We start from the raw sequence: 114364 nt of genomic DNA on the forward strand, positions 1-114364 counted from the left end.
GCAAAACCCATTGTGTTAATGAACCGCATGTCCTCGTGTGGTTATTGTCAACAAACAAGTTTGACTTATGACATTCTGATGCAAGAGGGTTGTTTACTTACATGTCGAATCTGGCGATATACGTACTTATTCCAATGTGTGTATTTCCAGTAGGCGGGGCGTTACTGGTTGGGTATGGGCCATGCTCTAATCGTTTGCAGTCCAGATATACTCGAATTCACACTCTTTTGCGTTAAGCTGCAGTTTCACCCTTCTCTATGATTGTGCAGAATGCTAAAAATAGACAAGAGCAAGTGCCACTTAACAGTGTTGAGCAATAGATGTCTGGCAGGACAATCTTAGATTATATATTTTTTCCTTTTTTAGACTTAATTACGACAAATAAAATCCCGGGCTTGGCCACAATTTGAGTTAAAATCCATACACCGATTAAAACACTGACTGTAAAATGATTTATGTATTTCTTTTTTTATATTTTTATTTGTTTTGAATATGACATACCAAGAATGTTCCTTTAAGAAAAAAAAACAAATTTAAGAAAAAAACTAACAACACAAACAATTCATGATTGCGTTTCGTTTATTTAGCGACCAAGCAAAATTTAACCATCTTATATTATTCAATTCACAAATATAAGTTATAAACCAATATAAACCAACCAGAAACCAACACACAGAAACATCAACCGTCAAATAACAAGTGGATAATTTGTACTAATGCCACAAAGCAATTACGACCAAAATTAATGTGAAAACAACTGTTTTGACTTAGTTCTTTCGTGTAGGGTTATACACGCTTTTATACGATATTTGAAAACCTGTATAAGTCACTGATCCATCGGTTGTAAATACAATAAACATGTCAGTTGTCGACGAATAAACGTAAGAGCCTGCCTGGGGGTCAAACGAAATTTGTGGATAATCCAAAGAAGAACCATCAAAAACCATCAGATGATCGAAACCACCTTCTATATCCATATCAGCAACGTACAGTTCAATTATATTATCATAAGGAGATTGAATACTCCAAGTGGAACAAAGATTATTTGAATAACTGTAAGGGTAGTTTATCGATGTAAAGTTGTTATATGACGAATACGCATAAAGGTATTGAGTATTATCATTACAGCTTGGCGGGAGAGTGAGTTGGTTTCCAAAATTAAAGCCCATCCTTGTTTGTGACGAATCAGTCACTAAATTAATATTTATGTATCGAGAAACAATTGGATCGGTAGGATAGCTACTCCCAGTAAAGGTAAGTGTACCATTATCCGTATTAATATAAACATAATCATAGTTGTACTCTAAATCAAGATCTATAATTTCCAGTGAAATGAAAAGATTGCAATTACTCCTTAAATACCACCAGCAATCAATATTGTTATAATATTGGCCGGGATAGTTTGGAGAGGATAGGTAAGAGTATTGACCCGCTTGTGGATACAAATACTCCGAATTACATGTTTCATTAGTAATCGATTGGAGACTATATGTAAAGTTAAAACCCCTTCGCGTTACGGAACTGTCACTTTCAAAGTGAATCATCATATATCCCGTGGCAAAAAATTGACCATTTGTGATATCTGATCCAGTTAAAGTTGCAATAATGTTGCTTTGGTTGAAGAGATAAACATTATCCCAGCCATGTTCTATATCAAAATCACTAATTTCCAATATTATTACTTGATCGGAAGAATAAGAATAGATATACCACCAACAGTCAGCATTATCATAGTACTGGTTTGGGTAATTTGGTGAAGACAAGTAATAATTGTTACCTATTTGTGGATATAAGTATTCATTGTCACAATGATTCACACTGGTCGAATCTAGGTGATACATAAAGTTAAAACCACGACTGGTCACGGAACCATCAGTTACAAAGTTAATCTGCATGTAACTAACTGCGAAAAACTGGTCGTTGGTATAATTTGATCCAGTTAAAGTTTCAATAAGGTTACTTTGGTTGTACAGATTAACATAATCGTAGTGGTTTTCCAATTCAAAATCAATAACTTGCAATGTGATCAACTGATTGTATGAATAAGAATAAATACGCCACCAACAATCAATGTTGTTGGAATACTCGTCAGGATAGTTGGGAGAAGGCAAGTAATAGTATTGACCCGTTTGTGGATAGAAATATTCGTCACCACAGGTTTCACTATCTCCAGAACCAGTTGTGTCAGTGATCACCTCAGCAGTTGTTGTTACAACGGGAAAAGTTTCGGTTGTTGAGCTAATAACACCAACCGAATTACTTACACTTGCCCTAAAACCAGTTTTTGATCCAGAACAATCAGAAGTCAAATGCAACGACATACTACTTCCAGTAGACTGGTAGATGGTCAAATTGTTCTGATCGGTTAATGTACCAGATAAAATGGCAATAACTGGACCGTGAAATGAGTTACCGTCATAGATGGTGAGTCGGTCGCAGCATTCCTCGATGTCGATATCGACGATATTAAGTTGAACAACATCATTGTCGGGGACACGAACCAACCACGCGATGTCAGCAGAGTTCGGGTACGGTTGAGGATAATTTGGAGAAAATATTTCACCCACCAAATTCTCAACAGTGGAGCCGTAAAGATCAAATAGCACCTGAGCTCTGTTTTGTATCTTCACATCGGAGTCGATCATGTCTTGCACGGTTTCCTTGTACTCGATGTTGAAGGTGACCTCCTTGTTGCCTTTGATGTGGACTGTGTTCTTTGCAGTTTGAATGTCAACGTTGAAATCACCTGTAAAATGCACAACGTAAGTAAACACAACGTGAGTAAACCAATGGCGATGCGATCTAGCAACAAAATTAACTCATTTTGTGTCCAAAAAATCAAAATGGAGTTACAAAAAACATTAAGGTAATAGCTGACCTAAACGTTTTTCCGAATGCATGGCAGCCACGTGATCATTCCTCTTTGCATTTTGAAGCACCTCTTGCGCCTCCTTGTGGTTGGTTTTTCTTCCCTTGTACGCCACTCCCTCGGTGTGCATTGTAAACGACGTCATCTCTGCGTAGTCGGGGAGGTAAGTGTGAAATCCGACGTCATCGGCTGTTTCACCATTGTTCATGATTGTGACCTTCAGATTTTGAATGTCATTGAATGCAGGTGGTGGAATGGGCCACGTGACATTTGCCTGAAACATAAGTAAAATATATTTCCATTTTAACCCATAATCAGCAAAAAGACTAAGCAAAACGTAACCTATTTCAAATGTCCAGCGTACTAATAAACAAACAATTGTAGAACCAATATCATTTAAAACAAACATGGAAGCAATCTAATAAGATAAACGGGCGACAAAATTTCTAAGCTTTATGACTAAAAATGAATAAAATAATTTCACATACTTTTTCGTAGATTGGTTGGGGCAGAAGTCCAATGACGAAAGCTTCATCGTCTTTTGTCGCATCGCCGAAGCTGGTCAAAGCCCACAGAAAAAATATGACAGTAGACAATTTGTAACAAAGCATTGTAAAATGCCTTTGGCTGTTTCTGTAATATAAGTTAGTTTAAAAGTTTTACCGTTGCTAGTTAAGTAAAAGTAAATTCATTCGCAATCACATATACGGATGCAAACATTCTCAACGGTAGGCGATAATTTATCCTTTCTCATGTACTAACGCCTATTTATGCTAATACAACTGTAACGTACAATTCTTTTTGCCAATGATCCAACTCCTTTGACGATCCTCATATTTATATCCAACAAGTGTAAAGTGATGTCTTGGGAAACAACACCTTGTTAAACCTCAATATTTGTCGCATGATTATCATGTAACAATATTTTGGAGTGTTTTGTCAAAGAATAAATTTGACTCAGGTGCTAGTTCCCACGTTATGGTGCAACCTATTTGAAACTAACGCTTGGGGTGTCAATAATATTTTGCCTACAGGTTTGTCTTTTCAAATTTGACACAAGTTTTAACCAACATTTTGTTCACTGGACATTGACTGCATTAAAAATATCATGAAAACATTTGTCTTTAAAATCATCTTTCTATTTGAGAAATTTGTACTCTTTGCAAAAAAATGTAGATTTTAGATTTTTTGTCCTTGAAACTAAAAACAACTATCATATTGTTTTTCTCGTTGTGTCAAAAAAACTTTGCATAAGAGGATACATTCTTTATTATACTCGTTTATTGTAATCTAAAACGAGAAATAACATTTCTCTATATCTTCGTCCGGTTTTGACTATCACGTAGGCACATGTACATTGTGAACCGAGGATAAATATCGGTGTTCTCTTTTTAGCAAGTGCAAACTTAACTTTCCTGACGCAAACTTCTCAACAGCCGTAAGCTTTCTCAGGCAAAGAAAAAGTTAAAGTTCATGAACTCTAACTTGTAGTTTTCACCCAGTGATACTTAAGTTTGGCTCCGGGACCACGTGCCTATTTCTCGCGTTATGACGCATCTCATGTTTGTCGCCCTCGCACTCAAAAATACATACATTAAATGCTCAATGGAAATCACTGCAAAACAAAAGTTTAGCTTAACAACAAGTAGTCTGCTTCTTGTATTTCCACAAATACTTGAAGTATGCATTGCTGGTTTACCATACTTAGGAATAATTTTGGGGCATTTTGTTACATTACAGATTTGCTTAAAACGTTACTCAGATTGTATGCTAAAATCCGTTTTGCTTTGAAATAGAGTATAGCATTGCTTTGTACAGAAAGACTTAATACCACTCATAAAAACAGTTGCATTAAGTCTAGAAACTTCCAGTAGGTGTCTCGCAAATTGCTTGGCTGGCACCAGGTGGAAACTGGACATCAGTGCATGTGACTGCTTTCAATAAATAACACCAAGGGCAGGAACTTGGCCGAATGGTCTAGCGCGCCTGACCCACATACAGACATAAAAAACCTGATCGGGATTCGTCCCCAGAAGTGTCCTGGGTTCGAACCCCGTGAAAAAAAATAAAAATAAAAAAATAAAATAAAAATAAATAAATAACACCAAGCATTAGAGAATATCGATAAACATTAGAAGCATAATCAACTTCGACGCGGTTAACTATGTCGTCATTTTCTAAAAACGTTCAAATGTTAGCGTTAATTAACATGTCCAAAAAACAACTTTGGTTGATTGCTTATTTTAAAAAAATAATAATGATATTTGTCGCTTATTGCGTTTTTTGGTCATGAGATGAAACAATAAGCTCATGACAAAACTTTTTGGAGCATACGAACTTAGGTTAACCATATTTATCCCTATTTTGATGTTAAATTATCGAAAAACAAACTTTTTACACCTAAGGCAGTACCTTACCCCAGCAAGGGCCTGGTGGCTCCGGATATGCCATATTGGCAGTTCTGGTCTCCAATGGAGTGAAGGGTTGCTCATGACTCTAAGCCTAGCCAGCAGTTGAGATAGGAGAAGGAAAACTCTGATTTCAAATCACCTACTGCCTTGTAGGTTATGCCTCGAAGGCTAGGGGAAGGAAAACTCTGATTCCAAACAACCTAACTCGGTATTGGATCTGAGCGGATCTAGAGGAGCAAGCCTCGACAAAAGCTACGGCGGATGGGAACTGGGGCTCCCACCGCCATACACTGCCCCTAGTATACAATGATGACAGTAAGACAGCAATACACGAACGTTTGATTGTCGCCGACGTCAGAGTCTGACAGGGCACCTGTATTGATTGATTGAAGGTTTGAAACTTAGTTGGGTTACGTTAGAGGGATCAGCGGAAACAAACAACTTCACTGTTAAATGAAAGCAAGCCATACAATATATGGCCCTACCTTATACCTGTTAAAATGGAAACCGACTTGATTGTCCTGCTAACAAAAAAAACCACTCGATGTCAGCAAAGATAACACTATGCTTAAAAAAGTTTTCACCCAATATTGAAGGCCGAATTTTAAGAGATTGTTCAATTGAAACTTCCCCAAAATAAAAGGTAATATTTTTTTACTTGACATAACTGTGAGCTATTCATGTGTTGCAACATCTTTTTCAGGTGTTTTGCGTGATTTTTATACTAAACCAAACAGAAGTACGCGACCAGTTCTTGACTTTTATATTTACGACCAGTGAGTCTGGCACCGTTTAAAGCAAAAGTATTTTTCCGCTTTTTGCGTTGATAAATATAACCAGCCTAGAAAACTGCTTGCATCCAAAATACTGGTCTTAAAAGCTATACTCAGAAAGTATCATCAATATTTTTAGGCTTGAAAATTTTATGCATTCCGTATTAAACTCTTTCATGCAGCTTGAATGACTTACCAACGAGGGCGGCCTAGATTTTTTCTAATACCTCAAAACGCGACTTACGATCAAATAAATAAGTTGATGTGCTATCAAATAAAAATAAACTTTGATTTTCATAATTCCCTTACACTCGTGACGCCATAAAACGTTTTACCTACAGTTCTGTTACATTTATGCATAAAACCAGACGGCGATTTCCTTTTTAGCACGATTGGTGATTCTTTGGGTTACGTAAGGAAACAAACTTTTTACTGAAACAAAATAACAAAATTTAACTAAATCATAAAAATACAGACCGACAAACCAAACCCGGGTTTTATTGATGACCAAGTAAAAACAGCACAATAACACCACGAAATACACAGTTTACACCGACTTCAACAAGTGAACTCAGCACACCTTCCCACTACTTTGTACACCGGCAAAGTTATCACACACAAAATTACATGCAACATAAACATCAAGTTGCGAGGCCAAATCAACCGAAATTAATGTTTAGTTTAAATGTTACAACAATTATATCATATAAATCGATAAAATAATTGAAAACCTTTATCAGGTACTGTCCCATCTGTAATAAATGCAATAAACATGTCGGTTGACGTCGAATTAAGGTAAGAGCCTATCGGTGGATCAGCAGAAATTAGTGGAGAACTCGTAGACGGGCCATCAAATAACGAAAGATGGTCACAACATCTTTCCAATGCAATATCAGCAACGTAAATTTGAACCATATAACCATAATACGGAGAATGAATGCTCCAAGTAGTGCAAACGTCATTCAGGTAGTCGTTAGGATAATTAATAGATGTAATGCTGTTATAATAGGAAGAGGCATTTAAGTGGTGAGTATCGTTACAATTTGCAGGAACAGTCAATCGGTACCTAAAATTGAAGCCCCTACTTGTGTTACGCAATTATTTCGGCAGCTTTGGGAATTCGGCTAAAAGATCTTTCAAGTGGCGATGTTAAATTCCAATCAACCCCTTAAACCTAATTCTATACCTTAAAATCAAAACTGCCTCCCTAATTCGGAAACGGCCCGAACCCTGCAATAACGGCTCACCACTAAGCCAAAGAAAGACCACAAACTGGTTTCACTAATGGGCGCCTTGTTTAAATACAGCGATAAAAAGCCTTCACATAAAACAACTCCGAATTCGACAAGTTTCGCTACAAGTCAACGCCAGCAATACACGACACAAAACAACACGGTGTTACTCGCACGGCGCCCAGAGGAAGACTGACCATGCTTCCTTCTCAAGCACGTTTTACCACATGCACCAATCACGTTGATAACGTACAAGGGTGAACATGCAAACGGCACATATGAGGCGAACGTATAAAACACAGGAAAAGCATCATGTGTAACAAGAACCATTTAGTGAATATACTGTTGTGTGAGAATAATACGCAAAACAATTAGGTGAATAAATGAGTGGCGAAACATAACAACGATTAAACAAAACAATTAAGTGAATAAATGCGTGGCGAAACATAACAGCGATTATACAGACTAAACCAGTGGTTCCCAAACTTTTTCATATTTTTTTCAAAACGGTCCCTTTGCCATTATTTCGAGGGCTCGCGGTCCTTAAGCCTAAATGTGTATTTCATAAAAACGAAATTTGATTGCAGGATTTTAGCTAGTTATGCAAAATTGCGCATAACAATCATCCAAAGACAGCATGTGACATCACAAACAGGACAAAAACATTACGATTGTGCGCGAACAATTGCATTTTTTATATAGTTGTCATTCAATAAAGGCCATTGTTTAGCAATGGAGACAGTCGATTCTCAATTCTACTTTGATTTAAACTTATTTAGTGGCACAAACTGACGCCAAATAAGATTATAGAATTACTTCAGCCGCTTCGCGGTCCCCCCAAAATTGCCTCACGGACCCCTAAAGGACCGCGGACCCCAGTTTGGGAACCGCTGGACTAAACAATAGTGAAACACAGGATAATAAACTGTAAAGGATGTTATGTGCATGAAGGTGTGTAATAATCCGAACAAATATAACAAAGTAACGTGAAAAAATAAGTGAAAATACGTGTGTGAAGGTAAAGTATTTAAAAGATGCGTCATAAATAAAACGTGATTAAAATTCGCCACATTCCCCCCGACTTAAAATGGTCCTACTCCCGTAGGACAACCGTCTACACCAGGGGCGGGCAACATACGGCCCGCGGGCCGGATCCGGCCCGCGACGGGATTTTGAGCGGCCCGCAGACAGTTACCGGTCTTACATGATAGTTTGGCCCGCGGCCACAGTCTGTCGCAATTCCCCACTACTTGCTTACTACGTCAAATTATAGTTGTAACGGACAGTAACGCTCCCCAATAGCAAAAAACTTTCCCGCCGTTGTTACCATTAGTTGTAAAATTAATTTTTAAACATTTTGCATCCTAAACCAACCCTCTTTAACCGCTAAATAAATAATTCAGCTCTTTACGCCACTTATCGAAAATTAAGCACTTTTGTATCTCCTAGGAAGGCACCACGTCAGTAGCTCTACCGCCTGCTTTCAGGTAGAACTACTAACACTGTAATTTGGCTGGCCCCTGGTTAAAAATTGTTCGATAGGTGACGCAACGGAGCATAGGCGTTTATGGTGCTGACTCAGCAATTTGGGTATATGGCACCATAACCGCCTATGCTCCGTTGCGCCACCTATCGAACAATTTTTAACCAGGGGCCAGCCAAATTACAGTGTTAGTGGTACTACCCTTCTTTCACGGTTTCCTTTGTTTCCACATGTGTAGCCTCGTTAGTGTTTCAGCAGTATCTAAGTCTGTGGTGTATGCATTAAATTTGCTGTGGTCAATAATTTTATGTTATATCAGTTAGATTGTTCGGACTGTATTGTAATTGTGACGTTCTTGACTGTATTTGGTTTAGGCGGTCAAAATTCCGTTGTAAATCACTGGATAAATACGCGATTAATGTATCGATTCAGGAATCCGGCCCGCCAAGTACTTCATTTTCCCATATCAGGCCCGCCGACTGAAGAAGTTGCCCGTCCCTGGTCTACACCATCGTTTCCGGTGAATATCGCGCTGGTCGACGACGTACCCGAGTCGACCTTTCTGCACCCATCCGAGTTGCCCTGAGGATTCCACTCGGTTGTGTCTTCCTGTGAAACTACTTTAGGGTTGTAAACATACACGACTGCAGGCATTTCAGGTGGCGGTTGCGGATGTTCTAAAGGTTCTTGCGTGGGGCAGGGGAATGTACTCGTCGTTGGCTTTAGTCTGTTAAAATGTACAGTTTGCCTCTTGCCTGTCGCGTCTTCGATTACGTAATTCACAGGACCTCGAATATCGGTGATCCTGTATGGTCCCTTGTATGGATACTGAAGTTTTTTACTTTGTCCAATCGGGACGACCGGGTTTGTCAACAAAACAAATTCGCCTACCGAGTAGGGTCTTCCTTGTTGTCGTTGATTGTACCAGTCTTCCATCCGCTTCCGTTGCGTCGTAAGACTCTCTCTCACTACCTCTTCCGCAAGCTGTAGACCATCCCGAAGCTGGTCAATCTCCGCTCCATACGAATGCGTGGTGTCACGCGCCAAAGACCCCATCAAGTCTGCCGGCAATCGCAATGGTCGTCCGGTTAAGAGAGTATGCGGAGCTTCTCCCGTTGCATCGTGGGCACTCGCGTTGTAGGCGGCCACCACTCCTGGTAATGCTTCGTCCCACCGCCGGTTATCTTGCTGTATATAATTTCGGATCATAGTGATAATGGTCTTATTGTTACGTTCGACCCCACCGTTCCCAGGCGCGTGGTATGATGTCGTGCGACTTTTCTTACATCCCATTAGGCGTAATAATTCTGCGAACAAATGGCTTTCAAAATTTGAACCGCGGTCGGAATGAACAGTCTCCGGTACCCCATGTACGGTGAACCAATTTCGATATAACAAACTGGCGGTCTCATTGGCAGTTTGATTTCGCATCGGCCAGGCTCTTACGTATTTTGTGAAAATGTCACACGCTACCAAAATAAACTGGTAACCCGACCGGGTGAGAGGTAGAGGTCCGACAACGTCCACTTCGATCCTTTGCACGGGTCTGTCCTCCGTTGAGGGCATGAGCGGGGCTTGAAAATGATGCGTGGGTCTTTTATTGTATTGACAGGTGACGCAGTTGCGGCAAAAGGTCTCGACAGAATCGCGCCATTTATACCAATAAAAGCGTTCCGCTATCTTAGCCAGCGTCTTAGCTATGCCCAAATGCCCTCCCCCGTGTACGTTATCATGAAGATTTGACATTGCTTCATCGACTAAACTCTGTGGCAAAACAATTACAGAATCACTGCCTAGTGTAGAGTTTCCACGACAACAAAGTACACCTGCTTTAAGCAGGAGGCTGGCAAAGCGAGACCAATAATGGCGAAGTACTGGTGATTCTTTTTTAACGGTTTTGAATTTCGGGCGCATACCTTTATTCAACCATTCCAAGACAACTGCTAGATCAGGGTCATCTTTCTGCCGCTCCAACAAGTCCTCATGTTGATATCCTACCGTAGACTTTAAGTCAACGACGTGAACTTGGGTATCTTCGATACCCTCGGCCAATTTGTATGGGCATGCCCCGCAATCTTCTATGTCATCAAGGCGTGACAGAGCGTCTGCATTCCTATGTTTGCTTCCCGACCTGTGATGGATTTCAAAGTCATACGCGGATAGTGCTCTACCCAGCGGGCGCACTGCCCGTATAACTCTTTAGACTTCCAAAGCCACCTTGACGAAGAATGGTCGGTCCGTAAGGTAAATTTTTGACCCAGTAAGTAACACCGGTACAGCTTTGTCGCAAATATTACGGTCAAAAGCTCTTTTCTCGTGGTGGAATAGTTACGTTCCGACCTGCTCAAAGTGCGACTACCATAGGCGACCACGCATTCCTTACCGTCGATTTCCTGAGAAAGGACACAGCCAACGGCAGCGTCAGACGCATCCGTATCCAGTATAAACGGCATGTTAAAGTCAGGGTATCGAAGAATTGGTGCAGTCGTCAAGTGTTGTTTTAGTTGAGAGAAGGCATCCTGACTCTGGTCATCCCACTGAAATCGTCTTCCCTTTTCCGTCAACCGGTGAAGAGGACCCGCGATCTGTGCGTAACCGCAAATAAATTTACGATAGTAGGAAGTAAGGCCTAGAAACTGCCGGATTTCTTTTACGTTGCGGGGGGTCGGCCACTTAGCAACTGCCTTTATTTTGTTAGGGTCGCATCGTATGCCCTCTTTCGATAATACGTGGCCCAAAAAGTCTACTTCGTGTTTAAATAGAGTGCACTTGCTAGGTTTTAAAGTTAGACCAACCGATTTGATTCTTGTTAGCACGTCCGACAGTCGCTTTAAATGCTCTTCGAAAGTTTTCGAGTATACAATGATATCATCCAAGTACGCTAGGGCTCCCTGCCATTCGATTCCGTTCAGGACAATACGCATCAGGCGCTGAAAAGTCGCTGCAGAATTGCACAGGCCCATGGGCATTACATTAAATTCAAAAAGTCCGACGTGGCTAGTGAAAGCCGTTTTCTCCCGGGAAGAGGCATCCATTGCAACCTGCCAATACCCGGATTTTAGATCCAAAGTTGAAAAATAGGCGGCGTTGGACATTTGGTCTAAACTCTAAACTGTCATCTATCCGGGGAATCTGGTAGCTATTTTTTTTAGTTAACTCATTCAACTTGCGGTAATCAACGCAAAAACGAGTCTCACCGGATTTCTTTCGGACCAACACAATCGGGCTGCTCCACGGTGATTTCGAAGGTCGGATTAGGCCTTGTCTGTCCATTTCAGCTAAGATCTCCTCTACCTTTGCTTTGTTGTGATGAGGCATGCGACGCGGTGGCTGTCTTACAGGGCCGTTGTCACCCGTGTCGATAACATGACGCACTATATCAGTGCGCCCCAAGACATCTTTGGAAGTCGAAAACGCTTGTTGATTGGCACGCAGCAAATCGAACAATTCACCTCGTTGATCTGCCGTTAATCGGTCACCGATGGTGACTTTGTCTACAATGTCCTGAAACGGATCTTGGTTAGATATTTTCTGGGCCGACACGGAACAAATCTGGGTGTCTGTAACAAAACACTCAGGGTGTTTACATCCAGGGACACCTCCCTCTATACAAGTACCCGGGATTTTGCAATCGAGGTTACCAAAAGCATACACAGGGGTAACCGTAGCGAATCTCGCCCCACTTGGTATTGTTACATCATCATCCCCCAAATTTGCCACAAACACCTTCACCTCGCGGCTTTGCGCCATCGTTACACTTGTCGCAGTCAATAACCCAAATCTCCCCACGAACCCAGCTATCTGCTCCGTTAGAACCGGAGTGGCCAACTCTTGTGAATTAAGAGATTCTTGACATAAGCTGCCTGTTACACATACCTCTGCGAACGCTGGGACAAGGACGTCATCCGCAACACATACGTCACAGGGTTGGGACAAGGCTGTCGGAGAACTAAAGAGCGGAAGTCTGGCGTTTCCTGCCGTTAGAGTATTTTCCCTGTAGCAGATTCGGCACGCATTGGCCTGCAGAAAATCCAATCCTAGAATAAAATCATGGTTGAGGTTCCTAATCATTTTGGGGCGCATACCCAGGTGTGGACAGTCGCGTCGAAAATGACCTGGCTGCCCGCAACCGTAGCACTTGCGTTTTTGCTCGTGTTTGCCATAAAAATGTCCTGTCCTTTTAAGGGAATCTACTTCAGCTTGCAGAGTCTTCAAAGTGTCCTCGAATTTAGCACTCCGTTCCGCCGTACGGCGCTCCATGTCTTCAAGTTTTTTTCAAAATTACCTCCATTTCCGACGATTCTTTGTACTCGATGTTGAAAGTGACCTTGTTTCTTTCATTATGTATATCACTGATGGGAAATATTTTTAATAGTGGGCAATAGAAGGGATTGAAAGTAATCTGCTAGGCTTTCAGTTGAGAAATGATCGTTTGTGTGAAGGTACTATTAGCCTTTTTTGACTTTAGTCCCTTTCATTGATATTCATAGACACTAAAGACGCTTTTTTAGTGAAATATATTTGTTCTCAATAAGATTGTTAATTGATTTTACCCTGAAATAAACTTTTCCCAACTGGTTATGAACCATCAATCTCATATCATTAACCAAGACTTATTTCTACTGAACTGAAAGATTCTGCTTATACAAACCCATCGGATTAAAAGCTGAAACGTATTGTGAAACAAATTAATTAGTGTCCCTTTCCAGATCATTTTGAATTCTGAGACGAAAACACACAAAAAATATTTCTACTCACTTTTTCGTAGATTGGTTTGGGAAAAAGTCCAATCACAAATAACTTACTTCGACGCGTCTTTCGTCGCATCACCATATCAAAGTCCCAAGAAAATATATAAAAGCTAGAAACTCGTAACGTAGCATTGTGAAACGGCTTCGGCTGAAAGTGTTTTGTAAATCATATTTTAGTAAACGTCCCCAGCAAGAAAACGTAATATTAATATTTGTGTACATTGTCGGATCTGTAACCCTTACGACGCATTTTTTGTTGATGCTCCACTAACCGTAAGTTTTAACAACAAAAGTACGTTCTTCTCTTTTCAAAATTCACTGTTAAGTTATTGTTTTCAGAATTGGATAGGTTACTTGATCCCAAATATTACACTTGCTCAGTGGTAAACCACAAATAACTATATCACTTATACTAAGCCCGAAACAACCAATGTATATGTGATTTTACGCATATTTTGACAATCCTCAGGTCGTTTTGCGTTTAAATAGCCACAAACAGGTCGTCGTGGGAAGCAACATCTTGTAACACTTCACCATTTGTCAGGTTCGCACCATGTAATTATAAGAAATGGTCAAAATATATTTTCGAATTTTTTATCGTAGAACAAACTCGATACCGATGCTTCTGAAGTGAATAGCGTTAAAGTCTACCAATCAATTTGTTTACAAGCAATACTTTGTAGCTATACTGACGAGTTTTTACCTTTTTAAAGAGCACTAAAAATTGCCGACGCTGTGAGAATCGTCAACAAAGTAAAATTACTTGTACTTTTTGATGCTCTTTGTCTCCTATGGTGACGTTCTCTTGGAAAAAAATTACAAATATGTGTATTAAGCCAATTTTGCTTTATTTGTGTTCATCTTTTTTCAACACGACTTTAAGCTGGTTCCAAACACGGAACAATGCCATTTGAATTAAAAAAAAACGATTTATCCGCGTATGAAGTTAAACCATGATATTGTGGTTGTCTTGGGTACATACAAATTGTCAACTTAAGATAACCAGAATTTCCTACTTCGACACTTCGACACTTCGACGCCAAATTGCCCCCAAACAAACTTTTCAACAGGCGTTTGTCTTCCCATGCAATGACTTTAAAGTTCACCAACCCTGAAATGCACTTTTAACACAGCCAAAGGTATCAACCTTAATTGAGTTTAAGGAATCCAATAGCTAATATTGTCAAGGTTGTTTTCATGGCACCCACAGCAAACAATCTGATAGACATGCACGTCAATAAACAATTAATCCCTGCCCATTTTCAGACAATTTGCTTTCAAGTTTTCGCAAATACTCTATGCGCCGTAGCTCTACCACAGTTCGTACTGCTTACAATCGAGGGCGACTTATATCATTTTTACCACCTCAACATGCGGTTTTTGAGCAAGGGCGATTAGTAATCGAGAGTGGCTTAATTAGAATCGAGTAAATACAGTAATTGCCTAATTCAATTTTAAACTTTGATTTCATGTTTCCCTTAGACTAGTGGTGTTGGGTTCTCACGCCCTTGTGGGGTCTGGTGTTGTCATAAAAACATTAGAATTATGTAACGAACAGTTCTGTCAAGTTTTGTTGATCAAGCCCGACGGAGATCCCCTTTTTTGTCAAGTTTCGTTTTACGCCGGGTGACATTAAAAGCAAACTTTGCATAAGGAGCAAAACAAAAAAATTTACTCTAAATCATACATAAAAAACAGACCGACGAACCAAACACGAGTTTTATTAATGACCAAGCAAAAACAGTATATTGACACCAAGAAAAACACAGTTTACACCGACTTCAACAAGTACACCCAGCAATACCTCTACATCACTTGGTACACCGGGAAAGTTATCACACACAAAATTACATGCCACATGAACATCAAATTGCTAAGCCAAAATAGACCGAAATTAATGTTTTGTTTAACTGTTATAAAAAATAAATCATATAAACCTATACATTAAATCAAAACCTTTATCAGTTACTGAACCATCTGTCATGAATGCAATAAACATGTCAGTTGACGTTGAATTAAGGTAAGAGCCTATCGGTGGATTGGCAGAAATTCGTGGGGAGCTCGTAGACAGGCCATCAAACAATAAAAGATAGTCGCAACAGTCTTCTAATGCAATATCAGCAACGTAAATTTCAACCATATAGCCATAATACGGAGCATGAATGCTCCAAGTAGTGCAAATGTCATTTAGGTAGTTGTTGGGATAATTAATGGATGTAAAGCTGTTATAATAGGAAGAGGCATTTAGGTGCTGAGTATCGTTACAACTTGCCGGGAGAGTCAATTGGTAAATGAAATTAAAGCCGCTACTTGTTACTATTTGATCAGTCACTAAATTTATATGTATGAAGCGGGATACAAATGGTTCGGTTGGATAACTACTCCCAGTTAGGTTTGTTGTGCCTTTATCCGTAAATATTGTAACAAAATCATAATTGTATTCTAAGTCGAGATCGACAATTTCCAATGATACCCAAAGGCCGTAGCTCCCATAGATATACCACCAGCAATCAATATTGTTATAATATTGGTCGGGATAGTTTGGCGAGGATACGTAATAATATTGACCAATTTGTGGATACAAATACTCCCAATTACAAGTTTCATTGCGAAGCGAATCAGTAGTGTTAGCAATTACACCGGGAACAGTTGTACCCATCACAGGAGTTGTTTCGTTTGCCGGAGCAATTTCAACATGATATGTAAAGTTAAAACCACGACTTGTTACAGTACCATCAGTGATAAACCGAATATTCATATAATCAATAGAAGTAACAGTTCCATTAGGGCGATCAGTACCGTACAAGGTCATACTAAAATCATAACCATATATTGCAACATAATCATAATAATTTTCTAAACTTATGTCAATTACATCCAATAAAATCAACTCATTGTAAGCATAGATATACCACCAGCAATAAATATCATTGTAATATTGACCGGGATAATTAGGAGATGACAAGTAATAGTATTGACCCGTTTGTGGGTATAAATATTCATAGCCACAAGTTTCGTTGCCAGTTGTTTCGTTTGTTAAAGCACTTTCCACATAGTACATAAAGTTAAAACCACGGCTTGTTACAGAACCATCAGTAACAAAATTTATATCCATCCAATTTTTGGCAATAATCGTTTCATTCGGAGCACTGGTACCATACAAGCTGGTTAAAAGGCCGCCTTGGAAGTATATTGAAACATAATCATAGCTGTACTCTAAACTTAAATCAATTACATCCAATGAAATCCAATCATAGTAGGCATAGATATACCAACGGCAATTAATATTGTTATAATACTGCCCAGGATAGTTAGGGGAAGTCAAGTAATAGTATTGACCTGTTTGAGGATATAAATATTCATAGTTACAAGTTTCATTGGGAAGTAAATCAGTGGTGTTAGGAACCACACCAGAAACAGTGGTCCCTACAACAGGAGTTGTTTCAATTGCCGAAGCATTTCCAACAAAATATGTAAAGTTAAATCCTCTTCTTGTTACGGAACCATCCGTTACAAAGTTAATCCCCATGAATCGGCTCGCAACAAATTGCTCGTTAGTGAAACCTGAGCCAGTTAAGGTTGCAATAGAGCCATTTTGGTCTCTCAGATCAACATAATCGAAGGAGTTTTCTAAATCCAAATCCAAAACTTGCAAAGTGATTGACTCATATAAGTAAGAATAAATATGCCACACACAATTGATGTTGTTATAGTACTGGTTGGGATAGTTGGGCGAAGTCAAATAATAATAGTAATCACTATTTTGTGGATATAAATCTACATGTCCACAAGTTTCATTGCCAATCGAGCCAGTTGTGTTCGAAATCACACCAGGAGTTGTTGTCGTAACAGGCATAGTTTGTGTTGTCAAACTAATTGTACCAACCGAAGTTAACGCCCTAAAACCAGTTTTTGATTTGGAACAATCAGAAGTCAAATGCAACGACATACTACTTCCGGTGGACTGGTACAAGGTAAAATTGTTCTGATTGGTTAATGCACCAGATAAAATGGCAATCACTGGACCGTGTAAGGAGTTACCGTCATAGATGGTGAGTCGATCGCAGCATTCCTCGATGTCGATATCGACGATATTGAGTTGAACCACTTTATCGTCAGGCACACGAACCAACCACGCGATGTCAGCAGAGTTGGGATAGGGTTGAGGATAGTTGGGAGAAAATATTTCACCCACCAAATTCTCAACAGTGGAGCCAGAAAGATCAAAAAGCACCTGAGCTCTGTTTTGTATCTTCACACCGGAGTCGATCATGTCTTGCACAGTTTCTTTGTACTCGATGTTGAAGGTGACCTCCTTGTTGCCTTTGATGTGGACCGTGTTCTTTGCAGTTTGAATGTCAATGTTGAAATCATCTTTAAAAAGGACAGTGTAACTTTAAACAAAAGTAATCTAAATAGCAACAAACTTAGATTTTTTTGTCCTTATTAGTAGAGATGTACCGAATATTCGGTTTGCCGAATTTATTCGGCCGAATCGGCCACTTTTGCAAAGATTCGGTTTCGGCCGAATAATTTGTTGCGATTCGGCCGAAACCGAATCTTTTACGAACACTCATTTAAAGCGTTATACGTGTTTTTTTCTGCTTAGTACCAACGAAATCGCGTCAATCATTATATTTTTTTAACACATTGTCGCTTTTCCCACTGCAGACGGAAATCAGTAATTCATTGTGGGGTTGGCAATCAATGTTATACCTCACTGAACTAAAATAAGGACGAAACAAAACCATTCTGCACTTATTGCCTGGTAGAACAACTTATGTTTTCATGTCAAACGCGTAGGGTACGAATTCGCGTGACGTCATAAATGATTCGGTTGATTCGGCCGAATTTATTCGGCAAAACCGCCGAATATTCGGTTTCGGCCGAATCGAAATTTCGCCGATTCGGTACATCACTACTTATTAGTCGATTTAAGTTATAAGTAGTAACCCACATAAATATTTAGTTAAACCTAAACCGACCTAAACGTTTTGTCGAATGCATGGCAGCCACGTGATCATTCCTCTTTGCTTTTTCGAGCACCTCTTGCGCCTCCTTGTGGTTGGTTTTTCTTCCCTTGTACGCCACCCCTTCGGTGTGCATTGTAAATGACGTCATCTCTGCGTAGTCGGGAAGGTAAGTGTGAAATCCGACGTCATCGGCTGTTTCACCAGAGTTCATGATTGTGACCTTCAGGTTTTGAACGTCATTGAATGCTGGTGAGGGAATGGGCCACGTGACTTTTGCCTAAAACGTTATAGAAATGGGTGAAAATATTTGTTTTGCCAAAAATGTTAAATGGAATCCATGAACCAAATACCTAGGGTTGCCATCCACACGGAACCGAAAATAGAACCGATAAATTAAGTTTCCATACGAAACGAAACAAACGTTTTCGAATAAATCTATGCATTTATACGAACCATGACATATTTTATGCGACAATCAATCTGTTCCAGCAACTCCTTGTTTGTAGAAAATACTTTATGCATCTTAGGAAGGCTCAGGTTTACATTTTTACTTGTAGCAGGGATTTGATTTGTAATTGTCGAAAATAAAACAAAATAAGGACACAAGTCAAAACGAAGGACATTTTTTTAGAAATAAGGACGATATGACAACCCTGCTTATACCACTAACTAAGTCATGTTCCAAATGAACAACGAGGTACAGCTTATACATACCCATCAGAATATGAAACGATATAAAATATGAAACGTACTACAACACAAATTCACTGATGTCCCTTGTTGGCGGACTGTTGGTACTGAGAGTAAGTCTAGATTTAAACCCCCAAAAAAAAAAAACACAAAAAAAAAACAGAAAAATATATTTCTACCTACTTTTTCGTAGATTGGTTGGGGAAAAAGTCCAACGACAAAAGCTTCGTCGTCTTTCGTCGCATCACAAAAGCAGATCAAAGTCCCCAGAAAATATATTAAAGCTAAAAACTCGTAATAAAGCATTGCCAAATGCCTTCAGCTGTTTCTGCAAGGTATTTTTTATTTTATATTGTAGTAAACATATCCAGAAAGAAACAGGAATAATAACACTTTACAAACACACGGTCGGTTTGGTAACCATTGCGACAATATATTCGTCGTTGTTGCTGTAATGGCCTTAAACATTAACTTCCAAAAGTACGTTTTATCTGTTTTGTAATTTGATCCCAAATATTACTCTTTTCTAGTGGTAAATCATAAATAATTTTATCACTTAAACTAAGCCCACTATAGTCAACACATTTGCAATTGTACACCTATTTCGACAATACTAAATCTTGAAGTTGTTTTGCGTTTAAATAGCCAGAAACAAGTCATCGTGAGAAGCAACATCTTGTAACACTTTTTGGGACTTTGTTATCGATAAGCTATTACTTGACTCAGATGCTCTGTTCCCACATTATGATGCAACCTACATGAAACGACCAGGGGCTGAAAACTCTCCCATCGATTTGTTTACAAGATTTCCTTTCCAACTACACTAAAGTGTTTTTCCTTTTTTTATTGGGCATTAAAATTTGTCGAGATTTTGAAAATTGGCAACAAAATAAAATCAAAAATTAAAAACAATACTTTATCAATAAAAGACATCGTTGGGGTTGGCCATAAAAAATTGTGGATAAAAACGCTTCTTTTTTATGCAATTTGTCACTTAGGCTGACCTTCTGTGGGAATATAATACACAAAAGTATGTATGAAATGCAAGTTTTGGAAATTCTTTGCTTTATTTGCGTTCATCTCCTTTTCTTTTTACTTTTCTTAACGACTGTTAGCTAGTTTCAAACACGGATCGGTTCCATTTAAAGCTAAAAACAAAAGTATATCCGCGCATAAAGTTAAGCAATGAAATTGTGGTTATCTTAGGTACATACAAATTGTCAACTTAGATAACCAGAGTTTCTCCCCACTTCGTCACTTCGACGCCAAATTGCCCCCAAACAAACTTTCCAACAGCCGTTTGTCTTCACAGGAAATAACTTTAAAGTTCATCAACCCTGAAATGCACTATTAACCCAGCCAAAAGCATTAAACTTATTTAAGTTTTGTGAAATGATCCCAGACGTTGCTGCCATGTTCCGAAATCATGATAAAATTCATTGATTGTGACGTAACAAAGCGCCTGCAATGATTGGTGGAGAAATCTTTATCGTAACAATGCTCTTTGGTGATAAAATGTTGTGCAGACCACGTTTCAAATTTTCTTTCTGTGCAGTGAACTGTTTTGTAGTTGCAGTTTGAGGTTAAAATAAGTTAGGAAGTATTTATGTGCTAACATTACAGTGTATTATGTGCGGCTAATTGAGCATGAATGCTAATAAAAATAATTTTAAAGTGCTGAAACGTCTTATTCTGTCAAAGTGTCTGTAATTTAGACCAGGTTTCCTTACAAGTTGACACATAACTTGTTTGTGTGTAATTGTATTAGATTAATGTCGGGTTTGTGCAGTGGTGGGATTCAAATTTTTTGTCAGTCGGTTATATCACAAAAGTCACATTTTTCTGCTACAAAAAGTTTGACAGTAACCAGTAATGCTAACCGATTCACTGATCTCCTAAAATTTCGTTAACCCACAAAGAAATTCGCAAGTATTTTGTTTATTTTACGCCACTCGGTTTTCATACAAAACACAAAATCGATTTGGAACAATAAACAAGGGGGGTCGTCGCACCCCTAGCGCACAATCTGATAGACATGTACACGTCAATAAACAACAGTTACAGTGATCAGAAAGGTAGTTTTCGCTTCACGTAAGGCACAACACACTTTACTGAAATGACTTGGAGGCACATGCTGACAATGATTTTTAATTTGACAAAATATATCAGTTATATGTGCCCTAACAAATGCCTTTTATAGACCTGTAAAGAGGCACATTGATATATCGTAAGCTTAAAACGCCTTATTGGCATGTCTTGATTTGATAAGGGTCGTAGTTTGAATGAAGTAGGGCATTTTCTGTGTGGTCGACAGGCAAGTTCACGGGCAAACACGTTATCACAAGACACCTTTACGTCACCAAGATTGCGCGCGCAGTCGGCGCGAATAATCACGTGATGAAATTAGTCTACTGCATGTTAACCTTGTTAATTAAGCGAATAAATCAAAATGTGCTCCGAATTATAAAATGTCCCGAATCGATACGATAAGTAACTGAATGACAATTACGGAACATTGTCGATAGCAATGACGTCACCAACCGCTTTTTACGAAACAACGCGTTACGAATATGTATGACATTTTATTTAATGCATCGATTTATATAGTCATTGCTTGCAAGAGCACGACATTGTGTTCAAATTCAATCCAGTCAATGTTACAATTTTCGAATGTTGATGTGTGTGCACGACAAAAAAGGACAAATTCCATGAATGATAGCAACATAAATTCCGTTAAGAAACCCTCAGCGAAATACGGAGGCCCTCTATTCTCGGCAATTATTGGTTACAAATAAATATACAACGTGTTAGAAATGGCGCATAACTCTTTGCTAACAATAGGATACAATGCTGTCCAGTTTTGTTCATATGGATAGGGGTTAAGTTAAGTGGTAAGAGAGTTTCAATTAAAAAAATTAGCTTATATTCCTGAGTGAAAATGATCCCTACAAAACTATGTCCTGTGATTGAAGGATCAATATTACTGCTATCCGCAATATGTATTACTTGTAGGCCCCCTTTTGTATCCCACTATGCATCAAAAGCGCTACCACTGCTGTGGGTCAGGCAACCTAAGCAGTTTTGCGTTAACACTGATAATGCAGCGAGCGCAAACTCCATTGCGCTTTTCAAAAACAAGAGAGCGGCTTGAAGAAGGTGGAGGTTAGGTGGCGAGAGAAAAAGAAAGAAGGGTGGTTGCCCAGGGAGATAACTCCAACGGACAATTTAGGGGTAAAATACGATCGCTTGCATAAATTTTGTTGCGGGCGCTGGGCGTTGTGAAAAACGGAGTGAAAAACAACGATAAATGTATTTGTATGTAAAAGTCTTTACAGAAGCCGGGAGTATGTGGGACAAAAGTAAAAATAGACAACACTCGGTAAATTTGAATTTACAAAAACTACAAACTGGTCGCGCAGCAAGAAAAAAAGGCAAAACAAGCGGAACACTTATAAGTTAAAAAGGAAAGTCGACCACCTTTAAACACCTTAGTTAATATCGTTTGACTTCGACCCTCCATTTTCAAGGGTCGGTCATCCCCGGGGTACAAGATCACGCCTTACATAGATATCAGTGCTTCACCCTATCAACACCTGGGGCTTGTAGGGCCCCAAGGTTTGTTCTAGGTGTCCGTAAGCGTTGGTTTAAAAGAGCATTTTTAGTTTCTTCTAATCACAAGCTACTGATCCGCTTTGGTAAAATTTTACTTGGAGATCGTTCCTTAATGAACTTGAATGAGGGATATGTTACTGCAAACATTTTGGAAACCACCGCCCTACAAGATGAGATACACCTTTACGGTATAGACAAGCTAATGGTAAACAATATGCCTAAGGTATCTGGTACCAGATTTGCAAGTGGGTTCTAAATTTGAGAACTATATAAATCAATATGTTCTGTGTACATTCACATTTGGGGAAATATAGTAAAGTTGAAAGACAAATTAGGAATACCAGAGTGTGAATTCAGGCCTGGACCAAGACCATTTTTGTTCGAAAACTTAAATCCAATCCCTGCTTGACTTACAATTTTGTGATGAGCGAAGCACAGCGTCGACCAATCGTCTCCCACTCTGCTGTACACGGTTATTTCATTTACCTCTCGAGCGGTAAAATAACCTTTTCAATGTGTGTTTTATTCCAGAATTCATCTTTGTCAACTCATTTAATGTAGAGTTTATAGATTTCGTTGCCATTGATATCGTCTAACGGCATTTTTCCATTCTTTCGCCGCCGTACAGCACGATGGACCTTCTCGAGCGCTTCAAAATCGTTGTCGGAAAATTCTGACTCTAACCCGAGCTTGTAAGTTGGCTTGTTGTTGGCCTTCGACTCGCCATTTTGCGTTTTGTCAAGGTTTAGCGTCGGATTTTCCCGCACAGGAACGGCAACCTTCTCGAGGTGTGAAAATGCATTTGCGTAAACCTGGGGATGGCGGATCTTCGCTGTGAATTTCAGTTGTTTCGGTCGCATAGAGAGATTGTAAACGCCCTCAAGCTCCGGTGGATGGTCAGAATCCGGCTCCAGTTCGGCCACACTGAAAAAGGTGGCCATAAAATGCATGAGCAGGAGACGAGAGATTTCATCGCCAGGGCATTTTCGTATACCAGTGGAAAATGATAAATAGCGTTCGTGCGGTTTGTGCACGAGCGAACCGTCAGAGTTTAGGAACCTGTATGGGTCAAAATCATCGGCGTTTTCCCACGCACCATCGTCACGATTCGCTGCATATTGATTCACAAAAATGATGGAATTTTCTGGAATATGATATTGACCCAGGGTTGTAGGCTCGGTGGTACTGTGCGGGATCGTGGAGGGAGTAAAGGACGAGTGACGGAAGATCTCATGCAGAACAGCCTCGGTAAAAGGAAAGTTGTGACGGTCGTCGATGGTCGGTAAACGCCGGCCGCGAAGTGTGCGGTCAAGTTCATCTTTAATCTGCAAAAGAGCAACGAATTACATACACTGAAACCCTTGGCCAAAATGTTTCAAGTTTTGACATTTAATGCAAAATGTACGTTAAGATATAATCAATAAATAAATATAAACGAACTTATAGAACTATTGCTGACAGCGAAATAAAAACAGATAAAACAGCTTTAAAATCGGTTAATCCCCAAAACAGCAGCGTACGTTAGATTGATCTTTAAAAATCGTGTTTTTAAGGGAAATCTTAACGTTGACAAATGTTGCGACAATTTCTTTGCACTAAAAAATTATTTCAACATCTAAAGCAGAGCTAATGCTGCAAAAACAACGCATATCTATAAAATACAGACAAAAAAACAACAATTATATTATATAAGCTACCAAAAAATTACCTTTTGCTGATGATCAGTGAAATAAATAAGGTACAGGAAAATCCACTGGATGATGGTAGAGAGCGTATCCTGACCCGCCCCGAAGACGTCGGTTGTTAAGGCAATCACGTCTTCCTCGGTCATATTGACCTTAGGATTGTCGATGCTCTCTGCAATGTACGTGTCCACTACATCTCGTACAACGCCGTGTACGTACGTTTGGCGATGTTCCTTGCTCCTATACACGAGATGGCGCATTAGAGCAGGTTTGGCAGAGATTGACTGACAAGCGATGGCCAGTGTAATGTATAGACAATGGTTTGTCAGTAAAAATCTTGTTTACAAAGAAACTAACGTTTTAAAACGCAAGCACAAGCAAAACGTTTGCAAAAACATATACTGGCTACTGCTCAAAAGACAAGTAACATTTTTCTTTTTGGGGGGTATAATAAAAAATATTTTTGCTATAATCAATAAAAATGCTTAGTATAAGTTTGCGTTATTGCCCAAAAGACTCAACTATTTGTGAAACAATCTATACTGTACACAAGGAACCAAAAAAGTATCCAAGTACTTCCAAGAACAGCTAAAGTAACCAACTACTATCCAAGAACAGCTAAGGGATTAGTGAATGACTTTGCTCGTTATGGTCCACTAGTAACTTGTACGTCATAGGGGCTTATAAGGTCACTTTGTTGTGACAGTCACACCTACTTAATGAAGTGCAAGACATACCGTGCAATCATCCAGTTATTCGTACGGTTGTTCAAGAAATCGAAGGTCTTGACAACGTTGGCGAATTTAGGTATTACCTGCAAGAAATGGAAAGGTTTGGTTTAGTTTTGTTAAACACAATTTAGCTATTAGAATCCTAAATAACAAATCTATCATTGGTTCAACCAGCATAACGATTTTTTAAATGGTGTTTGTTGGGTCCAAATGTAAAAAATATTGTCAGGAAAAACGATTCAAAAGGGGTTTTACTCTTTTGCACACTCGACAAAAGTAGTTCAAAAATGGTTAAAAATTGATTCAATTGTTTCGCATGAAACAGTTGTTTGCAAACATTTAACCGAGGTGTCTCACAAAGATATGCAGTACAAGGCAAGAGTATTAAGATTTTACGTCCATAGCTCAAAAAGACCAAAAGTAAAATACTGTAAAATTCTGTGTAAAACATACTGGAAAAACGTAGTACTGTAAAATTCGAGAAAAAATAAGTTGTTTCAACATCGAAACAGATGTGTCGCAATCGTTCAGGATAAGCCAACTAAAACGCCCTTTCGGAGCTAAGGACTGAAATCCCCTTTTATACGCGCCTGGGCCAGCTGTGCATGGGTCTAAACAGCAAGGTATGGTCGGAATGCAAGGGGCTCCTAGTTTTCATAGAGGTTCCTGTCAGTAATGGTGTTGCCCGCTCTCGAAGATGTGCCCGAGCGTGCAGCAACGACACAACGATGCTCTTTATGACGTAATAAGTCTCCCATGACGCCGCGGCGTGCCGGAGGCGGGTTCACGCGTCCGGAGCCCGAGTCGGTTTGTCATGTGACTTGGGTGGGACAATGGCAGAACATGACTTGCCTTTTCATTTTCGAAACGCAGTTTCTTTTCTATAGGCCTGTTGAACCGTTGTAACCCTTGCTAGGTTAGTAGGAGAGACCCGCCATTTACAAAGTGCGTTATCTTAGATTAAAACCATATTCGTTCAAACTTTTAGTAGCACTTTTGGAAACAACGGCCATGGAATATTTTTCTATGGTCTGATTGGAAAGAAAGTTTTGTTGTTTGCGTAAATCGCTTTCCATCTGACAATCCGTACAAAACCTTCAGTTTATTAAGCGCTAAAACAAATTATTGCTGCAAATGCCAAACGGGGCAACTTTGGGGATTGTGTATTGTTTGCGCGCAGTTGTATTTGAAAAACCCTGACTCAAGTATCTTACACATAGTAACGAGTTTACCTTTAACTCAATGCAGGAAACCTTACCACCCTTAATCAAGCGAGAGACCAAGGTAAGCCCGGTCGTTGCGCGGCCCCAACTACAGCACTTGGATCGTAAAAAACACAGCTGCGAACGAATTAAGATGGAAACGCACGGTTGCTTGGTAAAAGATCATTCATAAGCGTAAGCCGGCACCAAAACTCTTCTCTGGCGACGAACCGAAGAAACTTCCCAATGTGGCCATGATTCCAGACCTGTTGATGTTTTGGAAGAGTGGGAGCACAGAATAAGGGTTTGTCTTGTAGCGAAGGGAACTTTCGCCGCCGTTTGAACCGCACCGCTTGATGTGAGCACCGTGGCATGAATGTCGCGCCATGGTCAGGGGTCAGGCGCCATGGGTGCAAGATGCCTTGTTTGTTTTGTTTATGATCATATAAAAGCAAACCCTGAAGCTAGGACTTGTCTTATCCAATTTACAATCAGTGGAATAAGTTTCAACCGTCGTTTTTATAGTTTCGCTTTTTTGGCCAAAAAGTGTGAAAAGTAGTTTTGTTAAAGCCCGCTTTTTTATGTCATTTATAACTAACAATGTGCAAAACACTGGCTTAACTAGCCAAAAATTTGTCACAATCATTACTTGAAAAGGAAAAGCGTTTGACATGACATTTTGCCACTAAGAGGTGCTCTTAAGCTGAGTTTGGTTTACAAAAAAAATTTACAAAAAACTCGAAAGATTCCAAAAAAATTCTGTTCCTACCAAACGCATGCAATGCACTTATGAGAAACACAAGATGATTTGAGATTTCATCATCCAACAAGCCTTCGTTTTGGATAAACCAATGACATTTTGGGGCCCAGCTCATATTTCACAAGCGAGAGATTTTTTCCTCTGGTTAATTCGTTCTTGGAAAGTATCAATTTTTCCATTGCGAATTGATATTGTCGCAACGTGGCTTTGATATGGGATTGTGACTAAATTTAGTAGCAGTGTTCGATCAGTTATCTTTTGACCAAAGGACGCTACCTGGCCTCTATAAAAACACAAGCGCACGCGTACGAACGTTTAAAGCGTCATATAGGCACGCGAAAATATTGTGATAGCATTATAACCGAGATATTTGCCCACGAAGTGTTCAACCCTCGAGACCATATTCAGACCATTTCCGATCTCAGAATTAAAAACACGTTGTTAAATTTGAAAAATCAGCATTTTAGAGTTAAAAAATAACATTTGTAGCCAATGAGAAATGAAACTTTTCCCGCAAACTTAAAAACCATTCACTTTTTTTCGTTAATTGCACATTTGTATCATATAATCGTGTCATCCTTAAATAGTAAATCAAGTCTAAAAATTACTTTTGGTTTTGTTTAATCAGCTTTCCTAAACATGCGTGGTATTACCCTGATGAAGGCGACTCAAAACATGACGTTGAAACGTCGATACGCACAAAATATTTGCCTGAAGAGCATTAGCTTTCCCAAATTTTCGGTTCTCCTGAAACAACTTTTGGCAACAAAGATGAAAAACATATGATTAAACATTTAGTTGTGTAGCAATTTAAAGGACTGAAACTATGGGTCCAATTCTTCGAATACTGGCTATTGTTTGATAAGAGAGAGCTTAGCAAAATCATTTCGGCAATAATTTGTAAGTGATAATGTGCATTTGCGGCACTTTTCTTCCCATCGGTGGCGAATCGTTTGTTGAGGTCTCGTTTTCCGGCTTTTTACGTTAAAAGATCGAATCGCGTCTTGTTGAGAAAATCGTGCTTTGATCAAATGAAACAGACAAATAGGATTTCAGGTGAAACATTTATTTTCGGATGTTTTTAAAATAACTAACAACATTTTGTAAATTTTCTTTAGACCTTCATTATTTGAAGCATTTCGTTTTTGCAAACTTAACTTGTACCATCGTCAGAACTACTCACTACAAGGATTGTAAAGAAATGGAAAAATACGTATTTTCAATGAATAACATTTCCAACGTATCCAAGCAGTTATGTAATTTTAAAATCGTCCTGAAAAGTTTGCGGTCACGCGGGCACAATTGTGTATTATCGAGACTTGTAAAAACACATCAAAACCGCAAGTGACGCAAACCGGGAGACCGCGAGAAATTTAGCGGGAAATCCGGGCGCGAAACGCGGCGAACGCCGGACAGTCTTTCAGGGAAGAAACTGACTTAATTTCTGGTCCGAAGAGCGGCCGAACTCGTCATCGATAATGATAGGAAGCGACACGGGGAACCTTGTCACGCAATCGGCCCGAAGCTTCGCGAACTCGAGCGAGGTCGTCGCAACGCTACAGTGCCCGTCACGCTCCCTGGTCACCGGTCACGTGGCAAAGGCACTCGCAACTTCGGGTTGTCAAGACGACATTCTTTCTCTAAAAATAACCGCGACCACTCGTCAGTGAGCCGTTCCTCCCCCACCTGAGGCCGCCGACACTTATCTTTCGCCGGGTGGGGGGAGGGGGGCTGGCGGGCAAGGCTACGCGCTTCACTGCGCCTTTTAGAGCGCCGAGGGCTGGTTTTTCCTGTCGCTTAAGCACTGGTCATTGCCGCCGTACACAGGAGAAAGACAAGGGAAAGAAAAAAGCGGGGAATAAAGAGAGACACACAGAGAGGGGGGTTACTGCGCCGCGAAGGAAATATGCAAGATATTTGAGGTGCATGCACAACGCGGTGCACAGTGATGCGGCACTTTGTAAGGACTCGTGAACTCGGACCAGTTCATTTTGACGTCAGACATTCCTGGGCCGAGGCGTCCACCTTGAAAGCGGAGACAAGTGGTCATTGCCGAAAATGGGCCGCGCAATTTCGGTATTACGGTCGGCGTTAGGTTCCAAGACAAGCAAAGAGTTTGGTTCGTCTTTTGTACGCGAAACGCCAAAATTGGGGGATTACATCGTCGTTGCACCTGGATGCTTCGGTATTATGTTCCCCATCGCATTTTTTGCTAACCGACCAATACGGGAATTATTTCGCGAAAGTTCAGGCGTTTTGTTCACCGTATCCACAGCCAAATAGCTAATTTAGTACATCACCCGCCATTTTGATTGCTTCCAACAATTGTTGGATTTGTTAAGCTCGCTTACCGCTTAACAAAGGCTTGTTGTGCTCGTTAGTTAACCATTTATCCGATAATACAATCTGTCGCTACAGCAATCCATATATAACTTACACATAAAAGGCTTGGGGGCTTTCTACATTCATTACCTATTTAAGGCTAGGTTTATTCAAAATCATTCACTGAAAAGAGTTCGAATGAGTTGAAAACCCTATTCATGACAATTTAAACTTGTTTGATTAATATTTTGGTTTAGCTGATTTCAATGCACTTGTTGTAATCAGAAAATTTTGCAGTTTCACCAGACAATACTCTCCGTGTAAAAAGACTAAACGTCGTTATGTTTTACAGGAATTTACTGGCTCTGATATTTTTGTTTAGATAAAAAAGAATAAGCTTTGGAAATTCAATTCATTTTGTGCAACATACCTTAACGATACCAATAAACGAATATACATTAGTTCCCATTTGACCCATGTTAATTTAAACTTAGAATTGATCTAAGTAACACAATAACTGCATTATTCCAATTTATATTTAATGTGAAAGTTGGATGCTTTTGTGACCCAATTTAATTGACACATACAACTTTTTTCAACCGGCTCTCCTTACCAAGCCGTATGAACGACCTGTCTATCGTGTTCGCAATTATCTAATGAAGACTTGGCAAAAATCGGACAACGGGCAAAGTGGTGGTGGCGGTTGCGGTTTGAGAAGAACACCCAAGGTGCAAAAAGTAATTAATTTCGTTCGGCGGTTCAGAACAATTAATACTGGTAACGGAAACTTTAAAATTGAGTCTTTGGCTGATACGACTTTTTCAGGCATGTAAATTGGGACAATAACCTCACCTTGATCCATGGCATGACATCAATCTGACTTCCTGATCCGATGACTTTGCCGAATTCCCGATTGAGACTTACGAGGTCTTGAAACTCCTGAGGACAAAATGAAATACATTTAGTCTTTTTAAGCAACGTGTAAACTTTTGCCTAAAAGTAAAAGTAAAGGTACATGACATCAAAATTTTATTAGGGTTGGGGCCAAAGCACACGGAGACCACATAAACAATAATTTCCAACGTTTTGTACAAGCAAAAAAAATTCCATGCTTGGCCTAACCTACAGGAAACACCTGTTAAGCGTGCAAAGCCGTGTACTTTGGCATTTATAGGAGAAAAAAATCATAGACGACCGTTTTTCTCCCAAGGTTTTTATCACAAAACGGTTAGCGGTGCCAACGGGTCACATGACAATTAGATCGATGATGATGATCGATATATCGGATTATCGTTGCATGATCGCAGGACAATAGCTGGTAACGAGCAAGATAATAATAAATCGCAGAATACCGACTATGCTTTCAGGCAATATCTTACAGATTTTTGCACACTTTCATACCGCTTGAAGGTAACCTAATTTAGCTTTACATCTATAAACAAAATTTTTGCTTATCTTTTTGCTGCTGATATAAACAAACTGAACATGTGAACGAAAGAGAAAGTAACTATATCGAAAGAAGTCAGCGTTACCTATTGCTTCGAAGCATCATATTGCCAATTGGAATTCGCTCTTTTACCTTTTGGTCGCAACCGGGCCCAATGTACCACATACCATCAACAAACCCTTTGCAAACGCAAACATAGAATTCCAAAAAAAGGACGAGCAAGTTTATGGACACAAAGGCCAACGCCTCGAAATTGTTTTCTTTCGACACAACCGCGGCGTTAGCGAACGGAGAGAGTCGCTTCGCTTCTATGGAAAGCATGCCATACCTTCCTAAACAGACGCCATGGCGCATGGAATCACACCCTTCTTGTTTAAGACGCCACAACACCGACTTGTATGCTTTGGCGAACGAAAAGCAGGAGTCAGTATGACGGATTAGGATATTTACAAGCAAAATGATTAGCCCCGAAAATTCGGTGGCAGCTTTAGATGATGCAGAACCCGGATGGGCCCGATTTGAAAACGGAAGTCACGCTGTTTCTTTGTGACGTCACAGAAGAATGGACGCGTCCGAAGGAATGAAAGCAAATGTTACGTAACGGCAAAATGAACTCGCGGGGTCACGGCGTTAGTCTGGATCAGGGGTCGACAACTTGTGGCTCTTTCAAGTGACTTGCGCGGCCCCAAACACTGAACGAAATACCCTTACGAGGAATAAAAAAATTGTATAGAGCCTTATATACTAAAGGCTTTTGATTTTGTGTTATGGAGATCATTTTTTGGCAAAGCGCCTTAAACATTTGGCTCCTTAGCTTTAAAAAAATGCAAATTAAACTAAGATTGAATGGAGTAGGCTGTATCTAACCCTCTGCCAGGCAACATGCTCAACGACGATTGCTGCATATGAAAAGATTCTGTTTGATTAAGGAACTGACGACAGTTTTGACATAGACTGATTTGTTTTTTGAGATAGGTATTTATATGTAGCGAAATATTTATCAGTCGTAAACCAATCTATGCGGAAAAAACTTCAACACAATACCAAACCTTTTAAATAAATCGTTGAAAATTGATGATCTGCCCACTGACATTGGTCTCTGCGCGTGCGAGATACTAACCGCAAACGCGCGACCTAAAGGATGCTAGGCCTGAAATTATACAACCGCCGCGATACCAATTACCCAATCCCGATACATTGATCTATAGGATGATGATTCAACAACTCCAACAGGATTGGATTCGAATTTTTCATGGTAACTTTCACGTATTTTGGAAATTTCTCGCGATTACTGCTGCATTGACGCAAATGCATGAATTCGCGTGTGAAAGAAACAATGGTCGCAAATTAGGTAATTTTTTGTGCAAACCGCTATTGCTTCCATTGTGCGACATTTTTAATATTTCCCGTACCATTGCTGATATTTTTTTTAACTCATCTGTTTTCTTTTTGTGGCTGAGTTGGAAAAATCAACTTGGATATTCTTGCGCGATTTTAACAATTCCATCTAATTTTAAACATTCAAAATGAGCATATGTTTGAAAATTTATATTGTTAGCTTCTATTTGAATACGAACTCTTTTTACTATTGTATTTTGGACTGCAGGCAGCACCAAGAGGCCAAGTGAGAAATTGGGTTTGTTTTAAGTGCCTTTCGGAACAAGAGAAAACGAATCTCTAAAACGACATACATGTAATTAACTCTAAGTGCATTACAATAATTTTAAGGCTTAACCACATTCACGCGAAATAGTTTGTTCTGCAACCTTCAATCTCGAGAATAAAATCTCAAACAAGTTGCAAACGATTTCGAAACAATGAATACGCGGTTCGTGTTCTCTGCACGCGAGCTTGCTTTTAGAGTGGATAGCACTTGAAATTTGAGACCTGTTCCTGTTTCTGCACCTCGCTTTTTCACAACAGAAACCGTAACTACTGGGTCGATGAGGTCTCAGAACGCTTGGCTTGCATTTTTTTCCGGAAACACTGAACTTTATGTTGCATGTGCAAGCTAGACACTTAACTGTGAGGGTTAGTATTGATATTGGATGTGTTTATAGAAAAAAATCAAACTAAACGGTAGTAATGCTCAAAGGGTTCACTGGCTATATGCAAATTGCATGTGATACACAAAAGGAAAATATATTTAGGTTTTTGACCCTACTAGTCAAACCCATGCACAAACAGGAGTAAAATTGTTTATACTCAACCCGCTTTAAATGCTCATATATGGTGTATAAAACCTTTCAAAATGCAATTTTTTTTTACCAAAGCCAGCTTTAGCCCGAAAAAATACAATATGTTGCCCTTTTTGATACTTTTTAGAACTGATCCAAATACAACTATAGCAGCTTGGTGTTTTTAAACGTGATCTGCCTAAGAAATCAGTTGCATTTGCCTGCACAAATTATGCACACGACTAAAACATGTTGTTTAAAAGCCAGATGTGTCCAAACGGAAGCGAATTCCACGGGGTATGTTGCGATGCCCAAGCAGACAAGGTGTCTCTATACAACTCCTCACGACGATTAATCACGACCCAAACAAAACGAGCAGTTATTTGCCACTGCAATCGGGTGATAATAGATTGCAAGGATAACATATAGATCGTTCGGTACCGAGGTGTCACGTTTCTACCTAGCGTTTACCAAGCCGTCCAGCTCCCGAGAAGCAGCGGTTTTTAAACGTGTTGCCACTGTTTGTTTTTACGGAGGGAAGCATGAGAACGCAGAACTGGATTAGGAACTTGCGAATTACATAATGGTTTTTGGCGACAAGCTATTCCAGTCTGAAATGCTCTTATTAACCTGCTGCTTGGTGTTTCCTCCCATAAGCTTTGCAGAGAGCAAATATCATGGTACAAAAAATTGCCTATACCACTATGGTTGCAAACACTGTAAATTACGTTTGACTTTGCGCTGATGATAATGTATAATAACAACAGTAGCGTTTTTGGAGCGTTTACAATCAAAATTATTGAATACATAAAATGTATTTGACAGATTCATTTCTGACTAATGTACTTACACAAACTGCGGGAATAGTGCACTGGAATAGAGTTTTGAAAGTATAACGCTAAAATTCATGTATACTAGTTCATGACAAAAGCGAGGATTATGGGTTTTTCGTTTAGTGTCTGAGAAAATCCTGCACTTTAAGTGGGAATTCCAATGCGATCAACTTAACAAAACAACGACAAATAATGTTGCCTTTATCCTCACGAAGTAAAAAAGTTTAAGCAGAGACCATATCACGTCTAAAGGGAATTTCCATGCGTCAAAAAACGTCAGAAGCAATGAATACTCCCAAATCGTTGGGGTTTGTTTGAAAAGGAAACAGTTTTGACAAACGTCAACTAGGGCAAGAGGCGTGTTACCTCGCTATAAAGATAATAATGAAGTGCCGATGAGATAATATTGACAGAATATGACAGCTTTTCGTGTGATATGTCAATGCCTAAATCGATTGAGCATTTGACGTGTGATTCGCTCCTATTGACGCGGACGTTACACTGTTATGTTAAGTCTGCTGAATTTTTGCATCATTTTGCTCAGACCTGATCGACTACTTTACTTTATGTTTGTCTGTGAAATTATGTTAATTACTGCCTAAAACCTATTCTGCTTAACATTACACTAGGTATTAGTTCATATTGATTTGGTATGAAACAGTAACTCATGCTGTATAAAAAACGATTTCAGGCGTCCATACTGCCCAGTACACTACATGGGATTCGAACCCATTGCGCGTGATCAATCGCTGTAAGGCGAGAAGAGCAGATTTTGCGTCAACGTATAAGCATTTCCGTATTAACCAGCATCTTTAAACCACAAAAGAGCAATCACATAAGTCTGAAGGATGAATATCACACACCTAACTGGCAATCGCCGACGGCCTATTAAAACGCTAGGATTCTGGGAAAACGGGCTTTGGTGTGCCAATTAGTATCAGGAGGCTTGCACGCGATCTCAAAGGCTTCGGTTTTGGCGCGCGACATTTGTGGGTGCGAAGGTGGTTTGTTGGATTGAGATTGTCGACTTTATGTGACTTGTTGTCTGGCAATGTTATAAACCCGGATATTCAATTCAACTGATTTATAGACGTTTATGGCGTTAAAATGTCTATGTGATATTATATGGCAAAGTGCATACGTTTTGTGGTGTAAAAATTCAGTGAAATACGGCTAAACAAATGTACTACTTCTGTGTTTACAACTTATCTAATCGCAACACGGTTTGGTATTTAAACCATTGCATTGAAACTAACTCAAAAGAAAACACAAAACACTGCTGTAAGAGATATTTTCTTAACGTTAAACCAGGCGGGGGCATTTTTTAAACTCTTTTCGTTCACGTGGTCACTTAGCAAAAGACAGGACACAAATGGAAACTTCAAATGGAGTCACGAAAATTGTCACGCATGCAACCAAGCCATCCGCTTTTGGCAACGTTTGCTTATCGACGTCCTTTCCAAGTCTATTTCTGTCATGAAATGTTGGTTCGTGCCCAGGTCAAATCACAACACGCTCGTGGCCGCCTGCATACATCAGAATGGGAAACGGGGAAATAGGGAAACGCGTGTTACTGAACAGATTGGTCGTCGAATCGCGTGACACACTGGAATTATAACAGCCGACAGACACACGCTACTGGTTCATGCAAAGTGCGACCCAATAACTGTATTGATTTGTTGCTTTACCTTCAGGGAAGCTATGTTAATATTAACGGTTATTGCAGCACACTTAAGAACTATCATCACATGGTTACAGTGACCTACTTAAAGGGAATTGAATGCATATAATCATCTTCTAAAACGAAAGCGTGTTTAGGGCTCAGAGTTTTTATTTTTACGTTGAAAATGGTTTTAGGCAATTCACATCACAAGCATAAGCTTTGATAAACATCCTTTAAAGTTTAAACCATCTGTTTTTGAGGCGATATGTCTGTATTTTGCATTACGTGCTCATTACGTGCTTATTTCAAACTCGGTTTAAAGAGAAATCTGGATTTATCGCGTACCTAACACGAGATAGCAAACAATATTTCAAATACCCTGTCGTCAAACAGGTCGGTATGTCAAAACCAATTTACACAATGTACGGTCGTTGAGTTAATGACCCGAACGCAAACACAAGGGAAGGGGTGGTGTAATTACAACCACTCAACAAGGCTCTTCGCACGCAAAAGCATTGATTTTTATTCCTGTATCAACTAACCGATTTTGCCATTCGAAGTATTCACAAAATTGCTGAGTCACATGACTGTGGACTAAAATATTTCACAAATAAGTGTTACAAAAGTTAGCAATTACACAATACAGAAAAACGGTTCGTTGGTACTACATTGGCGCAAAGTGTATTAAATAAATAAAACAACAATAATTTTAAACATGGTTTCAAATATCCCTTTGTGTGGGGACGTAGACCCGCAGTGCATTCCCTTGGGCCTAAAAGTGTATACACATGGGGACAGTGCCATGGGTTCCGGCGACTGGGATTATTGTTAGCACCCTACACATCTGCGGTATTTTCTCACTGGTGGGTCTGGCGGGTGGGGTTATGGACTCCCATGTTGAAGCGTGCCCGCAGTAATTTGATGCAAACATTTAATGGTTGACTAATATCACAAAGAATGCAATGGAAGAAATTAAAAAATTCACATTTTACTTATTTTACCGCCTTTATCAATATCGCTATTAGAATTTTGTTCCTTTAATTCTACGTACATTTAGAGGGCAATTGAACTTAAATCAGTCAACTGTACGTTTATCAGCTGAATAATGCTAAAAAATAATTTTAGCTTGGAAAACGAAAGAGTTTAAGTCCATCTTTTGTGAAGAACATTAAGCACGTTGCTGTCCTGAAATTCCAACACAAAATTCCAACAACACTTCCCAGAATTTTCATGGCAAAATGCAAATAATTACACACTCAAATTGCCATGTTTTTTTTGTTACAACAGAGGCTATACACAGGGCATCGAAGTCAACCAGAACGCGTGTACGTGAAAGCGATAAGTAGATGGAAAAACCCATGCCGCCGCTGCAAATTGAATATGCAGTGCATTGCCAGCTGAGGCCGGCTATTAGCGTCAAGCGAGGTCGCAGAGTTGAAGAGGGCGGTCGGAGTGCGTTAACCAGCTTCTGAGAATTAGACCGCAAACTATAGCAGCGAATTTTGACCGAAATCGCACGCAATGTGACCTCTTGAAACAGTGTTTCCCAAAATATTTTATTAGTGACCAAACCAAATTTTCAAAAAAAAAATTGGTAGCTTATAAACAAACGAATGTGCTTAAAATAGGTAAGAAATGACAACAATGCAAATTTGTTAAAAATTGCTCTGTGCCCCCCATATAAATGACATCGTGACCAAATGCTGAGACATGAACCATAGATTGAAAACCGCCATCTTAAAACGACTAAAAATCATAAAACAGCATAAAAATGGGGTCATAACCTTAAATATCTACAATAGCATTTTACAGTGTGAATTGAAATTCTAGGAATTACTCCGGCATAGCATGCTAATTTAAATGTTAACTATTTTGGGCAAGATTCCAGTCAACGCAACATAACGCAACAGGCAGTCGTTTCGGACATCACGAAAGGCAATATGCAGAACACAACAGAAAATTAGCACTAATAGTAGCAGCGACCCTTGCATCAACCCATTGAGAACGTGGAGCGGGTGATTACGACATAATTAGGCACGCGTTCCGGATTTCCATACTGAACAAGTGGAAACCATAAAGTGGGCGGGGCAGGGCGGGTCGGCGCGACATGACGTTTGCATTTTCGAAAGGGTGTCGTTGTGCTTCAAAACTTCAGCACACAAAATTTAGGCCTCGGCTTTATATAAGCAACACAAAAAGCTTTTTTGGTTACCTATGCTATAGATTTTAGAGCCAAACTGAGTTACATAATTCTGTTATTAACGTGCCAAGTTTTAGGTTTAACACGATTTTTTAACCTTTCCAGAGTAATGGATCGTAAAACGTAAATTTTAATTTCGAAAGTTTGCCCTTTAGGGTTAAGCCACTAGACGCTGCCGTAAAAAGGGAGCTTGATGGCAAACGTAACTTCCAAAAAAAACGTATAATTGTTTGGGCAAATATTATTCAAAATGACTTTTTACAAGCTTACTTAAATGAGCAATGATAAAGCCCGAACTAGGGATCCAATCGTTTAACCGGTTTACCCAGCAGAATAACAATAACAAAACACGGCGCACCACACGAGTACCGACGCGCAATCTCTCACCTTGTGTTCACCACCGAAATCATCTGCGGTTCTCGCGGGGATTCCCCGTCGGCGAATACCTCCGGCGCGTGTGTCAACAACAGGCGGCGTGCGCAATGTCAACAACCGCACCACGCTTGCGTAAATAATCGGCTTAGAGGGCCCGGGCCATTGTTTCCGCGCGGCCTGCGGCCACGGTGGCCCGCCTGGGCGAACGGAATGATTGCGGCGCCATCTGCTTTGTGCAATCGAATCTTGTTGCGCGTGTGATAAATAAACAATGCCTTCCCGCTGCCTGATCAGGTGATTTCTGCTGGCAGTGATGATTTAACCACAAAATGTGAGCAGGCTTTACTAGACACCCTGGCGAAATTTCTTGAGAAATATTTTGCACATTTTCCTTTAAAACAATTTCATGCACTTTTCTTTAAATTTAATTTTTATTGATTTTGTTACATAAGTCTGTTTTCGAAGTTGGAGTTTTTTCTCTTAAATGAAGTGATAGCCACGCCAAAGCTTCTCGGCCACGAACCGTAGGATATCACTTGATATGGCGTGCCGCTTTTAAACGTAAGCACATGTACTTACGTTCGTCAACCTCGAACTTAAAGTGGCCACTTAGAGGTCACCAAGCCGCGCCTTATCAAGTTGTACGAAGATATAGCGCAATAATAAAGTACTTTGGATAAAATACTTTGCAAGTTATAAATTTTAAAACATCAGTCGTTTTTGTTCTGAAAAACGTATAGCAAAAGATTAGCAATACCAGACCAAGATGTATAATTTGTATTCGTTAAAAGGGAACATGGGTTTAACGTGGGAACATTTTACAAAATTGACAAAAACCTTTGTACTTTACCAAGAATAAAAAACAAACGTTAAAAACTCAATCATAGAAACCACTTATAGACCACAAAAGTGAGCCCCTATAGACCACAATGGATACAGGCGGTGCAAGGTTACGTGAGAGAGAACGAGATGAAAAGACCATCGCGTGAGAAGGCGAATGGCTACCGTCAGCTGTCCAGCAGCGTCCAAATGAACTCGTAAGAGGTCATGTCCAACCAATGGTCACCATAGTTGCAGCATTATAACCAAACCATTTTGCTAAAGAGAATTTATGCAGAACATAAACACTATTTTGATGTTTTTGAACATAAACACTTTTTTGATGTTTTTGATGCAGCCACTTTTTGTTTATTCTTTCAAATTCTGAACATTAAATATTCTATTCGAATAAGGAACCGATAATGCCTGAGGTTTTTTCACCCGTTTGAAAGGTAACGTGAACTAATTTAAATGACTTTAGAGTTCCATGTAGTTGTATACGAGTATGTTGTGCAACAAATACCCGCAAGCCACGATAAACCAGAGTTCTAAGGCACGGCACGCTATTGGCTAGGCGTAAATCAGTATCTAAACCACCTCCAACCACGAGACGAATTCGTTCCAGTTTCCACACGCGACTGAGACACAAAACCGCGTTTGGGAGACAGAAAAAGGGTGATATCTTTACTGACTTGACTCGACCGGTTTAACAAAAGGAGAAAATTAACATAAAGAGACACCGCTGTACTTCTGAAACATTCCGTTTTGGGTGGGTGTCAAAGGTTGCCTGTTTTAGACGTGCTTAAATTACTAGCCAATGCATAAACCGCAGTGTAGTTTTATTTATTTCACCCATTTGAACACTTCAATTAAGCATTTACCCTTGATTGCAGGAAAGCGTTTTGCCAGATCTAGCCTGGAAAATCATGTACGTTTAAATTCAAAGTAGGCTTATGCAACAAAATAATACGCTATAATAGTGTGTACAACATCAACCAATTGACTACGTCGAACAACGACACCGAAAAAAAATGGACTGGTTCATAGCCAAACCTGTCGCATACACAAGGGTTTAAATCGCCAACCTATACGCGGCAAAATTGATTGATGGTCTTCTCGTGCTATAGAGTAAAGCCCTTCGCACGCACACGTAGGGAAAGTAATACAAGGACGAAACAATAGTAAACATAGGGAAATCGTCTGCTGCCGTGCGGGCCGGGTATTAAACGGGTAATTTATGCCCGCATCGCTCGTATTAATAATTAACGAGGACGGTCAAGAAGCTCGTAACACGACACATCGCGTGCGACTTGAATCTCATTTTCATTCGTATTCGCACGCAAGTGCATGTGAAGCCATGATGCCAGCAGTTTTGGGGACAGTATTCAAATAGCCAGACGTCTGTTTGATCCAGTATTTATAAGTATAATATTCACTTTACGTGCATACATTAAAACTTAGTGTGAATGAATACAAAGTATTTTAGTACGTTTATTGGCATGTGTTTGTACACATTGTGGGCAACGGTAAAACGATACACGAAATTTGACGGCTTACAATAAGGGCTTTGTGTTTTCAATGTACGTATAAACTGCTATGGAATCACGTGACAAAAATCATTAGAAATCAGTATAAAATCTTTAAGCCTTGCCATTTTATATAATTTATTCAAAGGCACGAACAAATAATCCTAGATTTATTTCTCCACGCAAGCTTTCATGTCCACTGTGTACAAGAACAAATTAGGGTAAAGGGAATTTATGGCTCCTTTCAACAGTGAACTCAAATTTATAGCGATGGAATTCGTTACGCAAGTATAACCCCAGTGTCCTCGGCGAGTAAACATTCCAAAACTCAAATAAGGTGTGCAAACACTCATTAAGTTTAGTGCTTCAAGTGCTTACCATATTGACCTCCGACTATAGGTGAACCTTGATTGATTCAAGTTTCAAAGTTAATGAAATAAAACCCTGTCGCAACATTATAACTTGTACATATTTCGTATGTTTGTAAAAGGGATTCATAAAGCCGGGGAATAACTTTAAATGTCAAATTTACAAATAAACCTATTTTTAAACGTTCATTAGAAGGAGATTTTCCATGGCAAATTTTAACGAATTTGTGGACAAAATAGATAATGGAACAAGCAATAGACAAAACAAAAGGAAAAAGAAGATAAACATTGATAAATTAACAACAAAAACTTAAGCATTTGGAGAAAATTTGCGATTACATCGCATAGAGATACCTTGTACTGTGATTTTAAGCAGGCAAAGGGCACGAACCATGACAAACATTTTGCTAACCCGAATTTTATCTTCCGTGACAAATCGGAACCTTCTAGAAACGGAAACTGGGCCGCAATCGCATGCAATCTACTTCACGGACAAGTACTTGGTTCAAACGTAAAACAGACTGGCCCTTAAAGCGTCGTTTAACATGCATTGTTTTACAGGTGCAGAAATGCGTAGGTGATAAGTTTAGATGAAGCCTGAAACGTTTTTTGGTGCAAAAGTCAAGCAGAAAGTGAAGCAGACCATCTAGGCGAATAACATTTGTCTAATTAGACAGTGCAGCACCGAACGAGAATTTTGAGAGTGTTTAAAATGGCCGCAAAGACGTCAAACTGTAAACCGTAAACCAATGTAACCTCTAATTTCTCCGAACAGTTTCATCAGGAGTACGAAAAACGTAAGCGGATAAAAATAGCACTTAACAGATGTAAAATAAGAGCCCTTCCTACCATGTGCGTGTACATTTCCTGCACGATACGTGATTGATATGTATTTGGCTCCACGTTTTGAACCCTAACCAAGATATTGACTGTTGTAAATATCGCTACACTCCGTTTCCGAATACAGTTTGTAGCATGAGCTTCGACTTTACACGAGGGGGTTTAATGCCACATTGGCACACTGTAGTGTGAACCCAAGACATGACAAGTCTAAACACGGCATAAGGAATACTTGAAAGTGCTTAGTAGTTGTTGATTGGGCGAACCACGCGTACACATTTCGTGAGAAGCCCGGCCGCTTACACGCCTCGCCACGTTGCTGGTAGCGTGCGAACAACTGTATCAAATCCGTCGCGTGGCATACAGGCGTCACTCAGACCATCGATGTAAGTACGGCGATTAGCGGAACGCCGATTGGAAAGTGGCTCGCGTGATGGCTTCAAACGGTCCTCGTTCGCACGAACGCTTGACCACTTCCAGCGCAAACAGCCAAAAGTCGATGACGTCATACACTTGAACTCGTTTCACCCCGGCCTGTCCGCACGCGAATCTGTTGTTTTGCTCCTTAAGCCGTTTCGGAAATCGACAAACACATCTGCTTTGCTGCAGTTAATCTTTACGATGCACGCGAAGATTAGTCTAAGCGTGACAAACACCAGTAATGGGACAGAACCCAGAATACACGACATAGAAAAATCACGTCGGCAAGCTATTCCTGGATTGCTTTCCCACATGAACATGAATAGAGTCATGTCTGGAATTTCTGCGGGTTTTTGATGTCACGTTAAAAAATTACGAGGTCATTGACCCCAATTTTTTCGGATCACAAAATACAACTTATATACTAACCTATTGGAAGTTAGCCCAAAAATTGCGGTGAATGGTTTATAGTTATAATTTTTGGTAGAGAAACGTGTCAAGGATAAAGGGGATCATATTTGACTTTCGTGTAACAAACCACCTTAGGTATTTTTGTATGCCAAGGGTACGCCCAATAAGTAAGGCAACTTTACAGGAGTTGACTGACCACAAGCTATTTCTCCATATCAACTACGTTAGCGTTAAGCTCACCGCAAGTGACATAACAATACGAGCAAAACACAAGCAAGTAGTTTCTCCAAAAACTGCAGTCAATCAGACCAGACGAGTGCACGATTTTACATAGCGTGTGTGTATTCGCTATTCGTGAGACCTGCTACAGGATTGCGTGCAGACGAAAGAAACGCATCCTATAGCTTAGGAGGCAGTGCTCGCGTGGAAGGCAGACATTTCATGCGACCCGGGAGCCGTAAGAAAACAGATTGGCGATCCGTAATTACATGCCCGAGGTGCACCGAGATGAGTCGCACGCGATCCTCATTAAGGACTAAAAATACACGAGTCCACAGGATGGCGAGATTTTCCGCACTCGCCTTAAATCATCCCGCATGATGGAAAGACTAACCGAGGACAGCACGTCTTTTGGAATAAGCAGCCTAATCCTAACACCGGCGCGATACTCAAGATTCATTTCCACGCATGCTCGGTTGTTTTCATTAATGTTTAACTTTTTCTTTCGTAACTCTGAAAAATCTTCACTTTATATGATATTCGTTTGCTTTGGACGAACAATTTCCTCGCTATGTAGAAGTGATGTCTATATATGTTTTGGGAATTTGCTCAAAACAAAAATAAATGATAGTTTGCTTATATTTTTTGCTTTTTGGGGAATTATGTTGTTACGTTTCCGACGTTTTGGCGTCTCAATAACGATAATGGAACACTACAACAAATTTATTTCTATCAAACACTACAATTAGTGCTATAATGACGACCCGATAAGCGCTAGCACCAAAAGATTGATAACAAATTTAGTTCAGAGGCAATCTCAAGAGTCTGTTTTTACGTTCATTGTGTTTACACGCAGTTGAATGCTTCAGAATCATAACAGCATCACTTACGTCAAAGTTACGTGGACTGCAAACAATTTTTGTTAAATGTAATGTATGTTCCCGAAATTACGTAACACGTACTTGATATTGCGTTATCAAAGGTTGCAATTTTTGCTTAACGTCGCTTGGACTTGAAATGAATGCAATATGTTAAAAACAAATTACACCCATTCGCACAAAACTTACGGGATAGACAAACCTTAGGTTCAACAGTTACGTGGAAAAGGTCACCTATCTAACCTCCACAACCCTTATGCTCAAAATAAATCGAAAATTGTAGAGTAGCACACCACGTTAAGAGTGGCTAAACTGTGACGGAACAGGCTATGTACATGAAGAGCATCCTTATATATTCTCCATAGGACAGAGGTTATGCAAACATACTTGAGTTTGTCTGTGGCCGCGTCTACTCACTTTTTACTCACACAGCTGCAATTGTTTGAGAAACAATAACTTCCTGTTGCTATAAATTGAACATATGAGCTATTTTTGCATTAAGTACACTGCCTTATGGAAAAAAATAGACGCGCACTCTTAACAAAAGGCAAACAACGCAAATACTTTTGATCCAAATTAAGTTGAACTCTCTATACGACAGGGTTAATTACACTTGTACAAAATGGTTTCGACACCGTTCAGACTAAATTAATAAAGTAAGATTAAAGTTGCACTTGGAAATCTTTTCTTATTAATGAAATCCCCTTGCAAGTAAAACAAAGGACTGGCGATTCAGGGCAAATTTTTCATGACTGCAGGAAATTTCGAAGTGAAAACACCAAATCAGTCGCTGTATTAATGTTTTCACTGTGAAATTTCCTGAAGTTGCACTAATGTTTGTAACTAAAAATCCATACAAAAGTCTTATAAAATAGAAAATCGGATCTGCAGGGTTCTTTGGCATTTTGCAACACATTCGCGAAAAAGCTTGGACGCGAGTAAAAATAGCCGAAAAAGTCTTTGGATTCGATAGTCTCGCGATTTTACACAAAAGGTGCAAAAAATGATTGGATATTGTGGGAAAAGTTTTCTGCTATTCCTCCGAATTTTGCAAATGTATAAGTAGTCACGTAGGCAATTATAAGCATTCAAAGGTCATTTCGATAATAATGTGTTGCAACCAAACCATGAAATTAAAATGCAAAAAACACGGTTTAAAAACTGTAACTTTTGTCTTATTTAGAACGACCACATTCGACCTATAAAATGTAGCACGACGCGGCGGAGGCACCCTGTAATTTTGGTTAGCACAACTGCCATGTAAAGCGCCGTTTCGCAGCCGCTTTCGCGTATTTCCAGCCACACGGAAGTCAGCAACTTTGACCTCGACTAAAAACGGAGCGAAAATTTCCGGACACTTTCACGAATCCGTGCTCAACAGAGCGAAACGATTTCACGAATGACTCCCGAAAAAACGCGTTCTTAGAAAGCAAGAAGGCCGCAGTTTTTAATTGCTCCGTTGAAGTTGCATTCCGTATGGTCTTGGCGTGACAAGCACTGTTGTGAACCGACAAGGGGAAACAAACAAGGCTGGCCCGAGCTACTGCGCTTTATATGTTGCTATAAGGCTTTCAAACAATGCGCCTCCAGTTTAAAATGGATTTTTCTCCATACGTAAGAATGCACAATCAATCATTAAGATGCATAATCAAATCATTCAAGTTTGGACATGAAAGCACTACTAGAACTTTAGACCTTTAATTTCGTAGAAACTTGCTACATTGCGTCTGGAGTGAGACGGGTTCGTTTTTCTTTGGGGACACAAAGACAAAATATGCAAACGTCTATAGCTGCAAACTGAGTTAATGTGTTTATAAACCACTAGCAAACGGGCACCAATTTTGTGCATTTACGGGATTTGCATTTGCACAAGAATTCAAACAAGCCACGGTCAGTGGATTCACGCAAAATCTATGAACCAAAATTACATCAAAAATCGTGAAACTTTCTTTGACAATTTAGAGATTTATTTGATAACATTTCAAGATAAGGCACCATCTCAAAACGTTGACACAAAAACTGCTTTACTTTATTACGTCTAAACCAACCCTTGATATTTCACGCACACACGCCAAAAATATGAGGTAAAAGTAATTTGGAAAGTTTTAAGGAACAGAAAATGCTCAAAATTTGAGAGATTTCGAAACGCTGACATTTGTGCAAAGGATCGGTAGCCACACCTCCGTTTTTAAGCCGGCGCGGCAGAAAATGTCGGAATTTGCGTGACGCGATTCGGTTTGCATTTGGACCATGACGTTGCAAAATTGTTTATGACGTCATAAAGGTTACAGGGTTGGGTTTATTTCACATTCAAGTCGGAATGCTTATTTTGTTTTGCTTTTCAGGAAAAAATCTAGTTTTGCATTATTTAACAAAGTTTGCTTTCAAAAAGACAGATGTGTAATAATTTTGATTTGCCATCATGAAAACGTTAAACGATTTGCCAAATGGAAACGTTAAACGTAATGCACAGGTACTTTCACCAAACACAGCAGCAATGTGACCAAAAATGGCCGTTGCCTATTTTAACTGCGTAAAAACTACCGGTAAAAGCATAAAAATGTACATCAAGGAAACAAACTTTAATTCAATTCAAAGTTATATTTGTACTTTAGTGCAGGGGTCGGCAACCTTTTTTGCACTGCGGGCCGTTTTTGAAACTGAAATTTTATAGCGGACCGGACATAAAAAACTACAAATATTTGGGAATAAAAACGCATAAATTAGTTTATAATTCCCAGGAAGCATGGGCAAAATGTTTCAAAGCATCTGGCCTGATAACGTATACGGCCTGGTAACAAACTTCTAGTGGACCGGCGGTTGCCGACCACTGCCTAAGTGTACAAAAGGCGGGGGCTCCAATAAGACGCTGTTTCGTACAAAGCAAAAAGATTGGTTGGCAGCGACCAAAAGCAACCTTTGACCACGAGGAAAAAAGTTCTCTCGTTTTCTTTTCGCCGGTCGCTCGACTTCTTCCTTTTTCTCTCTTCAAGTCGATGTCAAGGCGTCAGGTGGCAAACGAACCCAGGCAGGTTCACATGCCGATCTCGTAACTCAAGCCGACGATCGGGGCAGCTCGGCACGCTATCGGACAGACCACATAAGACGGGTACTGATAAGGCGAGAGCTGTTACGCGTCTTTCTCTCCCCTTGAGCCCCGTCAGACTCTGACATTTGCCAGCTTGTCGTGGTTGCCCCAGTCATTTCGCGGGGGTCCGGAAAAGTGGTTTGAAAACCGCTGGTTGAGCAGAAAGCGTTGGTGACAATTGGCGCCATTGTCAACCACCACAAATTGGACCCTTTACCGGAAAACTAACGTGGGTTATGCTTCATCGGTGTATGACCGTTTGCAACGCGTATTTCGCAATCCATGAGAATTTTAAAAAATTTAACGGATGCGAGTTTCTTATTGTTTCACCTGACTGAAAAATGCACACATGAATAAGACCAACTGTGGCTAAACCCTTTTGAAACAGTATGGACCTGCGATAAGCGCGTAATTGTCAACAATTCACCCCAACGCTTCGGCACGCTTTACAGATTTCAAAAAGTCGTTTGAAAAACTATTTACAGATTTCAAAAAGTCGTTTGAAAAACTGTTTACAGATTTCAAAAAGTCGTTTGAAAAACTATTTTTTGTAGTACAAATAAAAATGAATGACTTTTAACATATTAAAATGTTTCAGAAACTTGGAATTGCTTGCGACTTTTTTGTGTCTTGTTTTACCTATAAATAAACCGATACATGTGTAATTGAATCGCCTCTGCCAAGCCGTCGATAATAGCTCAGAAGACGGACGGGAGTGCAGCGCGACAACCAAATGTGAGAATGTTCTGTGCATCTACAAATAAACAAAGCGGCTGAACATTTTGCCCGAAGCGTAGTCTTTTGCCGTTTTGAGAATGCATCACAAAACAAAAAGGAATTTTACGCAGATGGACAAAGTCGTTGGGCGACACTGTTACCAGCAAATAATGCGATTCACTAAACGCGGTTTGGTGGCAGTTTTGAGACCACATAAAATGAAATTTCAACATACTCGCCCCCTGTGTGGTTAGAGATGTACTTAACCAGTGCTCAACATATAAAAGCGAACATTGAAACATTTAAATGTCTAAAACAGTGATTTTCAAACTATGTGCAGAGTTACACCATGCAGTGCGCCCTGAGAGATTTCCGATTGTCCCGCGAAATCTTCGCTAGTTTAAAAGTGGAAACATTATCTAGTGTTTTAGGACTTAATGACGAATTGTATGTTTGTTTGTTTTTTCGTAGAAACCAATCTCAGCACCCACCACAATAAAGTTGCAAATTAACATTGGTTTGGACCACTGGTCTAAATACACTTAGGTATATAACTGCTAGATTTTTTACATGCGATGCGATGACTCACCAACCTTCATGACGCCATCAAACATGAAAATCGCCCCGTCGGCAATACTACGGCATTTTCGCCAAAATTTGTACACCGTGCGAAAAATCGTCTACATAGAAAAATCATTGCACTCTGAAAGCCTAAAAATACGACTTATATCAATTCCATGATAATCCGGGCATCGGTGCATTATTTGGAATATTTTAAATGAGGCAGAATTTCATGACCAGCAGTAACGGCATTTTGAAAAACAGTGTGTCATTTCGTTATTCTGCAGGACGCATTTTTGGTGTAATCTATAAAATGTACTTAATAGAACAACGAAAGCGAAACTAAAGTTATTTAAAACCAGTGAACTACAAAAAATAGAGATGCTTTAAGAGATGCTTAAAATAATAACCTTTTTAAGTGTACAGATTTAAAAATGACGTTATTATTGTCAACTCCAAAACTATACATGAACATGACAGAGAACAAACCTACTAATGATTCATGCGACCATAAAACGCCAGAATTCTTTCCAACATTTTTGGGCGTTTTAGCATAGTTCTAGTCTTACATCGTAAATTTTCTATATTTGCCCGACTCGCCCTTAAACACAGATGGAGTGAGAAAAACAGCCAAGCAAGGGTGTAATTCTGAGATTATAGACGGTTTTAGTAGGATTAAACGTAAAGGTCTTTGGCAAAAACCCCGCAGGAGAAGTAACATGTTATGACAAACCAGGAAGATGTAATACAGCGTGTTAGAGAAGTTTCATGTCACATATCATGTTAGATGAAGTGTCTTCAAGCTCAACAAGTTTTCCTAATGTTTAACATGACGAAAGGAATGCTGCCCTAACAGTTGTGTGGAGTCAGCAATTTTTTCACATTCATGTTTGTTGCAATAAACCCGCATCTCCTTGTCGCCTATAGCCCATACGTTTCAAGTTCTAGCCCTTGTAGGTAGAGTATCTTGTTTTTAGCGCAAAAATTGCACAACTTGTGCACATATTAATAGCCACCGCCTTAAGAATAAAGTGCCCTAATTCTTTACCACACTGTAGAAACACAATATATGCCCCAAGTAAGACAACAGTAAAGGATGCTCATAAAAATGGATCACATTTAGCTGCAAATTTGCACATAACGATTTACACCAAGGCAGAAAAATGCATTTTCTAGGCCCGACGGTTAATTTACTGGCGCAGTGACTCCGCGACGGGATTTCGACAGCCCTTTAGTTTAAGCGACTAATACTATATGCCTACCAACGGCTCAACGACATGATTTGTCACATAAAGGGAAAGAGAGTCCCGTTATGGGAAAGATTTAGAGCGTAACCACGCCGGAATGGTGGTCAATGATGCGATACGTACCCTGCTCTGCGTTTAACGTTGCCTTAGTCGAATCAATTTCAAGCCCTTCGTCAAGCAAAGGTCCGTACCGTTGGCGGTTGTTCAACCCGCAAATGGGTTCGTTTGAAATGCGAAAGTATGCCAGCTGTGCCCGGGCACCGGTCACGCCCATTGGAGCTTACAAATGTGCTGCATTGCTCAGGCTCCCTTATTTTCAAATTTATTAACGTGGTTCAGCTTCGGTAAAGCTGCTCGGCGCGGAAATCTTGAGTTAAAACTAAATAAACCGTTGTCGCGGGGTCATGGCCGTAAAAATGATATTAGTACTTTAGTTTGAATAATAATTCTGTAAGGTATCACTATTTTCAATGCCATACTACATTTCTCTGTTTCTATAATGTTTTGGTGGCAAAATTCCTGATAGAGTGGCAAAATTTACGATTACCAAATAAGGCTTATTTTCTTGTTAGCTCATACTCTTTTACGAGACAAATGCAAAATAAACATCATAGTTCTTTTACCAATGAATTATTTTTTTTAATTGACTATGCCAGCAGAATAAACACATCTCGTTGAAATACGATTGTCCTCTAAACTAGAACTTTTACCAATACATGTTATTTCAAAGTTTGATTTCAATGAAGAAAGTCACGTTTTACCGATTTAAGGTTTTAAAACATTGCTTTATATTGGAGTGAGCGTAAACCCAGGGGGTACGGATCACCGAATCAGGGGACGCGTATTTAAGTTTTACTCTGGTTAAACTAATTTAACATTTGTCAAAAATACCACAATATCAATTTCTTGTGTCAGGTATAACGTAGGAAAAAAATCATAAAAGCTGAAAGCGTACAAGCGTCAGAAAAGTGTTAAGAACCATGGCTTAAAGTATGCGTTCGCGTGTTGCGGTCGGCCACAGTTTATTTACCGGTGATCCTCCGTGATTCCGACGCCTGACGCATTCTATTGTCTAAACTTCGGCAAACATTGCGCGCTAAACCCAATGTATTGTCTTGCGGCAATTCCGTATGCCAGATCATTCTCTGACACGCCACTAATCCTCGAAAGCCGGTTGGCATTTCAAGTCAGTGAAGGGTCGCATGTTGCTCATGACTGATTCAAATGATAATCTCCGAAACAATTTTCTTGGCATTCTAGTTCATCAGTTCAATCGCTCTTGCAGATGCTGTGTTGCCACTTGCCAGTTTTTAAATCGAACATTTTTCAGAAAAATATATCGCAATCCACAACGATTTGCGTAAAATCATTCTTCTAGTTTCGTTTTCCGCAACATTGCTGTGTTCGTTTTTGATGTTATTCATGTTTTTTGTTAGTATTTTTGTGTTAAGCTTTTATTATGTCATGTATTGTTGTTTTTGCTTTGCTACTCCAACCCCACAACCCCAACATGAGCACTTTTTACTTATTAAATAAACAGTAACGGGTCAGCCAGTGTTTAACCTTTCACTGACCCTGTCACGCAGTTATTTTTTCGTTTGTGTAACTTATTTCCTTTTTAAAGCGGGGCATTAAAGTATTAAATTGAATTGGAAACTAACACAGTATTGGCGAGGTGTATTTGAACTATTTTCGCGTAAAAACAATTTTACAAATATTATCACATCAGTAATTTGAGCTGAATCAAGTTCGTCATGCATAAGCACCAAGTACATAGTTTGCGGATGGTTTTATTGATAAAAAAGCACGTCTCCACTTGCACCCTAATATTTCATACCACGGGGCATTAAGTGGTAGACATTTGATCTATCACAACAATGCAACGACTTATTTGTCTAATGTTACACAACACCTTAGCGGGTTTGCATCTACGCCCCATAATCTACGCGACATTTTCCAATAGGATTAAAACAGCCACGAAAAGGGGTGTCAACAAAACCTTTGGCGGAAAAGCCTTGACAGACGATCTCAAGAGTTTCCATTTTCCTTATCAAAAAATCGTATGTTAACCTTTATGGTGCTTACATAATAGTTTATATCATGTTAAGCGTTAACTCTAATTAAAAAGCTTGCGTAATGGTCATTGCCCCCCGCTGGCATGTTACATGTGATGCAGACACAAGGCTTAAGGATCGGGGCTCTCGTGCAGCCTCTCCGCTGCTTAAATGGCGACCGACGGCAAACGCGTGAACTCGCCACTCAAAGATGACCCCATAAACAAACAAGAGACAGCTTTGGTCGGCAGACGCTTCCTCAAACAGAAACCAAGGCTCTATTGCAGGCCCACACCGCCGCGGGGATAGCTTAACGCGAAGCCGAGGACAGTTGCTGCATCCTAATCCTGTAAGTGCGAGTCAGGGGAGCAGCTTTTATCGTCGGTCGCGTCGCTGGGAGCTCACCTCGTTAACATACCGAGGCTGATGGGTTTTTTTCCAAACAACCGAACAAGGCGTTCAAGTCGAACCTAAGCGCGGCGAATTGGCAAATGTCACGCGAACTCAACGATACGGGTCGAACCACTGGCGATCAAACACGATAAGACAAGCGTAAACACGATAAAAATATCGAATTATCATGGAGCGGCCGGTTCGCACCGGAAGGCCATCGAACCCCAAAAGATTCACAAGCGTTGTCATAGCGACGCTTTTCGAAACAGGGAATGCCGTGCGGCCAGACAAAAGCTTTTTCGAGCGGAAATTGAAGCTGAAGTTCATGTAGGCTGATTATTGGCCGCTAAAAGGGCATTTTCTGGCTGCCTGAGGGATTTGTAGGCATCGGTGCATTTCAACAACTTAATAAATTTCCTCGAATTTTAAATGCGCAGTTTCGGTTCGGGCGAAATCAATTGAAACGGTCGCAGACCCCATGGGAACTTTATCAGAATCGTCCGTATTATTCACACCGGTTATTTGAAAAACTATTTACAATCATGGATCGTGTCAACCAAACGCATCATTAAAAATTGTTGGACGTAATGTAAATTAATGAACGTACCTTGTTTGAATACTCGTAGCGATGTCCGAACATCATGGCACAGACGAGATTGGCAACGCCAACTTGAATGATATTCTCTGCTGCATTCTCCTCTTTTGATTTTCCGCACAGTTCCTTGACCAAGTGCAATGTCTCCGTACGGACGTGACGACACAACAAACCACGTGTTTCCGACTTTGACGTAAACCGATGCAAAAGTTTGATGACCACTCGCTTCATGTCTGTCCATTTCTGTCCAAGACTTAACTCGCTGTTAAAGACGATTCCTCTGCCTTGTGAAATTTGGCGAAACGAGTTGAATTGCGGGCGACCGGAAAATACTCGACCCTGTCGTTGGAGGGCGTCCCGGATCACCTTGTAACTGTTTAGGACGATTACGTCGACATTTCCAAGCTTCATGAGGTAGATGTTGCCGTATCTGTTGAACAAAAACATTTTAATCAAATAATAACAGTTTGCTCATGCTGCATGCCTTTGTCTAATTTATACCAAGTGTACATTATTGAAATGGGTTCTAGTCAGTGGTGTGATTAAGCCTGTTCGCACCGGTTCTACAGAACTGTCTCACGAAATTTTATGAAATCAGCGAACCGATTAGCATTACCGATTACTGTCAATTGACTATTTGTAAAAGAACCGGCTAAAAAATATGACTTTTGTGATAGAACCGGCTGACAAAAAAATTGGTTATAGTTGATATATTTGAACCAATCTTTGAAAGGCGACTGTACAAAACTTACTTTTTTGCCATGGCTTGCATAGACTGCTGTGGTTTGTCGCCAAGTGACAAAGCATTGCCTATCACTGGCCAAGGAAAAGGACCTGGTATGTTCGGCCGAGAAGAGAAGTACGAAAATATTTTCCGAAGCAGAAAGAGCAGCAAGATTGAAATGACCATTTCAGCTTTGAAGTCGTCCAGAAACTCAACTACTTTGAATAGCAAAGACATTTTGTCCAATTTTCATGTGCACGATTGGTAGGAATGTTCTTCCGTCGTTCAGTTGTTCAACTGGCTTTAAACTCTCGATCCAGTTTGACAGCGCTTTTATACGTGACTAAACGTCTGCTGAAAAAAGTTACACGATAATTAAAACGACCGAAAAAAGAAAAAGTGCTAATCCAGTTGATTTTAAGACAGGTTAGGCAAATTTTGTTACAGGGGAAAAGAGGGTATTTTTACACAGATACACAACAACTAAAAATTGTCTCCCTATACCACAATATTCCACATTAAGTTTCTTGGGCGCATTTGTTAAAATGCAAGATCTATCACGGCCTGTCAAGAGCATTTCAACCTCTCCAAACATCTCAGAAAATCAAGTCAGGCTGTGTGACAGTATGTCACTGCCTCAGACATTCTTTAACTCTCAATTACATGAAAAGAGATTGTCAAAATAAGCACGACCACTGGGAAAAGCGATAAACCCGCGCTAATCTTGCGCAAACGCACGCCCTGTCGCTTCTGTTGATACTAGCCTATATTGGCTCTTGAACGAGCAATAAAGGGCTTGTTCGATGAGCTACCAAGGGCACAATGGGCCTCGTATGACGCGACAATGCTCAAAGATGATGCGGTGAGATAGATGATTGGGCCAATGACGTTCATTGATGCAGATATCAAATAAAGGGGACATGGAATAATGCGCTCAATGTGGCCACACGATGAATGGCTTTTTGGCCCCATGGGCTAGCGCACGAGGTGCTGAAAGATAGCGATTTTGGATTAAAAACGCGTTGGCAGAAGCTAAGGAATGTAGTAGACGTTTTGATTTTACTGGAATGCCCCAGGTAAGGCCTCTAGTGATCGAATTCGTGCGTCCAATGAACGGAAACGCAAAATCAACACGATAATGCTTCCAGGGCGGCCAATTAAGCAATCGGGTAAAGCCATCAGACAGATTATCGACCCCATTATAGTCAGTTTGCTCACAATGCGACCTTTTTGGCTTTGGCCACTCACTAATATTTGCCAATTCAGGAAACGCTTCGCGTGCCTATTTTGCAAACCCTCTTACTTCAATAGAACGAGTCCTTAATCCAGCACAAGGCTACATAGCAGAACTGCACGCACGGTTGGGTATGTAAACTTGCTCTACCCAGGGTTGATTTCCAGCATAAATGTCCCAGGTTGATTTTCTGACCTTGTGGCTTCAGTTCATTTGCTACCAGGCACGCGTGTACACCGCAATGCATTAGACAAAAGGGCTGCTTTTTACTGGGGTACCTGCCTGTTACTTCTGCGGGACGAACCGCAAGCAAGCAGTCATCACTTTTTTCTGACAGCAAATAAAACAAGGGTATGATGAAATGTACTACACCAATCGCATTTTTGTACATGAGTTACAAAAACAATAATAAGAGTTAAGAGAAAGCTACCGATCTGAAAACCACCAAACACTCTTCAAACAGACGTTAAGCATTGTGTTCAAGATTTTGATCAAGCATCGGTTTTCAAATGAAGATTTAAATAAGCGTTGATCTGATGAGCAATACGATAAAAACTAAAGAGTCACCTTTTCTATCGCTTCCGACCACACTTCAGCCTAAGGACTGCACGAAGCGAGTGCAAAGCCGCATGAAAAAGATCAAAGCTATTTCGCGTCGCGCATACGACGGTGTCGCATTGCCCCTCAGCACCCTACAGTACCGAGTGTTTATTTGTTCGTCTGGTCCTGTGCAAACAGCATGCAAGCCCCCCCACAAGCTCACGCTAAACGGATAGGCCCATTTCCTCAACGGAGAAAGGTAGTTTTGCGCCAATTAGCACTGCAAAGTCAGCCTGGATCTATCTGAATTGACTAACTGTAATAGTCGTCCTGTTAAAATATGCAACCGGTCTGTATAAGTTTTATTACTACTGTTTGTTTGTTTTTTGCCACGTCCGGGTCAATGCACTGCAACAATCATATTGAGCAGTAATTCCAGAATAGTTAAGATGAACATATAGCGCCTTCAATGGGCCTGGCGTACTGTGATTTAATTCCAGAATATGTAGACTTTATATATAGACACGTTTATATATTACGCCAAGTTCTTCGCGGGGTCAGGCACAATTTCACGTAGCAAATATTGATTTAAGAACCTGACGACTTCACGCCCCTCACACATGTGTGAATCGCTGCGTCACAACGTTGCGTGTCGTCAACGCCAACAGCTAAATAATGGTAAGTCACTGCCGTATAGAAATGATTTCTCAAAAGACGCTCCCTGCTAAAATTGTGCACGGCATACAGCAAGCCCGGCTATGTAAAGGTGCGATACAATCTTTAGAATAGCTGTACTCCAGCGCACGCAATTTTCATTCTGAGCCTGAGGAGCAATTTTAAATCATCTGGCATTTGCTTTATTAGTCCATTACTGAGTCGACTAAGTCAAAGTCGATTAGGCTAACACCGCACCCAATACCCTAGACTTTAAATCATATTACTGACTAAGCTACAGTGGTTACTACAATCCCAACTACTGAACTTTTACATTTTCTTTGCCTTGGTGCTCTGCTTGAATATGTTGGATGCCATAATGCTATGTAATGTGCATTTTCATACTGCAACCTTCATGACACACTAGCTTTTTAATGGTGGTACCCCTACGTTTTGGGGATGCGACGCACGGTCGTCAATTTTCGAAGTGCACCAGTAATCACCAGCCGGTTCGCACGCGAAGTCAGCAAAGCGCGGAAGGAAAAAAAGCAGCGCGCGGCCACTCTCTCTCTCATTCTCTCGCAGCCACCAGTAATAACTGAGATAACTAGTGTGCAAAGACCGCTAGGTGTTTAGAAGCCCTCGTTCGACCGTTCGCTGGAAGCCCTGCGGTTGTAAGCGGGTTTCGGCAGCTTTTGACGCATCAACGGACAAATTGTGTCATCAATCCGGCAGCTCAAAGCGGTTTCTGATAGCACGCTACGAATAGCTGAGGTGTCAAACGCTTGAGTTTCTACACCCCTGCAGAATAAACACGATTTAAGTGTGCCATCTTTTCACACTAGCAGGTGCGCATAATGGTGGTTTTAATCTGCGCCTAGTTCCGTTTGTATGATCAATGTTGAGAGCATGGCCGGGACAAAAATTGTCACTTGCAAATGTGGCAAAACAGTCGTTACCAAGGAACCCCTTTGACAGCAAATAATGGTTCGGATAAAAGTACTTTTATAACAACGACAATGATTTGATATTTTTGCAGTTGCTTCACTGCTAACTTTTTTCACATGACATTAACTTATCACATGAAACCTAAATTCCGACCATTTAATGCCTGGTTTCAGAAAGAGTATAAAAAAGAAGGGCGGGTATTGACATGTGAAAATGCTTTTGACCTGCGAAGCGATTTTTCCATATGGCTGTCAGAAATTACTAATCTTACAGGGGATTTAAAGTTACATGTCAACCTTTCTTGGAAAGTACGTTATGTTAGCGTTATGTGCTTTTTGTTTCCTGTTTGGCATAATCTATATCACTGCAGAGTGCGGAAGATGTTTTACTGCTAAATACGTTTTGCGCGAGTCTCGGAAACCAGATGTATCTCAATGAACCAAGAAACATTACTGACTGACTCTTAAAGCACGAGTCAGATTGTGACGTAACAATGTGGAAATTGTGATGCGTAACAATTGTGATTTGTGACGCAATAAAAGTAACTTGAACAGTTGGGTATATTAACAAAGAAATAAAGCGAACAATAAATGCCAACTTTTCGGAATAAAAGTTCGCCATAAACTACGTAGGCGATTCAGTTGCCAATATGAGTCATTTCAAAAAATACCACGCGGGCTACTCAGAACCTTCCTGCGGGCCACGGGTTGGACACCCCTGATTTAATCCCTACATGGTACCAATAGATTACTATGCCTTAATACAATGTGTTTGCAGATGATCCCCTATTAAGCCATGTTTTTCACGCTAAAAATGTTACCCACTATGTTGTCAGAATTGCGTTAATCGCAAAAATGCAAATAACTGCAACTGCATTTCACAAACATCTTTCTACACATGCAGTTTCTTCTTTCTAACTCCCATTGTTTCGCCACAGTACCGCTTTTTTCTTATCCTTTCTCATCAATAACCCAGGCCATTTGCGAGGTCACCCACCAGACCACACCGCACTTCAGTAAGTCGTATTTATGCTTATTTCGAGTGCCTGAATTTGCAACTCAATGATTTTAGACGGCAAGTTTATTCAACTGGTATGTGAAACGAACGTTTTTTACATGATAAGATGCATATAAATTCATGACTGAAGTGTTTATGCAGACCAGCGATCACCGCACACTCAAATATAAATCATATAGAAGGAGTTTAACCGAATCAGTCGATCACCAAGAATTTCCATGTAGCATGGCACAGGCTAAAAATCTACCGTAAGGCAAATTTACACCTTTGAACAGTATCAAAAAGAGCTAAAAAATGTCTGTACCAAAATGCAAAAAGTAGTAAAAATATGCACATAACGATTACTGATTCTTCTACGGTCTGTAATGAAAAAAATTTTTCTGCAGTTTAATGAAAAATCTGCAACTATTTTTTTTCTTCTGTGCAGCTTTCATTCAAATTCAAGTTTAAGGCGCAACCACAAAAATTGTTGACCACAATAGCGATAATCTGTTGATCATATCCAATGTTCCTTTGGATGCACACATCAAAATCACATGTTGTTTGCTTTGAAAACCGCAGTCTACACCCCCCAAAGTCGACAATGTGCAGATCAAAGTTCATTTGACGGGCGCCCCAGTGTTTACCTTTCAGAAATCTGCTGGAATTTAAACTAGGTAATACTTTGTTGGCATCACTAAGCGACCGACATGCAAAAACAAACAATACGCCTTTTAACGGCCGATTCAAAACAGTTAAATGCCTAATCGCTGGTCTGTATGCTTAGTGTCCCTGTGTCTCAAGCATTGGAAATCGCTTAGTCATTGCAAAAACGTAGGACCGACAAAGCAGTTCCGATTGCAAACTCTAAAACAACAATTCGGTTTGCTAATTCAACAAGTGCGGATTGTGTTTGCATTAAGACAGCTTCAGGACGCTGTCTCTGTGCGTTTTCAAGTTTACAAAACAAATTTATCGTTATTTTGCTTGTTTGTCAGCTAAAGTGTGCATTTTCCTACGTATAGTAGGACAAGTACATCACATACATAGGTTTGTATGTTAAAAGACATTTATTATAGACCAGCGGTTCCCAAACTGGGGTCCGCGGTCCTTTAGGGGTCCGTGAGGCAATTTTGAGGGGACCGCGAAGCGGTTGAAGTAATTCTATAATCTTATTTGGCGTCAGTTTGTGCCACTAAATAAGTTTAAATCAAAGTAGAATTGAGAATCAACTGTCTCCATTGCTTAACAATAGCCTTTATTGAATGACAACTATCAAAAATGTAATTGTTCGCGCACAATTGTAGTGCATTTGTCTTGTCTGTGATGTCACATGCTGTGTTTGGATGACTTTTATGTGCAATTTTGCATAACTAGCTAAAATACTGCAGTCAAATTTCGTTTTTATGAAACACATATTTAGGCTCAAGGACCGCGAGCCCTCAAAATAATGGCAAAAGGACCGTTTTGAAAAAAATATGAAAAAGTTTGGGAACCGCTGTTATAAACAATTACTGTTTTGTAAGTACTTTTGGTAATAATTCAAGCTAACGGTTAAAAAAAATCCAAAAAATAGAATTAAATAGTGTATATGTGGGTTTAATCCAACCAAGGCCATGAATTGTACCAAAAAGATTTTTATATGTTTGGACCACGTTGTCATTAATATTTTATCAAAACGACAAGGGCGGTTTTGAATCAAAAGATAAACTAGTTTGCTCTTGAGAACCTAGAATTTAAACCGTTTTTTAGTAGAATTGTGGTGTTTGCAAGAATAATAATACAAAAACGTGTTTTTTTTTCTGAAAAAAAACAACTATAAGTATTACATCAAATCAACAAGCAATTGTTGGAATAAAGTATATTCACCTAGTACAAGCTAACTGGCAATTTTGTTTTGGTTACCATTAATACAAGAAAGCGAAACAGAACTAATTTAAAAGAAGAACATGACTGAACAAATGGGTATTTTGGATTCCATGTTTTAAATGCAAAAGCAAGATATAATAATTAGTTTCGTCGGCCTACATCCAAGCATTAGCTTTGCAAATAACACTAATGTCCAAATATCATATTTTCCATGTCCAAATACGGCTTTAAATGCCAACATTAAGAACGACAAAGCATAGATTAAACCAAGTGGTGGATTTTATTAAAAATTGCATGCACAGCAGAAATCGCAATTCACGACGCTAATGTCCCTTCGCTGAGGTTTAGGATTTGCATTTTGTTGTGATTAGTGCTACGGAGTGCTTTCAAATCGTGCTGGGACAACAGACATGTTATGGAAGTCCGGAATAATCAAGCAGAGTCATTTTGAGTCTCGCCATTCCACATTTAAGCTAAATGCAAATGTTCAGGTTATTTTTAGCAGCAAAGCTGGGGGATTTTTTGGTAAACATTTTTAGTTTTTTTAACGACCAAATACGGAAAACCCGGGTTAAATTTAAATGTAGATTTGCCCGGATAATCAAAAATAACGCTAATAACGTGTTATAACATTCCATGACAATACTTATGTGGCAAATAACAAAAGCATATGTTGTATTGGTTAAGATGAATACATTCATATTGGGATCAGCCCTGAAGCTTCCATAGACCCGCAGCGATCATGGAATACTCATGACCTGGGTTCGAATACCACCGCGGGTTAGATTTTTCAAGCCTGCTGAGCCTTGTCGTTTGGGAATGCTTGGTTACCGACTTGATTCGGTTCAACACCTTTAATATGCCTGGCGTAATATGATGTTGTATTGGTTTTTGTAATCTCCTAGCAGTTAATAAAAACAGGCCAACATTTAACACTGGGAATAACTTGACCATTGATATTTCTCTATGCATGTGGTAAAAACAACATGTGTCAAGAAAAGTATGAGACATTTCCTTGTGTTGATTTTGTGGATTTGAAACCTGCGTCATTCAATTGTTGGTACCTTTTATCGGCTTTGTGGTTCACCAATAAAGTAATTACCGTACTATTTGTTATTTAGGCCACATAGCTTTTAGAAATCGTAACATGTTTCTAAAAAACTTGTTCGTCTAAAAAAAATTAAATGAAATTTTTTAACAAAATCTATGAACTAACTGCCTCCAATCATTATTGGAAATTTAACCCGTTAAATCTTTTTTGTATTTACAATTTTAACTTGTGTTGTGTTTTTTAAGCGGACTTAGAGCATTAAAGATGACTTCCCCCCTCCTCCTAAAAAAATAGAATTTGATGAAAGAACGTCATTTGAAAAATCAGAATGCAACCGGTTGTTCGGATACGCCTTTCTCAACATGTAAACATTTGCTTTGTGAACGTAACTTTTAGGCGAATTAAACTCATTAGTCCATTTTGGGATCTGGTACGAACCCGGAAATAACTCAAAAATCTCATGAAAACCTGCCAAACGGAAGTCCTATCGACTGCACGTTTTCTGTACTAGAGGTCATTATATCGTGACAGCACAGAAAGTTGTCGGCCCATGAAAGAGGCCCAGACCATGTTTCCATTCAACACTGAAGGGGTAGGACGTGATAGGTCGCTTATGGCGAAGCTTATAGGACGAAACAACGTTTTTGTGAATGGACAAAGACATGGGAGACTGGGGTTTTGTCACTGACCATTTGATCGTGGAATTTTCAACGCAAGAAAAGCTCACATATGCGTGCGAACTCCAGTCTCCAGGTATTGTGTGTTTCCTGGTGCTGTTCGTTCCAGCAATGCGACCACTTTTGGGGAATTAGCGAATACAGACCTATATACAAATGCTTAAATTTGAACATTTTAATATTACATCTTAAAACACACACCTTATTTAATGGGTTTCAAACCCAAAAAGCTTCTCCGGACGAATTCCAGGTAGTTTTTTATCCCCATATTTCAGGCTCCCTGGGCCACTCGACCAGGTTCCTACCAGTTTTGCACGGTTTGGCAGCTGTTTCTAGCACCTTGCCTATATATCAGCGACTAGAGATTCATTTGTTAAAGGCAACATTTAAATCAAACATTAATGTAAAGCTTGCGTCTTGTTATTTGTAAGTTGTAAAGTAAAAACAAATCGTTTGCAAGATATAAACCATTCGAAGAGTTTTCCAAAATGAAGCCGTTTTTGTAATAGAAATAAACAACTCTCATAATAGTACAAAAAGACTTGAAAGAAATAGACATTCTTGGGCTTTGACCAAAATATACTCTACGCTTGCCGACATACTTATATTTAGGCAATAATTTAAAACTTTAACTTGTAATAGCAGGGTAAAGCTTAGTGTAGCTATAAATAGGAAGTTGTGGAGTCAAATAATAAAACAAAGTCTATGAAGGTTAGGAATAGACGTGGCTATCCAAAACTTGTTAAACTGTTCCCAATTGTGTGAAGATATCTTCGAACAATTTGGGAACAGTTTAACAAGTTTGGGGTAGCCACGTCTATTCCTAATCGAACCCAGGACACCCCCGGGGACGAATCCCGATCAGTTTTTTTTATGTCTGTATATGGGTCAGGCGCGCCAGACCATTCGGCCAAGTTCCTGCCCTTGTGCGAAGATATCCTCGCAGAAAAATATGTCATAAAGTTCTGACGACGCCTAGTGGTTAGTATTTTTAGGAATGACTCCATGAACTCTGTTTTATAGGTTTTTCTTCAGATACGATTATGTTTAGATATTTTAAGATCAACTTCATCCAACACATTGTATTTTTTAAATTAATCCAAAATTTCTTTGCCAGTATATATTTATGTTTAACATACATTTTCGATATTATGGAACTCAGGGTATCATGTAGCCCAGGGGTGGGGAACCTGCGGCCTAAAGGCCACATGCGGCCTTTCAGGGTAGTAAGTGCGGCCTTCGATGGCAGATACATTTTTAGGATGTTGATATAACAGACTGCACCAGGCGCTGAAAACAATAGACAGTAACGTACTTTTGACTTTATTCCACATTACTATTTGATTAGTTCCAGGGCAGCGTTTTTCAAACAAGACCAATGGTCCCATAGTGGTACATAAAGTGATTTCCATAGGACTACCAAAAACTCCAGGTTCAGCAATTTATAGGTTAAATAAATCCTGAATGTTCTAGTGAAGATGAAAATGTAGTGAGGAATTTTAATTAGCTTGGACCGTAAGTCCTACAAACTACGAGGAAATAGCAAAACGACCATTCTGTAAGTCAAAAAGTTTGAACATCACCGTCCTTGGCCTGGGAACTAGTCTATGCGGCCTACATGAGTGTCGATGAACCGTTTGGTAGCCTTTATAAACAAAAAGGTTCCCCATCCATGATGTAGCCTAACTACTGTTGAAGTTTTACAAAATATTTTAGTGGTAAATAATACGCTTAATGAGTAGAGTAAATTGTTCCTGCGCTGTTATGTGCAATTGACGCAGAACATAGCAGACTTGGGAACTTAAATTTATAAGATGCCTTCACGTATTATCTTTTATTGAATATTTAGGCGTTACACCAGGGATAACTTAAATTGGAAATCTCGATCCTTCTAGGGGAGTTTTCTTAACCGGGAGGAATTTGCTTTAATTATTAACATAACTTATATGTGGTTTGCAAATATACACTTTAGGTCTGGGAATATAGCCTATATTGTTAACAAAAGACCCAATTTTAAATGATCTTTGTTAGCATCTACTATGTCTATTGGGGAGGAATTAAAATATTTTGAACTAGGGAGGAAGGTTGGGAACCACTGCCCTATGGGTAATAAGCACCGAAGCAGAGGGTTCGAGATATGATGTCAAAATGAAGGTTAGGCTATATGTAGACCTATTTGTGAAATCGTGAAGTTTTAGTCGTGATTGAGAATGTTTCTTGTAGGCTATGATATATTTTCACCCGTGTGCCACTAAATGGGTAAAAAAGCGGGCTTACTTCTCCATTGTTACAACTTATTTGAACTACTTCAGTCAAGTCATTTTGACAACAAATTCAATAAAAGTTTAAAGGATAAAAAAGCCAAATAACTCTGTCAAAACAAGCCCAAAACCGAAACCACGACTCAATAAAAATGAGTTCAAATTGTAACGATATTTGACTGCTTGCAAAGACGCATGCATGTCACAACTGACAAAAAATGGGGTTTTCAACTACCCGCTCGAAAAAGAAACCAATATCAAACCGCAAATCTGTCAGAAACCAGCCCATTTTGGCGGGAAAAGAGCCACCCTGGGCACTCGGCCTAGCATACAATCAATCAGGCGGTTGGTCCGAAAGCCCTGTACCGTTTGCCTGGTACCGTGCATCCATATTTTTGAAGTTCGGTGGTTTGCTGAGCATGAGCAGTGATTCTTCCACAAAATGTGCAGTACATCATGTTGGACATGCCTGGTTGTGTAAGAAAGATTGGTCTTTCTGTATGATCAGTGGGTTAAAGAAACTCCAAATCAAGGCAAAAAAGGTCGAGAAACTCTGCTGGAAAACTGTTTTGTATGCTGAAGGGCCAAAACAACGGACCTGATCACAATTGTGCGCAGTTTATTCACCAGCATCGCAAGTGTAGACGAGAAATCACGTGATAGTGCGGACAAACCAGCAACGTGCTGCTGTTCCGGATAAAACTCTTACGTCACAAACAAATCGCTGTAGCGGGAGAGGGCAAGGATAAATACGCAGGAGGCGCTTATGTTTAGAAATGGGTAAAACGCACAAAAAATACAATCAAAAAGTAAAACAGGAGCAAAAAGTCCGCGATGGCGCGTTTTGTTTCGATGTGAGAAAAAAGAAGAAAGCGATTTAAGGTACAGTCGCAAAGAAGCGTTTTCAAATAAATTTGCAAACGGCGCGTGTGGCTGATTTCTCGCGTGCGCGGTTTGCAGAAATTCAACTAACAATACTCTTGCTTATAAACGTATATTATTCGCGTGCGCGTTTGCCAGTAGAGCTCACGCCGCCCCATAAAGAATCGCCTCGGCGTGCAACATAGTGACGTCACTCGGCGCTATGACGTCACGCCTGGATTGGCTCGCGACCGCAACGCAATACACAACAATCTGTACAACGACAGTCGGTGTTCAGCCCGCACAGAGTGAGGCTTGTTTCAGTTTCTTTACTCAATGATGTGCTCTGGGCTCTCGCCTACCTCGTAACGCTCCCACATCTTGAAAAGCAAGTCTTCGAGGTCAGTGGCGTACCGCTTGATGTTGAATAGAGGACTGGACGTGCGCTTGTGCCAAACCTTTGCTCGCATGCTCTTCAGGCTGTAAAAAGTGGAAATTTATTTTTTTGAACACCTACCAATAAAGTATATTTCTTACTTTACGAGCATTCGTTGACAAAAAACATTTGTTGACAAAAACCAAATTGCCAGCATAGAATAAAACGTATTCATTTTATTAAACAGACGTTTTATTCTACTTTACTGGCAATTTGTTTTTATCAAAGCTATTATTTAAGTCCATGTTTTGTGTACCTGAATTTGTTGACAATTTTGTAAATTGGTTAAACTTTGAATGCATATTATGACAAAATGAAGGACTTTCTTATGAGATGTTGATTTGACAAAAGTATATACTTTTTTTAATGTCACAATGTCAAATTGCACAAAACTTACTAGTCTTGGTCACTGCCGAGCTTAACAGCAATGGATTCGTATTCATCTCTGTTGGTGGCAATAAGCTCAGAACAACCAAGGGTTGCTAGTTGGGATGAAGCGACACGACTTGCAAGGGTTTCTTTAGGCAGAGTGACCATTGGACAGCCAGCCCACAACACATCCATACCTGTCAATTATCAAGTGGTTCATTTTAATCGAAAATATTGATAGTTAAGATACAATGAACTTTAAAGGCTTCTGGAAGTATGGCCCTGCCACAAGCAAAGTGCAAAAAATTGATGTGTCTTGGAAGAGAAATACCATCAGTTTTGTTTATTATTATTGCAGTAAAAGTTTTGTTATTAAAGAGCATTTACAATCAGTGTGGCAATTTTTACGACTATTTCGGACTATTATTAAGAAAAAACACAAAACATATTTTCTCCAATATTTCTAACATTAACATTGGCTACAAACCTGTAGTATGGCCATTGCAGAGTGGTGTATCCAAGCAGATATCAGCAAGCTGGCCACGGCGAACATGCTCCTCTTTGGGAGCAACAGGCGAGAAAATAATCCTGTTTGGGTTGATACCACATGTCTGGGTGGCAAACTTCTTTACATTGGCTTCACCCACAGCAGGGAAACGAAGCAACCAGAGAACACTGTTGGGAACACGCTTCAAGATCTAAAAAGACCACATTTCCACAGTTTATAAATGTTAACACACCAGTATTGAGAGCGTGTTATGCTACATACAAATTTTGGCAACAGAAAACTTATGTTTAATTAATTTTGACTAAATCAATTACATCTCATAAACAAATGATGATATTGCTTTAATTGCTATTTTATTGTAGTGGAAATTTGCTTGAAAACAAAAACATATATCAAAAATTTCCCATGTATCCAGTGGTGGGATTCAGCAGGTTCGCATCGGTTCCATAGAACTGTCTCACGAAATTTTATGAGATCAGCGAACCGGTTAGCATTACTGGTCCGGAAAACCGCCAAAGTCGAAAGTTGGACCGGGTTTCGGTTTTGGGCCTGCTTACAATTTTGGACAAAGCGTTTTGCTGCTTAACACGTCGCTTTGAACCAGAAAACAAAATAGGCGACAATTTAGTGGCATTTTGACGTGTCAATTACGTATTCAGTCTCGGGCGTTTAGCACTTTTGTGTGGGAAATTTTTCAAAGCGATCTAATGACGTGTAATGACGTCATTAGGAAAATTCCCAAAATAAAACGTTGGACCCCCCCTCCCCTTCAAAAATTTCTGGATAGGCCCCTGCATGTATCTATCAATAAAGATAACCAGAGAAACAGTGTTACTTACATTGCACCACATAGCAAGTGTGGCTGGGTCTATCTTGTACAGCTGATTGAAGTTACAGTACACAATAGCATTTGCAGGCAATCTGTATTGCGAACGACTTGATGCTATGATTCCTGAGGGTGGTTTTTCACCAGTGGCAGCCTTGCCATCAACCTAACAATCAACAGAAAAGTCTTATTAATTGTAGTATCAGTAATGTATACAAGTTTTAACTTTATGATACATTACTTAGTTAAGTTAATCGAAAACCACACTACAATGCTTACATTACTGTATAAGCATAATGCAACAAACAAAAGCCTTTGAACCAGTCCTAAAGAGCCGCAAAATTTATACGTTTCTGTGGGGCTGTAAGAAGACTTTTAACATTATTTTACCTGTACAAGAGCTAAACCATTGTGAACCACTCGAGTATCATCCATTTGTACTGAAAGTTTTCCATTCTTGATCATAGAGCTGACTTTCAGTGCTGGTTGGTTGAGTGCAATGACTGGTGTCAAAACCTGCAAAACAACAATGTTGCAAGTTTTTTTTTATCAACCTTAATTTCTTCAAGCCTGCAAGATTTCTTATCATGTATATTTATATTTAAAGGTAAAATTTCGTACCTCTCTGCTTTCATCATCTTTTACAGGGGCTGGGATGTACGAGACATTGCCAAAATATTCCAAAGTGTCTTGCATTTCACAACTGTTAATGATGCACAAATCGTCACCCACTGAATCATCTCCAGGGTTTGTCACATTGATCAAAGCTTTTTCCTGTAACAATAACAATAAATTGCTCAACAAGCAGTTATACAAAAAGCATAAAAATAGCTACACAAAATCCTTAGTAGTAATTCACTACACCAATCTTCACAAAATATAGAAGTTTATGCAACACAATTTCATAAAACATATTTAGATGCTGTTGAACAGGGGCTGACATGAACAGAACTGAGCACCAGCATATACCTAGCCTTGGTGAAGACAAATTTAAAAGCATAAGATATATCACTTACCCTCATATGGGGAAACATCTGAGCATGATCGCCAATGAAGAAGGTATTAGGCATATAAGCCAGTTTTTCACTGTACTGACTCCTTAGTTCGTATGGTGATGTTATAGAATCAGTGATTGTATAATCCATAAATGTGGCACCACTTGTTCCAGGATAACCGAGCCACATTGCCTGCGAAACAAATCAATTGTTAATCAAGGGGTTGCTAAGTTTTTACAACAGAACGCAGTGAAAACTGGTTGTTTAGAGCCTTTTTTTATTTTTCCCAAATTACATTTATGGTGCTTTTTTACCACAAATGATTTTATTTTGAAGTGAAAAAGGGGTGCCAACCTGAATGGGTGCTGGTCTCAAAGAAAATATTTCATTCCTCGCCCCCTTGGTGTAACCGTTCATGTTAAGCAAGACATGAATACCATCTTGGTGAATACGATCAGCAGCCTTTAAAAAAACGAATGATTTAAAAGTGTCAATCAACAAAACCTAAACGCCAAGTTTACTGAAAGCAAGGCTTTCAAAATAAAACACCAGAAAAAAATTCTAAGTGTGGCATAACTAGATTTTTATAAACTTATAAGGGTATTTGAAAACACATAAAACAAAAGCAAAAACATTAATGTATCTTGTTACCTTTCCATTGCATTGAAGCTGTGAAAGGTCAACAAAGTGTGCAACCTCACTCGAAACTTTCTTCCGGAAGTTTGTGCCATCATCAGGACTTAATGCATAACAGAACACCTAAAACACAAATTTCAACATGCTTGTACACATCTCAAATTTTAACAGCAAACAGAGATTGCTGTAAAAAAAAACTACCTCCACTTTGTCAAGGTTGTGCACACCAGGAATGCTTTGCATCAAGTGGGAGGTTGGGTGATTACCGAAGTCTGAGCTGACATAACCGATTCTCAGTTTGCCTCCACTTAGGTTGAGACTCTTTGGATGCTCATATGGAGGTTTGTGTAGAATGTTTATCTGAAAAGTTTATAGGCATGTGATTGGCTAGACTCGAAAACTATACTTTGGTAAAAAAAAATTTGATGTGTTGTATAGGTACCTTATCCAAACACAAAGCTCCATGACGTGCAGCAATAGCTTTACGGAATTCATGAGTAAGGGGGTAGAGCATGGAGTGATGAGGATGTACAGATGGCAGACGATTTTTCGCAAGCTGATCAGCAACAATTGTCACCAATTTCTTCATTCTTTCATCATAGTCACTCCAGTCACAGATAATCTTTAAAAAAATGTACCAAATAAATCAAAGAGTAAAACCAAAATTTCTCGTTTTCAACAGTTCTGTTAGGTTTCAAATAGATGCAAAATAGTTGTTGACCAACCTGCAGGCAATGTGCAAGATTGCAGTAAGCATCAGGAAAGTCAGGTTTCAATTTAAGCGCTGTTCTGTAGGATTGAATGGCAGCAGGAATGCTTCCACTGTCCTTGTGCACTGAAGCAAGGTTGCTATGTGCATCAGCAAATGCAGGGTTAATTTGAATGGCTCTTGTGTAGCACTGCAGAAAAAATATAAAGTTTTGAAACATAGCAGTGGTTTTAAATTGTTTTTCTCCCTAAAAACCCTTTATTACACACAAACCCATTTATAATTTCATTTGTAGTTACATTTTAAACAAGTTAAGTAATTTTAAAATATCTGATGATGTGCTAACCTGAATTGCTCCCTGCACATCTTGCATCTCTTTTAGAGTGTTTCCCATGTTGGAGTAAGCATCAGCAAATGTTGGACTTATGCGAATAGCTTCCTTGTAATGAAGCAAAGCCTCCTGAAGTTTGCCTTGTTGCTGTAGTACACTGGCCAAATTGGAATGGGCTGCTGCAAACTCTGGGAAAACCTAGAAAGACACAACATGTTACAAGGTTTCCAGGATAGAGCATTCAACTTGTTTGTAGCAAGCATCACATTTTCGCACCGAAAAACAAAAAATAAACCATTTGTGCCGTGAATTTTTACAACCAATATGAACCGTGGCTGATTTTTATGCTGTTCTACAAAAAATAATTTTTTAACACTTAAATGACGAATATATTGGGCCAAATACAAGTTTTAATTCCGAAGCAGTAAAAACTGAAAGTATACCTCTAGAGCTTTGGTGTACAGTTGGATTGCTTCTTCAATAAAACCCTGTTCACGCTTGATGTTAGCAAGGTTGTTCAATGAATCAGCATGAGAAGGACAAAGTCGCAGTGCCTTGTTGTAACATTCTTCAGCGTCTTGTACTTTGCCTGTATACATAGTTTTGTAATGTTAGAACACTCAGCTACAGCATAGTTTTTCACACATTTCAACCAAAGGTTTTCATACCTTTTTCTTTGAGAGCATTAGCAAGGTTGCAATAAGCATCAGGAAAGTGCGGTTGTAGTTCAATAGCTCTTCTGTATGTGTCTATGGCCAAATCAATAAGGCCTTGTTCATAGTAGACACAAGCAAGATTGCCGTGTACAACTGCATGGTTTGGTGACAAGTTTAATGCACGAAGATAGGCAGCAACAGCTCTGTGAATATATAAACATGTTATGCCTATTTTGTTGTACAGTTAGGGCTTGTGAAAGTTGGGCACACATCAAAAGGTTTAAACTAACCTGTCAAATATTCTTGCCTCTTTGAGAACATTTCCAAGGTTAATATAGGCATCCAAAAAGTTTGGATCCAGTTTCACAGCCTAAAATATAAACCAAAAATTAAAATTAAAAATCGGATAAAACAACAACAACAAAAAGTCACTGCACATCAGAAAGTCACAATCCAACAGGACTGATTACAAGCTTACTTTTTCAAAGTGGTGGATTGCAAGCCAAATCTCTCCTTGGCTGTTGAAAACACAACCCAGATTGCTCCAAGCAACGGCGAAGTTTGGTTGAGTCTCTATTGCTTTTAGGTAGCATGCCTGTTTGTCATCAAAGATCCAGGAGTTGTCAGAAGAAAGGTAGAGAAAAAAGAAACAATAATGTTCGATTAGTGGCCAGTTGTGGCAATTTAAAGTAAAATGCAGTGCAAAGGAGTAACTTATAATAGTCAGTTATGTAAAGGTGCCACAGGGCCAAGACAGATTTGGAGTCTTTAATGGCACTGTGATGCATGCAGGTCTAGTTTTTGAAATGACACAAGTCAAAATGTAAATCGGAATTTGGGCACCGTCACATAATTGGTCGCGAAGAGCAGAGAGAAAGGTAGGCAGCTGCATCAATTCTACACTAGTTTGACGAGTTTGGACACAAACAAACAGAAATTTGACGAAAATTTATTTATCAGTGTTTTCAATGCAGCTGTCTTAGAAAAGGATCAAATTGTGCAGGAAGGGGCTGCCGCTAGTTATTTCCAGGACTTGTGATTGAGACACTATGCTAATACCATCCCAGTTGCTAGGAAAAAAGCACCCATGTTTCACCTGAAGATCAAGCGGTCCCGCACAATTTGTTGAGGCTCGCAAGTAGCGCAGATTTCCAATGCACTGCAGTTTTTGTTCGCAAAGCGCGCAGCTGCTCGATATGGACTCAATTGAGATGCATCAAAACCCAAGGGTTTAACATGTTACAAAACAAGTTTTTTATGTCCAAATTCAAGTTTTGCAGTTAGAAAAGTTATCCCATGAATGTTTTTTTCAATTTGTTACATACACAAGTTTTTGTAACCCCCTGGAAACATACTGTACCGCTGACTTATACGCTGTAGAATAATGCTGTCATTGGGCAATTGCGGCAAGATCCAAGTTACTCATTTCGAAGCCTGTGTCCTCATCCCAGACGACTGGAGAAGAATCGTTCACACCTTTTGCGCACAGTTAACACAAAAAGCGCAAAAGAAAGAAACAAAATTGAACATGTGTTGTTAGTTTTGTGATTTTAAATGCTTTTCTTCTTAACCATTGCCTATCTTTTTACCAAAATTTACACTAGAGAGCTTGAACTAGAAGAAAAATCAGTTCTTACATTTTTCCATAAAACATAATTCTTCCCCCGTTTCAAGCTACAGAGTTATTCACAGACTGCATTTATGATTTGAAACTACATTTATGAAGAATTGCTTTTCAAATTTCATGTGGCTATTTTTGGCACACACATACGTTTTGCTGCAACAAAGTTGGATGTTTCCTCAGTTGGCATTTACAATACAAATCAATGTATATACATGTCCAATGTAAAATTCATACATATCCAAGTTCTATGGTCCACTATACTATTCCAGTATTATAAAACTGACTGCGGAAACACCACAATAAAGATAGTTTGAAGATGAAACCACAACAGAGACAACAGCAGTGCACAGTTTCGTGAATGTTAAAGCACAAAGCTCAACCGAAATTGATCATAAAAATTTCAAAACAAGTTTGGAAACCATTCGAAACATTTCAGAAACACATTTACAGAAAAATAGTTCACATGTGCGTTTAAGCTTGTTGTCTGTGTCGGCCTACGCAATTTAGCTGGACACACCCTTTATTAATACAACACGTTTAATGCACTTGTTTAGGCTTTTTGGGCAGTGAATTAGCTGCATTGCAAGGTAAAGACAGCAATGCAACTAAGAGGCCTAGCCTTTCAAAGAAGGTCAAATTGTCGCAAAATGCAGCGTTTAACATTAGGGTTATGTCAAAATCCAAAGTCGCATATGCGCAGCTAAGCAGCAGGCAGCATGTTTGCCCTATATGTCAAGCATAGTCATTTTATTTGCTACAAAGGACATTTATGTGTGACAATTAGGGCAAACAGTGCAATCGCAATTGGGTAGCGCGGAACAGCATTTCATTTTGGAAATGTAATGCTGCCACCAAGGCAGGTCAATTGGCCTGTTCATTTTTTAACCTGGAGACAAATATGTATGTGTGTGCAAATTCTCGCTAATGGAGAAACATTTGAACTGGAGTTGAAATGATTTGTTAAATGTCCTCTAAATGCAGCCTGTGCCTCCACAACAGAGCAACAAGAGAAATTTTGATTTAACATTTCTTGGACCAGTGCATTTTTTAGAAATTGGTTTTAAAAGCTCTGTTGTGTGAAGTAACTCTGCTTCTAAGGATAAAGTTAACATCACTATCCACTAAAAATGGCCTACACCAATATGTAAATCAGTGGGTACGTGCACAAACACCACAACATGCAAGGGTACCTTTGCTTCTTCTAGCCTGCCTAAAGCTTTCAACAAGTTTCCAAGATCACTTCTGACACAATAAAGGTCCTTAAAAACAAGATTCTTGTTAAATAATTTGTCTAACACACAAACTACAAAAACTCTTTTTTAATTTTTAAGCTAGAAGATTATTTGCGCCTCAGCCTAACCAGTAGTAGAATTTGAAAGAAAATGTTACATGACACAGTATGAAATTCAATGTGGTGTGAGGACACTTGCATCAACCTTATTACAGACTGATTTATGTCCGCAAAATTTAAGATTAAGAAATATTGATGTACAGCAAACAAGCAACAGCAGTGACAACTTACTGGGTTTATCTGTAGAGCAGAAAAATACGCATGAACTGCACCCTCCAAATCTCCGGCTGTAACAAGGGCTGCTGCCAAATTGATGTACCCATCAATGAAGTCTGGTTTCAACCTAACTGCATGTCTGTAATAAAAGAATCATCAAAATTATTTTCTGCACACTGTCACAAGCAACCATACTAGTTAAAATTTGTAAATATCAAATTTTGAAATAATTTATAGCTGATGTTTTACCTGTAATGATCAAGTGCCTCTTGTAGTTGCCCCCTTTCTTTGTAAACATTTCCCAAATTTGAATATGCCTCAGCTAACATTGGGTTGGTTTTAATGGCGTGTTTTGAAAAGTATGCCGACCTAAAATTGAAGTTTTTATTACAGATGTCCTTAGTGCAAGCATTAAAATTAATTGAGTGAAAAACATACTTTTCCAAGCGCCGGCACTGAAAATGAATTGAGCTTAGCAAAAGCAGAACTCCAGTGTTGTCAGGTTCCTGTTGCCACAACTGCATACAGTGTCTTTCAGCATTTTCATAATCACCTGCTTGGTATTCACGATGTGCTAGTTCTGCAAGGGCTAAAAGAAAACCAGCCATTTAGATCCTACACAACTTTAACATGAAATACACATAATGCCAAAATTAATAAATTAAATTATGAAGTAAATTACAACGGTAGGCAAACTATAATAGAAAAAGAACAGTCTAACTTTTTAGCAGTCCAATTCAAATCCTAGCACATTCAAAAATGAAACAAGAGCCAAAAACATTGTATTTTAATTTTTACAGTTTAGGACAAATTTAACGGCAAATACCTGATGAGTCCAGAATTGTTGCCTGTTGATTGCTGATCATGATCTTTTTCGCTGTATCCTCTTTGTTTATTTGCGAATACATAGTGTTAACACTTTACAATTACATAAAACTCAAGCACGATAGGACGCACAATGACAAGTTTTCCACGTTTCAGAACCGAAGATCGGTATCTTTCATTCGAGCAGGGCCGGTTTTCACGAATCACGGATCGCGTGATCGCATTCACAGCATGACGTCACAAAGAACGCCCAAACAAATGGTATTCTTCCGCGAGAGAAAAAGGTAAAGGAACGGTTATTTAAATAGCAAAATTGCACCACAAGTTTTGTTTATTTTGAACCTAAAATAGATCATGAAATCCAAGTGGTATTAATGCTATATTACAAGTTTATTTAAGCATTACAAAGAGAATTTGTTAACCGTATGTCACGTGATTTCATCAGTTCCGGAACAACGGCTACGTAATTTATTCATTGTTATTGTTTTTGATACAGGTGGGGAGCAAACATGTTTTCTTTGTTATGTCACAATGTGCAAATACATTTTCTGGTTTAACATGCAATTGGTTTCCGAAATTTTAATACATTCTTATGTCATATTAAACAAATCCACACCAGTACTCATATAGATAAATGTTGACCTTTTTGCTGTTGTCTTAAAAGGGCGGTTTTAGCCTACACCAAAAACGAAGTTGCAAGATCGTAAAACAGATGTCATCCCGGACCCAATTCTACTCAAAGGCTCTACCCGAGCTTAATATACGATCCAGTTCTTACAGACAAATCGAGTTTCTTACGAATGATGCTAATCCTGGCCACAAAATCTGGTTCAGTTTTAATTATGTTACATCTTACATGACATCTGGGATCTGTAGTGACAAAAATCATTTCGAAAACTGATCTTGGGACATTTTGACTGGAGATGCACCGAATCATTTAGGTAACGGGTCGAAACAAATTCGTCAGACCCAATCAAATCATTGATGACGTACCGCTACGTGTTTGACACAAAAACATAGGCTTTTCTACCCCGAAAACATTGGTGCTACACAACAGGACAGTTGCGTTTCATTATCATTTTAGTTCCGTGGGTTTTAAGTTGCCTGCCTCGACCATGGTTGCCAGGCTGCCAATGACTTACTTACTTTTTGCCTAAATAGAAAAATCGACAATGTTTTAATAATGGTAATAATTGACGCGATTTTAGTTACGACGTAGTTTAAAAGAATGTGCGTTACCTCTTCAAGCAGAAAAGACACGTATTACGCTTTAAAATCGTGTTGGTAAAACATTCCGTTCGGACCGAATTGCAAAAAGTAAAAATAGCCGATTCTTAAGTAAGCTTATTTAGAGTCTTAAAATATATCGTAGCCTACCATTATTTTCATGAAGTGTAAAGTCTGGATCTTTCTCTCCTACCCGTCAGATTTTCAACAATACATCAATCTTACTGTTGAATTAAAGTGAGTCGATCTGGAAGCAGTTAGCTTAAGTCACGACAGGCGATCGAGTTTTCTGATTGCTATTTGTTTTTCGTTTGTACAAAATCAATACAAACCGGCAGATTGCGGAAAGTACAAAGAAACAATATGATAAAAGCATTCAATACATATAAGATTAGTTTCAATGTATTCTTAGACATTGCAGCAAAGGCGAAGATCAAGACGAAGACAAAATATATTTACAAGCAGACAAGATTTCGAAATTAGCCTGTAAGAAGTGGGAAATGGAGGAATAGTGGACAAAACTATTTAATAGTTGCCAACAAAGTGTTGAAATTGCAAAGAGTATCTCTGACTTTTTACGTTAATTATAACGACCAGATTAGTTAGCCTGTAGGTTTTTCGGTCGGGCGCTTTCATAATTCACCATGGTATCACGTCATAACAATTGGCAGGCGTTATGGAACTGGAACTAAATCTTCTTAAGAAGGCCTGAAGAGGGTTTTAAGGATTTTATGTTCAGGTGTTTTTTTAATGAGATTGAAAAAAAAGCTGAATTTGTAACACAGGAAATTTTTATGTTGGTAAACTACAGTAAAAATTTTTTTTCACGAGGTTCGACCCAGGACGCACTTGGGAACGAATCCCGATCACGTTTTTATGTCTGTATGGGTAACATTTTTAATGGCTATAATTTGATCGGGTTCGGGACGGGTTCGGGACGGTTTCGGGACCGGTTCGGGACCGGTTCGGGACGGGTTTGGGCTTAGGTATTGTTAAACAAACGGTATTGATTCGGGCCTGACTTTAAATTCTGTGTCCGTTTTTTTCAGGTAAAATTACCCAACTAAGTAGCCAGTTGCTGGACGCCCAACTAATAAAACGCCACGATTTCGGGCCGGTTTCGGGCTAGAATTTTGGGCCCGCCTATAACTATGTAGCAGGATAGAAAGTCAGAGCCAAAATTATGTCCATTCGATTCCAAGCCAAACCCTGGCCCTCTAAAAAAGCAATTTCGGTTCCGCAGCACTTAACTTAAAGCGTTAAAATGCATACTGTCTTTGGTTTTCATGTTTACATGACACATGTTAAAGACAATCAACTTTTCCGTTTCAGAATAGAAAAAAATCATTCCTTCCTATTATCAACTTTGTCAGTGGAATGTTTTCTGCCATGAAAAAATCGAAATCTGAAGAAAGAACGGAAAAGAACTATTACAATGGCCTTGGATGTTTTGAATCTATACCACCGCATACGGAACAATATGAACCAAGAACCAATTTAAATGTTAAACCAATAACGGTGTTGCGTTGTTCAGCAGCAGAAATGAAGAAATTAAATTCATGTGATCTAGGAGGCAGATTTGGCAAAACTGTGCCTGCTACATACAGAGCCAACGACTTCAAATCGAAAGAAAAAGACACCGAAGCAACCATACTGATGGTGACCACTGGAGGCGCACGAAACATGCATGTAAACCATTTTACGACATATGGGTCTCATGATGATGTTGCCGCTGTTTCGACAGGGCACGGGAGATCAAGGCTCGTAAGTTACCCTTCACCTGTGGTAAAAAGGCATCCTCACCTAAAGAATAACAATATTCGTCAAATTCATTTATCGGAAAATGACCCATCTTCCAACGATGTCCCAAGAAAAGATGGGACAGAAAGATCGAGCAGCGTAGAGGCTGTATACACGTCGATTGTAAAGTTTTTTCGTTTGTTTAGTGTTTGTTTTGAATTCAGCACTGAAGAACATGGTAGAAGAGACAGTACAAGCAATTTTGAATTTTTTCCGACTTTACACTAAAAATAATTCGTGACGCAAACGCAGCCAAAAAATGTTACTGGACTGATTGTTTTTTTGTAAACAGTATTTTTAATTGTTGTAGCAATGATTGTATTGCAGTGTATGTTACTTGATACGTTTTGGTACGCATGTACTGAAATTTTATGAATAAACTTAAAAACAACAGTATTCTAGTTTTTTAAAACACACCTGGTTAAACAGTAATCTGTATAGCCGAAAAGCATTGCCTATTTTGTAGTTCACACAAATAAAAGCCTACGGCGACGGCATATAGGTCTAATCTAAGACTTACTGTGAGTAACTACGTTTTAAAACAGTTTAAATGCCGCTTAGTCGGCTTATTTCATGGGGGTATTTCAATGACACTAACAAATAGATTTTTAAATGCGCTTGGAATAGGTTATGTAGTTCAGCCCACGTCCTACATACAACGCCCAGGAGACTTAGCGTGTAATTACATTGGTCGCCCGGCTTGAGCTCTGCAATCATACCTCAATACACATGCGTTGGCATATAACGATACACGTTGGACATAAATATTAATGACAGAGTGTATTATCTTGAGCTGGGCATACAGGTAAACCAGTTAACAATTTTCTTTTGTTTGACGTTTGCAAAGCAACTTCTGCTAAAAAAGGTAAAAAGAGGCCTTGCAGTAAATTAGCCTAACGAAAAAATAATAAACTTGTTAATTTGACAAGCACATGAGGCACCATTACATTTTGCAGTAAAAAAATAGTTTTACAGTGAAAAGTGAAAAGCTACTGAAGTTTATAAATTGATTATTGCCTGTTTGTTACGTCACACGGCGTTTCAATTCAACCCTTTAAGTTGTTGATGTTCGAAATCGGTTGTTTGTTTTTAAAAATCCATACGGCTGAGGCTTAAGAGGCTGGCGCCAACATGGCTTGCACATGGACATTAATAGACGTTGACTCTCACGCAATCAATAGAATTGACATGGACTTCTTATCGGGTGAAAAGGTTGAGCGTCGTTTGCATAATTACTACTGATTGTGACCACTGACCAGGATTATGCTGTCCAGTCTGAAGAAAGCGCATGGCATGCAGTTGTAGGTTTAACAGGCAAAGAGCACATCAGAAGAAGAGACAACAATGAATATGCAAGTGGGCTGAGTTTTTTAAAAAAAAACGGGTTATCAATGGTTTATAGTTGCGTTTTAGGATTAGAACAAATTAGCACAAGCAAGACTGCGGCTTATGAATGCGAAGATGTAATGTTATGACATGAGTTACTAAAATGGTCTTAATTAAGCAGCATGTACAATGTGCCACAGATTATAGTGTCAGAAAGTTGGAAGCTACAACTAAGTCCACGTTAAAGACAAATTCAAGTGCTCCTAATGCTGCTTACAATTTCGTTTACCGCTGACATTATTGATTATAGGTGTAAACACATGACGCTGACAAACGGTATACGCCATGTTGTAGTATAGAACTATGTGTTAAAAGTTTTAGTCGATTAATTTGTTCCACTAAGAGTAATGATCTCAAGTGTTCAGCCAAAGAGGGACAAAAGTGTTTCAAACAGACGAGAAGATACACTTAAAGAGGTAATGTTCAATACTTAATGTTTCGTATCAACTGATGTTCACTAATTACCATGTCATATGACTGCATTTTTGCATTTTCAAACATGCGCACAGCCATAATCAGCACTTTTATTTGGTATTATGTCACATAACGAACATGTTTCTCACCTATTTTAAAAAAATGGTTGCTCGAATTTCACGACAATAACGACAGTTTTCAAATACGAGCGGGGGGTTTAAAGATTTTTAATTTTATGTTTTGTGTTAAGTTAGCGAAACATTAGGCAACAAGGGCATGAGGTAAAGAATATCATTGCAAATTTCCCGTACTGTGTTGTCGAAAACTGCAAACGTTTATTCAAAACAAAAGTCTACATTGAATTTGAATTGATAAAGTAACAATACGGGCGAAACATTGCACAATGTTTTCTTCGTTTACACAGCGGCAAGACAATTTACAGTTTTTTACGCTTAGTCAGTGCTTTAAGATCTTCGTAGCAACAGTTAGCAAATATTTTGGGTGGCGCTTCGTTGCATGGTGACCTCAAGTGCGGGCAAAGTGTTCTTAAGCCAATCGGGTCGCCTTTATAATATACACGTTGGCTATACACGGCCAACCTTCATAAATTATTCGCAGTTACCTGAAAAAGCGTGCACCGGCTCTAGTGAACAAATGCATAATTTACGATAAGAATTGAATTAGATAAGCTGTAATCGTAGTTGCAGGGTTACGGTTGATTAAAACGTTCTTAAACCAATTGTCGAACGCTGGGTAATTACATATACTTATATACTTTTTGCCATACATTTGTAAACGATTAATGAATTACACTAGTAAATTTAAATAGCAAGAGTCAAACATCGAGATATATTTTCGTCAAAGTAGGACAATTATTGAAAACAAGACTGGTATTGTTGCGCGAAAAAAAATGCGCGGTCATACCAATGTGAATTTATTTCAAAATTTAAACGATTAAAAGCAAAGACCACCAATCAAGGTGGCAATATATTGAAAATTTTAAACGTTTGTTAAAAAAAATCGTAAATCACATTTTGTTTAAAAAAAAAATTAACAAGGACATTAACAAAGACATATTTCTTAACATTTAGGTGCCACAGTGTTCAAACAAGTGTCAAGCATCTTGCGAAGGTTCACGCAAACTCTTCCAGGCAACGGTAAACCACAACATCCGTCGTATAGAGAAAAGACTCAGCCTTGGCGCTGCCACGTCACCAACGACCAGCACCCGTAATTCAGTGAGGGAATGGCGGAAGCCGGCTGAGGTTGTACCAAGACGGTCATTAGACGAAAGTTATAGGACTCCAGTTTTGCTAAACAACACTCCAAAACACACTATAAGTACTCCAGTAGGCGGACAAAATGGGCAGAACTACAGTAAACGGATTTTGACTGCACAAAATGAAAGAGGTACACCGCACAAATACTCCACGCCGAGGTACAGTCCAAACACCACTGCTTTACATCCAGGACTTTCCAAATGCGGAACTGCGCAATACAATCAGGGCGTTTCCGCATATCGTAGACCCACAATGGTCGTTGCTTGCACCCACGAAAGGTCGAGGGTTAAAAACGTGGTATGTCCACACAACAGGCAAGGACTCGAATCAGCATACTCGCTCTGCACTGAATGCGAGCCATCTTTGGTCTCAAGTGATTGTTCCTGCTGTGGGAATCCGCCCCTGCTCCACCCCTATACGTTACATCACGTGACCACGTTAAAACGTGGTGAACGTTTAGTGTATATCCAGCGACCGCCTGGGTCATCGCCTAAAAGTACTTATTTGGGAGGCATTTGTAAGCGTTTATCTCCAACATTCACCAGGCTGTTTCAGCACAATCAGATGCACCTTAAAGGAATTTTACACGACCAAGGCCAACCTGTGCTTCAGCAGCCTGGCAGAAATGTTACGTTTGATAATAAAGGGGCATCCTCGGGTGGAAAAGTTTCCGATACTACTTCAATGAACTTCAGTATGTGGAAAGCCCTGATGTGTGGAACCTGCTTTGAAATGGCTGTGGATGACGATGGCAGGAGTTCAGTTAACACAGGCAAGTTTGTCAAATTTTCTTTGCTACGATTACGGTTGGTTTAAACTTTCGGATGGGACTCGAGTCGCAAAATGTTTGGCCATGCCGTCAACTATTAATGTATGGGCGTTACTGAATAAACGTATGTTGCCAAAAAGCAAAATATATTGTTGACGATAATGCCGCGTTATCAAAGATGCAAATGACTATGACTGCTTTCTGGCATAGCCTACCATTACTTGCCAAATGTTGAACGAAAACATCAGAGCTTAAACGTCCAAGCATTTTTCAGTTCTCTGCCGCCTGATTGTCGAAAAATACAATAAAAAAAAACAAAAAAAACGTCCAAGCATGTTATTGATAAACACACCAATTTACATTATAGACAGGACAATATCAACATTTTTCACAACTTTTTGAAGCTAAAAGGTCGGAGTAACCTTTATGTGTACATATATATATTGTACAGTTCTTACAGTTTACTTTTATTGTCTGTGGGACCATTCGCCACGCAAAGAAACGAATTTTCCTCATGCATGTTTGAACTAACCGAGTTCAAAAGTTCACCGGGTTTCAATTCTAAAATCCACATGCAGAGATTGGAACAGTTTATCTCTAATCCCGGTATTGGGTTTCTGTCGTGGCTCTGCATTTTTCAAGCAAAGGTCGATGAACTTGCAATCCTGCTTAGCGAGTGAAATGGCGCGCATCTAATCATAACTTATTGTAGCGAGTAATGACCGTCCAATCAACATAAGTGCATTGGCCAATGTACCGCAAAATAACTCCTGTACAAACTTACCCGTCAGCTCGTTACAGAAAAGAGCAACACCGATTACTGCCATTTGCTCTTTGTATTAATTAGACCAAAGGTTGAAAATTGTATTTATATTTTTGGGGAAATTTTCTTATTTTACAAAAGTTTTTGAGCTTTCTAATGACTCTAAACGTTTGTTTTACCCGATCAGCCTCCAAACCTACACAAAACAGTTGTTACTATTTGAATACATATATTTTTTTGCTTGTCTGTATTGGCAATAAATGACTTGTTCAATTTTATATACATGTGTAAAGTCAATCTAATACATTGGAGTATTAGAAAACACTTGTACAACTTACGTACATACATGCGACCACAATGCACAGGCCAAGAATAAATTTGCTAGCACGTATGATTATGCCCATTTTGTTTTTTTCAGGGGAAAGTGGGAGTGACGGGGACGATGGTTCGGACGGTGGCGGCGGTGACGATGACGCCGATGCCGACGCTGACCAAGGCGACTCAGCATCTGATATTGAAGCGATCGAGTATTCCAGCGACGGAGGCGGCAGCTCGGGCGCTTCAAGTGTTTCGAACGATGGGTAAAAAATAAAACAGGGCCAAGTGGCATTGTTTTCTACACTAAAATATTAACCCAACCTATGTCCCTTAGCATAAAGTTTTTGATTTTGTTTTTATGATTATTTTTTACATTAATTATTCTTTAAATTTTACACAATTTTAATGGAAATCTATGTTACCCATTGTCGCGATTTGGCAGGAAGATTTTATACACTGTGGCAATGGGCTTTTTGTGCGCCTATACTTTCGATTTGTAGCCTATACACAACCAAAACGGGCTGTAATAAAAAATAACAAGTATGCAAGCATCTCTAAATAGTAATATGCAACTTTGATTAGTACCTTGACGCATTTCTGCGAAAATCATTACCATTCAGTTTGGTAAACTTGTAGTAAAGTTCGCCACACTAAGTTTTACATCAAATAGCTTGACCCTTTTTAAGTTGTTTTTTGTGTTTTTCTATCTATACCTATTAAACCGTTTTGGATGCAAAACAAATGATGAAAACCGCTGCCATTGGATGCAACCTTTTTAGCGATACAGACAACAAATATTATCATGTAAACGTGTTTATAGATCAGCTTACCAGGAAGAGCTTATGAATGAAGAGATGTACCACCAGGATTATGGAAATGACACCGAAATGGATGAAATGGATTTTTTGTATCGTGATCAACCAAGCTATTGTGATGATTTGCTCGACGGGTACAGCTACGCGGACGAGGAAGAACGGATACGAGGTAGGTTATTTATCTGAAAGTTAATTTGTAGTGACACGAATTTAATCGTTGTAAAGTGCAATCTTTTTGTAATTTGTGTAAGTACAGCATAAAGGCAAATATATGCGTTAAGTTAAACGCTACAAAGCATTAACTATTTTTTGAGGACAAACAGCTTTCTCATATAGTGAGAAGTTGCAAACTTACTATAGTTACCTGCAGAAACCAAAACCCTATGGCCAAACAGAATCAGCCAGTAGCCTATACACAATGTTTTGCACGGAATATGTATTAATTTCACCAAAGTTGTCATTTTAATTTCGAATCAACGAATACAACTCTTATTCAAATAGAATTACGTTTACCTGCAGAAAATGCTGCTTACTTATCAAGTTAAACGGACACTCAACTTGCAAAACATTTTATGCGATTAACCGGATTTGCCTATGCTGTATTTATTTATATTTGCCTTTACGTAATATGATCACAAAGTGATGTCTACATTTTTAGTGCAGCGTCTTTTTCGACAAGAAAAATCTTTTATACGCTTTAACCTTTTTTTGCTATGCAAAAAACACTAGTACTTATCTTCAATTGGCTATTCATGTCAATTAGCATTATTTTACCCAGATGCGGATTCTGATTTTTAACCAGAAGCAAAAGTTAGGTAATTTCACGTGCGGGTGTTTTTGGTGTTAAATAAAAACAAATTTTAAGCGTTAACTGCGAACGCTTGGCAATAATGTTAACCTTACGTTTTTCGTGTTTGCATGAATTTGGTGCTTATTTGTTGGATGGGTGTGCATGTTGCTGAGCACATGTTTCATTTCGTGATTTCAACGAGAACAGATTATTTAAAAGGGTAAATGTGGTACCAGGGTTGCAAGACCGACTGGAATTTTCGGGCCAGACCGAACATTCGGGCCAAATTTATGCTTTTGTTTTTCAAAAAACGCGTGTGTGCACTAACTTCAGGCCCGCTTTTTTCCACGATTGCTTGTGGCAACTTCTAAATGTTTTTGCATGTAGGTTACACTGAAACTTGTCGATTGTCAGACGCCGCCGACCACGACCAGCGTATGGGTTCGCAATTAACTGAATCTGAAGAATTTGAGGAGATTAGCGAATTCTACTTTGATCGCTATCGATAAGGGCTACAATCCTAACGAACATCAAGCATTTTAAACCTACCGAGGATTTGTGCAAATTGTGAAGACATTTTTGATACGTTTTTTGTATTCCTTTTATTCTGAGGTAGGCGGAACAAAATGCGTTCTTCTCGCAATGGGTTTGTCGTGAAGACGCCTGTCAATCTGTAGGATTTTTCTATTTGATTTTTTGTAGTTGTAGAATTCGGTGATTTTCTTTTAGATAACCCTTTGAACTCTAGGGTGCTTACGTTTCTTGCTCGTAGCAACACAAGTAACAGAGACAAGAATTTGCTGACAAAATGCATTTTGTACTGATATTTCGTCGCTTGCGCGGCAAATAAAGTGGATTATTTAGTAGTTTTTTCAAGTTTCTACATTTTAAATTCAACGCTGTTGTTGTTATGTAGCCTAGGCATAGAATATTTTACTGCATATTTTGCTTCGCTGGAATAACAGCTTTGTGTAACCAAGTTTAAAACAGTTTAGGTTAAGTATTTTTTATTCCCATCAAAGGCTTGATTGTACCTTAAGTTTAAACAAAGTAGAATTGAATATGGAAGTTTTGACGTGCCAGCGCTACCCCAACAACCCATAACACGTAACAATGAGGCTTTCAGCTAAACAATGTAATGGTATGGAGATTAGTTTTATTGTTATCGTCGCGATATCAACTCTCAGGAATTCTTTGTGAGAGCTAAATGGGATAAAGATAACAATGCTACTGTATGGCGTATTTTCTAGCCATGTAATAACAATACAACTTAACAATTTGCACTAAAAAGAAAACATAATTTTTAGCTCTAAGTAATGAAATATTATGTACTTATCCTTAATCAGAGAAATTTTTAGTCCTCCTGGCAACTATTTTTTATAGGTTTAAATTGGTTTATTTTAATAAAATTTTACCTGTTTCGAGAGCTTTTGACAAAAAAGTCAATTTTTTTACAAAATCCTGGCTAAAACCAGCTAATTGAAATTGAACAACAAAAGTGAAGTAAAAACGGCAAGAAACCTAAGGCAAGCAGTTAAGTTTATACTGGACCACTTTTAACAATACCTTACAAGATTCAACAGAGGTTATTACCCACAAACAAAAGGGAACAGTAACAAAGCTACTTTTACAGCTGGACTGGAGGTACAAGCATAACACAAGGCTAAGTGGGCAGTCTAAACATGAACACAGTGGTTTTTGTAATCGCACAATGTCATCCCCCTCGGCAAAGCTGAAGTTGCTTTTTCATTGTGTCTGTGGCAAGTCGAATGGCAGTGCTTCCATCCTGAATTGTAAAAATGTATCAAACAAAACAACAACACAGTATTTGATTGATTAACAAGTGTGCAACACATATTTTTTAAGTAGACAGCACATTTTAACCATCTTAAACTTGCCTACTAAGTTAGTAACCCTCTTAAGTTATGCTCCTCTAATTAAGTTATGCTCCTCTAAATATATTTTCACCAGACCTTTTTTTTATGTTTTTTTTTTCAAAAAAAAAACCAATGCAGCTTATTTAAAACCAGGTTTGTAGATTTTGGTTTGTGAGTGTTTCCATCAATCTTAAATGATATTGCAGGTACTTTTGTTAAGCAATTTTTTTTTTAAATCATCCGGTTTTAAACTTCACCTTATTACGCAAAGTTGTGTCTGCACCGGCTTCAATTAATAGTCTTGCATCAGCAACTCGACCTTCTTCACAGGCAAGATGTCTACAACAAAAAGACAAAATCCAAATATTCTCAAACAGATACAAGTTATCTATCATTCAAAAAAAATACTGACTATTAGACACATGGACATTTAATACAATTGAAAAAGACAAGTTTTATCTACCAATAAACCAAACCAACCAGCTATTGCCGCAACCAAATATGTTCAGTTGCACTTCGATATAAGCTAAAATATGCAAAGATTGGCAATATGGTAACCAGTGGGACCAAAACTTCTAAAAGAGAAACAAACAAATTGTCATCTTAAGATCGAACGTCAATAGTGACATGGGGCAAGTTGTATATTGAAAGTATATAGGAACTCACAAGGGAGTATTTCCTTCAGAGTCTTGTAAATTGAGATTTGCATGATGGGCAATCAGGAGTTGCACTATTTTGGTGTTGCCTTTTGAGGCGGATCTGTGCAAGGGTGTTGCATTATACATGTCTGTGGTGTCAGCATCTGCACCCCGTGCTAACAGGGACTTTGCAGCTTCAAGACGGTTTCGAGATGCAGCATAATGTAAAGGAGATTGCCCTGAGTGGTTTTGGGCATTTATTTCAGCACCTCTTGAGAGAATCGCAAAAAGAATTGTTTGATTTCCAGTTGAGGCTGCAATGTGCAAGGGTGTCCAACCACTCTGTAATACAAAACCAACAGTTTACATCCCTAAGCACATTTGCTTTTGAACAAATACTTTACATGTGTACAAAACAAAGCAATTCACATTTATTGAGTGAATAAAAAATACCCACCAGCACATTGATGTTTAGGCAATCAATTTTAGAAACCACAGTGTTTCTACTTACACTATCTTGACTGTTGACACTTGCATTGTTATCCAGCAACAAATCTGCCACTTCCCTCTGACCATTTGATACAGCCCAGTGCAGAGGAGTGCGTTCAGTCTTTAAAAAAATGTTGCTTTTATTTCAGAATATACAATACATAAAAAACAATATTTGCAGTAAAACAACAACAAAGAAAGTATGGTTTACAATAATTTGCATCATTGCACATTGCAAATATATTGTGATTACATTTGAGTGGATGCAGTCATTGAATAAAGACAAGCAATAACAAAGTAAGAGTCATACTAAATTCTAGTGGTGTTCCAACTAGCAACTACCAACCAGGCCTTTTAAGGCTGGGGCTTGAGGCCTTAACGTCCTTATCTACAACATTTTGTTTGCAACGCTTTTCTTGTTCTGTTTACTGTAAATTATTACGAATATTTACGGGCGCTGTAAACAAAATAAAATAAAATTGAATATATATGACAGCCACCAAACTAATGAACAATGTCACAAATTACCACATAGTGTAAAGTCAAACCTGGTCTGTTGAATGCACCGACTTGGGATTTTCCTTTAGTCGATGGGCCAATAAGGCTAATTGGCCGTCATATGCAAAATTACACAGTTCGTTATCGGAAACTCCAGCTGACATGTTGTTTTTTGCTTGATAATCTCCGTACTGAGACAAATTGTGCTCCAAGCAATGACAGAAACAGAAATGTTTGCAGTCAATCAGCTGTTTAGTATGGTATGGACCAAACTTGTTTCGTCATGGTGACATGTGTGTTCGATAAAGCGTAAAGTGTTGCTTTTTTTCTTTTTGCGGGGACTTAAAAACACGCAACTTAAAAAACGAATTTACAAATTTCAGTCCGGTAGAGTAAAACTATTCGGTATCAAGTTTCTGTTAAATACATTTTAAAGTTGCGTCATAATCAATCACATCCAATACCGCATTTGCTCGATTGTAAGCCGCGGCTTATATTGTTTTTTAGCTGCCGTTTGTGCGGCTTATAATCGAGGGCGGCTTATATTTTAATTTTATACCGAAATCATTTCTACACTCCAACATTTTAAATTATTTGGGGTTCCAAACATGTATGCGTGTACAGATTATACGTCGATATACGTTCTGATGGGCACAGTTATCAACGTAACTAACAGATATGGGCAAATAGTCATACCATACAACTACAGAAAGATGTATCAGGAAACAATCGTATCTAAAATTCCAGCGTGCGGCTTACAATCGAGGGCGGCTTACAATCGAGGGCGGCTTACATTATTTTTTTAACACCTCAACATGCGGCTTACAATCGAGCAAATACGGTACTCAGAATCAAAATGCACGTGTGTAAAGTTTCAGAAGTATTCTAGGAACCTGGTAAGTAGCAATACCTTTCGAGTTTAAAATAAAACGTGGTTAGAATTTGATTGAGCGTTGGGCAAACTAAGCACATGTGTGGAAGAGCAAAGGAAATGTGTATGTGGGCCTACTAGCGCAGTCTAACTCAAGCTTTTTTAGCTACGGAACAATGAATATATGCATTAATATAATCTTGCAGAACACCGAACAAAATAATAAAGTGATGCAATAAAACAAACAAACTCACGCTCAGCTACTGTAATTGTACTTAAGCAGAAACAGTCCTACGTACGCAATGACATGCTTATTTTAAGAGAAAACAATAAATAAAACAAATCACGATGGAACATTCAAACTGGTGATGGTGTATAATTACTTTCATAAACAAAATCTACTTACGCCCTGTGTGTAAACCTGTGCTTTTCGATAGGTGTATTATGTTTGTTTGTTTCATTTTTATCCTCGGTGGGCGGGCAACGCCTGAATGCGGAATGCTCGCAATGAGTCCGCCGTCGAGCTGCCTGGTTGTATTGCAAGTTCGTTGATCATTTTTTATTTGATTTTTTCAATTTTAGGCAGTGGGTGACTTCAATTTATTTCAACCCATCAACAACCACTGCTGGGTTGGAGCAATGCCGCTTAAGTTTCTTGCTCAGGAAAACACAAGCTACCGAGATAGGATTAGAATCCATGACCTCGCGATCACAAGGCGGTTGTGCTAACCACTAGGCCAACTTGGCGGATTATGAACAATTAGTCAAGCTCATAAATTTCTCGCAGAAAACCTGACGATCTTTCACGGAACACCGGTTTTAAATCACTGTACTAGCATCTTTATAACCAGGGAGTCGAACCGGAACTAAACCCGAACCCGCGAACCGGTTTGAGTGGTTAATTTCATTAAACCCGAACCGCTAATTACCATTTTCTAAAAACCCGAACCGGAACCGAACCAGTAAAAAATGCAGTCTGTTTTATATTTTGTGATTTTTAAACAGCGCACTGAAGAATACACGACATAACACTTATAGGGCGTGTCAAAACTAACAGTGCACGGGCAAAATTCTTGTGGAGTTCTTGTGGAGAAGGCCGGGTAGATGATGGGTAGAATTAAATTTAAACCGGTTTAAAAACCGCAAACCGGTCCGGACCGGATAATTTGCCCAAACCGGAACAAAACCCTAACCCGCAAATATACATTTTTAAAAACCTGAACCGAACCCGAACCCTTAAAAACAAAACCAAGTGAACCCGAACCGAACCTGAACCCTTTTGACAAGCGGTTCGACTCCCTGCTTATAACATCGACTTTACAGAGATTAAATATTAAATGACCAACTTATGGCACGAAACTAACTGTATAGTCCCAAGAATATTCAAAATTTTGGGACTACACATTCAAAAAGCAAAATTTGTTACGCGTGTTTTAATTTGTAGTAAAACATTCTAAATCTAGCCTATTGGGAAACTTTTCATCACAGCAAAATCTATATTTGCGTTTGTGGTAGGTTAATCACAACGAATCGGTAGCTATATCATGTTGTTTTGTTTTGTTGTTTGTTGTATTTTCATGCTCCGTGAGCGCATTGCTACGTGCGTTGTTTACAATGAATTTTTTTTTCTGTTTTTGATTTTCAAGGGTGAAAGACTTTAAATTTAGTTTAGCCTATCAGACTTCACAGATTGGGGCGATATCGTTCAATCATAAGTTTTCTGTAGAGGAAAACGTAAGGGACATGGCAGAAACGTTATGTACTGCATGGCCGTCTTGACGATATAAGCGCATGTTGCTGCCGGCAAAAAAACACAAGCAAAAAAACTTAGAACCCAGAACATTGCACTTCCAAGCATTGTTAAAAAATTTACCAGCTAAATGCTTGAACTTTTAAACAACATGGTAGGTTTGTTTACTGCTGTAGCAATTATGCAAACATAATAATAACCTTTGCTTTGTGGTCAATTTATTTTGCTACACGATAAAAATTAATGTGATGAGTGATCACTGATCAGCAAAACACCAACGGTTGCGCTCGACTACGGGCCTTTACGCGACAATAGGTACTAGGCTACCCATAACAAGCTTACAAAACAAGTGTTTGGCCATTAACATAAGTTTTATTTATAAGCTGCTGGGGACGAATCGTTTAAAGTAGCCTACAAACATCATAAGACAAGGGTTTAGCAAAGGCTTTAAAAATGTAGGCCCGACGTTAAAGTTTGGTTTACAAAGAATGCAGAAAAGCTTTTTCTTTTCAATCCGTAAAAACAGTAATGGACTATCTAAAACATTGAACATTATAACCCAAACACAATTGGTCATCCAAATTGTCATGGTTAGAACATTGTGAATTATTTCTCGTTACATTTTTCATCGTAAAATATATTGGCAAGCTTTTAGATTGTCTTCACATAACCTTAGATAGTTTTCCACTTCGGGTGGTTTCAGATCGACTGCATCCTTATAGATTTGAGTTGCTTTTGTGAAGTAACGCTTTGCCTCTTCCAGTTCTCCATCTTGCATACAAATCACTCCAAGATTGTTGAACAAACTTCCATAGATGGCGTGTATGCGTCCGCCATTTTCGAGGCTTTCTTCAATAAACTCTACTGCATCTCTCAGGGTTTGTTCTCTTGGCAAAGTAGCTCCGATTAATTGTTGACTGCATTCAACGCAATGCAACAACCAAACTTCGCTTAGACATCGGCGTTCCATGTTAAGCTCCGGCATGATGTGAATTTGACGCCTAGTTTCAAGCAAAATCGGAATAACATTATTGCTTACAATTGATTTGTTTTTACTGCTATCTTGCATCAACAAGTTAGCCGTTTCCTTGATCTTTAAAGCGCATGCCATTGCACCTCTCAACGCATCTACCGATTTGGGCAATTTCAAGTAAAAATCTGATGCCAATTTGTATGTTAAAATTGCATTACAAACATCTCTATCTTCAAGATACTTGTTGGCCCGGTTTTCCAATTGACGTTCACGTTGGCTTGTCTGTGTTTCGTCATTTTGAAGTATACCTACACGTGTATGCCACTAATTAATGTCCTCTTTACTACTATACCGGTAGGTTTAAAGCTGACTTACTATCTAATGTTGCGGTTTCTTCAGAAACAGATAGATTTGCGGTATGGGTGTTTGGTATATCTATGACAACAAAAGTCATAAACTTTAACAATCATTTTTTCCAAGGAAGAAGACACCAGTTCGTTAATGACATTACACTAATTAAGTTGACAACTTGATTAATTTGGTGCTTTGATTACCAAACAAACATGACCTTTGTAATTTTTGCACAGACTATGAAGGTTAAGCAGGTGTTTCAAAGGTTAATGACATACAAACAAAGATTAATAAGTTTCAAAATACTGGTGCAAGACACCAAACTTAAATAAAACTGAGGCTGTATATATTTACGGCCAAGCTTTGTTAACATGTGACTCAAAGCTGGTCTAAGGATCCATTCGCCAAAGGCTCCCGATTTTACAAGATGTTCATCCATCGTCCCTGTTGTAGTCTCAATAGTCATGTCTATGTCGGTACAAGAGCCACCATGTGTAACATTAAATTCACTCCATCTTCCGCTGTTCGAAGCTGCGATTATAGTTATTTTTGAAATATATTTATAGCATAGCTTTAATTACAAATTAAGCAAAACTATTTTTTGGCTCTAGCAATACAGTAAATTAAATACTTCAAGTTGCTGCGTTGTTAAATATCAAGTAAATGTTCATTGTATTTTAAAGCAGATTTTTAAGATTAGTTAGAAAGTTTGCAAAAAGCAAATTATTAAATTGCTTCCAATGTTCAAACTTCAAAATGGGCTTTGTAAAACCATCGTCTGCTTTACTTACTGTAACTATACTCATTTGTTTTTGGAAGCAAAGTTGGTTCAGTTGGCATTGCAGGAGGGGACGGCACGTCAGTGGTGTCTGGGTTATCTAAATACACAGTCTAGATAAGATTTCAGTTAAAAAGTACAAATGTTACCCAAAAGGGTAAAACATATCAGTAGGAATAAGTGATATGCAAACTACTGTTATTGATAAAAGTCATTTTAATTCCATTCAAAACAATTTCAAGACAGAAAAAAAGTACTACCAAAAAATGCCTCGATTAATATATTGGTGTTAACGCCTGCTAGTTTGTTTGTATGCTTGACGCATAATTGCTTTAGGCCAATCGCGACATAGTGCTTTCAAAAGCTTTTTTTGTATTCATTTCAGTACGTACAAATAGGATTGTACTTTTGGTTGGTGCCAAAAGGGTTTACAATAGGAGGAGTAGGACCAGAAAATGGCGATCTTCTTGAATCTTGTGGAAGCAAAAGATCTGCTTCTAAAACACAAAAGATTCTGAAAGACAACATAAACCTTGCCCATTAAAAGCGGTAAACCTAATCATTTACTAAAACTAGTAATTACCATTATGACTACATGATGAAGATATCAGTTTCAAGTGTCAGTAACTTTTTGAGTCAAGTCTCGCGAGCGTTAATTGAGGTGGTTGTGCATGATAACATCCCTTTTTAAACACATGTTTCTCTAAATGCTCAGTTTTAAAAAGGTTACCTCTAGCAAAAATAAATTCTTCTCAAAAAGCTGGTAAACTGCCAAACGAAAACTTTTAATTATAGCGAGCATAGTACGGAATTGTGCGCCCAACAACCCCAATTACCTCGCTAAGTTTATTTGTTTGTTAACTCAAAAATGTTAAGATACTTTTTTTGAAAGTAATAAATTGATTTTAAATTGAATTTTGATAGCATTTTGCACTTATCACCAAACTAACGTGGAAAGTTTCTCTCCAGGGTTGAAAATTGATGAAGAGGAACAAGATCACGTTCATCAGAGGAATGGTCATCGTCAAAGGGCTCCATATTTTCCAGAGCTATTATGACTTGTTTCATAATATCGATAGGGCGGTGTTCTTTGAGCATTCGTTGAAGTTGGTCTCTGATTTCGATCATATTGGGACGTTTCAAAGGGTCATCAGACCAACATCTCTTCATTATGTTTTCAAGTTCTTCCACTACCAGTAGGTCCTTGCTGCTGGATAAAGTCCTCTTAAGTTCATCCACAGCATCGCAATCTGGCTTTTCACCATTAATTATTTGTGTTTGCAATGTTTCTTTATCTATTCGTGGGTATGGCTCTGAACGTATTAATATCATGTAGATTATGATACCGAAGCTGTAAACATCATGCTCTTTTCGTGGTTTTGCTGTAATTCGTTTTAATTTTTCTGGAGCTGTATACATTGGTGTGAACTGTACGTTTTTTGTTCTGTCCACCTGGTCAGCGATGGTTGATGTAGAGGAAGCTAGTTGGACACTACCAAAATCGGCAATTTTGCAATGCAAATCCTCTGTAAGAAGAATGTTAGGCGGCTTCAAATCTCCATGAATTAAGCCTTTGACTCCAAGGTTATGCATAAAAGCTATGCCATCTGCTAGCTCAGCGAGAATCCGAAGGCGAAGGGCAATTTCGATTTGGACTAAAGGTCTTAGGAGAAATTGTCTGAGATTTCCACCTTTGTAACACTCCATGATAATTCCCATTGCCCGAAACCATTTTACCCAGCCATACATTTGGACAATGTTATCGTGATTGACTTTTTGTAAATACCCCATTTCTTGAACGATTCTGAAAAAAAAACGATTCTGATTTAAAAACATTTTTTGTAGACTTTAGTGTCGATTTTATTTAAACATCGGTAAATATCGGGCGATTGTAACCTGATGTATTATATGAAGTCAGTTCGTAACTTTATTTTTTTTAAACCCCAAGTGCGCCTCTCGTTAAATATACGCTTCGTTAAATAAAAAGGACCAAAAAACAAGCCCAATTGTAATATACAAAATAGTAAAATTCAGACCAGCTCTACGAAACAGAAACCTCTCATAAATTTTTTCACAAAAGTTAAAACAGGAATAAAGAGAAAACAGACTCAGTTCAACTCAAATCAATCTTACTGTTCCTCCAACAGCCTTTGGTCGGCGATTCCACCGGATATAGCGAACACTTTTACCGCAACCTTGTTAAAGTGTTTGTGATGTCCAACTATAACATCCCCAAAACTGCCGGAACCGATAACACTTGTTTTTGGATCACATCGAATTTCGTCAGCGTTAAATTCCCGAAACTGTTGAATAACGTTATTTTGAAAAAAGCTACAAACAAAATTACGTCTTTCCAGTACCCTATAGTAACAAGAAATTGTCCAACTTGTTTAACTAAAGAAAAGCATAAATAACACGAAATCAAAATGGCACAAATCCTCAACAACGACTTTATTTATTTCGGCCCAGAATACGTTTAGTAGGAATCCTAACTAAAAACGTGTTATTAGGTCCAAAAATCTTGTGCAAAACCATCAAGATTATCATTTAAACAAAGTAAAAAATTGTTGTCCTAATTGAACTTACATTTTTTCGTGATGCCATTCTTGAAATGCACAATAAACGATCGATTTATGACAGAAAAAGTTAAGTTGCCTCTTATTCTTTACAGATTTGCACTCTGCAAGCAATAAACTATTTTGTTCTGCGAAATGAAAGTGTGCATGCATGCATGGACTGAACCAATTAGCCTCAGCCGAGTACACAGCTCATATCTGTTGCAAATATTGACTGTTTAACACGAATGCTTGCAGCATTGATAACATGTCGGGTACGTTAAAATAAGCTGGAATTTAAAAGTCTTGGAAAATTAATACTACTTATTTAAGGCACGTAGAAAAACATTTGTAGTTTTTATTTCGCGTCAAAAGTGGATCCATGTAAATTTTAAGTTGCGTCCTGTAGGAAAAGAAGTGCAAAAAATACTAAAAAGCAAATTACGGCGGCAGGCCAAGGTATAATATCACCTATTTTCACAGGACGCAAAATGGCAGTTTGTTACGCTTCGCAAACCACAATTTTGGCACGTCTCTGCTTAGGGCTTGTAATCTCTGTTGCCCTCGCGTGTCATTTTAATGTTATCTGGCCCGCTCCAAAAAAGCTTTGTGATCCCTGAGCAAATGTATAGAAATTCTACATATAATTTAAGTTTTTAAAAGTTCTATTCTTATTTTTCCCTCCAAACAATTAATACAATCAAATAATGGTTTTTATTTTAACAACTAATGTGAAATACAGAAGTTTGAGCTAAAACATTAGGAGAATACATATAAATACGCGTTTTTATTTCCATTATAAAATACAAAGGAAGTAACATCCTATGTAATTTCCTCATCCAATCGTGCTTTAAAATTGACAAAAAAGAACAATGGTAGGCTATAGGTTTGTGATCCTATACAGTTTTTTGGTTTTAATTTTATAGTTTCATGGTGTGTTGTCAAAAGTGGCGGCCCTAAAATGTCGCAACGTTTCGGTTAGTATCACTTATATAGAGGCAATAGAGAGAGTAGGCTTACGCTTGCAGCTGCTGGAAAATAATTAATCAAACTGCTTGTAAGAACGTCTTTAATAAAATAATACTCCTGCAAAGGTTATGATGAAGCGGATAAAATCCAAAAGGATGCTTCAGCACAAGCTTTTACCAGTTCTGACCAGTAAGTGTTAAATATATTACAAATCGGTGTAGCTGCAGCGCGTTTTGGCTCTCATCCACCAATTGTGCCCGACACTTTTATGCGGTCCATAACGTTTCAACGTTGCGCAGCTTTTTCGGCTTGGTGATTGTTTTAGTGCAATTGTGTCGCTATGTTGTCTTTCAACAAGCGAAATAAACTCAACTCAACTCATTTAGTAGGTATTAACTACCTTCTTAAGACAAAAAAAAAACACTACTTTGATAAAAGTAAAGGCAGAAGTAATAAGAATATGACGATTCGAAAAAAGTCCGGATAAAAAATATTTGTAATAGCACAGTGCATGATGTAATATTGATTAAATCATTAAAACAAGTTAAACTTCTGTCCTGAAGTGATACGGTTTAACGAATAACATGCTGGATTGTCAGGGAACTGTTTCTTGACGATCTTGAAATTTGCAGCTGTTGGGAACAAATAAGTTTTAATAATCAATAAATGTATGTGAGTCCCGGTGATATAATTAGTACAGTTTAGTCTATTATTGTGTCAAAACATACACAAATATTTTAATCTGTATTATTGCAGTGAGTCTTCTGTCTTCGAAACTAAAACTTACATTGGCTCGTGCATTCACGATTCCGCAATTTCTACGATGTTTTGTTTCGAAACAAAAAAAGTTACTCATATATATTTTTTGGGGGATGCTGTGATGTGCATGCAACCTTCGTTCATAACGTCTGCTGTAGAGATTCTTTTGCCCACATGGGATAATGTAATAACAGGTTTGCTAATGTAACGCACGTAAAACAAACACATTTTGCAATTAAAATGTCTTATTATGTATGTTTTTTTCCCAAGTAAGCAAAAAAGCGTAAATTATTTAATGGAACTCAAAAACAATTGTATGTGTAACTAACTTTTTTGCACGTTATATATCACTTACGTTTTCGAAATCCCACAATCACAAGGACTATGCTAATTATGACCAAAGATAGTGGCGAGTGTTGCTGAGCATACGCTGATAATTATGTTGATTTGATCTGGTAAAGCAGAAAACAAATTTTATTAGACAAATTAAAACAAATTTTCTCACACAAATTGGTTTGCAAAGCCGAAAATAATATAAACAAGTCCCAAATAAACCGTTTTAGCCATGTACGTAAAATTGAGGCCAGAATTTGTTGTAGACATACATATGATCTATGCGTTTGTTGTTGCTGCAAGGGGCATTACATTGAGCTTTGTGTTTACTCGATTTTCTCACCAAAACCTAATGGTTTTATTTCATTGCAACAAATAAGAAAAATAATACTTTTGACATTTACCCAACCTAAGTAAAATGATAAACCTTTATCCCTGTGATAGCCTTCCCAACTAACATTGCTTGGTAAAATTTAGACAAAATAACTTAGTTTTAAAATAGGAGCAGAATTCATGACAATGGCGATCAAAATAAGGAACAAGTTCGGGATACGGACGGGTGTATACAATACATGAATACAATGTAATTTTTCGCTTACATTGTGTTTTTCCAGTGTTCTTCTTGGTCATTTTTGTGTTGATGGTACTGACGAATGCGGTTTTGAACTGTGTCGCGGTTGTTGCTGCGAAAAGACAAAACAGATTACTTTCAACGGATAAAATAAAAGTTTTTATTTTTTTTACAAGTATACCATCAGCTTTTGAACAGTGCAAATCTATTTTTCTCGAAAACAGCAAACACATAAAACACCTCTAAAACGGCAAAAAGAATAATTTTTTTAAAATGGTTGGGAATCACGCACTAAACTATAGAGTTGTATGTTGGGCCGGGATTTTCGTCTCAGTTGCTGGGGCTTAAGTTGGAGTAAACAGGCTTTATTCAGGCTTGACTTCACATTTGGCTAATTGTGTGTCGCAATTTCTTTTTTTTTTCTAAAAATTTCTAACTAACTTTTGGGTGTGATTCCGAGTTTATAAAAGTATAGTGTTTAATTCAAATGAATATTTTTTGGTGCTGGCTTGGTTCTAGACTCAATTTTCAACCCCCTTAAAACAATATCCTGAAACTAGGACAAATCAGTTATATTTCTTACTTGGAAGATCCTTTTCGCAAACATATCCTGTTGTGAAATCTGTACACGGCACGTGAAACCACCCATAGGGTATTCGAGACCTGAAACCCATAATAACGCAGTTTTCATTGCCGTTGTGGTTGTCAGGTTGTCCATTGTTCCACATATCATCGGGAACTGAAACGTTACTTCCATCACTCCACTGAAACTTGTCCGTTTTATCGATTCTTTTTGCACCGATGTAAAATGATTCCAAGATTTCTGAGATACACAAAACGTATAAGCATGTTATGTTTGCCAATGGACTTAAAAAGAACGTTTTGTTTCTCGGTGTCTAGTTCATTATCCTGACATAATGATTAGATCTTAATGACAACAAAATATTGTTACACAAAGTTAATCAAACAAGTACATAATTAATTAGTTATGATACACTCACTAGTCAAGTTGAGAAAGGGCATGAGGAAATTATAGATTTCCGTGGTTTTGACATTAGCCAAGTTAGCTTGCAGCTTGGAACAACCAATTTCTGCTTGTGAATAGGAATTTACATGGGTCATCTCGACCAGATATTGAAATCCGTTAAAGCTGTGCCAGGTTCGGTTTTCAGCCGAAACAGATAAAAACGACACAAGCAGCAAATATGATACCTTCATGTTTTGTTGAACAATCAAACCACTAGCCTTTAAAGCAAACACAACAATATTCATTAACTTTCCGATGCCATTTAAAGTGCCGCTATACAATGGGCTTATTCAGTTCCTTTCTAAATTAGAAATTCTAATACACCATGGCTGAAATTTCATCTGTAGATTTTCCTTTCACGTGACTGCTTCAAAATACTCATTGCAGGTTCTACACCAGTATGTTTATTGTAAGTCAGGCACTAAAAATACAAAGCAACGAACGCTCGACGTTACATAGCCTAAATTTATTTACAGCCCATTATAAGACTATTGAATTGGCTGGCATTTTGTATGGAGATTTTGTGCATGTAAGTAGAAACGAAACCACGCAAAGTAGATGAAAGTCCATGGGGTGAAACATAACAATGCCCACCTACCTTAAAGGTTTCGTTAATAACCATGGAAGACAAATGATCCGAAAACCAGGCGGTTTGGTAAGTTTCGGGAAATAAATAGCAAACAGCCTTTTTCTTGATTCGAAAACACTATGGGATTGGCATCAAAACACATTCCAGGTTGCTTGTTACGTCACAATGGCCATAATTTCATGTGCCAATATTTTTGTGTGCTATGGTGGAGTGATTATGAAAGGTGCACTCTTGAAGGTAAAGTAAAAGTTGGTTTATATGAAGTGATCTTTAAAGTTAACAAGTGAATTTTTACTTTTAATGGTGAGTCTTAAACAACTGGACTTGCAAGTCACAGAATTGGCTTAATTAGCTTGTATGGTTTGACAAAACGGTCCACAGTGCTTGAAATGGCCCTCAACTGTAATGTACTATAAGTATGAAATCTTTATTGGGGATTTGAACGCAGTTGAAAGACATGTAAGATTACACTTTGGAAAAATAAACAAAAAGGAAAAAAGGCAATTTGCACACTAGAAGTATAGAGTGTCCCCACTCAAATTAAACTGATGTTTTTTATTTTTTGCAAATTGTACGGTGAAACAGACATCGACATGTCATAAACGCAATTTATATGAAGCGTAACCTCGACATAAGAGGTTTATTGCAACATAAAGCGCACAAATGTACACTGATTCATTAAAGTCAAAATGCAACAATTTTAATATAAATTGAAGGATTGGAAAACGTGGCAGAAGCAACTTATTTTACAGGCAGCACTTTTTTCTACCGATCAGTGATGCAAGGTAATTAGGCTGGCATCTTTCTGAAGTCATGAAACAAAGTGTTTTTTATATAAAAAAAACTAATACTACGTGCACTGGTAAGAAAATGCGTTTTTCATGTTTGAGAAACAAAATTTAAAACGAATTTATAATTTAACCAAAGAATAGTGAAAAACATCGCATATTTCCTGTTTTATGACCGTCTTTGTGGTGCGTAAAATTTAAACTGTTATGTACTTATTGCACACATTCTATTCAAGAGATCTGATCAGAGAGCACAAAACACCTTGTATGACTCGAGTTCCTTGCATCGTTACAAAAAATATTTTTATTCTACGTCACATTTTAACTTTAGGGGATAGATTTTGATCAGGTTTAAGATTGTATTAATGCGTTTTTTTTTAGTTATTTATCGATATATTTTGCAGAAAACAAACAAACATTTTTTTCCAGGTTGGAAATGATGTTAAAAGTTGTAAAGAAAGAGGGCAGAAAAACGAATCAACGCAAAAATCCGCTCTTGACTTTCAATCCGCCAGTGCATTTTAAATCAACAAACTACTCAGTTTGTTGCAAACATCAATAAACTATAAGCACAAAAATTCCTTATGCTGGAATTTCGCCATTATGCCTTAACCTCAGACCTTCCGTTTCTTCGCTTTGCCCTAAAACCTCTTCAACCTTATCATCGAGGCTTATTTGTCCGTCTTGGGTTTCAGCGTCGCCCTCATCGGACGACTGCGAGTCGGATGAGAGCTCAGTTTGCTCAATTTCGATCTCTTCTGTTGTTGAGAGGTTGAACCGTACGCGTTTAACACACTGGTGATCTTGGCCGAGTTCATCACATTCGCCGTACAATTCACCCAGCTCTTTCTGTTTCTCGCGTAAGTACGATTCCTTTACTCTCATCCGTTTTAATTGTCCGTCCCTGAGAAATAGATTAAGTATTGGTGAAATCTATCAACGATAATTACTTTTTACAACTAAATATGACTAATTTTGTACATGTAAAATGGATGACCTGGGTTGCTTTGAGTACTTATATGGTTTATATTTTATGCATACGTTTTGTTTACCTATTTTGTTTGAATAAGACAAATTATAAGAAGTCAGATATGACTTCAATTTTGCCGTTTATATCGGGTAATTGGAACCGATATAAATATATGCTCTTGCTATTGGTTAATACGTAAACATATTCAATACCGTCGACGCCGGGTCACTGTACCCGTTGCAAAGGACTAGTCGGTGTCAAGTCAGTAGGCGCTATAACGACGGTGGTGCATTTGAGGCATAATTAGCGATAAGCACATGACGCATGTTTGTTACGCGTTAGTGATCTGATTACGGTTTGCAACGTCTTGTCAGCATTTGATTGTTTTTCGACTTTGACAAAAAATGTAATCAAGGCTTACGGCGTTCGGCAGCAATTAAGCATGTCTTTTAACTTTGCAAAAAACAGTACATTAATGCCAACAACGTGAGACGTTTGGGTCATTTCTTGACCCCAGGTAAACGAAAAACGTAGTGAGTAAACGCTGCAAAATGCAACCTTTGTACTGCAGAAGCGCAGATAGTTTAATATGGATTTGAAAATTACCTACCAAATGTCCCAACTTTGTTTGCTAGGGCGGGTGTCCAAAAAACACGGATTTATCAAGTAGCAGACTTACACCAGGTAATTCAAGATGAACGTTTGTCAGTGTAACATACAAGAAACCATTTTATCCTGTTTTGTTTCGTAATGAATATAACTACAAGTTGGTTTAGTCCAGGGGTCACCAAACTTTTTTCACTGAAGGCCGGATAAATGTAATAATGATTCGCGTGGGCCGCATAGTTTACATGCCCTAGCGCCGTCTTTTCAAACTTAGCCAGCGAGACGATTTTTATCGGGCGCCAAGATATAGTCTTTGTACAATCCCATTTAAAATCTGGTGATGCGACTGTAAATATTGTGCAGTCTCATCTTATGAGCAATGCTTGTATATCGTCAAGTGCTACTAACAAAAAGGCCAGTGTTTGCGCACAATTAACACTTGTAGTCTTATTTGTGACGTAACAAATTGGCTTTGGGTCAATCCTGGGCGTTGTAATCCTATATGAAACCATGTAATACTAATTCTACATATCGTGACAGGAAAACTTTCGTAAGGAGTAGATTAATTTTTGAATGTTACAATAAGTTATTGATACGATTAGGCAAACCAAAAAATGTGGTCGCGGGTCGGATAAAATGACTTCGAGGGCGGGTTCCGGCCCGCGGGCCTTGGTGACCCCTGGTTTAGTAAAACGTTTAGTAATTCTGAAACCCTTCAAAATACAATCTTTGGCCCCAACTTACCATACACAATCGACAAGGCCACCTTTCCTTGCAATTACAGCTTTAACTCGCTCTGCAAACTGAACGGCTGTTTCCTCCGGTTCGCGCTTCATCGCCGGTAAATACCAAACATCAGCCACGATCGCCCAACTGGTCATAACAACCAGTAAGTATTGCAACATGCTGTGTTTTGAACTGTTCCAGAAAGCGTCTCCGAACCATGGGTTGTACTGGAAAAATAAATAACATACAAATTCATCACATTACGACAGGTCTATTAAAGGCGTCACACTGAATCAAGTAGGCATTTCAACATGACAAGGCATAATAGACATATTTAGCCTGCGGTGGGAATTTAAACTCACGATAGGGGCCTATCTGGGGCTCGCAAACTACCCAACCGAGCTACAAAGGCTGTGTGGTAAGCCCGACAATAGGCGAATCACAAGCACCGTTGCCTAAACTTAAGCACCGTTCATTATAGCATAGTAAATTCAATGGTTCAGGCCGCTAAACTATCAATAGGTTGTTGCATTTTGAGTTAAAAAATGTTAGTCTAAGTGTGGTATTTAATAGTTCTTACAAACTTTTTTGTCAATACAGAATTAATGCTGTTTTATTAATAAAGCTTATGAAGTCATTTTACTATTCCTTTATGTATAAGTTTTGACCATAAAAACCAGTCATTGCTTATATTTTTGGAGAAATAAGGTAGTTGTTTTAGGGCAGTTATAGGGCGATTCCCTGACATGCAACAAATTTAATTCCATGAAAGAATACACATGTTTGGGCAGTACGTGTTATAGCGGGATTTGAATAAGAGGTGTAAAATTAAATCTGGCAGGACCAGAGTTGCAAGTCGGGCCGGGTTCGGGCTCAGATTTCGGGCCCGCTTGCAACTCTGGGCAGGACATAATTTTTGACACGTGTTTTATAATTTTAAAGAGTAGCCTGTATCTGACCCATAAGCCATACTTTAGAAGGAAACCCCTGACATAAACTGTTCGGTTCGACTGTGCAGATTAACACCTTTAGCTCGATAGGCTACTATATTCAAGCCAAATACACTACCCTCAATACCTCTCGAAAATGCCAAAGTGCAAACAAGTACCTTGATAGCGACGGGATATATCGTCGTTGGCATTTCGAAGGAGCCCTTTTTGAACATCATAACAGACGTATTGTTGATGCAGGTTCCTTCGGGAAAGAGCAATACAGGGAAGTTGTTTAAGTCGCTAACGTGCTCCATAATTCGCTTGGAAACAAACTGGCGATCTCGCACCTCTGAGCGTTCAAACCAGACGTGCTTGGTTGCCCTGGACATAATGCGCATAATTCCACCTGCAATTTACAAAAAACGTTAGTTTGGGCAAGTTGAAAAAGTTGAACACTGAAATAATTGTGTGATTTTAGGCAAAGTCGAAGTAAGTAATGTCAATACAGTAAACCCCGGTTAAACCGTAATCGGTTATTCCCGATCTTCGCCTGATACGGACAAAACTTGAGGTACAAATAACTTGTAATAACGTAAGGCTTTAACTAATAGACATCGGTTAATCCGGATCTTCGCCTAATCCGGACAATTGTTGCGGTCGAAACGGGTCCGGATTAACCGAAGTTTACTGTACACAAATACAAACTGCTAGGTCGTGGGTTTGGGGGCTGTGGTCTAGCAAACAGTTTGGCGGGAATACCATTTATTCTTGGTCAAATTGTTTTTTTAATGAGAGATGCACCGAAGTGTCGGTTGGCCGAAACATATCAGACGAATATGCCGTTTTGCGGGTGTTTATTCGGTCCAATCTATAGTTTGAAAAATCAAATGCCTATAAACGTTTAATATGGGCAATTTGAAACATCATAAATTCGCTAATTGTTGGAACATGGGTCATGTTGTGTTGTTGGAACATAACCCTGCCTAAACAACGCAAGGTTGTGTTAAAAACATCTTTCAGAATGTTTTTTTAGCTTCGGCCTGATTCGACCCAACATTCGGTTTTGGCCCCAACCTTCTTAGGCGAGTTTGTCCATCACTAGTTTTAACGGTGAGATGGTAAGATAAACAGTCATTGTAATGCGTAAATTCAATATTTGTCGTGTTTGTTAAGATTTGGAACAAACAGAAGCAGAAGCTGAAGGATCTTCCAAAAATTAATTGTTCTGTCAAATGTTTTAAAGTTTCGAAATCAATTTAAACACAAATAAAACAACATAAAAATGGGTTATGGAAAATGCACTATAAGCAGGTGAAAATGCCAGAAAACAAACATAATAAGGACAAAAGGGAGTATACACACATACAATACACGCTGCTTTATAGACATGATATTAACAACCACTTTCACTGTAATAATCGTTTAGTTGTAAACTCAATGTGACGTACATCTGAAAATCATTACCTCATTCAGCGTTTGAAACAATAAATCGCGGTTTTATAACTGGCAGACGAATTGGACTTTACACAGCTTGTAAACCAATCAACTGTCAACAGCTGGAACTTAACAAATTGTACCAGTTCTACAGGTCATAAATCATGTCAATTTTGTCTTCTCTGTACCTATGCTTACAGTCTTATATCCGCCAGTGGCAATAGGTACAGTTTTTGAAAAGGCAGTTTTCACATTGTAATTTTCATGTTTTCTTGAAAAAATGTGGGTTTATGTTATGGACAGACCTATAAACTTTAAACTGGTTTTCATGAAAAATAACATGCAAAAATGGGTCAATTTTAAAGGGGCCAAACAGTTGTTGCAACCACAAAACTTTCGATAGATATATTAATCTTGTCACACACATATTGAGGGTGTTTGTTTTTATCATGTAGAACTTATATGTTTAACACATCATTATTTGAAGCAAACATTTATCAATTGTTAAAGAACAACAAAGGAACTGAACATGCATGTACCAAGACAATTTTTTTTGCACAAAACCTGGAAGATTTGGAATTTATTACGGTTACCAAACACATGTTGTTTGAACCAATAGAGAGTCCAAATAGGTCTAATGAGTTTTTTACCATTGCTAAACTCAGAGAGGGACCGACTTTTTAGATTACTGGTAGTGACAACTAACCTAGAAAACCTCCATGTATCTGGCCCAATACAGCATAGGGTCGATCTTGCATAAGAACAGCTGCATCCAGGGTTGTGGTATGGTTGGCCACACAGATACCACCCGGTTGTGGCATGTTTTCTCTAAAAAACGATCGCAGTTTGTTTATCTCTGTTTTATTGCATATCCCAAACTGTAGCCTATTATAGGTTAGGGAAATATTTTTGGTTAATTCTGTGTTTTAGTCTATGCAAATTAAAAAAAAAATTGGGTTGATTTTTATCAGAATTTTCTGTAATCCAAATGATGAAATATGCACACTGACCTGTCATGATAAGTGACCACAGCTGACAAAGCACGGCAAATGATTCGAAATCCAACAACGTTTACATAATACCCCATTCTTCTTTTGAAGCTAAATAAATAAATAAAATACATGGTAGGCACCAATAAAATTACACAAGTGGCATAAAATTGCACAAAAACAATTCAAAATGTTGTTTTTACTGCTAACAAAAAAATATAACAGTACAGTAAATAAACAGTAAAAACAAATCATAACGGTAACACTCCTTATGAATGTGTGAAGAAATACAACTGATTAGTCTTTCCTTAAGTTGTGTCACCTGTTATAGTAAGAATATCATTTGCACTGCAATATTTCTTTAAAACTGTCTGCAAGTATTGCTTTTATTTACAAATAGATTGAAGTATAGACACGTTTCTAAGGCCAGACAACATTTTCATTGTTAGAACGTTTATGACTCTAAACAAGCCAATCTTAACTCCGTGTTTGTGCACTAACAATTTGTTAGTCTAGAAAAAAACCATGACTGTCACCAAAATGCCATTGCACTGAACCATTTAGATAAAAATACAGTATATATATATGTGCACCATAAAATTTTATATTGCATGAGGTGTCGAACAAAAATGAATATTCAGCACCAAAAGAGATTTTTCTGAATCAAAAAAACTTAGTGTCGGCGAATTTAACATAGATCTTCATGACTTCAAAACATCTTGTAATATACCAGCTATACAAGTGTGACAAAATATTATGTTGCGTGCTAATGTACATTTGCTAATATGTGTTTTTGCAAAACTTGGGGTATATGAGCAAAAGTTTTGTAACAAACCTGGAGTCAGAAAGTGCTGCAAGAGGAAGCATGGTGCATAGAATCCATGATAAGGCAAATACTGTGATCACAAGTCTATGACAATAAAAATCCATGGTCAAGAAAAAAATATTTGGATGAAGATTTAGCTAGGGGTAATTTTGTTGGGCTGATTTGGAACATAGACCATCAACAAACTGTATATTATAGCCTTTAAAAAATGGCAAAGCCCTTTTTTCTAACACTTTCCTAAGAAGACTTGGTAAATATTAACAATGCTGCAGGTGCAAAGGTCACTTAGAAGGAGATCATGTTGTATCAGAATAAGATTGGATCAAGTAGTACAAAGTTCACACAAGCTTTTTTCTCATAGCTTATGACCACATGGGTAGCAAAGCTACTGACAGCCAATTCGAGTGTTTTTACCTGGTCTACAGGCAATGAAATAAATGACAATTTAACACTTTACACAAAGGAAATGTTTTTCCTACAAATTGAATTTATTTATTTAATAAAATTTATTAAACAAAAGCCTACTGGGTAATAAATTCACTACACCATTTCATAAGACAACATTAATAATTTACGTAACGTTTGTTATCAAATTATTATTCACAAGGTAAACATGGAATCAGCCCTTTTTATTACTGTACTGGAAATTTGTAATGCTAAACAAATGCTAGACTCTAAATTTTAGCTTAATTGGTTTCATCCAATTCCAGAAAATATTAACATAGATTCTTAGTATATTTCTAAAACTGCATTTCCAGATTTCAACCATAATTATGATTTAACACAATCTGGTTTTAACTTACCTGAGGGGAAACAAAATGCAGTAGCGAAGAAGAACACCAACTAACCACAAAATGGAAAGACGAACACTATAAAAAAAACAAAATAGTTAAAACTAAGAGCAACAAAGAGTATAAAACTCATTTTAAAGAGCATATAAAATACTTTTTTTAATGTTATATAAGAGCAATAAGGTTTCTTTTTATACAGTATCTATGTTAAACTGTTGTGTAAAAAGGTTACAGAAATATAACACAGAGATAGATGTACAGCTTAACAGGGGTTAATAAGCTTGACCTAATTGGAAAGTCAATTACAATTGGACCTAGTGCTGATAGGTCAGTAGGGCAGAAACAATAGTGAATTATTGGTTCCACCAAGTATGTGCTAATTAAACTTTTGATTGTAACTTGCAGAGAATGATGGCTGGGCTTCCTGAATGAAATTTTCACCTCAATTTGATACTGTTGGGAATATTTTATTTTAAACCACAATTAAAACAGGTTGATAGGGCTGGTAGGTAATCTTAACAGTTTGCACCCATTTTTAAACAGATAATAAGATGTAAATTACATATAGCTCTGTCAGTGACTTTGTGTAGGCATTTCATGCACTTGTTTAAAATTAGTGTAATAAATAAAGTATGCACATATTACATATCTCTGAAACAAGGATTAATTTTTATCTATTGCTTTATTTGCGCATTGCACCTTACTGTATAAAGCTAAAAAGCGCCAATTGCTCAGACTATATGATAACCATTAGTTTGTGATCTGCTGACAAATGCTAAAAATATGCCAGATAAAAATACACAGTTGCATGCTTAGGGGCAGCTCTTCAACCTGGGACAGATTAGGTCTGAACAAAGTTCAAAGGTCAAGTGGAACAAAGTCCAGCATGCGTATCCTATACTCTATCACCAGACAACAAACATGCAACACAAAACAATACAGAACACAAACAGCCAATAGGACGACCATCACCAACCACAGGGGAAAGTGCAAAATTTAATGCAAAATTACCAAATGTCTGCACTTTTTGTAGGAAGACAGGTGGGTTTCCTGGTGAGAGGCAAATGAATGAAAAGGAAGTGAAAGTATTAGAAAATGCTTAAAATACTTTTTGTAGTGTTTTGTGCAGAAAAATGCTACTTCTGTTTTTTTTTATGTAAGACTGGTACTTATCAGTGGTTAAAAAACAATCCAATTTTTTCTTTAATCCTACTAATTATTTATTTTAAGGTATACTTGTTCTACATCATTTCTTCTCTTTTATGGTGTACCCTAAAAAACCACGAGCAATTTAATATTCAACAAAAATGTAGGCTCTGCCTAAACAGAAGGTGTCGTGTATGGGCTGTCAAAACATCGATTATTTATTTTAGAACTGCTGGAAGAGCAATACATGTTTATACATTATGACTAGCAGCATTAGTTTATTTAATGTGGACTATGCGGTAAAAAAAATAACTGACTAAAAAAGAGTAAAAATGCTGACCAACCCAAAAGGCGAAATTACCATAAACAGGAAATTAGTCAATATTTAAATCTGAGCTTCATACAAATCAAAAGCCCCAAAATACAAAAACTAAAATTACATAGTTACAAAAGCAACCAAAATTTAAATACAATAAGATAACTCATAAAATAAGTCATATTATGCATGCATAAAAGATGAAGTAAGTCCATGTTTTTTTGCAAGCTTTCACAAAGGTACTATATATATATATACTATATATAACGTTTGTGTCTGATAATAAAATGTCACAAAATGAAAGATATTACTTTTGCAAATGTATGTTACTAAGAGTTGTTCTACAACTTTTTTTGCCCATGCCCCACTCAACCAAAAAAGTTTAAAACACCATTTGTTAGTTATAACAAATTTAAACATTTGCACTCAAATGCCACCCTAAAAATAAAATTGCCCTCTCTAAACAAGTCAAATTGTAGTGCTGTTGACTATATACCACAGTTTGGGAACCACTGGTTTGCAACAGCGGACAATTTTGTATGATTACATAAAAAATGCAAAAAATTATGTAAAACATTTTTGATTGTTTTTTTCACACAATGAGAAAGAGTAGCATTTCACTCTGCTGAAATATTCAACCAAGGCTTTGCAGACAATAATTTAATTTTATGTTCTCACCTAATAAACCGGTAGTGAAAATCCGTCCGTGTCAACAAGTTCCATGATGGAAGTTCTGGGAAAAAAACAGACAATTTTGCAAATGTCAGCATTGACAATGGCAGTAAAGGGCAATTGGCAAGACAAAATGTGATTACATACGTTTTGATTGGCAGAACGTTTGTATTAATAACCAAATTTTGGTAATTATTGCGGTCACTACTCCAAATACAAGTATATATAAAAACAAGTTTGCTGCAAAGTAATGTGCCACTTTTCCAATAAAAACTAGTCAAAAACTAGAAGGGTGGCTTTCTGATATACTTCCATTTTATATATTCTATACGATATTTACCAATTTACTATACACATCATTTGATCCACACATATGATTGTTTTTGTAAACAAAAACTAATGGGTCCCCACACGCGTGTTTGTGCGGATTTACGGTAAACAAATGTTGTGGTGACTTTTAGATTTTTAAAAACAAATTTTTAGAAAGCATTAACCCAACAATAAAAAAATTGTTCGTATTCTTTTTGCACTATTATTGTCATATAATTACAAAAACATTAAAAAAGAACGAAACAAATACTTTAATTTAATCTCTTGCTTTGACCCAGATATTGTCGTACCATTGACCTGCAGTAACCTCTCAGGGTGCACACGCCAAACGACTGTTTGACCTATTGACACCGTTTTCAATAGACGCCGTCCTTACTGTTCAACAAAACCGTTTAACCTAATTTATACATGCCTTGAGTGTTGATTCCTAAATTGATAGCAAAAAAACACTACATTATGATGAAAGAAAGTTCTGAACTGTGTTAGTAATACCTACTAGTTGACCTTAAGTAACCCATGGTCATGCGGCGGCCAACCTGACAACGAGCATTTAAAAAAACACATTTATCTTGCAAAAATGTCAAGTTTGATTTTTCAACTTTATTTTGATTAACAAGTTTTGCTTGACATATACGAAACCGAAGCACGCTTATTAGGTTTAAATCACGTCATAGGTGTGAAACCTTCGCCAAAACTGAAAATGTGAGTGACAACTTAATAAAACGAAATAGCATTGCTGTGCAAAACAGCTGATTTCTAATCACCGAAACGACGTCTCGTAAAACGTCTGTCCGACGTCAAGCTGAGCCCTCCTGCTATCGTAAACCAGTGAGTTACTCTCTTGGGACTTCTGCCTACAGTGTCTTTCTTGACCAAACGAGCGTTAGACACATTTACGTTTTGGGGGCCTGTGGGTAAACCGCTGGGTAATTCGGGGTCAAACTTCTGGAGGATCAAGTTTGGATTAATAACTAACATATGTCCAAATTTGAATAAATTTGAAGCACTCTTTCTTTACCAAACCAGCGTTACAAACCAGCGTTAAAAATTTTACGTTTTCGGGGCCTGTGGGTGAACCCCTGGGTCATTCAGGGTCAAACTTCAGGAGGATCAAATTTTGGTTAATAACTAACATCTGACAAAATTTAAACAAATTTGAAGCACTCTTTCTTGACCAAACGCATATAACAAACCATGTTTTAAAAAAGTTGCATTTTGGGGGCCTGTGGGTGAACCACTGGGTAATTCGGGGTCAAACTTCAGGAGGATCAAATTTAGATTAATAACTAACATCTGTCCAAATTTGAATAAATTTGAAGCACTCTTTCTTGACCAAATGCGTTTAACAAACCAGCGTTAGACAGAAAAAAGAAAAAAAGAAAAAAAGAAAAAAAGAAAAAAGAAAAAAAAATACGGACAAAAACAATATGTGTCCCTTCAGGGAAGGGGACCCATAATTAACTGAAATACAAATAAGGTGTAGATTTTGCATCAGGAAATCGGTCAAAAGGGTTAACTTGTAACTTCAGTTTTCTTTTAAGGCAAAACCAGATGTATTTCATAGTAATACTACCTTTTGACAAATTTATTTCTTAATTCGTACACATGGCTGAAACCCAAATGACTCCCAAACTCATGTTTTATTGCAAGTACATTGACTGGGCAGTTATGATGTTTATTTACATAGATTTTCGTGGAAACATGAAAATATAGTGCATGCCTTAAAACATGTGGGGAGCCTGTTATACAGGTACACTTTATGCATGAGTTTGTGCATGACCAGGATGTGTTTTAGGCATGGTGGGCAGCGTGCTTTGCATCATCACATAAGTGTCAGCATTGCTGTGATATGAGTAGATACATTAACCATGTACAAGGCACTGCTTAATTTTTTAAATTGGACATTTTTGACCATTAAGGGACATTTAAAAAAAAATCAATTTGTTGCATAGGAGCAGTGCCATGATTAGTTTAAAAATATAGCTGATAATTTAGGCCAGTGGTCTTCAACCTTTTTTATAGGCGACCCCAATTTAAGGGAAAATGAAATCAGAATTTACATGCGACCCCATTTTTTTCAACACTGAGAAAAATGTTTTAAGTAATGCTGAACCGCAATAACAATTACACAAACTGTACATAATTACCAACAAATATGGCGATACAAAAGTATTACGAAAAAAGTTTTTAAGGCGTTTCATTAAAGACATAAACCCAATTTTGGGAACACAAACTTGTCAAATTGTTCAACATTTAGTTTGCACTGTTAGTGATGGTTGCGCCTGTATACTGTCCACGAATTTTTGAAGCCGCGGCTTGACTTTGCACAAGCTTAACCGCATGTTATGATCCACTTCCAATCGATTACGATGTTTCGTTTTTAATACACTCATTGCACTAAATCCTGCTTCACACAGCCACGTGGTTAAAAACGGGATTAGAAAAATTTGGCATAGTTGGGTACATAGGCGCCGAGTTTTGCAAAAATGCAAGGTGGCGGATTTGAAATATGACGTCATCTTATGTGACGTCACTAATGCGTGCCACCACGTGAGCTCAAACTCAAAGCCCTACAAACTTCCCATAGAATGCAAAGTTTGTCAAAATCATAAAAAAAAAATTGAAAATAGTATTTATTTGGAACACTTTGCTATGCAACCTTTATCACTGCTTTAGCAGCGTTTAAAAAGTGTTTTGTCACCTTAGATAGTTTTGTCACCTTCATATCACCTTAGATAACCATTTATTACAGCACAATCGAATTGTACACAATAATGGCCAAACATTCACTGGCAACAATTATGTGTTGGACCTCATAAACAAGGCACTAATCTAAACAGGTTGCAGTTTTTTTGGCTGTTTTTTTCGCTAGCACGCTTGTTAAGAAGCAAAATCGTTCCTGATTTTTCTCATATTTTACAATTTTTCGTACGATACCGCTACAAACAAACCAAAATATCCATGGTGGCCGCCACCGTGCTTTACAAACCCAAGGTGGCGGGGCCACCCCGCCACCGCCCACTCGGCGCCTATGGTTGGGTACCTTGCATAAATAACTATTCACTCGTTCTGGTGTCACTTAAATAAGACAAACTTATAGTGTTGAGTCATAATACACATTGTCCAAACTCATTGATACGCGATAAAGGCATTTTCTGTTTTTCCACTACCACGATTTAATTGCAACAGGAGGTAGCAAGCTGTACTACAAAACAAGAGCAAAAGTTGCGATCTAAAAGAACATAATATTAGTTTCATTTTCGGTTATCAATTTTAAAATGCAATAAATTAAATTCGGCGACTTATTGCGACCCCAGAAAAAGTTTAGGCGACCCCACTTGGGGTCGCGACCCATAGGTTGACGACCACTGATTTAGGCTATCACTATTGTCTCTATTTACCTTCAGCTCTAAATCTTTTAGTGACTTCATCATCAATCACTGCCTGCAAACAAAATAATACATCAATGTATATCACTAATTTTTTTTATAATTGTTTTCAAAATGACATGGAAAAAATTTGGACACCTTTTTCCTGGCCAACACATTAACTAATCATTGCGCAACAAAATAGGAAAAAAGTTGAAAAATGACCCATAAGCGATTTTTAGAGAACAGTGATTAATTCACACAGTGTTTTTGCAAATAAACACTTAAACCATATTTTGCATTATTAAGGGCCTTGTTGTTTCATCAACGTATATTACATATCTAGTATATATATGGTCATCTAGCAGTCATTTATATAAGTATGGAATACAAATCAACCAGATAAGTCTGCATATACCACATACAGACGACAATTGTTTTCACTGAACAGCATTTGTATGATGACAACCAAACATAAAAGTTTTTTTGCAATTGATGAAATGACATTCTTTAATTTTGTTGTGTGTGTTACGATTTTTCATCATGTAATCTATCCTTTTCAAACATTATCTTTTATCCATCAACAGAATAACTTTGTGTAAAACTCTGTACTTACTTCAATTCCACTTTTGACAAGATAACTCACATCAGGCAGCTTGAACTTTTTGTGTGGTTCATTTACACAGTCACTTAAACTTCCAAGTCGATTAATCGAGTTTTCTTTTTCAATGATGTCTGAAAATAAATATTTGGTATTTAACAAATTTGTTTGTTGTAGGGCAGTGAGTTTTTTGTCCACACATGTTTTTTATTGTATTTTTTAGACAACATTATAAAATTATAAAAAGCATAATAATCCAAAGTTTTTATAAGCGGGTACAAAAATAACTTTGTTGGTCTGTGATATTTTTTAACTTGATTTAAATTTTGCAGTTGTTTTACCCTCTGAGGTCAGCATCTCTCCCTCTTTTTGCAATCTCCTTGTTCCCCACTGAAAACAGAAAAATTACAATAAAATATGCAACACAAAAGTTATGGGCAACAGCTGAACAATATCATTGTAATATCTGCATTAGGGTTCCTTTATTTCTCGACTTGTTAGTTTCACGAGAAATTCGAAATTTTTACATTTTTTTATTTAAGCAGATCTTCTAACAAAAACAAAGAAAAAAAATTCCAATTGTACTTTAACAAAATCCATGCTTTTTTAAACACTAAATCTGGCCCAATGGGTCTAAAAATAGATGAGAAACAGCTATTTACATACTTGAAACAATCTCATCAATAGTCGAATGTATCCTTTTCTGATTCCTATTTCAATCCCCAAGCAGGCTGGGCCCACAACCAGCAGGAGTAATAAAAAAGAGAAAATAAATGTTGCTTTACACAAAATTTCAAACGTCACTGCTAGATCTTCCATCTTTTTTGTGAATTCACTGTTCCAAGGATTTCAAGCAAGCCAAATTAAATAAGAATAATGTACATAATATTCTGTTAAACAAATATATGATGAATAGAGAAGCTTCATACTGATAATTAGATCGATAAGCCTTATTTATTGGCAATGGACTATTGAAGCGAATTATATACTGGGCTAATTATACCTTGCTGATACCAAACTGCACATGAACAAAAGTCCCAAACGGCTTTTACTTTTCACAAAGCAAAATCATATACATAATGTTCTCTTCAATAAATATATGATGACTATAGGTAAGCTCAATCTGATAGATAAGCCTTATTTACTTGGAATAAAACGTTTAATCAGGTACAGTTTAGTTTTACAGAATCACCTAAGTAACGTGTAGCGACACATTGGAACTATAGCTCTGTTAGGCATTTAGCAACGCAGGTTAGTAACAGCTGTCTAAAGTACATCAGCGAGAGAAGACTACTTCTGGCGCTTGTGGTGCAAACAGATGATATGAAACCATAAACCTGCTTGCTCTTGATTTGTTTACCTTCGTTTTTTCCCTCATCCAAATGACATACGACCTACGTCACGGCACGTCGTGCGGTGAACCGTGACTCTTGACACATTTGCGCAACTGCTGCGAGATTTGACATAACATTGTTTGAAAGGATGGAAATGGTAGCGATAAAACTATAACTTCTAAATCACCTAAGTAGGCCTACTAAACTTGAAATATTTCAGTATTTGTATGTAATTACAAAACGTTGGTTAAGTTGAGTTTATTTAGCTAAGTGAAAAAAAACTAACACACTTACGAAGCCGGAAATATCTTTCGTTTGCCAAAACTTTAAATCCAATATGTGTTTGTTGCAATTTAATAAATTGGTTTTAACTTGACTGAATT

At 38.4% G+C, this 114364-nt stretch overlaps 7 protein-coding genes across 9 annotated transcripts; 1 reads left to right on the top strand and 6 right to left on the bottom strand.

Moving 5' to 3' along the window:
- Window positions 1-8879: 8879 nt before the first annotated feature.
- On the bottom strand, window positions 8880-13028 carry LOC145223420 (uncharacterized). Its single transcript, XM_080089847.1, has 5 exons — window positions 11966-13028; window positions 11564-11709; window positions 11109-11353; window positions 10685-10899; window positions 8880-10075 (listed from the first exon to the last, which is right to left on the bottom strand). Exons 1-5 carry the CDS (start codon window positions 13026-13028, stop codon window positions 9222-9224), a joined length of 2523 nt encoding a protein of 840 aa, XP_079945973.1. The 3' UTR covers window positions 8880-9221.
- A 2418-nt stretch (window positions 13029-15446) lies between these two features.
- Window positions 15447-18703, bottom strand: LOC145223421 (scavenger receptor cysteine-rich domain-containing protein DMBT1-like). Its single transcript, XM_080089849.1, has 2 exons — window positions 18505-18703; window positions 15447-17893 (listed from the first exon to the last, which is right to left on the bottom strand). The coding sequence occupies exons 1-2, from the start codon at window positions 18701-18703 to the stop codon at window positions 15447-15449; spliced, it is 2646 nt and encodes an 881-aa protein (XP_079945975.1).
- A 2401-nt stretch (window positions 18704-21104) lies between these two features.
- LOC145222957 (cytochrome P450 1B1-like) lies at window positions 21105-55956 on the bottom strand. The gene is made up of 7 exons (XM_080089218.1): window positions 54353-55956; window positions 53078-53403; window positions 52338-52755; window positions 30347-30433; window positions 25217-25293; window positions 24503-24719; window positions 21105-24119 (listed from the first exon to the last, which is right to left on the bottom strand). The coding sequence occupies exons 2-7, from the start codon at window positions 53284-53286 to the stop codon at window positions 23343-23345; spliced, it is 1785 nt and encodes a 594-aa protein (XP_079945344.1). The 5' UTR covers window positions 53287-53403; window positions 54353-55956; the 3' UTR covers window positions 21105-23342.
- Window positions 55957-63881: 7925 nt separating this feature from the next.
- Window positions 63882-73788, bottom strand: LOC145223135 (UDP-N-acetylglucosamine--peptide N-acetylglucosaminyltransferase 110 kDa subunit-like). The gene is made up of 22 exons (XM_080089480.1): window positions 73564-73788; window positions 73176-73326; window positions 72987-73106; window positions 72753-72876; window positions 72421-72489; window positions 70085-70201; window positions 69897-69976; window positions 69619-69809; window positions 69394-69539; window positions 68966-69148; window positions 68636-68809; window positions 68353-68532; window positions 68112-68270; window positions 67926-68033; window positions 67629-67736; window positions 67296-67466; window positions 66901-67053; window positions 66670-66795; window positions 66293-66445; window positions 65433-65643; window positions 64974-65142; window positions 63882-64620 (listed from the first exon to the last, which is right to left on the bottom strand). The coding sequence occupies exons 1-22, from the start codon at window positions 73643-73645 to the stop codon at window positions 64470-64472; spliced, it is 3126 nt and encodes a 1041-aa protein (XP_079945606.1). The 5' UTR covers window positions 73646-73788; the 3' UTR covers window positions 63882-64469.
- Window positions 73789-78232: 4444 nt separating this feature from the next.
- Window positions 78233-83990, top strand: LOC145224705 (uncharacterized). 2 transcript variants are annotated; one of them, XM_080091267.1, is made up of 6 exons: window positions 78233-78391; window positions 79481-80441; window positions 81620-81782; window positions 82340-82503; window positions 83113-83149; window positions 83512-83566. In XM_080091267.1, the coding sequence occupies exons 1-5, from the start codon at window positions 78323-78325 to the stop codon at window positions 83130-83132; spliced, it is 1377 nt and encodes a 458-aa protein (XP_079947393.1). In that variant the 5' UTR covers window positions 78233-78322; the 3' UTR covers window positions 83133-83149; window positions 83512-83566. The 2 variants fall into 2 exon arrangements, with proteins under 2 accessions (XP_079947393.1, XP_079947392.1); XM_080091266.1 differs by lacking the exon at window positions 83113-83149 and having other exon boundaries at window positions 83512-83990.
- Window positions 83991-84263: 273 nt separating this feature from the next.
- Window positions 84264-86956, bottom strand: LOC145224706 (uncharacterized). The gene is made up of 5 exons (XM_080091268.1): window positions 86677-86956; window positions 86151-86249; window positions 85668-85981; window positions 85259-85340; window positions 84264-84910 (listed from the first exon to the last, which is right to left on the bottom strand). Exons 1-5 carry the CDS (start codon window positions 86788-86790, stop codon window positions 84839-84841), a joined length of 681 nt encoding a protein of 226 aa, XP_079947394.1. The 5' UTR covers window positions 86791-86956; the 3' UTR covers window positions 84264-84838.
- An 11604-nt stretch (window positions 86957-98560) lies between these two features.
- LOC145223118 (glycerol-3-phosphate acyltransferase 4-like) lies at window positions 98561-113554 on the bottom strand. Of its 2 annotated transcripts, XM_080089457.1 has the most exons (13): window positions 113314-113554; window positions 112989-113037; window positions 112663-112781; window positions 112080-112122; window positions 108355-108409; window positions 107226-107264; window positions 106227-106292; window positions 105433-105507; window positions 104619-104708; window positions 104315-104436; window positions 102351-102580; window positions 101261-101469; window positions 98561-99844 (listed from the first exon to the last, which is right to left on the bottom strand). In XM_080089457.1, the coding sequence occupies exons 1-13, from the start codon at window positions 113464-113466 to the stop codon at window positions 99523-99525; spliced, it is 1572 nt and encodes a 523-aa protein (XP_079945583.1). In that variant the 5' UTR covers window positions 113467-113554; the 3' UTR covers window positions 98561-99522. The 2 variants fall into 2 exon arrangements, with proteins under 2 accessions (XP_079945583.1, XP_079945584.1); XM_080089458.1 differs by lacking the exon at window positions 107226-107264.
- Window positions 113555-114364: the final 810 nt, after the last annotated feature.

Source organism: Phallusia mammillata, chromosome 4 (assembly GCF_965637545.1).
Source record: "Phallusia mammillata chromosome 4, kaPhaMamm4.hap1.1, whole genome shotgun sequence".
Classification (NCBI taxonomy): Eukaryota; Metazoa; Chordata; class Ascidiacea; order Phlebobranchia; family Ascidiidae; genus Phallusia; species Phallusia mammillata.

Bases quoted from the DNA above. Each gene is read 5' to 3' on its own strand.
- LOC145223420 (XM_080089847.1), bottom strand. From the start codon at position 13,028: ATGGAGCGCCGTACGGCGGAACGGAGTGCTAAATTCGAGGACACTTTG. The intron at 10,900-11,108 runs GTCGGAACGTAA...AATCCATCACAG, and splicing joins GGTAGTCGCACTTTGAGCAG to GTCGGGAAGCAAACATAGGA. The intron at 10,076-10,684 runs GTATGCGCCCGA...ATTTGTTCGCAG, and splicing joins CTTGGAATGGTTGAATAAAG to AATTATTACGCCTAATGGGA.
- LOC145223421 (XM_080089849.1), bottom strand. From the start codon at position 18,703: ATGAACTCTGGTGAAACAGCCGATGACGTCGGATTTCACACTTACCTT. The intron at 17,894-18,504 runs GTCGGTTTAGGT...TCCTTTTTAAAG, and splicing joins GCATTCGACAAAACGTTTAG to ATGATTTCAACATTGACATT.
- LOC145222957 (XM_080089218.1), bottom strand. From the start codon at position 53,286: ATGTCTTTGCTATTCAAAGTAGTTGAGTTTCTGGACGACTTCAAAGCT. The intron at 30,434-52,337 runs GTACGTTCATTA...TTTTGTCCTCAG, and splicing joins GCTACGAGTATTCAAACAAG to GAGTTTCAAGACCTCGTAAG. The intron at 24,720-25,216 runs GTATGTCTTGCA...TCTCGTGTATAG, and splicing joins AATAACTGGATGATTGCACG to GAGCAAGGAACATCGCCAAA.
- LOC145223135 (XM_080089480.1), bottom strand. From the start codon at position 73,645: ATGTATTCGCAAATAAACAAAGAGGATACAGCGAAAAAGATCATGATC. The intron at 68,533-68,635 runs GTTGGTCAACAA...ATTTTTTTAAAG, and splicing joins ATCTTGCACATTGCCTGCAG to ATTATCTGTGACTGGAGTGA. The intron at 68,271-68,352 runs GTACCTATACAA...TAAACTTTTCAG, and splicing joins GAGCTTTGTGTTTGGATAAG to ATAAACATTCTACACAAACC.
- LOC145224705 (XM_080091266.1), top strand. From the start codon at position 78,323: ATGATCTCAAGTGTTCAGCCAAAGAGGGACAAAAGTGTTTCAAACAGA. The intron at 80,442-81,619 runs GCAAGTTTGTCA...TGTTTTTTTCAG, and splicing joins CAGGAGTTCAGTTAACACAG to GGGAAAGTGGGAGTGACGGG. The intron at 82,504-83,511 runs GTAGGTTATTTA...TTTTGCATGTAG, and splicing joins CGAGGAAGAACGGATACGAG to GTTACACTGAAACTTGTCGA.
- LOC145224706 (XM_080091268.1), bottom strand. From the start codon at position 86,790: ATGTCAGCTGGAGTTTCCGATAACGAACTGTGTAATTTTGCATATGAC. The intron at 85,982-86,150 runs GTAAGTAGAAAC...TTTGTATTACAG, and splicing joins GTGTCAACAGTCAAGATAGT to AGTGGTTGGACACCCTTGCA. The intron at 85,341-85,667 runs GTGAGTTCCTAT...TTTTTGTTGTAG, and splicing joins TCTGAAGGAAATACTCCCTT to ACATCTTGCCTGTGAAGAAG.
- LOC145223118 (XM_080089457.1), bottom strand. From the start codon at position 113,466: ATGGAAGATCTAGCAGTGACGTTTGAAATTTTGTGTAAAGCAACATTT. The intron at 106,293-107,225 runs GTAATTTTGCAT...TTTTTTTTATAG, and splicing joins ACAAAAAGTGCAGACATTTG to TGTTCGTCTTTCCATTTTGT. The intron at 105,508-106,226 runs GTAAGTTAAAAC...TTATTGTCATAG, and splicing joins TGCATTTTGTTTCCCCTCAG to ACTTGTGATCACAGTATTTG.